The sequence below is a fragment of the Anomaloglossus baeobatrachus genome, chromosome 3, assembly GCF_048569485.1.
Source record: "Anomaloglossus baeobatrachus isolate aAnoBae1 chromosome 3, aAnoBae1.hap1, whole genome shotgun sequence".
Classification (NCBI taxonomy): Eukaryota; Metazoa; Chordata; class Amphibia; order Anura; family Aromobatidae; genus Anomaloglossus; species Anomaloglossus baeobatrachus.
The window spans coordinates 695,824,329-695,968,507 of NC_134355.1; the positions used below are offsets into that span (position 1 = coordinate 695,824,329).

Here is a 144,179-nt window from a genome sequence, read left to right on the forward strand (position 1 = left end):
TGGTGATGTTGTGTGCGACATGCTGGTGTAGCGCGGGCATGCTTTTCTTGGAGAAGCAGTGGTGATTGGGCATGTGGTACTGGGGCACAGCGACAGACATAAGGTCTGTAAAATCCTGTGTGTCCACTACGCGTAAAGGCAGCATTTCGGTAGCCAACAGCTTACAGAGGGATAGAGTCAACCACTTAGCTTTGTCATGGGTCGCAGTAAGTGGCCTTTTATTTGACCACATCTGAGGGAAAGAGATCTGGCTGCTGTCTGTAGACGGTGTTGAGTAGGGTGTCCCTGGAAAAATGCAGGTTTGTGAGAAAAGTGCAGGCGGAGACATGATGTTGCCTTCATCTTGCCTTCAGATCTGTTCATCTTGTATCATTTTTAAAAAACACATCAAGCAAGGGTTACTCCAAGCGGAGTCTACCTTTTTTCCCAACATTGGGCACACAGACACCCCATCAGTGGCAGCACTTGTGCCCTAGTTGCAAACAGGATGTTTTGATTTGCATCAAGCACATTCCAAATCCACAAGCATTTACTCTCCCCAGGATGACACAGGGGTAGTAAATTCCTTCTGGATCCATGACTTGTTCATTTTGATGAACGTCAGTGTGTCCACATTGTCACTGGACAGACGCGTGCGCTTATCTGTCAGCACACACCCAGCAGCACTGAAGAAGACACGTTCAGAGACAACGCTGGCAGCTGCACACGACAAAATCTCCAAGGCGTAACTGGAGAGCTCTGTCAATTTTTCTAGATTTGAAGCCCAAAAGGAGCAAGGCTCCATTTGCAAAGTCATTGCATCGATGTTCATTTGGAGATACTCCTGTATCATCCTCTCCATCCGTTGACTATGTGTCAGACTTGTTGTCTCTGGTGGCCTTGCAAAGGAGGGTCTAAAAAAATTATGAAAATATTCCATAAAATTGCTGTTACCAGCACCAGATACGGTCCTACTGGTACGGGTAGACTGTTGAAGATGACGATGCCGTCCCATGTTTGTCAAGTTACAACTGGGAGAATCACTCCCTTCACCTGCACGGTTGTTTGGTGTAAAAGCCGAGCTAAGATCGAGTAACAGCTTATGCTGATACTCCAGCATACGTGCGTCCCTTTCTATGGGTGGAATTATGTCACAAAATTTGGACTTGTCCCGGGGATCTAATAGTGTGGCAAGCCAGTAGTCATCATCACTTCTAATTTTGACAATCCGAGGGTCATGTTGGAGGTAGTGCAACAAGAAGGCACTCATGTGTCTTGCGCAGCCATGCGGACCAAGTCCACGCTGTGTTTGTGGCATAGAGGTGCTAACCGTTCTTTCTTCCTCTGACATCTCCCCCCAACCTCTTTCAACTGAATTTTGACCAAGGTCTCCCTCATCCGCTGAGTCTTCCATGTCCATGGACAGTTCGTCCTCCATATCTTCATGTCCTCCTGCACCTTCCTCAACATCTCGCCTGCTACCATGCGCCCTTGTTGATCCCTGTCCCCCATGGTCCCATGCCTGCCGCGTTGGTGATGATGAACGTCTGGACCTTGGTGATGTTGTTGTGTCTTGCGCATATGAATCCTCCTGTAGTTCCTCCCCTTCCTGTTGTCCCACCCCCTGACTCCGAATAGTGTTTAGCGTGTGCTCCAGCATGTAAATGACTGTAATCGTCATGCTGATAATGGCATTGTCAGCGCTAAACATATTCGTCGCCATGTCGAAACTGTGCAGAACGGTACATAGGTCCTTGATCTGAGATCACTCCATCAGGGTGATCTGCCCCACTTCTGCATCTCGTTGGCCCAGGCTATACATCATGACGTATTGCACCAGGGCTCGCCGGTGCTGCCACAGTCGCTGTAACATGTGGAGAGTTGAATTCCAGCGTGTCGCCACATCGCATTTCAGGCGATGAACCGGCAGGCCGAAAGACTTCTGGAGCGATGCAAGTCGCTCAGCTGCGGCGGTTGAACGGCGGAAGTGAGCACTGCAGACAGTTTACGTGCCCTGGTCAGAAGGCCATCTAGGCCGGGATAGTGTGTTAAAAATTGCTGGACAACAAGGTTCAACACGTGAGCCATACAAGGCACGTGTGTCACCTTGCCCAGGCGAAGGGCCGCACCCAGGTTTGCAGCATTGTCGCACACGGCCTTACCAGGCTGCAGGTTGAGTGGAGACAACCATTTATTAAACTCGGACCGCAGAGCTGACCACAACTCCTCAGCTGTGTGACTCTTATTCCCAAGACATGTCAAGCTAAAGACCGCCTGATGCCGTTGCGCTCTGCTGCCAGCATAGTAATGAGGGGTGCGTGATTCCTTCTGCGCAGTGAGAACGCTGGTGGCCTGACCAGGCAGGCTTGGGGCGGAGGTGGAGGACCCAGATGAGGTGGAGGATGCAGAAGCAGTGGCGGAACTTGGACAGACAGAGGATTGACACACAAGTCGTGGGGACGGCAAGACTTGTGCAGCAGACCCTTCACCATCTATCAACATAGTTACCCAGTGCCCAGTCAGCGACATGTAACGTCCCTGTCCATGCTTACTGGTCCAAGTATCGGTGGTGAAATGCACCCGTTCACACACAGAGTTTCTCAAGGAAGCGGTGATGTTGTGTGCGACATGCTGGTGTAGCGCGGGCACACCTTTCTTAGAGAAGTAGTGGCGACTAGGCATCTGGTACTGGGGCACAGCGACAGACATAAGGTCTCTAAAATCCTGTGTGTCCACTAGGCGGAAAGGCAGCATTTCGGTAGCCAACAGCTTACAGAGGGATAGAGTCAACCTCTTAGCTTTGTCATGGGTCGGAGGAAGTGGCCTTTTATTTGACCACATCTGAGGGACAGAGATCTGGCTGCTGTGTGTAGACGGTGTTGAGTAGGGTGTCCCTGGAAAAATGCAGGTTTGTGAGGAAAGTGCAGGCGGAGACATGATGTTGCCTTCATCCAACGTAGGTGCTATCGATGTCTGAGAGAGCTGTACACACTCACTTGTTTCCCCTTCCAAACCAACTGACGACCTACCAAGCAAACTGCCTGTTGCGGTTACAGTGGTGGAAGTTTTGCGTGGAAAAACAGGTGTGACAGCTGTCCCCACAGTCCTAGAAGATGAAGAGCGCGCGGATGCACTGGAAGGGGCGGGCAGTGGATGGTTCGCTCCGCTAGGCCGCATTGCAGCACAGTGAGCTTCCCACCGGGACCTATGATATTTATTCATGTGACGATTCATGGAAGAAGTTGTCAAACTGCTGAGGTTTTGACCTCTACTAAGAGAATCATGACAAATTTTACATATCACATGATTTGGGCGATCTTTTTCTATGTCAAAAAAGGAACAGGCTAGGCAAGGCTTAGAGGCCATGCGACCTGTTGATGCACCCCGAATAATGCTCATAGGCAGAGTGGTGGCTGAGGATGCAGTTGTAGACGTGCTACCAGTGCTCCGACTCTGTCCAGGAAGGCGCAAGGTAATTTCGTCGTCGGTTGCATCCTCCTCCACCGCCTCTGTTGACCTCCTCGAGTGCCTGACTGGGGGTTGACAGTAGGTGGGATCTAGAACTTCATCATCAATTGTTGTGTTTGCACTCCCCTCCCCCTCAGACCGAGCCTCTTCTTGCCCTGACCGAATATTTAAGTTGTCATCCCAATCGGGTATCTGCGTCTCATCTTCATCAGTATGTTCCTCATTGCCTATAACCACAGTTGTTGGAAAGGCAGCATTTTGGTAGCCAACAGTTTGCATTTTATGAAAGTCAACCTCCAAGCCATGTCATGCCCTTCTAAAAGCATGTATAACACAGCGAGGGGACTCCAACCACAGTCTCCCTCGTTTCCACTCACTGGGCCACACACACCCCACTTGACTGGCATCGGTTGAGCTCCCTTTTGAAAAAGAAAAAGATGCTTTGCATGAAGCACTCTCAAAAATACGCGTGCCTTTCCCGTCCCCTGGCTGACCCAGGGGAAGAAAAGTCCTCTGAGAGCCATGACTTGTTCATCTTGGTTCTTTTAGAGACACAGCGAGGGGACTCCAACCACAGTCTCCCTCGTTGCCACTCACTGGGCCACACACACCCCACTTGACTGGCATCGGTTGAGCTCCCTTTTGAAAAAGAAAAAGATGCTTTGCATGAAGCACTCTCAAAAATACGCGTGCCTTTCCCGTCCCCTGGCTGACCCAGGGGAAGAAAAGTCCTCTGAGAGCCATGATTTGTTTATTTTGGGTCTTTTAGAAACACAGCGAGGGGACTCCAACCACAGTCTCCTTCGTTGCCACTCACTGGGCCACACACACCCCACTTGACTGGCATCGGTTGAGCTCCCTTTTGAAAAAGAAAAAGATGCTTTGCATGAAGCACTCTCAAAAATACGCGTGCCTTTCCCGTCCCCTGGCTGACCCAGGGGAAGAAAAGTCCTCTGAGAGCCATGACTTGTTCATCTTGGTTCTTTTAGAGACACAGCGAGGGGACTCCAACCACAGTCTCCCTGGTTGCCACTCACTGGGCCACACACACCCCACTTGACTGGCATCGGTTGAGCTCCCTTTTGAAAAAGAAAAAGATGCTTTGCATGAAGCACTCTCAAAAATACGCGTGCCTTTCCTGTCCCCTGGCTGACCCAGGGGAAGAAAAGTCCTCTGAGAGCCATGACTTGTTCATCTTGGTTCTTTTAGAGACACAGCGAGGGGACTCCAACCACAGTCTCCCTCGTTTCCACTCACTGGGCCACACACACCCCACTTGACTGGCATCGGTTGAGCTCCCTTTTGAAAAAGAAAAAGATGCTTTGCATGAAGCACTCTCAAAAATACGCGTGCCTTTCCCGTCCCCTGGCTGACCCAGGGGAAGAAAAGTCCTCTGAGAGCCATGACTTGTTCATCTTGGTTCTTTTAGAGACACAGCGAGGGGACTCCAACCACAGTCTCCCTCGTTTCCACTCACTGGGCCACACACACCCCACTTGACTGGCATCGATTGAGCTCCCTTTTGAAAAAGAAAAAGATGCTTTGCATGAAGCACTCTCAAAAATACGCGTGCCTTTCCCGTCCCCTGGCTGACCCAGGGGAAGAAAAGTCCTCTGAGAGCCATGACTTGTTCATCTTGGTTCTTTTAGAGACACAGCGAGGGGACTCCAACCACAGTCTCCCTCGTTTCCACTCACTGGGCCACACACACCCCACTTGACTGGCATCGGTTGAGCTCCCTTTTGAAAAAGAAAAAGATGCTTTGCATGAAGCACTCTCAAAAATACGCGTGCCTTTCCCGTCCCCTGGCTGACCCAGGGGAAGAAAAGTCCTCTGAGAGCCATGACTTGTTCATCTTGGTTCTTTTAGAGACACAGCGAGGGGACTCCAACCACAGTCTCCCTCGTTTCCACTCACTGGGCCACACACACCCCACTTGACTGGCATCGGTTGAGCTCCCTTTTGAAAAAGAAAAAGATGCTTTGCATGAAGCACTCTCAAAAATACGCGTGCCTTTCCCGTCCCCTGGCTGACCCAGGGGAAGAAAAGTCCTCTGAGAGCCATGACTTGTTCATCTTGGTTCTTTTAGAGACACAGCGAGGGGACTCCAACCACAGTCTCCCTCGTTTCCACACACTGGGCCACACACACCCCACTTGACTGGCATCGGTTGAGCTCCCTTTTGAAAAAGAAAAAGATGCTTTGCATGAAGCACTCTCAAAAATACGCGTGCCTTTCCCGTCCCCTGGCTGACCCAGGGGAAGAAAAGTCCTCTGAGAGCCATGACTTGTTCATCTTGGTTCTTTTAGAGACACAGCGAGGGGACTCCAACCACAGTCTCCCTTTTTGCCACTCACTGGGCCACACACACCCCACTTGACTGGCATCGGTTGAGCTCCCTTTTGAAAAAGAAAAAGATGCTTTGCATGAAGCACTCTCAAAAATACGCGTGCCTTTCCCGTCCCCTGGCTGATCCAGGGGAAGAAAAGTCCTCTGAGAGCCATGACTTGTTCATCTTGGTTCTTTTAGAGACACAGCGAGGGGACTCCAACCACAGTCTCCCTGGTTGCCACTCACTGGGCCACACACACCCCACTTGACTGGCATCGGTTGAGCTCCCTTTTGAAAAAGAAAAAGATGGTTTGCATGAAGCACTCTCAAAAATACGCGTGCCTTTCCCGTCCCCTGGCTGACCCAGGGGAAGAAAAGTCCTCTGAGAGCCATGATTTGTTCATTTTGGGTCTTTTAGAAACACAGCGAGGGGACTCCAACCACAGTCTCCTTCGTTGCCACTAACTGGGCCACACACACCCCACTTGACTGGCATCGGTTGAGCCCCCTTTTGAAAAAGAAAAAGATGCTTTGCATGAAGCACTCTCAAAAATACGCGTGCCTTTCCCGTCCCCTGGCTGACCCAGGGGAAGAAAAGTCCTCTGAGAGCCATGACTTGTTCATCTTGGTTCTTTTAGAGACACAGCGAGGGGACTCCAACCACAGTCTCCCTCGTTTCCACTCACTGGGCCACACACACCCCACTTGACTGGCATCGGTTGAGCTCCCTTTTGAAAAAGAAAAAGATGCTTTGCATGAAGCACTCTCAAAAATACGCGTGCCTTTCCCGTCCCCTGGCTGACCCAGGGGAAGAAAAGTCCTCTGAGAGCCATGACTTGTTCATCTTGGTTCTTTTAGAGACACAGCGAGGGGACTCCAACCACAGTCTCCCTCGTTGCCACTCACTGGGCCACACACACCCCACTTGACTGGCATCGGTTGAGCTCCCTTTTGAAAAAGAAAAAGATGCTTTGCATGAAGCACTCTCAAAAATACGCGTGCCTTTCCCGTCCCCTGGCTGACCCAGGGGAAGAAAAGTCCTGTGAGAGCCATGACTTGTTCATCTTGGTTCTTTTAGAGACACAGCGAGGGGACTCCAACCACAGTCTCCCTGGTTGCCACTCACTGGGCCACACACACCCCACTTGACTGGCATCGGTTGAGCTCCCTTTTGAAAAAGAAAAAGATGCTTTGCATGAAGCACTCTCAAAAATACGCGTGCCTTTCCCGTCCCCTGGCTGACCCAGGGGAAGAAAAGTCCTCTGAGAGCCATGATTTGTTCATTTTGGGTCTTTTAGAAACACAGCGAGGGGACTCCAACCACAGTCTCCTTCGTTGCCACTAACTGGGCCACACACACCCCACTTGACTGGCATCGGTTGAGCCCCCTTTTGAAAAAGAAAAAGATGCTTTGCATGAAGCACTCTCAAAAATACGCGTGCCTTTCCCGTCCCCTGGCTGACCCAGGGGAAGAAAAGTCCTCTGAGAGCCATGACTTGTTCATCTTGGTTCTTTTAGAGACACAGCGAGGGGACTCCAACCACAGTCTCCCTCGTTTCCACTCACTGGGCCACACACACCCCACTTGACTGGCATCGGTTGAGCTCCCTTTTGAAAAAGAAAAAGATGCTTTGCATGAAGCACTCTCAAAAATACGCGTGCCTTTCCCGTCCCCTGGCTGACCCAGGGGAAGAAAAGTCCTCTGTGAGCCATGACTTGTTCATCTTGGTTCTTTTAGAGACACAGCGAGGGGACTCCAACCACAGTCTCCCTCGTTGCCACTCACTGGGCCACACACACCCCACTTGACTGGCATCGGTTGAGCTCCCTTTTGAAAAAGAAAAAGATGCTTTGCATGAAGCACTCTCAAAAATACGCGTGCCTTTCCCGTCCCCTGGCTGACCCAGGGGAAGAAAAGTCCTCTGAGAGCCATGACTTGTTCATCTTGGTTCTTTTAGAGACACAGCGAGGGGACTCCAACCACAGTCTCCCTCGTTTCCACTCACTGGGCCACACACACCCCACTTGACTGGCATCGGTTGAGCTCCCTTTTGAAAAAGAAAAAGATGCTTTGCATGAAGCACTCTCAAAAATACGCGTGCCTTTCCCGTCCCCTGGCTGACCCAGGGGAAGAAAAGTCCTCTGAGAGCCATGACTTGTTCATCTTGGTTCTTTTAGAGACACAGCGAGGGGACTCCAACCACAGTCTCCCTCGTTTCCACTCACTGGGCCACACACACCCCACTTGACTGGCATCGGTTGAGCTCCCTTTTGAAAAAGAAAAAGATGCTTTGCATGAAGCACTCTCAAAAATACGCGTGCCTTTCCCGTCCCCTGGCTGACCCAGGGGAAGAAAAGTCCTCTGAGAGCCATGACTTGTTCATCTTGGTTCTTTTAGAGACACAGCGAGGGGACTCCAACCACAGTCTCCCTCGTTTCCACTCACTGGGCCACACACACCCCACTTGACTGGCATCGGTTGAGCTCCCTTTTGAAAAAGAAAAAGATGCTTTGCATGAAGCACTCTCAAAAATACGCGTGCCTTTCCCGTCCCCTGGCTGACCCAGGGGAAGAAAAGTCCTCTGAGAGCCATGACTTGTTCATCTTGGTTCTTTTAGAGACACAGCGAGGGGACTCCAACCACAGTCTCCCTGGTTGCCACTCACTGGGCCACACACACCCCACTTGACTGGCATCGGTTGAGCTCCCTTTTGAAAAAGAAAAAGATGCTTTGCATGAAGCACTCTCAAAAATACGCGTGCCTTTCCCGTCCCCTGGCTGACCCAGGGGAAGAAAAGTCCTCTGAGAGCCATGTCCACATTGTCAGTGGACAGACACGTGTGCTTATCTGCCAGCAGACCCACAGCAGCACTGAAGACAGGTTCCGAGAGAACGCTGGCTGCAGGACACGACAAGATCCCCAAGACGTACGTGGCGAGCTCAGGCAATTTATCAAGATTGGAAGCCAAGAATGAGCAGGGCTCAAGTTGCACATTAATGGAATCGATGTTTCCTTGCATATACTCATATATCTGTGTGTCCTCCTCTTTTTCCTTGTCCAGCTCTTTTGTTTTCGCATGAGTATATGTCCTTGTCACTTTCCCATGTGTTGTGAGTTGTTTGTGACCTTTTGGACACCTTTGAGGGTGTTTTCTAGGTGTTTTTCTGTGTTTGTGATTGCCTGCCATTGTTTCCTATGCAGTTCGAGTTCGGTTCGTCGAACGTTCGACAAACCGAACTCGAACGGGAGGTCCGTTCGGCGAACCAACCTCGAGCCGAACCGCGACCGGTTCGCTCATCTCTACTAAACATATCTAACTTTTTCAACCTGTCATCATATGGGAGGCCTTCCATTCCTTGTAATAGTCTAGTTGCCCGCCTTTGAACTGACTCTAACTTCTGAATGTCCTTTTTAAAATGTGGAGCCCAAAACTGGATCCCGTATTCCAGATGTGGCCTTACAAGTGATTTATAGAGGGGTAACAATACGTTGGGATCACGGGATCTAATCTCTCTTTTTATACACCCTAAAATCTTGTTTGCTTTAGCAGCTTCCGCCTGACATTGAGAGCTGCTGCTCAGCTTATTTGTAATGAGAATACCCAAGTCCTTTTCCTGTTCTGTAGTCCCGAGTTTACTTCCATTTAATGTATACGCAGCTATAGGATTACTCCGTCCTAGGTGCATTACTTTACATTTAACAACATTAAATCTCATTTGCCAAGTATCTGCCCATTCTGACATCTTATCCAGATCTTTTTGTAATATTGTACTATCCAGGTCAGTTTTTAATATCCTACATAGTTTGGTGTCATCGGCAAAGACTGACACTGTACTATCAATCCCATCCACAAGGTCATTAATAAAGAGAGTAAAAAGAATCGGTCCAAGCACAGATCCCTGTGGCACCCCACTGCTGACTATAGCCCATTTAGAGAATGTACCATTTATGACTACTCTTTGTTTCCTATCTTTTAGCCAATTCCTTACCCAGTTGCATATTGTGTCCCCTAGTCCTTGCTTCTGGAGCTTTAGTATAAGGCTATTATGTGGTACAGTATCAAATGCCTTTGCAAAGTCCAAATAAATCACATCAGCTGCATTACCAATATCCAGGTTTGAACTTACCCCCTCATAGAACCCCAACAGGTTGGTTAGACACGACTTATCTTTCATGAATCCATGCTGTTTGTCAGTTATCATATTATTTTCTGCAATATATTTTTGCATGTCATCCCTTAAAATGCCCTCAAAAACTTTGCATACTACTGATGTCAGGCTTACTGGACGGTAGTTGCCTGGATCTACCCTCTTACCTTTCTTAAATATCGGTACCACATCAGCAATCCTCCAATCCTGAGGCACCAACCCTGTTGCAAGTGAGTCTTATTGGTATAAGTTGGTGTAAATCATAAAACCAAAAAGGGGGTGGGGGGCTGGGGGTGGGGGTCGGGACTCAAATTAATACTTTTTAAGGAAGGAGATTGAATATACAATGCGCTAAAGTTGTCCTAAACAGAAAAATCTGATTTAAAGGACACACAAATTGGATTAGGGCAGGCACCCACAAAAGTACAGACGACACGGACACGAGAAAAGGTGGCAATAATAATGCCCGTACAATAGCTAAGCTGGGGGAGGGGGAGGGGGGGAGGGAAAGTAGTCAAAAAAGCGGGATGTTCTCATGAGGGCCTCCTGCAGTTATCCTTACACCGCCCTATCTGTCCCCTACCTACCAACGGAGTGTAACAACACCTTAAAGTACCGGGTGCCCCCGCTCCACGGTGGCTATCCCTAAAATCCCTAAAGGGCCCTAGGCTCTACAGGAAGCACCCAAATGTGAGTATCTCATTGAGGCCCAGCGGTGTCTGGGTCCTCAATGTGTAAATCCATTTACACTCGCGTTGAAGGATCAACCGATCCCAATCCCCACCTCGAGCCGGATAATTAATGAGATCAATCCCTATAAAGGTCAAACCTGAGATGTCTCCATTATGCATTATTTCCATATGTTTCGCCAGGGGAGTATCCCTCTTGTTAGCTATATCTCTGAGGTGTTCCCCCACACGTCTTCTGAACTCCCTCCTCGTCTTGCCTACATATTCAAGTCCACAGCCGCATTTTGCTTTATAAATTACGCCCTTCGAGCGACAATTTATAAAATCTCTGATGTCAAAAGAATGTCCCGTAACTGAGCTTGAAAAGGTTCTTCCAGTCTCGATGTGCGGGCACGCAACTTTGAAAGCCCAGTGCTTTATGCCAGCCCGGACACAGTATGCTGGATGTCCGCTTTCCAAATGAAGGTAGGAACGAGATTTCTTTGAAAATACTTTGCGAATTCTTTAGTAGACCCTTGCATTGTTTAGTCTGATCATACTGTTTATTCTTGCAGCTGTAATTTCTTGACCACAGTCCCCTGAGGATTAAGCTAAATTAAGAAACGCGTCGGGAGGTCTAAGAAAGTATCAGGTCAGATTGTTGCCAGCTAAGGGGTATTGTGAGGCTGATTGGTGCCCCCCCCCCCTGTTACTGGACAACCGTTTTTGCTTCATTTATCACAGTGAGACCTTTGTTATGGTTATCTACTGCTGTGGATTATTAATTGTATGCATTACTTATGAGACAGTTTTATACTCTAGTCTCAACTATTGTTACTTCGGTGGGGTGACTCCTACCGAATGTATATATTGCTGTGGATTACTAATTGTATACATTACATATGAGACAGTTTCATTCTCTTGTCTCAACTACTGTTACTCCGGTGGGGTGACTCCTACCGAATGTATAGTGTCCTAAACTGGGTAATAAGAGGAGCCTAACATTAGCTCCATTTTTTTGGTTGGTTTTACAACCATTTATGTTGTGTGGTATATAGGAATTTTAACTTGGATATTAAAAGTTACATTTTAATTGTGACCACAATTGTTTAGTACCTTTTGCTTTGCTGTGTTTTGAGGTCAAATTAGACCAGCAAGTTTAATTGTAAGTGATAGAAGATGAGAGACATGTAGGAAAATGGAGAATTCTCTCAAGGGGGGGGGGGATTAGATGAGAATTGATTGGAGGTACAGGATGTGATATTGAATGTCAATATAGTGAAGGTATTGAGATGGTATGAAGGAATGAAATTCTTAATCTAGTAACCACACTATGTGTATTTTACCTGTCTGTGAAAATGACTTCTCCAGGCCCATTATTAGAAGCAACGCCCTCCACCCTATAAGCTGTCCCATAGGGTGGACTTGTGTACTGTCTGTGAAGCACTGTGTCCACGTAAGCCCACCCCATTATTTCCTGTCCTGAATGTAGATTTCTTTCTGTCACTCTGTGTTTTGGGTGGGATATTATGTCAGGGTCTGACAGGAGATAGGGATACGCTGGAGGCTCGGCCCTGACCACCATTAGGTTTACCGTCGAGATGAGGGCAAGCACAGGGTCCCTAGTTACAGGGTCAGCCCAGGGGTCCCTATATAATCCATATTACCAGTGACAGATTGAATACCTCCTGAATGTAGATGGCACAAACCATGTCCCTCCCTCCCAGGCCTCTTCAGACGCCATTTTTGGCCAACACCTACTTCCTCCTTTAGCGGCTGTTTCTTAATCGGTAATTATTTTTAGCGGCCGTTTTTACTCAGACACTGCATAGTTCCTCTTTTGACGCCATTTTAGTCTGGCCGACACCCAGTTCCCTTTTCCAGCCACCATCTTAGTATTCAAAGCCACTGCTCTGTTTATTGCTGATGCAGCAGAGGCTGCAAAGGAGGGACCTAGGGACCTGAAATCCACACTACGTTTTTGGTCATATATGCAGTTGTGCCCCATTGTGTTCCCACTAATGAACCTTAGCAGAGGACATTGCTGATAGTCCTGTAGAAACCTTTCCCTTCACTTATGCATATTTGTTTTTGCTGTACCTAGTGTACAATTCATTGGACCATATAGACTGCTCACTATTAGTCCTGGTGGACAGTGAATATTTTTCTGCCTATGGCAGTTGCTGCTTAGCCTAGTTTTGAGATAATCTCACTTGTATGTTATCCTGCCTGTTGTATTGCACAAGAGGTCCCTGATATAGAGGGAGAAGGATCATGTGGTCCTAAGGGGACTATGATCATCAGGAGTTGACATATATTAGGGTTTTTGTTGGTAGCACCCAGTAATCCTTTGTGTCTTAGTTTACATGGTCTGTCAGGAGATAGGGATACACTGGAGGCTCGACCCTGACCACCATCAGGTCTACCGTCGGGATAAGGGAAAGTGCAGGGTCCCCAGTTACAGGGTCAGCACAGAAGAGGTAGAGTAGGCACGCTCCACTGCTATTTCTAGTTGTGTATATGTAGTCAAGGGAGGTGCTGCTTGCTAGTTACCAAACACTCTTGTGCTCTTTTCTATTTCCCCAGGGTTTTAGGGGATCTTAGCTTTTAGAATTTCAGTGTTCTCCTGACCTCAATTTACACCCGTTGCTCTTTACTACATACCTTTGTATAGTCCTTTGTATCAGGTCTCCGAGAGCCCATATGCAAACAACGACAGCTGGTAACTCCTGATTACAGAGTGAAGGACCAAGACACCCTCCTTCAAGTGACAAGACGTATGGAGATGAATCTAGCAGCTTACAAGATCACCCCACATACAGATGTGCTGCATTCACAGCTACCTGAAAAGTATCATCACGTCATCTTGAGCCCAGAAGTCATTCTACCTGCCCTTTGAATACTACTCAGCCAGATTGAACACACCCACCTAAAGCAACAGTTGAAGATCAATGCCCGTATGACATCACTGCTCCCTGACAAAGTCACCATCTCCCGGTGTGCGGTACTTAATCCTGATAAACGTTTCCCTCTTCCAAGGGGGGAGTGTCCCACCTCTGACACCTTGGTGGAAGAATTAGTCAACTCTGGCAAAGCTGAGGCAGGAAACTCTGGATTCGATACAGTGACGGATACACCTTTGGACCCTGACTTAACCCCTTTGTGGATGGATCAAGATGTGCATCAAGAAGACGGTTCCACACCGGTATAGTGGTGGTAGCAGAAGACGCTATGCTGATAGAGCAGTTGCTACCCACATGCCTGTCTGCAAAAGAAGCAGAGGTATGTTAACTCACTGAAGCCTGCAAGATGGCAGCAAACATCTACTCTGTATGGAAGACAAGAGACTTAATCACCGCCAATGGAACTGTACGCCGCCATGAGGCCATAGAAGAACTGATGGAAGCTTTGCTATTGCCAGACAGAGTCGCGGTGAGCATGGTTGAGGTCTACATTGGAGGAGTCAAGGGAAGCAGGAAGAAGTGCCCTCACCGACAGAACATCCAAAGAAGCCCCAAGACCACTTAGCACAGAAAAACAGAAACAGTCAGTCAATCTGTGCCTTTTGAATGACCCCAATGGGAAGAAGCAAGGAAAGATGGAAAATCTTGAGAAAACATTGTCCTGACCCTGCAAGAGCAAGTCTCAGAAGAAAAAGAGGACTGAGATAGGGTGCAGCTGTGGGCTCCCGGAGACCATGGGAAGTGGCTGGTGACCTGCTTTTACTGCCAGCCAAAGAGATATGGCAGGCCTTAGACACAGAACTGACACTACACACCCCATACCAGCCACAGAATAGAGGGAGGGTTGGGAGGTTGGGGCAGTGTAGGAAGCAAGGGCATGAGAGTCTTCCCCACTAAGGACCACTAAGTTGAGACCCTATGAAATCCTGTTTAGTAGAACCCCCAGATACTTTAACTAAACCTGTTTGTTTAACTAAACATTTGCCTAATATACGTTCTTGAGTTTTCTCCTCCAGATTACAACCAGATCCAACCAGATCTAGATCTCTTTCTCTTTCTCTCTTTCTTTCTTCCTCTCTTCTCAATCTTTCTCTCTCTTCTCACTCTTTCTGCTCAATCTCTCTCTCTCTTTTCTCCCTCTTTTTCTCTTTCCCTCTTTCTCTCTTGCTCTCTTCTCAATCCCTCTCTCCCTCTCTTCTTTCTCTTTCTCTCTCTCTCTTTCTTTGTCTCTCTCTATCTTCCACTTCCTGACAAAGATCCATGCATCCCACTACAAAAGATGTTGGACCTGAGACCAGGAGATGGCTGTCTTCCCTCTTCTACCCGATACTTTGTGCCAAGACGATGATATCCAAGCCTGTGGACTAGAAGATGACTGTGCATCCCACCTTTGATGATGTCCCACTATTACTGCCTGAGGACTGAGGAGCATGAGACTCTGAGTGAAACCAACCCTGATAAATATGAGCTGATTAGAGGACTACCGCCACGTTCCCCCTTCCTGAATAACATGTGCCAGCGTGGAACATAGCGATGAGGACAGTCAAGAAAATACGGTCAGGATCTGGCTTCCTATGCATAGTTTGTTAGGTGGGGAGATTCATCCACAAGGGATGGGTTATCTCGTATGTGAGTGAGGTAACCATCGGCAGTGGGACAGATCAATAGACTCAGGAAAAGTAAGGACAGACTTTTGGCTATCTCCAAAGGGGGGAATGTTATGGACAAGATTAGGAGCTATTATGAGTTATATGAAGATATCCAAAAAAACAGGATTTAAGATGGTGTTTGAACTGTACCACACCTATATCTGCATTCAGACATCACAACACTCAGGCAGTCTGGACTTTCATGTGACAAGTGAATCATGCAAGCACATTACAGTATATTGTATATCACAGAATAAGCTCTATTTTACTTTATCCAATAGGAGACGTGTTTCTTGGCTCCTAGCCAACTAATTCCTTTTAAATGTTTTGTCAACTTCCGTATTAAACCAGTCATATTTCCTATGCAGATCCGTGTCATATCTCTGGCCTGTATGGGAATGGTATGCATGCTACTGACAAATGACTCATGATTTGGATGCAAACAGGGTTAAGGTAGATGCACAATTAGATTGCATCACTGTAAATTTATGACGGCCTTAACACATCTATATTTTGATTATTTACATACACTGATATTCTTATTACATTTAAACAAACAAGCTATAGCTTAGGCCACCTCCACAGTCCCCCCTTAATAAAATATCTGTGAATATTATCAACCTTAAATTTTAAAATTTTTCCCATTTAGATAATTTAAATATATTTTATTTGGAACTTATTTGCGACTTACTCCCCTTGAGACTCTAACAATATATATATATATATAAATATATATGTAATAACAGGGTTACTGGTCCTATAGTCGATGGGAGGTATGTGTCGCAGAGATGGTTATCCTCTGTAATGTAAGCCCGGGAGTAAGCTCCAGTACATGTAGTGCTGGGAGAATATTAGGAGAATATTAGGGCCGGGTTTTACGAGCAGCCGGAGAGATGGGTGGGTCTGGCTGCTCACATACCTCCACTTCTGGGTCTGGTTGTGGATATAAAAGGAGACCAGGAGTCTCATAGGGTGTCTGTGTTTGGGGATTTCTGGACTCTAATAGAGAGGAGCTCTGTGTGAAAGTGGACTGTTTATGCCGAGCGAGCACGCCCGCAGTGACACGGACTTATTGGGGTTTTTTTTGTTGTTTTATACCTTTGTGGCCGAAAAGGCTTGCTTTATGTTTCTGCTGAAGCAGGTTATGAGGCTTTTAAAATAAACCTGCTGGACCTTCCTAATGAAACCGTTCCTGTCCTTACCTCAACACGCAGCCAAGTGAGTAGCCTTGTTACAATATATATATATATATATATATATATATATATATATATATATATATATATATATATATACATATATATGGGCCTTCCATTAGATTATTGCTTAATTTAACACTGCAGGCTTTAGCTCCCCCCTTAAGTACTTATTCAATTTATTAAAAATAACTTCATGATTTATAGGGGCTATTAGAATTGGCGTAATTACTTTCACTAGGGCACATTATATTGACTAAGGAAAATTAAATCTAAACTTTATCCTAAAATTAGAACATAACCAAAAAAAACCCCAAAAAACATTTGCTACAAATTGTCTATGGTTTTTCTTTCCAGATATGAAATAAAAAGGATGCTTGGTCAGTGCTAGTCCACTTAGGGCCACTTTGTGAACCTAGGTAATCTGCTCTTGATAAAAAAACAAAACATGATTAGGCTTTATGTAAACAGTTTATGGCGCTGACTTAGAAAAACCTACTGGAATAATGGGTAAAATAGCAGCCGCTTTCTACGTCAGCTGTTTCAGGTTCATTGGTTTCTGAGATGTGACGTTAAATCGCGTGTCACTGCCAGTGCTCAGCAGACTAGGCCGGGAGACATCAGCCTGATGGGATAGGCTCTTCCAAAACTTTTCCTGAGATGAGAGAATCCATAGCTAGCATTTTGTATTAAGGAAAATCACTGAATATATTCATATATGAGTTAGTAGGAAACAAAAACATTTATAAATTGTTAGGTTACATTAACAAAACCACATTTTTCCTCAACAGTACCCCCTTGACTCACTTCTGCCATTTCCAAATACTAAGGGTACCGTGTTCCTTTAGAAAAAGAGGAAGAAAGATCTGTTGGGAAATTCTGCCTTACTGAACGTTGAGGCATGGGTGGAGAGGAGAAAGGGGTTTCTTCGCCGGTTTGAGACCAAGGACCCCTAGGCGAGTCCTTACCCTTTGTAGTTGGACGTTCCCATGTCTCAAGGCTCTCTAAGTCCTCTCTTCTAACTGTTTTGGCAATGATGGTCTGAGACTATACAGGTCTTTTGAAAAGGATAAATATGAGCAGGAAACTCAGTGCAGCTCCGGTGGATCGACCCTTCTGCAATGCAAAAAATCTCTAAAAATGGGTAGAGCAGGTGCAGAGTGTTTCTGCGGAATCTTTACAATTTTTTTTTTCTTCATTGTTTTAAGAACGTGTTTTACAAGACCGGATGAGTTTGCCTACCTGGGTACTAAACCCTGGTGTCACCAAAACGCACACTGATATCCGGCTTTCACAGATCTTAGTCCATCTTACTTGGGCCATCATTAAGAAGAGATCTCATAGCAGAGAAAGCTTACCGCCCTTTATCCACAGACCTTCCTCAGTCAGCTGGCTCCCTGTGTCTCGCACTCCACTCCTTGTTGATTTGCTTGTTCCTGTAGGGATTTAATAACAAAAGGAGTGACAGAAGTCACCGACGTGACAGGTGCCACCGATGTATGGTCCATATGCATTGGTAAAGGACTCCTCAACTCTAGGCCCATTCACTGCTCCTTGGTCAGCGGCACCTGTGCGAGGATCTCCATCCGATTCCATCAGCTCAACTCTAGACTTTATCTTCAGCATACCTAGCTCATTTGACAATAGGAAAGATCTGTATTCTTCATTAAAGATGAGCGAACCGGTCGTGGTTCGGCTCAAGTTCGGTTCACCATTCATCGTTCGAGTTCATTTTGGCAAACCGGTTCGGCGAACCACTCGAACCACATAGGAAACAATAGGAGGCAATCACTAACACATAAAAACACCTAGAAAACACCCTCAAAGGTGTCCAAAAGGTGAAAAACAACTCACAACACAAACACATAGGAAAGTGACAAGGACATATACTCATGCGAAAACAAAAGAGCTGGACAAGGAAAAAGAAGAGACACAGATATAGGAATGGCATGCCCTTCTAAAAAGATGTAAAACACCGCAAGGTGACTCCAAGCGGAGTCTCCCTTTTTTCCAAAAATTGGGCCACACAGACACCCACCCCTTCAGTGGCAGCAGTTGTGCCCCAGTTGTACACTTCACAGGTAGATTTGCATAAAGCACATTCAAAAAGACACCATCATTAACTGTCCCCAGGATGACACTGGGGTAGGTAGCAAAGTCTTTGCTGAACCATGACTTCATCTTGGCTCCTTTTTAAAAACACAGCAAGCAAGGGTTACTCCAAGCGGAGTCTCCCTTTTTTTCCAAAAATTGGGCCACAGAGACACCCACCCCTTCAGTGGCAGCACTTGTGCCCCAGTTGTAGACTTCACAGGTACATTTGCATCAAGCACATTCAAAATACACAAGCATTTACTCTCCCCAGGATGACACAGGGGTAGTAAATTCCTTGTGGATCCATGACTTGTTCATTTTGATGAACGTTAGTCTGTCCACATTGTCACTGGACAGACGCATGCGCTTATCTGTCAGCACACACCCAGCAGCACTGAAGACACGTTCAGAGACAACGCTGGCAGCTGGACACGACAAGATCTCCAAGGCGTAAGTGGAGAGCTCTGGCCATTTTTCAAGATTTGAAGCCCAAAATGAGCAAGGCTCCAGTTGCAAAGTCATGGCATCGATGTTCATTTGGAGATACTCCTGTATCATTCTCTCCAGCCATTGACTATGTGTCAGACTTATTGTCTCTGGTGGCCTTGCAAAGGCTGGTCTAAAACAATTATGAAAATATTCAATAAAATTGCTGTTACCAGCACCAGATACGGTGCTGCTGGTACGGTTAGACTGTTGAAGATGACGAGACCGTCCCATGTTTGTCGAGTTACAACTGGGAGATTCACTCCGTGCACCACGGGTGTTTCGTGGAAAAGCCGAGTTAAGATCGATTAACAGCTTTTGCTGATACTCCTGCATACGTGTGTCCCTTTCTATGGCTGGAATTATGTCACAAAATTTGGACTTGTACCGGGGATCTAATAGTGTGGCAAGCCAGTAGTCATCATCACTTCTAATTTTGACAATACGAGGGTCATGTTGGAGGTAGTGCAGCAAGAAGGTGCTCATGTGTCTTGCGCAGCCATGCGGACCAAGTCCATGCTGTGTTTGTGGCATAGAGGTGCTAACCGTTCTTTCTTCCTCTGACATCTCCCCCCAACCTCTTTCAACTGAAATTTGACCAAGGTCTCCCTCATCCACTGAGTCTTCCATGTCCATGGACAGTTCGTCCTCCATTTCTTCATGTTCTCCTGCACCTTCCTCACATTTCGCCTGCTACCATGCGCCCTTGTTGATCCCTGTCCCCCATGGTCCCATGCCTGCCACCTTGGTGATGATGAACGTCTGGACCTTGGTGATGTTGTTGTCTCTTGTCATATGAATCCTCCTGTAGTTCCTCCCCTTCCTGTTGTCCCACCCCCTGAGTCCGAATAGTGTTTAGCGTGTGCTCCAGAATGTAAATGACTGTAATTGTCATGCTGATAATGTCATTGTCAGCGCTAAACATATTCGTCGCCATGTCGAAACTGTGCAGAAGGGTGCATAGGTCCTTGATCTGAGACCACTCCATCAGGGTGATCTGCCCCACCTCTGCATCTCATTGGCCCAGGCTATACATCATGACGTATTGCACCTGGGCTCGGCTGTGCTGCCACAGTCGCTGTAACATGTGGAGAGTCAAATTCCAGCGTGTCGGCACATCGCATTTCAGGCAATGAACCGGCAGGCCGAAAGACTTCTGGAGCGATGCAAGTCGCTCAGCTGCGGCGGTTGAACGGCGGAAGTGATCAGACAGTTTTTGTGCCCTGTTCAGAAGGCCATATAGGCCGGGATAGTGTGTTAAAAATTGCTGGACAACAAGGTTCAACACGTGAGCCATACAAGGCACGTGTGTCAACTTGCCCAGGCGAAGGGCCGCACCCAGGTTTGCAGCATTGTCGCACACGTCCTTACCAGGCTGCAAGTTGAGTGGAGACTACCATTTACCAAACTCAGTCCCCAGAGCTGCCCACAACTCAGCCGCTCTGTGACTCTTAGTTCCAAGACATTTCAAGACAAAGACCGCCTGATGCCGTTTCGCTCTGCTGCCAGCATAGTAATGAGGGGTGCGTGATTCCTTCTGCGCAGTTACAACGCTGGTGGCCTGACCAGGCAGGCTTGGGGCAGAGGTGGAGGACCCAGACTAGGTTGAGGAGGTAGAAGCAGTGGCGGAACTTGGACAGACAGAGGATTGACACACAAGTCGTGGGGACGGCAAGACTTGTGCAGCAGACCCTTCACCATCTATCACCATAGTTACCCAGTGCCCAGTCAGCGACATGTAACGTCCCTGTCCATGCTTACTGGTCCAAGTATCGGTGGTGAAATGCACCCGTTCACACACAGAGTTTCTCAAGGAAGCGGTGATGTTGTGTGCGATATGCTGGTGTAGCACAGGCACACCTTTCTTAGAGAAGTAGTGGCGACTGAGCATCTGGTACTGGGGCACAGCGACAGACATAAGGTCTCTAAAATCCTGTGTGTCCACCAGGTGGAAAGGCAGCATTTTGGTAGCCAAGAGCTTACAGAGGGATAAAGTCAACCTCTTAGCTTTAACTGAATAGAATAACTGAAGTGAGCACTAATATAAATATATATATGAGTGCAAGCCAAAAATTACATACTATAGGAGGATAAGGCTGCACATCAAACTTAGATAATAGTAGAATGCCTCAAGCATATGGAAAAATATTGGAAAATACAATGAAAAATGTTACTTGCTAACTTGAACCTGTGAATAATGAATTGCATACCTGCCATGAATATTAGGAAAAAGGAGATATATAGCAATCGCATTGATCAATGTAACTGAGCCCCAAAACCTCGTCAAGGTATATCTCTATATTATGTAGTTTTTTTCTGAATGTGAACACAGCTCCGCCCCTTTCGGCCATGTTTTTTCCATCTCCTAAAGAAGAAAGTCCTTGGTTACCCCTCTCCACCCACAGCAGTTTTTAATTGCAATGAGATGACACACAGTTAGGGTCACAGAGCTAGGGACCCCAATATAGAGATATACCTTGATGAGGTTTTGGGGCTTAGTTACATTGATCAATGCGATTGCTAAATATCTCCTTTTTCCTAATATTCATGGCAGGTATGCAATTCATTATTCACATGTTCAAGTTAGCAAGTAGCATTTTTCATTGTATGTTTCAATATTTTTCCATATGCTTGAGGCATTCTACTATTATCTAAGTTTGATGTGCAGCCTTATCCTCCTATAACCTCTTAGCTTTGTCATGGGTCGCAGGAAATGGCCTTTATTTGTCCACATCTGAGGGACAGAGATCTGGCTGCTGTGTGTAGACGGTGGTGAGTAGGGTGTCCCTGGAAAAATGCAGGTTTGTGAGGAAAGTGCAGGCATAGACATGATGTTGCCTTCATCCAACGTTGGTGCTATCGATGTCTGAGAGAGCTGTACACACGCACTTGTTTCCTCTTCCAAACCAACTGATGACCTATCAAGCAAACTGCCTGTTGCGGTTACAGTGGTGGAAGTTGTGCGTGGAAAACCAGGTGTGACACTGGATGCACTGGAAGGGGCAGGCGGTGGATGGTCCGCTCCGCTAGGCTGCATTGCAGCACGGTGAGCTTCCCACTGGGACATATGTTATTTATTCATGTGACGATTCATGGAAGAAGTTGTCAAACTGCTGAGGTTTTGCCCTCTACTAACAGAGTCACGACAAATTTTACATATCACATGATTTGGGCAATCTTTTGCTATGTCAAAAAAGAACCAGGCTAGGCAAGGCTTAGAGGGCATGCGACCTGCTGAGCCACCCTGACTAGTGCTCAGAGGCAGAGTGGTGGCTGAGGATGCAGACGTGCTACCAGTACTCCTCCTCTGTCCAGGAAGGCGCAAGGTAACTTCATCGTCAGTTGCATCCTCCTCCACCGCCTCTGTTGACCTCCTCGAGTGCCTGACTGTGGGTTGACAGTAGGTGGGATCTAGAACTTCCTCATCAAGCGTTGTGTTTGCACTCCACTCCCCCTCAGACCGAGCCTCTTCCTGCCCTGAACGAATATTTAAGTTGTCATCCCATTCAGGTTTTGTCATGTTCAGTTATGCGCCTGTTCACACGTCAGGTCGATGAGGCTGAGTGCAGGCAGTCTTTTTTGTCTATATTAAGAGGGTCATACCTTCTGACCGTGCACCCCTCCCCCAGTTGCCACAGGTAATCTTATCCTATATAGCAGGTTCCTATGTGCCCATACACAGGAGATTTTTAACCCAGAGAGAGGCTTCAGAATAGCGTTAGGTACCCAGTTACGAGATATGCCGTGAAGGGGCAACTGGGCAGATATACAAATGGCCATTTATATATGCTAAATATCTCATTTTTCTTAGATTTTCCTTGGCAGTAATGCAGGTCCATGTTCACACATTCATGGTTTCCATACTTTAGCATTATCAGAGTCCAAACTGTCTTTTTTTGTATTTTGTGAATAAGGGTCAATATTATGCTCAGAAACTTGGTCATCACGGCCTGAATCTGAGTCACAAAGGTTCTGGGCATCACTGCAGACCATTTCCTTGTCTGTACTCACTGTAGCTTGGGAGCAGACCTCTCATTCCCAGACTATAGTGTGACTGAACAGCTCTGCAGACTCAGCCATCTCTGTTCCACCATACTGTGCAGGGCGGTTGGAGACTTGAGAGCTGGGAGAAAGCAAGTGTGATTGGGATGACAACTCAGAGGACTGGTGTTTTTTGGATGCGGTAGTTGAGGTGGAGGAGAAGGCACTTGTTGGACCACTTGAGATCCATTCAAGCATTTTCTTTTTTTGGGCAACATCTACCTCTGTACCAGTTGTTCATGTTCGTAAAAAAGGGAGCACATCTGATTATCCACGGAAAGTAGTAGACATCTTACTTTTGCTGGAAGATGGCCTATCTTCAGCAGATGTTAATGGAGCTTTGCCACCTTCCCCACGGACACAAACTTTTTTTCCTTTTCCAACACGCCTGTTCCCCTTTCCACCAGCATCTGTCATTTTGCCACTCATTTTGCTAGCGACAAGATTGTCCACTTTAATTGTGGTAGTAAAAATTAAGAGGTGGTGTAGATTGCAGCGGTGGTCTACCTTTATTGACAGCAGAACAAACAACAATAACTATCCTGGACAATGAAACTATGGCCCTTAAAATGGCAGCACAGTTTGCTAGTATAATAGCTTAGTAAAAATGAGTTTGAGTGTGCAATGCAGAGGTGCTGAAAATAGCTTGGCACCAGTGGGACACTAATGAAGTCCAACAACCACTTTTAGGATGCCACTAAGTTTACTCATTGTTTGCTAGTATAATGGCTTAATAACAATGAGCTTGAGTGTGCAATGCAGAAGTGCTGCAAATAGATTTGCACTAGTGGGACACTAATGGAAGTCCAACAGCCACTTTTAGGATGCCACTAAGTTTACTCAGTGTTTGCTAATATAATAGCTTAGTAAAAATGAGTTTGAGAGTGCAATGCAGAGGTGCTGCAAATAGATTTGCACTAGTGGGACACTAATGGAAGTCCAACAGCCACTTTTAGGATGCTACTAAGTTTACTCAGTGTTTGGTATTAGAATGGCTTTGTAACAATGAGCTTCAGTGTGCAAAGGGCAGGAGGGTACAGTGGCCGGGTTGTGGTTCAGTGTACAGGAAAGGAAGCCTCACTTTCTATCCCTCCTAATGGTGAAATGCAGCAAGGAAGTCCCTGACCTTAGCTACACAGACGCTCTTATCTGTAGCTGTTAAAAACTCTTTCCACGGACCTGACTGTCACCTATGGCTGTGAGCCTGCTGTAATTAGCCCTTGCAAGGGCTGAAAGAAACTTCTATCCCTATTCTGTATAGCGCTGTTTGTAGAGCATACACAGCAGTATCGGAGACAGGAGCTGCGTGAGAGGTGACTGACACCCAGACGCAGAAGGCAGATAATGCCATGCTGGAGGAAAATGTCCGTTTTTATAATGCAGGGACATGTGACATGGACATCCTATCACACATGCCGTTGCTTCTCTGGCTAAAAGTACACTTAGCTGTGTGTGTGTCTGGGATTGGCTGACATGCTTACCCGCCCCACTACACGCGCGCTTAGGGAGGGAAGGAAGAAGAGAAAAAAAAAATGGCGATCGCCATTATCCCAGCAGCAGTGATCTGAACACGCTGTTCCTGCACACTATACGCTGAAATTTCATAATAGTGTGAGTCACAGAGTGACTTACACTATTGCAGCGGAAAGCCAGCTAGTAATTAGCTTGGCTTTTTGCTGCTAGAACCGTTCTCGAACGTAACTAGAACTATCGAGCTTTAGCAAAAAGCTCGAGTTCTAGTTCGATCTAGAACAGCCCCCAAAATCACTCGAACCGCGAACTGGAGAACCACGAACCATGAACCGCGCTCAACTCTATTTTTCATACCCATTTTGACTCCTACTTACTACTGTTCCACCCATTTAGAGAGGCATTTACGTCACTTCCTCCTGTACCGATAGGAGGGGAGGGAGTGGATCAAATTTAGACTACCTCATGTTGTGTAACCTGTAGCATATCCAGTGCAGAATTGACCACCATCTTGTTCCATCTATAAAAACAAAAACTAAAAGAAATATGCATTAGATCATTTTTATAACAGACATATTTCATAGTAGTCTAATAAACATGACATAACTGTTGCAAAAGAAAGGCCAGCTTTAAAGCCTATTCAATATGTCTGCTGCACCTTCTATTGCTGGAAAAATATAATAGATATATTCTTCCCCCTCTATTTTTGTTTTTATGTACTACTTTGGCAAAATTTATAGTTTTATAACAGTAGACAATATGATTAATCAACCGATAAATATAACTTATACTCTACTGGGGAATTTTGAAACCTTATAACACGGTTCGTATATGTTCTATATCTACAAAAGAAAAAACTAATTAATACTGGCAGTCTGTATGCAGAAACATAACATTAAAATAGAACCATAAAAACAAAAAAAAACTTATTAGCATATTGTAAAAAATTATTATTTTTTTTTTTCAAAATTGATTTAATTATTTAGATATCGTCAGAATACTATTGATAATCTCCTGTGAAATTTTGAACTTTAAGGATTAAACAAAATCCACCCCACCAGCTGGAAAAAGCACTCAGTACATAAGGCACAAACAGCTTTGTAAAACTGCTGAAACTATTTTTTTTTCTCTTCTCTCTACAACTTGTGATAAGCAGCAGCTTACTGTACACCCTCCCACACATCCCGTCGGGCTTATGGCCCCCACCTCTACTTCAGGGTGCGCGATATTAGAATGGCTGGTGGGAATAACAGATACAATAGGGGCCATGGAAAGAACTTTCATTACAGAAATATGTAAAATATATCTCTGTACTGTATTAGCCAGTAGAGATAAAACCACTAGAAAAACATATATTACAGAAGCTTTAAGATTGATGGGGTGGAATGGAAGGCATCATTAGAATGGGTGGCTTGGGATCGGGATCACTGCAACAAGGGGGAAAGCAGCCGGGGCTCCCCTTTGTGTCATTAGGGAAGGTTGGGGCAGACTCATGGGTGCAGCCTGGACTGTGGGCAGTATCTTGGCAGATCTACTGGGGCTGATTTAAAGGGATACTGTGATACTCTGGGAAGAGGCACACCTAGCTTCAGGTAGATCATTACTGGATCTACAGGGAGTTTACCCACATCATTAGACCCGTTTGACCATAATGGTCTACATCAGATTTTTCAGCACATGGCATAGAGAGCATCACAGTAAAAAGTGCCTGTAGGGGGCAAGCGTCCTCACACCCTTCTGGGAAATTTAGTTGAGTCAGGGTGAGAGTAATACCTCCGTCTCCATCATAATTTATGGCGGCATTTAATTTATTTAACAAATCATATTTTGGTAAATTGACTGGACAGATTTTTTGATAGCACAAACTGGTTTTAATTTATTAGGAAAGATCCTACCGGTAGAAGAATGGTCTGAGTGTGCGTAGTGGGTAATCCATCTACGCCCACCAGGGTAAGGACGTCATTAAAAAAAGGCAGGGTGTAATCAGGTGGTATATCAAATATTTTAACAATAGAATTGGCCGCCCTAGTGTCCACCATGAATTTAATAGGGGGCCCTGCGACATCTAAAGTTACAGATGTAGAAAACCCCTGGTTTGAACTGACCATCATGGTAGAATCTGGTTGGCCACACCTTCATTGTGGATTTATATGCTGCAGGTTTTGATTATGGTTTTGAGGGTACCTGGCCAAACACTGAGATTTGGGGGGGTGACACTTTCTTTGATAGTGACCGGGCTTACCATAACGGCAACAATTCCGTTGCTGGCTCTGCTGGTTTTGTTGATTGGGAGCTACGTATACAGGGTTTGGGCCCTATTGGGGCATGGGCTGTGGTGGGGGCTGCATCGGCACGTTTGTATACACCAATTGATCTTGAGCCCATCTTTTTAAAGTGGCACAATACTGTTGTCCCCTTTGGAAAGTGGTGTCATCAGTGCCTGGGGGCATTGTGAGATGGGGCTCCATTAAGGGCCAAATACTGTCTCCTGCTTTTACGTTAGTGAGATTAGCCAGGTCTTTCTGAGCAGCTGATTATAACTTGTGGACCTGTAGCATCTTCCTATAAAATCCCATAGGGTTAATTTCGGGATCTAGCAGGCAGTGGATTAATGCCGCTGACTGGGTGGAGTTAAAAGGGACATATTTGAATGAGGGCTGTTCCTCCTCAGGTTCGGGGTAAGGCTCACTATGTGTCCTAGGGGAAGGAGGGGGATCCAAGGGGAGGGGATTGGTAACTGGGGAGCATGACACCAGACTGGCCGGTGGGGAGAGAGACGGCATTGCAGGTACAGAAGGGACCAGGGGTATGAGTGTGGATAACAGCTCCTGAGTCTGCTCGGTTGTGCTCTGATGTAGAGGAGACACATAGTAACCTCCTCCGGGAGTTAAAACAGGGAGGATTGGGACAGGCTTATGGCCGTAACTCAGGTGTGGGCGGTGAGCTGAATAATTATTACAACCACCTCTCCAGTCTGTGTTTTGGTAGCTACACTGGTAACATGTGCAGCTGGCTGGGTCGTATGGGGCGGTTTCTCAATTGGTACTTCTGGATGGATAGAGGCAGGAGTGGGCAGTGCAGAAAGAGTTAAGGGATTTTGGCTAGTGGGTGGGACTGCAGCATCTGTGAATAACTCCGGAGCTTGTCCAGAATCTGTTGCAATCTGTTGCAAAGTAGCAACAAAACAACCTTCCTGAGTGCCCCTAAAACCATCCTCAAACTTGGGTAACTTACAGAAAAACACAACATTCCCTTGCTCATCTTCATCTTTGACCTCAATATATCTTTCTGATAGCAATATCTGCGTTACTCTGCCAAACTACTTTGCATCATTCAACAAGTAATACTCTGAAAATCTCCGGGGCATGATGCACAGCTGAACTGTCTCCAGCACATGCCCCCCACCTAAGGAATGCTTTCTAAATCTAGCACATTCTGTAAATCCTCAGGTTTCTTAACCTTGTCTTCTCCATTCTAAACATTTTTGCTATCTTGGTGGTGTCCGGATTACACTAATTTATGACTATGCGGCGTGCGTTAGAGTCCGGCCAGCACCTAAGGCTCCACCTCTATACTAGCTGGCAACTCCTCAGCTATATAGTAATAAGGGTATCCCGTGTCACGGAGGAGGGGTACAAAATTTATTCCCTCCGGACTTGATCAGCTGCACCAATATTTTTTATTGTCCTAACTCACTAACTTCGGTCACTTGAAAATCTTCCGTGTCACGGAGGAGGTCGTACAAGAATGCATATGCACATACAAAAAAGTCCTGGTCTCCAGATTTGGTCAGCTGTACCAATATTTAAACGTTGTAACTCGCTATCTTCGGTCACGGGAACCCCCCACGTCTTTAATTACAGACCGAGTCAGTTTAACTAGCTACATCTGGCCACCACCGTCTTTCCTGCCCTAACAACCGTCCTCTGGATCCTGTGTGACACTCTCGATCCACACCTCAGGGCTGGGATCGTGCTCTGAGCCCCAGCGGGCACTACCCCTGAGTCACAATCAGGTACCTTTTAACACCGATAAGGACACACAGCCCGTCACTCCCTCCTCTCCAAACCAACCACAACGGTTGTGAATAAACAGTATTTAACACTCACCCGTGTGATGAAGATGATCAGTCTAATTGGAGTGGAGGGAGATCTCAGTCCGTGACATTCAAACCATCGGTATTTCCAGGTCAGCAATGCGTCCGTGGAAAGGCTCCACACTGGTGGGCGCCAAACTGTCAAGGGAGGAATTTGGGTAAAGATAGCTAATGGTATCTTCGTTTGGGATATTCAGAGGCCGGTGCCGTATTAGTTATATATCAGTGCCAATATTAATGAATCAGAGAATGATTACAAAAGACATGTTCTGAGTTTGAGCTCAGGCTTGCGTCTGAAACTCGTATATTCGATAGATCCAATTATACAGTATGCATCGATAACCTTGAAGCCAGAACACAGAGTTTAGGGGAGGGTTCCACTCCCCAATTTCTCCCAGCATGTTGTAAAACACATCTTTGTTATACATTCTTTCTGTATGAATCTTCTGATAAGACTTTGCAGTTTGACATTCTGGCTTCATTATCTTTGGTTAACCCCTTCATGACTATACAGCTTATAATTATATTATGGGTCTATGCGATGGCTACATAGACAGACAGATTATTATGCAACTACATCTATATTTTGATTATTTACATACACAGATATTCTTATTACGTTTAAACAAACAAACTATAGCTTAGGCCACCTCCACACCAGCACTGCTATAAAATCTCAAGTCAAGCCCACATCACGTGGTATAGTGACGTCCCAGACAGAGCACATGTAAAGGTCACATGATCGCATATCATAACGCATGCGCAGTGGTGAAGAGTTGTAGTTTACCAGCAATTGAGGTTAAAGTCACCAACGTAATACAGAGCATATCATTACATTGCATAGCACATATATAATGATCACAAAGGAATAGTATATCCGGATTATTGGTGGATGAAGGAAAATACAGAAAGTGCTAGCACCAATATCCACCCTTAAGATAAACCCACAACATGTGATATAGTAACCTCACATATTGTGATGCATATACAGTGGCGAAAGGTTGAAACCTGTCAGTGATTTTAAAGCAATATTATCTATGAAAAGTATGAAAAATACATCATAACATTGCATAGCGCGTGTATGGAAGTCAGAGGGGGATAACCGAATTCCACAGAAGAATGGGAAATACAGACTACTGCAACCACAGAGTCACAGTCATTGGACAATCCATAATACATTAAGTATTTTTCCCATCAGGAGTACCCACATCACATTATACGGCGATATTACAAATGGGGATCAGAATATATAGAGATATCATACAATCCATGCATGCGCAAAAGTAGAACAATTGTGTCTTAAAAAGAGCCATAGATGAAAAAGCCATATATGACAAAGGTCATATAATCGTATTACATAACATGTCTGCTTTTTTCCCCTGAGGAAGCCTCCAGTATGGGGGCGATACGCGTGGGGTACCAAAAAAAAAAACACCCCTCCTGGTACCTTGCTATACTCATGTGTCACCCCTTTAGGATAGTGAGTATGGGTCTTTTTGACATCATCCTAAATTACTGAATAGGGTATGCTCCAGCACTGTCTGTTTAGCTTGCACAATTCCAGCAGTCAGGGTTTGTGCATTTACCATTTGTGTATTTCTCACTTTATGCTTGCTCCCTACTTTGTGTGCCTGGATTAGGGCAACTGACCTCCAGGTCTGATAGTGTTACTGTGTTTCCATAAGGGCTGACATATACATACTGTCTGTACTGGTTAATATAAGCATTTTCTTTATCTCCACTCGTTACTAGCCTGCATACGTGACTTATGAACTCAGGTTGTGCCTATTTCTGTATCCTTTGTATATACCAAAAGCAACTAAGCTCTGTCCAGGGCGTGTATTCTTTTGACTTTGTTTGTGATACCTATTGTTGCACCCCGCGTGTATAGTATAACTCCCTAGCTTTGTCTGTATTATTGGGTCTCCAAGAGTTTTTTTTTACACCTGCGATTTTTGCTGGACTAATATGTATAGGCTATTTTGAATGAGCTCACCTGACTGATTTGTCATCCTAATTGACAGCCCGTGACCCAAGAGGTACCACAGTATCCCTTGTAGCACCATTTATCACCTAATGCCTTGCCTAAATCTGTACACCACACAGCACCTTTAATTGTATTATGAAGATATTTTTGCATCTTGTATAGCAGGCCGCATTATCTTTGTATGTAGTATCTGTAAGAGGGGTGCTAAGAAATATTTCTTTTGACTTACCTTTGTATTTATTATTAATGTTTTTTGGCTTGGGGATACATGTCTGTTTTTAATTGTCACTGTGTGTGCCTTTACTCCCAGTGAGGAGATCTATGTATTTTCTTTTTTGTAATGAAGATTTCACTTTTATATGATATAATCTCTTGGTGATCCCTTGATAGGTATACTCTTTTTCTTTCTTTTTTTTATGTATATAAGAGGTCCCTGAAAAATCAGGATTTATCCAGGTTCATAATATACGGGGGAATTTCCCAAAGACATATGATCATCACATATATACGTATACGTATATCGTAAACCCATCAATACTTAATATGTATCCTAATTATATTCAGGAGTACATATATGGTGTCCAGGCTTTGACAATAGTAGTTGTTAAAAAAAAAGTGGAGAAATCAATTGCAGAACTCTGCTCCATCAACCAGGTTAGTAGTCTTTAGCCGCTGGATGGGAGATTTGCAAATGTCTTACTTTCCTGGATCCCTAATGCTGCTTTTGATTAGCTGGCCTGACACAGTGTCCACATTGTGGCATGATGCACAGATAATATAATGCCAGCCCGGCTAATCAAAAGCAGCAAAGGGGATCATGGAAGGTAGGAGATTTGCAAACCTTTCATCCAGTGGCCCAAATTATTGACCAAGCCAATGAATTAAAGTACTGATAAACTGTTTTGCCCAAGTCTAGTTTATCTCATGTTTTTCCATGGAATCTTCTCACATTCCCATTTACATTTTTACCAATCTTGATTATGAGACAAAGAAACATCTGTATGTAGGTAAATAAGGAAGAAGTATCTAGAGCTTGGAGTTCAGGGGCTCATTAGATATGATTTCTATTCACAGCTCAATCGCTATCTAAAGAACATTCATTTTGAGACCCGAGGAGAAGAAGAAGTTTATTTCAATGAAGATGGGCACTTTTTTGCCAAATTTGATATTATAAACCTTGTAGCTTTTCCAAACAAGCCTCTTCAAAGACGGACAGTTGGCTATTACGATGAAAGCAGTGACCGGTTTCATATCAACACCAGTAAAATCATGTGGAAAGTAACATTTTCTCAGGTATGTGGCTTCACCCTAAATACGGCGTCATCACTATTGTTACCAGCAGAGACCATCATAACAGCAGAGCTAAGGGTACATTCACACATCAGTTTTTGGCCATCAGGCGCAACCCGGCAGAAACATGAAAAAACGCATCCGACGTCTGTTGATGCCGGATGTGTTTTTTCACCCATAGACTTCTATTAGCGCTGGATTGCGTCGGATGGCCTTGCGTTTCATCCGGCTTTCACTTGTCCGGCGGCCGGATGGAACGTTGAGGTGAACATTTTTTGTCACCGGCGAAAAGACTGATCGCGCCGGATCCAGCGCCGTACGTTTTTTTTATAATGGCAGCCTATGGACGCTGGATCCGGCGTAATCCGTCATATGCCGGAATCCGGCGCCGGTTTCCGTTTTTTTAAACTGAGCATGCTCAGTATCAAAATGGATCCTTCAAAAAATGTAAGAAACGGATGGAGAAAACTGATGCAACGGATCTGTTTTTTCAACGGATCTATTGCTTTAGTTTTATCGCTGGGTTGTGCCTGATGGCAAAAAACTGATGTGTGAACTTAGCCTAAGAGCGTTGGGTGATTGAAGGTGTAACTAATGGATATTTATTTTTTTAACATTGTCTCAATGCACCAGCAACCTCTGATACTCCAGTTGCTGTGAAACTACAATTCCCAAAACGATGTGACAGCCTCCAGACAGGTTGTGCCTGTAATAAAATTCTACTTTTACTACATATGGATTGCTGTATGTTGCTTTAAAAACCCCTTTTGCAAGAAAAAGTTCTTAAAAAACCATGGAGATTGGGGATTGTGAGTAGAGATGAGCAACGCCGGCGGTTCAGATCGCTGAACCGAACTGAACAAAGGGTATAGGGACACATCAGTACAGTAGCATCACTTGCCCCATCCCCATAGGCGTTAAAAGAGTAGGAAAACATGATCCATGCAATGCGCAAGCTTGTGGTCCGGTATTAGAATTAGAAATAGGAAGGCACGGTATAGTGACCAGTCTAGGCCTCTTTGTCACAGAATCCTGGCACTACCCACAAGATATAGGTTTCACACCCATATTGGAGTCTCAAAATTAAAAATCCAAAAGTCCTTCCAGGGACAAAGCAATACAGTAGCATCCATTGCCTCCTTGCCCATAGGGCATTAAAATAGCAGGGAAAGCTGTTCCATGCAACACACAGGCCTGTGGTCCGATATTACAAATAGAAAAAGGAAGACACGCTACAGTGACCAGTCTAGGTCTCTTGGTCATAGAATCCTGGCGCTACCCACAAGACATACTGTAAATTTTACACCCATTTTGGAGTCTTGATATTAAAAATCCTTTCATGGGCACATGGGCACAGTAGCATTATTTGCCCCCTCTCCATAGGGCATTAAAAGAGTAGGGAAAGATGGTCCATGCAACACACAGGCCAAGTTCTGGTATTCAGGTTTGATCGAAGTGTGCACAATTAGAATTGGACCTTTTGTGATTAACTGTCCCTCCAACAAGTCTGGCACTACTAACAAGTTTCACACCCATTTTGGTCTCAACAGTCTAAATCTTTTCATGCTGACAGCAGTACAGTACCATCAATTGCCTCCCTCCCCATAGGGCGTTAAATCCGCAGGGATTTACGTTCCATGTGTAACACCATGGGTTCGAGGGGGTTAACTCGACTTGTTGCCGGGCCGGTGATGCAGACCCTCTACGTTGTCACCGGGTGGCCTGGCCTGGTTTTGTGATCCTGAGGCATACAGGAACGGTAATGTGGAGGATGGGAGGAAGGATGGAGGATGAGGGTGACAGTGAGGAAAGTCTTTTACCATGACGCCACCTGCGGTACGTGGCCAGGTAACAGCCAACGCTGTTGTCGCTGTCCTCTAGGGCAGATGTCGCTGCAGCTATGGTGGATTTGCTTCCCGCAGGTGAAGCTCGGCCCCAGGGATATGATGACAGTGGAAAAGAGTAATACGTTGTGGATGCAGGGTGACGACAAGAACTGGACGACACAGGTTGGATTCTCCTTTTACCTTTTACTGGAATCCAATGAAGTCCAGGAGTTAGTGGCCCAGTCACCATGGAAGCAGCAAGGGATTTTTCTATGCCTGGTGATTGTAAGCCTCCTTCTATGCGCAGGTGTAGGTCGCTTTGGCCTGAAGCTGCAAAGTGTCCCTTGTTCTAGTATGTTATATCTATCGTCTGACGGGTAGCGTGAGCCGGTACTGGGGCCCACTCTGTAGCAGCGACTCCGGGCTCTTTCTTGCCACTTCTTCTCCGGATGTTTAGGTGGGCCAGAGGAGGTGAACTCTTCTGCCCTCTGGCGTTACTACTGGACCGTTACCACCCAGTAGACTGTGACACTGGTGTCCCATTTTATGTGCTTGGTCCTGGAGAGCTGGGCAGCAGCTCTCAGACAGCGACCATTCTCGTTGCTCTGTACTACTGTTCTGAGGTTTGGCTTCCTGTTGCTTCCTAATCCCTCCTCCAGGTCAGTATGTTCAGAGAGGCTCCCTTCAACACAGGTTATGAGCTCCCCCTACTGGTCTGGAGGAGTGATGAGAACAATGCCACTGTGGCTCCCAAGACCACTGTGGTGCCACATTCCCCCTTGGTTAAATTCAGTACTCCTGGACTGAGAAATATTTTACAGAAATAATAAAAACATTACAATTGGTATATGTCCCATACAAAAGAAATATTTACATTTGTACACTGTATACATTTAACCATTTGTAAACCTCTGTTTCTAGATACCGAGACCGTTTTTGACCTAGGATACACCTCTGCGACCTATGTAGGATGGACCGTAACCCCTCACTACTTGGTAATTCACATGGCCCAACTCGGTTTCTTACAGTTGTGTTGGAAAGGGACCTTGTGTTGACTGGCAAGGCAGGGGAACTCCCACTACTCACCAGACTCACCGAGGGTACGGCAGATTCACCATGGACAAGAGGCAAGTTCTCATGTTCCTCTGCTGTGGCGATATCCGCTTCACCAGCTGGCAGGTCCTCGTGTTGGACTGGAGATATTGCTGTATCAACCGGGGGGTCTTTGGGCTGGTCTGTGGTCGCTGCTGCTTCAAGGGGAACAGTTCAGGAAAGGCTAGAGCCGGTACCACAATGGCGTGGTTCCACTTTGTCCAGGTTTTAGGAAAGGCTCCAAGAACAAACTGTCATAGATGTTTTTCCTCCATCCTTACTGATGAGGCACACCTTCAGGTTATCAAACTTGGATGGCAAGATGGTGAACGGTTCGGCCTCCCAGTGATCATCCAATTTATGTGTTCTTTGTTTTCTCTTTAAAACTCGCTCCAGGGGTTATGGGAGCAGTGGGAGCTGCCTGGTTTTAATTCCGTTCTTGTCTTTCTCTACCCTGAGACAAACTCTTTTTCACACATTCTTGGACCCGACGGTATTGTTGTTGGCACTCGGTGTGCCCAGTCTGTTTCGGGCTGGATAGCATCAGTTACCAAGACGCCCATATCCAAGTCTATTGGTAACTTTCCAGGTCTGGCTCGCATTAGATAGGCCGAAGTACAATTAGTAGACTGCACCGGGATGTGATTGTACATTATAAGTCTGGTAACTTCGCGAGACACAGGTTTCTTTCCTCCAAAGGGAGAGTCTTCAATAAGTCGAGTACTATCTGGTTCATCTTTTCATAAAGTCCGTTACCCTGGGGATGGTATGAGGTGGTTCTTATCTTTTTCACCCATACAGCTGACAGAACTCCTGAAACACCTCAGCTTCAAAAGCTGGGCCCTGGTCGGTAAGTACTTGCTCCGGGTACCCATGGGACTGGCAGAAGTACTCCTGAAATGCCTTGGCTGCAGCCTTAGCGGTTTGATCTGTAACTGGAACTACCACCAGGAAGCGGGAGTAATGATCAATGATGGTAAGGGCGAACACATAGCCAGACCTACTTGAGGCTAACTTCACATGATCTAGAGTCACCAGCTCGAGCGGCTGTTTAGAATTGATGGCTTGTAACAGGGCTCTTTGATTTTCACCATCCCTCCGTCTCAAATTGCATGGACCGCAATCTCGACACCTGTTTTCAATCGATGGTCTCATACCAATCCAATAGAAACAGATACGGATCAGGGCCTCAAGTTTCTTCCATCTGAAGTGTCCTTCCCCATTGTGATATCCCTCCAGGACCTTCGGGGCATCCCGTTGAGGAACTATGATTTGCCAGACCTCTCCGTTGTTTTGGGCATCAATATTTCGTCGTCACAATATCTTTTTGTACTTAAACAACTTGGCCTTTTCCTTCCACAGTCTGGGGGCCTCCGGTGGAGCATCCGGGCCCAGATACGAGTCTTCTTGGGTTACCAGTTCCTTAACTAACCGCACCGCTGGGTCGCTATCCTTGGGCCTCCCTCCAGTCGTAATGGGGCATGGGGTTGAGGGAAACTGTTTGCTCGGTGGTCTTCCTCTCCTTCACCTTGTGGGAACATTGAGAGGCAAGGTGCCGGTAGAATGCTGGCATCTCCACTTCCTCCACCTCATCCACGTCCTCTCCAGTGTCTGGTAAATAAAGCATTCGGTATAGGGCATCAGCATTTCCATTTTTCCGCCCTGCCCAGTAATTTTACAATCTGGCCATCCACTGCTGCTCCAAGGCCCCCAGCCTGGCCATCTGTAAATGAGTCAGCGGGTTATTAGTGGTGTAAATGGGGAATTTTGCTGAAGCGAGATTGTGTTTGAAACGTTCAGTGACTGCCCACATCACAGCTATAAACTTCAGCTTGAATGAACTGTAGTTTTCCGGGTTCCGCTCAGTGGGTCGAAGCTTCCGGCTGGCATAGGCTATCACCTTCTCGCGGCCCCCTTGTACCTGGGACAGCACAGCTTCCAGGCTCATATTACTTGCATCCATATACAGGATGAATGGTTGTCCGTAGTCTGGGTTGGCGAGCATCTCTTCTCCAGTGAGCGCCCTCTTCAGCTGGACAAAGGAATTTTCCTGTTGCTCAGTCCACTCAAATGGAGGTCCCCGTCATTTGGCTTGGCCTACCAGGAGATCTTGTAGAGGCAACGCCATCATGGTGAACTCACTGATAAACCGCCGGTAGTTACCCACTAGGCCAAGAAACTGCCACACTTCTTTAATGGAGGTTGGTCTTGGCCAGTTACTGATAGCAGTGACCTTCTCCGGATTGTGGGCCACCCCGCAGCGCTCACCAGGTGTCCCAGGTACTGGACTTTTAGCTTCAGTAAATGGCCCTTAGATGGTTTCAACTTGAGGCCAAACCCGGACAGGTCTTCAAACACTTCTGCCAGGTGTTGTACATGATCCTCCAGGTATAGCAGGACAGTTTCAAAATTCTTGTGCCCCAGGCAACACTCCATCAGCCTCTGTAATGTCCCTGGTCCATTACAAGATCAAACAGCATACAATTGAATTCACAGAGTCCCAAAGGTGTGGTGAATGTGGTCTTCTTTTTGTCTTCTTCAGCAAGTACCCACTGGTGAGATCTAGGTTAGAAAAGTAGTTAGCAGATTTTAAGGCAGCCAGGGACTCCTCTATTGTAGGCAACGGATAAGCATCCTTGTGTGTGACCCACTTCACCTGTCTATAATCTACACACATCCTCATTGTGCCATCCTTCTTTTTGACCAGAACCAGTGGAGCAGCCCAGGGACTACCTCTATCCCTGATCACCCCAGCCACCTCCATCTCCCGCAGCATCTTCTTAGCCCCCTGATAGGGAGCAGGGGATGGGACAGTATCTTTCCTTAATGGGAGGGTGCTCCCCGGTGGGAATCTGGTGACAAACCCCCTCGACTACCAAAAGTCTACAGGGTGTTTACTAAAGACTCTCTCATACACTTGTACTACCCGATGGACCCCTTGCACCTCATGGGGCTGGGTGGAATCCGTACCAATGTGCAGCTGCTTGCACCAATCCTCCCTTGGGCCTTCCTCTTTATCCCCCACTCGGTCGGACAGGACCAAGGGTTCTGCAGCTTCAATAGCGTAATTGCCAACAGTGAGTAGTTTGGCAACAGTGGCGAACCGGGGCAATTTAACCTCCTCCTCCCCGCAATTCAGAATTCAGATGCGCACCTTCCCCTGGCGAACTTCAACTATTTCCCGAGCTGTCAGGTTGTGGGGTCTGTCCTCTGAATACACAGGTTCCACAAGGGCCTGGTAATTCCTACCCTGGGGGCCTACTGCTGCTCTACACCAAATCATCATTTCACTCCTAGGAGGAACTAAGATGGAGAAGGATTCACTCTCCCTGACATTACCGATTTCTCCCACCGTCTGCTAAACCTGTTGTTTTTGCATCAGGGCCCTGATCTCTTTCTGCAATGCCTTCTGCTGCTCAATGCTGTCAGTTTTGACCACTTGCTGCAACAAAATAATCACTTCAAAAAACAATTTAAACCATGGGAGTGCATGTTCGGCGATCAACGTCCAGCACTATCAGCCCCTGCGCTTTTAACTCCACCCGTCCCATCTTGATGGTTATTCTTCGTACCCCACCTGCGGCACGGGTTGTCTGTTACTGGCAATGATAGACAAGTCCATATCCGTGCCATGGTTCAATTCAGTATCAGCCCAGAACCTGTTGTAAAGAATATGTGGTATTTTAGTCACCTGAGACAAGGTATTCAGAAGGGCGTTCATGGGGATGCCATTCAGCACGATTGGTAGGACCGGCCGCCCTCCCACCTACTTGTTCCACCAGTTATAGGAGTCAATTCTTGTTGGCCTCGAGGGCTGGCTCCTGCTTAAAGGGACCAGTGGATCCGGAGAACAGTCCCGAGCATAGTGCCCTGCCTTGTTACAGTGGCCGGCTGCCCAGCATAGTCAAAGCGATCACTGACCCACCTCCGTCCCAGGGGTTTCCCCCTCCGCTGCCTGGGAGCATCGCCCAAGCGGGTGGGCAACCCGGTGTTTGTGTTTGCAGGCTGTGGGGTCATCTGCAACATTTGTACAGCTTTGGTTAAAGTGGCAACATTTTCAGTTAGTTCGTGGACCCGGAGCCTCAGGTCTGCAGAGGAACAAGTTGACAGGATCTCCACCCAGGTTAGGATGGGAGACGCCACTTCCAGGTATGTGATGGCAGGTAATTGGGAAGGAATTGTAACACCCGAAGTCGTGTCTTGCAGCACCTGAAGGGCCCGGTCCTTGAATTGGGCAAAGTCAAGGTCAGGGGTCTGTAGTGCCAGGATGTGCAACTGGGTCCAGTGATCGGGAGACAAGAGCCCCTCAATAAACTGCTCGGTCAGCCACTGATGTCCTTCACTCACACTTCCAGGGTCCGCTTGCATCACAGCCCTCAGCGCCTCTTGGGAGTTCAAGGCGTAGTCCCGTACACTATCCTGCACCCCTTGTTTGCATCCAAAAAATTGTACTTTTAGCTCCGCAGCTGTGCGGGTGTCAAAAGCATTCTTCAGTCGTGCCATAACTTGCTCTACAGTACTTTTATCGGTGTCTGGCCTCCCACTGGGCCTCACCAGTTAGCTGGCCAATCAGGATTTTCGCCTTCTTGCTTTCATTAAGGGGGTACACATCAAACAAATCGCACAGTCTCTCATGGAAGTCACTCAAGTCATGCCAACTCCTGCAATACTGCGGCAGCCATGTCACTCCCGGTATATAAGTCATGAAGAGCGGTATCACCGTTGCTGCGGTGGCTATGGCAGCTGGGCCCCCATCTTAATTGGACATCTTTTCTCCCCCTTGGTGAACCACAGCCAGGTTCATTACTCGTTCAGTGAAGGGGTTAACTTGTAATGGCTTTTGCAGCAGACTCACTCTCCGCTCATTTTTCCTCCTGCGCTGCGCAGTAATGGCAGACACTGCTTTCACACAGTTTGTAATGGCACACAGTACCAGCGGTTTTTGCGGTAACGAATATCCTGTTTGTGACGCCAAATGTAACACCCTGGGGTTGAGGGGGTTAACTCGACTCATTGCCGGGGCGGGGATGCAGATCCTCTGCTTTGTCACGGGGTAGCCTAGCCCAGTTTCGGGACCCCGTACATGAAAAAGAATGTGGAGGATTGGAGGAAGGATGGAGGATGAGGGTGACAGTTAAGGGGGCTTTACACGCTACGATATCGCTAGCGATATCACTAGCGAGCGTAGCTGCCCCCGTCATTTGTGCGGCACGGGCAAATCGCTGCCCATGGCGAACAAAATCGCTAACATCCGTCACACTACTTATCTTCCTAGCGACGTCGCTGTGGGCGGCAAACAACCTCTTTTTTAAGGGGGAGGTTTGTGCGCCGTCACAGCGACGTCACACAGCAGCCGACCAATAGAAGCGGAAGGGCGGAGACCAGCCGCATTACCGACACGCCCACCTCATTGCCGGAGGGCGCAGGTAAGCTGTTGTTCGTCGTTCCTGGGTTGTCACACGTAGCGATGTGTGCTGCCTCAGGAACGACGAACAACCTACATCCAGAAGGAGGAACGAGATTTTGAAAATGAACGACGTGTCAACGATCAACGATTAGGTGAGTATTTTTGATCGTTAACACTCGCTTGTAGCTGTTACACGCAACAATGTCGCTAACGATGCCTGATGTACGTCACGAATTCCGTGACCCCGACGACATATCGTTAGATATGTCGTTAAAGACGCCTTTAGGAAAGTCTTTTATTGTGACTACACCTGTGGTACGTGGCCAGGTAACATTCGCCACTGTGGTCACTCTCTGGTGCAGATGTCGCTGCAGCTGGGGTGGATTTGCTTCCCGTAGGTGAAGCTATGCCCCAGGGATATGATGACAGTGGAATGGAGTAATACGTTGTGGGTGCAGGGCTGAGGGCGATGACAAGAACTGGACGACACAGGTTGTAGTCTCCTTTTCCCTTTTACTGGTATTCGGTGAAGTCCAGGAGTTAGTGGCCCAGTCACCCTGGAAGCAGCAGGGCATTTCTTTCTGCCTGGTGGTTGTAAGCCTCCATCTATGCACAGATGTAGGTCTCTGTGGCCTAAAGCTGCACAGCGTCCTTTGTTCTAGTTTGTTATCTTATCCGTCTGACGGGTAGCGCGAGCTGGTACTGAGGTCCACTCTGTAGCAGTGACCTCGGGCTCTTTCTTGCCACTTCACCTCTGGATGTTTAGGTGGGCTAGAGGAGGTGAACTTGTGACGCCCTGGCCTATTAGGACGTCACAGGGTATTGTGCAGTCTGCCCTTTTGCACAGTATCCACCGCCTCCTTGGTTTTCGGGTTCCTAGCTATGTGGTGTTGTCAACAACAGTTAGTGAATCCTAGGAACACTGCACCACACCCACCAGACACACCAGTGGACGGCCTGAGTGGAATAGGGTCGCCAACTTGGGGGGTTGGTTAAGGGGAGGTCAGGAGTGTCATAAACAGAGCAGTAAGGGGAACTTTGCACACTACGACATCGCAGGTGCGATGTCGGTGGGGTCAAATTGAAAGTGACACACATCCGGCGTCGCTGTCGATATCGTAGTGTGTAAAGCCTTTTCCATACGATTAACGAGCGCAAAAGCGTCGTTATTGTATCATCGGTGTAGCGTCGGTCATTTCCATGAATTGGGAAAGACCGATGTTACGATGTTGTTCCTCGTTCCTGCGGCAGCACACATCACTGTGTGTGAAGCCGCAGGAGCGAGGAACATCTCCTACCTGCATCCTGCAGCTCCCGCCGGCTATGCGGAAGGAAGGAGGTGGGCAGGATGTTTACGTCCCGCTCATCTCCGCCCCTCCTCTTCTATTGGCCGCCTGCCGTCGCAGGGCAGGTGAGTGCATGTGAAGCTGCCGTAGCGATAATGTTTGCTACGGCTGCTATCACCATGATATCGAAGCTGCGACGGGGGCGGGTACTATCGCCCTCGGCATCGCAAGCATCAGCTTGCGATGTCGTAGTGTGCAAAGTGCCCCTAACTCTCAGAGAGAGAGGAGGTCAGGAGCTGGGCTCCTTGGAAGTCACTAGGTAACAGACGGTGGTCTGAGCCTAGTTGGAGCTGGATCCCTGGTCGCAGGGGATCGTGACAAGGGGCATGGTATTGCCGAGGAGGGCAGCAGGCGGCCTTGTACCATCACCAGGCTGGGCCCACGATGGGGTACGTGGACCCTAAGTCAGGGAGTAGCTTCAGGCAACCTGACAATTATCCCGACGAGAACAGAGCCTTCAAGATCCACTCTCCACCCACTCCAGAATCGGGGTACTAGCGCAACGAGGGTGATAGGACTTTCCACTAAACGGTCCAGGAAATCCCAAGCGTGAGCCCTGAGAGCAAGCTCCCTCAGTTAACCCTACTGGGGAGCGGGACCCGGTTAGTTTCAGGCTACCGGGACCACAAGACAGGAAAACTAGGTGCCAGGAGGAAGGCTACAGACCATCAGACAACACCACTGGGGACGGGACCTGAACTAGCTCCCCTAAGCAGCAGCGGTGTACGGAACTTTGGTTTATCCAGTTGTCAGTGTCAGCTTATTGGACTGAGTGAGTACACGAGTGGACCCTTCACTCCCCACGGCACCCTCAAGCACCATCACCGAGTCCCGGGGCATCCCCCCTACCCGTGGAGGGTCTGAACACCTGGCTACCCCCTTCCATCACCCCTGGGTACTCCCATCGGTAGCGGGGGTATTCCCAAATTACCACAGACCACGGGTGGCATCACGAACTATCATTATCCCCTGTAAATACCCCCTTTACTCGAGTGGCCGCATGACCCCCGGGTCCGGAGTCCCCTCGAGCCACCGCAGATCCGGATCCGAGCAGCCTGGCTGCTTCCACGGGGGCGGCACACCTTGAAAACTTGGCATCACGAACAGGATATGAGCAGGACCCACTTACCTGGGTGACGTGCGCCTTGAAGACCGAAATCGCAAGTCAAAATCCCCGTTTACCGCTTTTTTCGCCATCTTCCGCCATCTTTTGGCACCAAAACGCCATCTTCTTCCCTGTAAGTGCGCAAAGCCGAAGCCCCGCCCTTCGTCCTGAGAGCGAGTCCAGAACCAGAAGTTCCCAGAGGGCCACAGCATCAAGAGAGTGCGGAGTGGAAACCGAGGGGGCGTCGCAGCATGTAAGAAAAGCGGAAAAGAAGCAGGGACTCCAAGACTCTGCTATAATGTTCCTGGACCCTGCAGAGTGAAGATGGCAGAGCCGAGCTGGTCACTGGAACGTGCTGTTCCCGGGACCGCGACCTGGATTTAATAGGAAACCGAGCAGCTGTACAGGAGAATGCGGACACAGTTCCTGTTTATACTGGACCACTGGAGGGAAGAGATGAGGAGCCTGGCGGTGGCAGTGCGAGTCCGTGAGATCAAAATCCCACGTGAAGAGAGGGTAAGCGGTTACCCAGTCCCTACTGATTGCCCTCATCCGGCCGATGCGGCTGAGGGATCCGGACCGCCCCCGCTCTCGGTGAGCTCTCTGCCGCCACCAACTCTGTCCTCGGCTGACGCCGAGCTGCCTACCCCCATCCTGGCAGCGGAATCTTCAGCCTCTGCATATGAAGCTACAGCTGTGGAACCCCCGGCTCTGTCCCTCGACCCGGTCACAACAGTGGTCAAACCGGCACCGGCCAAACCAGACCCGGCCGCATCACCGGGCCCGTCCCTAGAGGCGGATTACCCGGGCCTTGCAACCCCCCAGCTGCGGAGCAGTCGGAACATCTACCAAGTGCAGCGGAGGGGGAGCCAGTAGAGATGAGCGAACCGGCTGCGGTTCGACTCGAGTTCGGTTCGCCGAACGGAGGTCTCGTTCGAGTTCGGTTCCGCTCGAACCGCATAGGAAACAATGGGAGGCAATCACAAACACATAAAAACACATTATAAATGTACACATACAGTTAATAAACATTGCCATAACACTTACCGGTCCCCGCAATCCCTCCTGCCCTCTGTCTCCTGCCGCTATTCCATCCGATGATCGCTGAATCCTCCCGGTAACCAGCACTGCCAGCAGTGATGCAGGACCTATCGTGACGTCAAAATAGCTATGTGACCAGTCACGTGTCTGTTATCTCATTGGCTACAGACTGGCCACATGACTATGACGCGTCATGTAGGAACTGTCATTGCATCTCTCTGTTACACGGTGCACGTTTGTGTATCGCCGTGTACCGGCGACATGCTCTAGCACACGGTCGACTCCCCGCTCTGCTTACCCGTTCCCTTAAGGTACCGTCACACTAAGCGATGCTCCAGCGATCCCACCAGCAACCTGACCTGGCAGGGATCGCTGGAGTGTGGCTACATGGGTTGCTGGTGAGCTGTCACACAGGCAGATCTCACCAGCAACCAGTGACCACAGCCCCCAGCCAGCAGCACGTGTGGAAGCGATGCTGTGCTTGGTAACTAAGGTAAATATCGGGTAACCAACCCGATATTTACCTTGGTTACCAGCGCACACCGCTTAGCGCTGGCTCCTTGCTCTCCTAGCCACAGTACACATCGGGTTAATTTAACCCGATGTGTAGTCTGGCTATGTGTGCAGGGAGCCAGCACTGACAGCGTGAGAGGCGGACGCTGGTAACGAAGGTAAATATCGGGTAACCAAGGAAAGGGCTTCTTGGTTACCTGATGTTTACCATAGTTACCAGCGTCCGCAGAAGCCGACTCCGGACCGGCTGACACAGCCGGTCAATCACGGATATCACCGTTGCCATAGCAACATGCTTGGTAGCGGTGACGGGGACGTCCCGCTACCAGCACGCAGCGGCACCGGAATCACGTGATCGGAGCAGCGTTGCTATGGCAACCCGTGCCACCGCTTACAGCTGGGAGACTGTGGTCACTCTCACAGAGTGATTTCTGCACGGAGCACAGCGTCTTCCCCTATGCAGCTGTGCTGTCTGATGGAGCAGACAGAGCTGCATGTGTTGAAGGGGAAAGAAGACAGAAGAGCAGGATCATGGAGGGGTGACAGGGGGTAATAAAGATGGAGTCTCTAATGTGTCTGTGTATTTATTTCTATTAAAGTATTTTTTTTCTGTGTGGTGTTTTTTTTTAACCCTTTATTGGAGATTCTTAATGGCCGGGTCAAACTTGCCTGACATTAAGAATCTCTGGCTTAATACTGGCTAGTAAAACAAAGCCAGTATTAACTCATGATTACCCAACAAGCCACCCGGCTCCAGGGCTGTTGGAAGAGTTGGATACAGCGCCAGACGATGGCGCTTCTATGAGAGCGCCATTTTCTGAGGCGGCTGCGGACTGCAATTCGCAGCAGAGGGGCCCAGAAACCTCGGGCTAACCTGTGCTGTGGATTCCAATCCCCAGCTGCCTAGTTGTACCCGGCTGGACACAAAAATGGGGCGAAGGTTATGTGGTTTTTTTTTTTCTTTAATTATTTCATAAAATTCATGAATTAAGTAAAAAAGGGGCTTCCCTATATTTTTAGTTCCCAGCCGGGTACAAATAGGCAGCTGGGGGTTGGGGGCAGCCGTACCTGCCTGCTGTACCTGGCTAGCATACAAAAATATGGCGAAGCGGCCGTCATTTTTTTTGTAGTTTTTTGGCAAAAAAAATAAATGCTTCCCTGGATTTTCTATTGCCAGTGAAGGTAACACCAAGCATTGGCGGTTAGCAGCCAGTAGCAGCTCGGATTACCCTTAGCTAGCAATACAAAAAATGCAGCGGGAGCCCATATATATTTTTTTAATTATTTATTTAAATAACTACAAACAAAAAGGGCTTCCCTGTATTTTGAATGCCTGACATGACAGTGCTGTAAAAATAAATCTTTAAAAAAATGACGTAGCGCTCCGCAGTATTTTTGATTCTCAGTGCAGATAAAGCAGACAGCTATGGGTTGCCACCCCCATCTGCCTGGCGATACCTTGGCTGGCAATCAAAATACAGGGAAGCCCATTAATTTTTTCTATTTAAAAAATAGTTAAAAAAAAAATGATGTTGGGTCCCCCCATTTTTGATAGCCAGCTAGGTTAAAGCAGACGGATGTAGCTTGAAAACCACAGCTGGCAGCTTTACCGTGGTTGGGGATCCAATGTGGAGGTCACCCCAGGCTCTTTTTTATAATTATTTTATAAATATTAATAATTACAAAAAAAAAGTAGGGCCCCCCCCAAATTGGATCACCAGCCAAGGTAAAGCGGACAGGTGTGGTCTGGTATTCTCAGATGGGAAGGTCCATAGTTATTGTGCCTTCACAGCCTAAAAATAGCAGGCCGCAGGCACCCCAGATGTGGCGCATCCACTAGATGCGCCAATCCTGGCGCTTCACCACAGCTCATCCCGTGCCCTGGTGCAGTGGCAAACGGGGTAATAAATGGGGTTGATACTAGCTGTAAAGTCACCTGACATCAAGCCCAGCAGTTTGTGATGTCATGGTGTCTATCACATACCCGACATCATAAACTGTCAGTACTAACAAAAAAAATCGACAAAAAAATTATTTATTTGAAAAAAACCTCCCCAAAACATTCCCTCTTTCACCAATTTATTGTAAGAAAAAAAATAAGGGGGTCCCGCAATGACTCTGGACCGTCTAGAATATAGGGGGAGACACTCAGGGAACGTATCCCCCATTTTCTAGGAGTGCAGACCCTCCATGTGAGGAGAGTGGGTGCAATGAATCTGCACCCACTCTCCCCGGGTCCACAGCAGCAGAGTCCATGTCATAACGGTTGCTACCAAAGCTGCAATGCCCTGCTCATGAGGTAAGGGCATGCCTAATCAGGAGAACTATTCTACATTTCCAAATATTGGTATTTGCTGATATTATTGCTATTCCACCTACTATATATTGGGGATAGGATCTTGGAGATGGAATACGCCTTTAAGTCCAGTTATCCAGCTGAATGAATACTAAACAACAGAGCTCGCTATTTAGATGTATTTTCTTGTGGCGTAAAACGGACTCTCATGTTTGGTAGTCGTTCAGCAGGGAAACTATAAAAGCAAATCTCTCCATTTGGAAATGTAGTATATAGCTCTCCTGATAAATTATGTTCCTTACCTCATGAGCAGGGCATTGCAGTAATAATAACAATTTATTCATTTATATAGCGTTATTAATTCCATAGCACTGTATGTCTTTGGAGTGTGGGAGGAAACCCACGCAAACACAAGGAGAACATACAAACTCCTTGCAGATGGTGTCCATGGTGGGAATTGAACCCAGGACCTCAGTGCTGCAAGACTGCAGTGCTAACCACTGAGCCACCGTGCCGCCCATTTAGCTTACAGATGCATAACCACCACTCACTGTGTCTGAACACAGGAAGCTGAGCTGACAGCTTCTCTGTGCATGCGGCAGTGTCTATTGTGAAGGAGAGGGCCGCGGGGGATCAACACTGCACAGGTACCGTGGGACACCGGGGAACACCGGTGGGGTTATAGGGGGTGACCTGGCAGGGCCTGGGGAGGAGTTTTCTGTCGCATGTGTCATGGCACATGCGACAGAAATCAGAGGAGCAGGGTGAATGCGGCCGGCGCGCTGCTGTGCGCGCGGCCATCTTGGATTTCTGGGAGGGCATCAGGGGGGGCACTTTGGCGACACTGGGGGACCGGGGAAGAGATTTATCATGTTTGTTCATGCCAGATGGGAGATACATAATTTTTTACCGACACTGTCATTTACTGTAACGTGATCATCGGTGTACGGTGTATACCTTTGATCACGTGAGCGGGGATCGGAAAAACCATCCTGAATCAGGATCTCCAGGGTCTCAGCTAGCCCTGAAACCCCGGAGATTTTCTGACGCTGGTGGGGCGCTATTCACTTATTTCTGCCTGCCATTTATAAACGGCAGATCAGAATAAGGCTACATTAACACGACCGATCCATTTTTGCGGTCTGCAAAAAACAGTCCGTTTTTTTCACGGGTGCATCCGTGTGGCATCCGTTTCCGTTCCGTAGACGGTCCGTATGTCATCTGTTTGTCATCCGTGTGCCTTCCGTTTTTTTTGCGTACTGCAAAAAAACTGAAGGAGGGAAAATATATAAATTTACCCAGGATCCATAGCTTCAACCTACATGAGACGGTCACATGTTCACTCCAGTGCCATTTTCTACTGCTTTTCACAGCGTAGAGCACTCTGGTGATTTTCCTGTGCTTGTACACTTCATGTCAGTCTTTTCTGTCATTATAATGGCAGAAAGACACATAATGTCCCACTCTCCTGCATTTTGTAATTTTGCACCCTATGGTGCCTTTCATGTGGCACTAAGGGGTGCTTAGCTTTGTATTTAGCCAAAAAAATGAAAAAAAAAAATGACGTAGGGTTCCCCCTATTTTTGTAGCCAGCTAGGGTAAAGCAGACGGCTGCAGCCTGCAGACCACAGCTGGCAGCTTCACCTTGTCTGGTAATCCAAAACTGAAGGCACCCCACGCTGTTATTTTAAATTAAATAAATAATTAAAAAAAAAAAACACGTAGGGGTCCCCCCAAAATTAGATCACCAGCCAAGGTAAAGCAGACAGCTGGGGTCTGATATTCTCAGACTAGGGAGGTCCATGGTTATTAGACTCTCCCCAGCCTAAAAATAGCAGGCCGCAGCCACCCCAGAAGTGGCGCATCCATTAGATGCGCCAATCCTGGCGCTTCGCCCCAGCTCATCCCGTGCCCTGGTGCGGTGGCAAATGGGGTAATATATGGAGTTAATACCAGATGTATAATGTCACCTGGCATCAAGCCCTGGGGTTGGTGAGGTCAGGCGTCTATCAGATACCCGACATCACAACCCAGTCAGTAATAAAAAAAAAAAATAGACGACAAACACATTTTTATTTGAAAAAACACTCAATACATTCCCTCTTTAACCAATTTATTAGAAAGAAAAACAAATCCAGGTGTGGTGTAATCCAAGGGGTTCCCATGACGATCCACACTGTCCCAGTCAATGAAGAGCAGGATGTTCCCCATTGGCTGGGAGAGCAATGCAGTGACCTGAGCTAACATCAATGGGTCAGCCCAGGTCACTGCAGGGCATGACAAGTGCTGCTGTCAGCGAGGTACATTATCTGCGCTGATCTCCTGCACACTGACTTCAATCATCTTCACAGCCAAGTATCGCGAGCGGCCCGTGACGTTCACCGCTAGTCAGTCTCGGGTCGGAAGCGAGAGAAGGTGATGTGACAAGCGGCGACCATGGAGGACAGTGACAGCGCTGAGGTCGGGAGGGCGGGACTTCATCACCGCAGGTAAGCCGAGCGGGACCATGTGTGCAGAGTGCCAGGTGGGCGGAGCCTAGCGAGAGGTAATGTGTGCAGAGTGCCAGGTGGGCGGAGCCTAGCGGGACCATGTGTGCAGTGTCAGGTGGGTGGAGCCTAGCGGGACCATGTGTGCAGAGTGCCAGGTGGGCGGAGCCTAGCGGGACCATGTGTGCAGAGTGCCAGGTGGGCGGAGCCTAGCGGGACCATGTGTGCAGTGTGCCAGGCGGGCGGAGCCTAGCGGGGTAATGTGTGCAGAGTGCCAGGTGGGCAGAGCCTAGCGGGACCATGTGTGCAGAGTGCCAGGTGGGCGGAACCTAGCGGGGTAAAGTGTGCAGAGTGCCAGGTGGGCGGAGCCTAGCAGGACCATGTGTGCAGAGTGCCAGGTGGGAGGAGACTAGCGGGGTAATGTGTGCAGAGTGCCAGGTGGGCGGAGCCTAGCGGGGTAATGTGTGCAGAATGACAGGTGGGTGGAGCCTAGCAGGGCAATGTGTGCAGAGTGACAGGTGGGCGGAGCCTAGCGGGGCAATGTGTGCAGAGTGACAGGTGGGCGGAGCCTAGCGGGGCAATGTGTGCAGAGTGACAGGTGGGCGGAGCCTAGCGGGGCAATGTGTGCAGAGTGCCAGGTGGGCGGAGCCTAGCGGGACCATGTGTGCAGAGTGCCAGGTGGGCGGAGCCATGTGTGCTGGCGGCGGAGTGTTAAGTGGGTGGAGCCTAGCGGGGTCATGTGGTGCTGAGGACTTCAGTGTCGTGGACTGCATGGCTGGGGACAGGTGAGTGTTAGTGTGTGTGTGTGTGTGTGTGTGTACATGCCGCGTGCAGGAGGGGGCAGAGCGAGCTGAGCGGGGAAGTGTCGGATTCCTGCACACGTAACTAGGATAAATATCGGGTTACTAACCAAAGCGCTTTGCTTGGATACCCGATGTTTATCTTGGTTACCAGCTTCTGGCAGGCTGCCAGCGATGGCTCCTGCACACTGTAGCTGTAAAAAGCCCTGCTTTTTGCTGCTAGAACCATTCTCGAATGTAACTAGAACTATCGAACTTTAGCAAAAAGCTCGAGTTCTAGTTCGATCTAGAACAGCCCCCAAAATCACTCGAACCGCGAACCGCGAACCACGCTCAACTCTACTAGCCAGTCACCGGTTCTACCACCGCGCGACATCCCGATGGCTGTTGGGGCCGCAAGAGTTAAAGTGAAGCCACAGCCAGCTAGGGAGCCGAGGCCAGACGCTGACGCCCCATACTGGGAATGACACCAGCAGAAGCTGGAAATGGAGATAACGACACAAGACCGGCAACAACAAGAGATGATTGCCCGTGCTCAAAGAGAGAAGGAGCACTTGAGAAAGGCGACCTTCTGAGTCCGAGGGCCGCGGCGCAGAGGCCACGTGAGGCGGTTTAACCCCGAAAAAGGGTAGGGTTTCCTCTGGGAAGCGGTTCTCTCTGAAGAAGTGTTTGTCGCTTGGAGAGATATAGAGCAACATCTCCTGAGCGGCCACTCGGGCCGTAATCTGGAAATTGGCGTAGTGATCAGCTACACTCGGCATTGGAGTGAGCAGGGCTGGTATGCCCTGGATGAGAAGCGGCTCGCTATAGTTGATGAGCGGGTCATCCCAGCCACCACAGTTGATTACCAGTCTCCCAGTGAGCGGTACTAGTTAAATGTGTATACAGAACTGTTAGGTATCTGTGCATTCAATTATTGTTTTCCAAAGTTTATTGTTCTTCATATAGAAAATGTTAGAGAATAAGTACTGAATCAACTGGGTTTAATCAAATGGAGAAGTTACCAGATTTTTGAAAGAAAGTTTTATAAGTGTGTACACCCAGTACATGGACTTCATTGTTTCAATTATATAGTAAAAATTGACCAAGGTCACAGGACTGATTGTGACCAACACGAACACTTGTGTTATTGTAAATAGTTGCACCTTGTGTGCCCACCAGAGTCGTCTCATCAACACCCAGGACCTTAACCTGGTCACGGACCCGTGGATAGGTATCCTGAGGGTAGGTTGTTTGGATGGCGGGTTAATGGGATCCGGGATGTTGGGACTGGACTATCGCAGGAAGAGGTTGCAACGGAGCAGGTTGAGTCTCCGCTACTACTGAAACCGGTAGCGTTCCACTGTTGAACTGATGAACCCTAATTACCGTAACGTTCAAGCATTAGTCCTCCCCAATGTGGGAAGTATGTTGTAAATAAATGTTTTCCTTTTTTCTATTTTTCCAGTTACAAACAAAAATAAACCTCTGTCATTCTGTAGCTCGGGGATGAGCTACGTTTAACCAAGGGGAATTGTGATGCCCTGGCCTATCAGGACGTCACAGGGTATTGTGCAGTCTGCGCTTATGCAAAGTATCCACCTCCTCCTTGGTTTTCGGGTTCCTAACTATGTGGTGTTGTGAACAACAGCTATTAAATCCTAGGAACACTCTGCAGCACACCCACCAGACACACCAGTGGATGGCCTGAGTGGAATAGGGTCGCCCACTTGGGGGGTTGGTTAAGGGGAGGTCAGGAGTGTCAGAAGCAGAGCAGTTGAGGAGTAACTCTCAGAAAGAGAGGAGGTCAGGAGCTGGGCTCCTTGGAAGTCACTAGGTAACAGACGGTGGTCTTAGCCTAGTTGGAGCTGGACCCCTGGTCGCAGGTTATTGTGACAAGGGGCACAGGGAGTAGCTTCAGGCAACCTGATAATTAGCCCGATGAGAACGGAGCCTTCAAGATCCGCTCTCCACCCGCTCCAGAATTGGGGTACTAGTGCTACGAGGGGGATAGGACTTTCCACTAAATGGCCCAGGAAATCCCAAGCGTGAGCCATGAGAGCAAGCTCCCTCAGTTAGCCATCAATGTCACCACCACCGTGCGTAGCTGCCGCCCAACCTACACCTCCGATTCCCAGGCTATAGTGTGACTGAACAGCTCTGCAGACTCAACCATCTCTGTTACTCCATACTCAGCAGGGCTGGTGGAAACTTGAGAGCTGTTAGGAAGCAAGTGCTATTGGGTAGACACCACAGTGGAATGGAGTATTTGTGATATTGAACTTGAGGTGGAGGAGAGGACACTTTATGGAGCACTTGAGATCCATTGAAGCATCTGCTGTTTTGGTGTCTCATCTACATTTGTTAGCGATGGTCGTTTCCGTGAAAAAAAGGATCATATCAGATTATCCACGGGAAGAAGTACACCTGGTATTTTGGCTGTTATTTGTTGTTACGTATCGGTGCCGCCGTAAACGCAAGCAACCTGCTGCAGTTCCAGTTACGCCCAGGCGTCAGCGGCCATTTAGGGCTGTGCCTCGGGTTGTCCAACTGGCTGCTTTCTCCTCCACGTCTAAGTGTGGCGAGGCGGCTAGTGCGCATGTGTGTGCCGATTTACCCCAGCTTATCTCCAGTGTTTCGCCTACTGAGTATGCTCAGCCTGACTGTGCCATTCCTGAGGCTAAGTGTTCATCTCGGGCTACAGCGCATGCTTGCACATTTAGTGCGAAAAGCCTCTTTGCACAGGTACTTGCAATCCGTGCTGGGTCTAAGTCCTGTGTTGTGCCTAGACAGGATGCTGAAGCGGATAGTCTTTTTTCGGAGACTGTATTTCATGCTACTGAGCATGCTCAGGCACTTACTGCATCAAAGACTAGGTCCGGTAATGAACTCTTTGGCCCTGCCCCTGATGTGGGGGGCCCATATAGACAACAGGGCATCAGGTGTCCTGACGATGTGGCCAGGCCACTCCCAACTGGCTTGCAGAGGCCCGCCCCTATGACTTGTCACCTCATTATTGTTGGTCAGACAATGACTGGTGAGGTGTTTGGGTCGTGGCAGCCATGAGGTCATCATTGAAGTGGCGATTCCGAATAGGACGCTAATTATGCCACTCATGACGTGTAACTCTGCTTTTGTCTCCAAGAGGTACATTGTGGTCCACCCTGGTTTGGGGCAGACCCAGGTTATAAAAGGGGCTGGAGCCAACAAGGAGGTGAGCAGTCTTCTATTATGCTCCGAAAGAGCACACCTCCATGTGTTGAACCCATTGCAGCTTTAGGCCAGAGGTAGGCAGGGATAGGGCGTCGATGCAGGCCGCCACCACAGTTGGTAACGCAGAACGGTTAAAACCAGCTTCTGTCCTACAAGTCCTGCTAGTGCAGCCCAGTGGCATTAACTGGGCTGCTGCTGATGCGCCTGCTGTCCACAGGTATGGCCCCTACGCACACAGACAGCGTAACCAATGGCCGCTGTGTTGTTAACAGGGAGTTCCTTGGCTCGGTGGGCGTGTGGACCCTGTGATGCTAACAGGGCTCCCAGTCTCCAGATCAAAGTGTCGTCTAACTCGGTTCAGGCTACTATTAGTTTCAGAGTCACACAGATCTGTATCCTCCATCTAACCTTCCAGTTGCCAACCTCTCCTTTTCCATCTGGGAGCACGGTGGACACTGACTGGCGATGGGGATATATACCTTTCTCTTTCTTTTCTTCTTAATTTTTTTATATATCGGTAACATAGTATATACCAACTTATCCAAATCTGCCAGTCCCACCGTAACAGATGGTGTTTCTTCAGCAAATGTTACTGTTGCTTAACCACCAAACCCACACAAACTTTTTTCCCCTTTTCAACACACCTGTTCCCCTTTCCACCAGCATCTGTCCTTTTTCAACTCATTTTGTATGTGACCAAAAGTACAACTCTGCAGGGACTAGAGATGAGCGAACTGGTCCCGGTTCGGCTCGAGGCGGTTCGCCGAACGGAGGTCCCGTTCGAGTTCAGTTCGTCGAACGTTCGACGAACCGAACTCGAACGTATAGGCTATAATGGGAGGCAATAACAAACACATAAAAATGCATGATAAATGTACACAAACAGTTAATAAACATTGTCATAACACTTACCGGTCCCCGCGATCCCTTCTGCCCTCTGTCTCCTGCCGCTATTCCATCCGATGATCGCTGAATCCTCCCGGCGACCGGCACTGCCAGCAGAGATGCAGGACCTATCGTGACGTCAAAATAGCCATATGACCAGTCACGTGGCTATTATCTCATTGGCTACAGACTGGTCACATGACTATGACACGTCATGTAGGACCTGCGAGTGCATCTCTCCGGTACACGGTGCACATATGTGTATCGCCGTGTACCGGCGACATGCTCTACCACACGGTCGACTCCCCGTTCCGTTAGGGACCGGCTGACACAGCCGGTCATTAACGGAGATCACCGTTGCCATAGCAACGCAGTTAGCGGTGACGTCACCGCTAACCGCGGCTCCGAGAGCACCATTGCTATGGTAACGCGTCTGTCAGCGGTACCGCTCTTACCGCTGACAGCCAGCACTGTTCACTCACGGAGTGAAGGCTGCACGATTGTAGTGAGCATTGTAGTGAGGATGAGGTTCCCCAGCCCCAAGTGATGAGCTGGTGAACCTCATCCTTCCTCACTACAATCGTCACTACTACTACACTAGAAAGAAGACAGAAGAGCAGGATCGTGGAGGGCTGACAGGGGGTAATAAAGATGGAGTCTCTAATGTGTCTGTGTATTTATTTCTATTAAAGTATTTTTTCTCTGTGTGGTGTTTTTTTTTAACCCTTTATTGGAGATTCTTAATGGCCGGGTCAAACGTGCCTGACATTAAGAATCTCTGGCTTAATACTGGCTAGTAAAACAAAGCCAGTATTAACTCATGATTACCCAACAAGCCACCCGGCTCCAGGGCTGTTGGAAGAGTTGGATACAGCGCCAGATCATGGCGCTTCTATGAGAGCGCCATTTTCTGGGACGGCTGCGGACTGAAATCCACAGCAGAGGCGCCCAGAAACCTCGGGTTAGCCTGTGCTGCGGATTCCAATCCCCAGCTGCCTAGTTGTACCCGGCTGGACACAAAAATGGGGCGAAGCCCACGTCATTTGTTTTTTAATTATTTCATGAAATAAGTGAAATAATTAAAAAAAAAACGGGTTTCCCTATATTTTTGGTTCCCAGCCGGGTACAAATAGGCAACTGGGGGTTGGAGGCAGCCCGTGGCTGCCTGCTGTACCTGGCTAGCATACAAAAATATGGCGAAGCCCACGTCATTTTTTTGGTGGGCAAAAAAATTCTGCATACAGTCCTGGATGGAGTATGCTGAGCCTTGTAGTTCTGCAGCTGCTGTCTGCTCTTCTCCAGACAGACAGCAGCTGCAGAACTACAAGGCTCAGCGTACTCCATCCAGGACTGTATGCAGAAGTTTTTTGCCCCCTGAAAAAATTATGTGGGCTTCGCCATATTTTTGTATGCTAGCCAGGTACAGCAGGCAGGTACGGCTGCCCCCAACCCCCAGTTGCCTATTTGTACCCGGCTGAGAACCAAAAATAAAGGGAAGCCCTTTTTTTATTATTTCATGAATTTCACAACTAGGCAGCTGGGGATTGGAATCCGCAGCACAGGTTGGCCTGAGCTTTCTGGGCCCCACTGCTGCGAATTGCAGTCTGCAGCCGCCTCAGAAAATGGCATTTTCATAGAAGCGCCATCTTCTGGCACTGTATCCAACTCTTCCAGCACCTGCCTGCTATACCTGGCTAGCATACAAAAATATGGCGAAGCTCACGTCCTTTTTTTGTAGTTTTTTGGCAAAAAAAATAAAAAATGCTTCCCTGGATTTTCCATTGCCATTGAAGGTAACATCAAGCAGTGGGGGTTAGCAGCCAGTAGCTGCTTGGATTACCCTTAGCTAGCAATACAAAAAAAGCAGCAGGAGCCCATATATATTTTTTTTAATTATTTATTTAAATAACTAAAAACAAAATGGGCTTCCCTGTATTTTGATTGCTGGACATCACAGTGCTGTAAAAATAAATCTTTAAAAAAATGACGTAGCGTTCCGCGGTATTTTTGATTCTCAGTGCAGATAAAGCAGACAGCTATGGGTTGCCACCCCCATCTGCCTGCCGTTACCTTGGTTGGCAATCAAAATACAGGGAAGCCCATTAATTTTTTCTATTTAAAAAATAGTTAAAAAAAAAAATGACGTTGGGTCCCCCCATTTTTGATAGCCAGCTAGGGTAAAGCAGACGGCTGTAGCCTGAAAACCACAGCTGGCAGCTTTACCGTGGTTGGGGATCCAATGTGGAGGTCCCCTCAGGCTCTTTTTTATAATTATTTTATAAATATTAATAATTACACAATAAAAGTAGGGTCCCCCCCAAATTGGATCACCCGCCAAGGTAAAGCGGACAGCTGTGGTCTGGTATTCTCAGGGTGGGAAGGTCCATAGTTATTGGGCCTTCACAGCCTAAAAATAGCAGGCCGCAGGCACCCCAGACGTGGCGCATCCACTAGATGCGCCAATCCTGGCGCTTCACCCCAGCTCATCCCGTGCCCTGGTGCAGTGGCAAACAGGGTAATAAATCGGGTTGATACTAGCTGTAAAGTCACCTGAGATCAAGCCCAGCAGTTTGTGATGTCATGGCGTCTATTAGATACCCAACATCATAAACTGTCAGTACTAACAAAAAAAAAAAAAAATCGACAAAAGAAATTTATTTGAAAAAACAGTCCCCAAAACATTTCCTCTTTCACCAATTTATTGTAAGAAAAAAAATAAAGGGGTCCCACGACGACTCTGGACCGTCTAGAATATGGGGGGGAGATACTCAGGGAACGTATCCCCCATTTTCTAGGAGTGCGGACCCTTCATGTGAGGAGTGTGGGTGCAATGAATCTGCACTCACTCTTCTCGGGTCCACAGCAGCAGAGTCCATGTCGTAATGGTTGCTACCAAAGCTGAAATGCCCTGCTCATGAGGTAAGGGCATGCCTAATCAGGAGAACTACTGTAGAGGAAGCTCTGCTCACTGGTATATAGGTGCTCAGAGGTAATAATAGATAAAATTAGTGAGTAACCTCGGCACTCTAAATCTCCCAGACTAAGTCAGTAAGTCACAACGGATAGTAATGCAAAATCACTCTTTATTGGTCGGTATTAAGAAAAAAAATTTTTCATAAGCATATATGTTTTTGTCCAAAACAAGTTACAAATGACGTTTCGGCCTGAGCCTTCGTCAGATTGGACTTATTTGCATGTAATCATGAAAAATGACAATAATCAGTATCACATAAGAGTGAGAGAACAATAACATAAACTCGAACAATGTAGAGGTACAATTGGGATGCAGCAAAAAAATTGCAACACAGCAAGGAATGAAACACATGATACAAATGTCATAATACAGTACAAGGACAATATAGTAATGACAAATATGGGGTCAGAGTAGGCTTAGACAGGTCTGGTACGAAAGAGATGTCAATCATAAAGTAACATGTGCAGTAGGTGTAGAGCTACAGTATGCATGGCAGAGCTAATGGGTAGACCGACCATAGAAAAAGTAGAGAAAAAGTGGAGAAAAAATGTAGAAAAAGTGGAGAAAAAGTGGAGAAAAAGTGGAGAATAAGTGGAGAATAAGTGGAGAATAAGTGGAGAAAAAGTGGAGAAAAAGTGGAGAAAAAGTGGAGAAAAAGTGGAGAAAAAGTGGAGAAAAAGTGGAGAATAAGTGGAGAATAAGTGGAGAATAAGTGGAGCATCCTTTGGTGCCTTTCATGTGACACTAAGGGGTGCTTAGCTTTGTATTTAGCCAAAAAAAATGAAAAAAAAAAGGACGTAGGATTCCCCCTAGTTTTGTAGCCAGCTAGGGTAAAGCAGACGGCTGCAGCCTGCAGACCACAGCTGGCAACCTCACCTTGGCTGGTAATCCAAAACTGAGGGCACCCCACGCTGTTATTTTAAATTAAATAAATAATTTTAAAAAAAAAACACGTAGGGGTCCCCCCAAAATTGGATCACCAGCCAAGGTAAAGCAGACAGTTGGGGCCTGATATTCTCAGACTAGGGAGGTCCATGGTTATTGGACTCTCTCCAGCCTAAAAATAGCAGGCCGCAGCCGCCCCAGAAGTGGCGCATCCATTAGATGCGCCAATCCTGGTGCTTCGCCCCAGCTCATCCCGCGCCCTGGTGCGGTGGCAAACGGGGTAATATATGGGGTTAATACCAGATGTGTAAGTCACCTGGCATCAAGCCCTGGGGTTGGTGAGGTCAGGCGTCTATCAGATACCCGACATCACCAACCCAGTCAGTAATAAAAAAAAATAGACGACAAACACATTTTTATTTGAAAAAACACTCCCCAAAACATTCCCTCTTTAACCAATTTATTAGAAAAAAAAAACAAATCCAGGTCTGGTGTAATCCAAGGGGTTGCCATGACGATCCACACTGTCCCAGTCAATGAAGAGCAGGATGTTCCCCATTGGCTGGTAGAGCAATGCAGTGACCTGAGCTAACATCAATGGGTCAGCCCAGGTCACTGCAGGGCATGACAAGTGCTGCTGTCAGGAGCGAGGTACATTACCTGCGCTAATCTCCAGCACACTGACAGCACCTGTCACTGAGTTCAATGACCGCCGCCTTCACAGCCAAGTATCGCGAGAGGCCCGTGACGTCACCGCTAGTCAGTCTCGGGTCGGAAGCGAGAGGTGGTGTGACAAGCGGCGGCCATGGAGGACAGTGACAGCGCTGAGGTCGGGATGGTGGGACTTCATCACCGCAGGTAAGCCGAGCGGGACCATGTGTGCAGAGTGTGTGTGTGTGTGTGTGTGTGTATGTATGTATGTGTACAATACATGCCGCGGGCAGGAGGGGGTGGAGTGAGCTGAGCGGGGAAGTGTGGGCTTCCTGCACGTAACTAGCATAAACATCGGGTTACTAACCAAAGCGCTTTGGTTGGATACCCGATGTTTATCTTGGTTACCAGCTTGTGGCAGGCTGCCAGCGATGGCTCCTGCACACTGTAGCTGTAAAAAGCCCTGCTTTTTGCTGCTAGAACCGTTCTCGAACGTTTCTAGAACTATCGAGCTTTTGCAAAAAAGCTCGAGTTCTAGTTCGATCTAGAACACCCCCAAAAATCACTCGAGCCTCGAACTGGAGAACCACGAACCGCGAACCGCGCTCAACTCTAGCAGGGACACCGTACTCAATGCCATCTCAGCACAGCAGCCAGCCCTCGGTCCCTCAGATGTGGACAAGTAAAAGACCATTTCCTCCTATCCATGACAACGGGTTGAGATTCACTTTGTGCAGCACTGGTGTTTAGTGGAAAAGCAAATCTAAGAATCCGTACCACCTTCTGCAGATACTCCTGCATACGTGCGTCCCTTTCTATGGCAGGACTTATTTTGCCAAATTTTGTCTTGTACCGGGGATCTAACAGTGTGGCAACCCAGTAGTCTGCATTACTTCGAATTTGTTCAATCCTAGGGTCATGTTGTAGGTAGTGCAGCAAGAAGGCGCTCATGTGTCTTGTGCATCCAGGAGGACCAAGTCCTTGGTGTGTTGGTGGCAGAGAGGTGAGAATTGTGCCTCCTTCCTCTGCCCTCTCCCCCCAACCTCGCACAACCGAAATGTGAACAAGTTCTCACTCATCTGCTGAGTCTTTCATGCCCATCGCCAGTTCGTCCTCCACTTCTTCATGGGCTCCTGCACCTTCCTCAACTGTTTTGCTGATACTATGCGCCCTTGTTAATCCCTGTCTCCCACCGTCCCATGACTGCCGCCTAGGTACCGCTGACCGTCTGGACCTTGGAGATCTTGTTATCTTTTCCGCATATGACTCCTCCTGTACTTCTTCCCCTTCCTCTTGTCCCAACACCTGACTCCGAATAATGCTTACAGTGTGCTCCATCATATAGATGACCAGAATTGTCACGCTGAGAATGGCATCGCCAGTGCTAAACATCTTCATCGACATTCGTAAACCGTGTATAAGTGTGCATAGGTCCTTGATCTGACACCACTCCAGCAGCGTGATCTGCACCCCCTCTGGATCAAGTTAGCCCAGGATATACGTCATAACGTATTTCAGCTGGGCTCTGCTGTGCTACCACAGACGTTGCATGTGTAGATTAAACTTCCTGCGTGTCGCCACATCGCATTTCAGGTGTTGAACTGCCAGACCAAAAGACTTCTGGAGCGATGAAAGTTGTTGAGCTGCTGGGTGCGAATGATGGAAGTGAGCACATAGCGAGCGTGCCCGCTGCACAAGGCCATGTAGGCCGGGATGGTGGTTTAAAAATTGCTGGAGAATCAGATTCAACACGTGAGCCATACAAGTCACGTGTGTCACATTGCCCTGACGAAGGCCCGCAGCCAGGTTTACATCATTGCCGCACATGGCTGTTAAGTCAACACCGGAGTCCGCTCCATCAATTTGTACTCCTGTTGCCAGATGACAACATGTTCCTTTCGTGTATAGTGCTGATGATGGGAGAAGAGCCGATGCCAGCGGCGCAGGTGGACGCAGGTTATGCTCACCCACTGGGCTGCATTACCTTGACAGATGCAGAACCACAGGCTGAATGTAGGTGGTGTGTGTCTCACAGATGAAGTAACATCATTCAGCTACAACCAATGGGAAGACACCACACCCTTTTTTAGGCCCATCCTGTCTGCTGACCACTGCCAGACATAGCTATGAACCTCTGGTTACTGTTACCCCCAGTTCTGTTTTGTGATTTTGTATTCTTGTTTCCTGACTACTTTTCCTGCCTGCTGTTTATGTACCTCGTTGGCCGATCCACATTTCACCTCTGCTTGTTTTTTGCTTAAGTCCTGGCCATCCCATTCTGTTCCTCTTCCTCAATTAATGTTTTTACCCTGCTTGACTACTATTCTCTGGAACTACAGTCTTCCACAGGTATTGATCACCATGGGCCCTGTGTAATTCCAAATCCCTGTATAGGGGTTAAAGGGTTTCAGGGTTCTGGGGGTCATGCTTGGTGAGTGGCTTCCCTCTAGCCTATCCTTTACAGCCCGTCTGAGTGTGTGGATCAAGAAAGGCATTACACCATGCTCTCTACATGTTCAACACGTGAGCCACACAAGGCACGTGTGTCTCATTGTCACGGCAAAGGGCCGCACCCAGGTTTGCATCATTGTCGCACCTGGCCTTCCCTGGCTGCTTGTTGAGTGGAGACAACCATTGATGAAACTCTGTCTCACTCTCCAGAGCTTACCGTCCACAACTCCTCAGCGGTGACTCACAATTCAGACATTTCAAAGAAAAAAGTCGACCGCCTCATGCTGTTGAGCTCTGCTGCCAGCATAGTAAGGAGGTGTGCGGGATTCCTTGTGCGCAGTTACAACGCGGGTGGCCTGACCACACAGGGTTTGGGCTGAGGTGGAGGACCCACACGAGGTTGAGGAGGCAGAAGCAGTGGAGGAACTTCTTCATACAGAGGAAGGATTGACACACAACTCGTGGGGACGGCAAGACTTGTACGGCAGACCTTTCTCCATCTCTCACCATAGTTGCCCAGTGCCCAGTCAGCGACATGTAACTCCCGTGTCCATGGTTACTGGTCCAAGTATCTGTGGTGAAATGCACCCTGTCACACACACAGAGTTTCTCAAGGAAGCGGTGATGTTGTGCGCGACCTGCTGTGTTAGCGCGGGCACCCCTTTCTTGGAGAAGGAGTGGTGACTGGGCATCGGCTCTTGGGGCACTGCGATGGGCATAAGGTCTCGAAAATCCTCGGTCTCAAAAGGGTGTAAAGGCAGCCTTTCTGTAGCCAACAAGTTGCAGATGCTGAAACTCAACCTCTTAGGCATGTCATGCCCTTCAAAAATCATGTAAATCACAGCGAGGGGACTCCAACCACAGTCTCCCTCGTTTCCTCTAATTGGGCCCCACACACACCCCTTGACTGGCATCAATTGACCCCCATTTTCAAAATGAAAAAGATGCTTTGCATGAAGCACTCTCAAAAATACACGTGCCTTTCGCCTCCCCTGGATGATCCAGGGGAAGAAAAGTCCTCTGTGAGGCATGACTTGTTCATCTTGGTTCTTTTAAACACAGTGAGGGGACTCCAACCATAGTCTCCCTCGTTTCCACAAATTGGGCCACACACACCCCACTTGACTGGCATCAGATGACCCCCATTTTCAAAATGAAAAAGATGCTTTGCATGAAGCACTCTCAAAAATACACGTGCCTTTCGCCTCCCCTGGATGATCCAGGGGAAGAAAAGTCCTCTGTGAGGCATGACTTGTTCATCTTGGTTCTTTTAAACACAGTGAGGGGACTCCAACCATAGTCTCCCTCGTTTCCACAAATTGGGCCACACACACCCCACTTGACTGGCATCAGATGACCCCCATTTTCAAAATGAAAAAGATGCTTTGCATGAAGCACTCTCAAAAATACACGTGCCTTTCGCCTCCCCTGGATGACCCAGGGGAAAAAAAGTCCTCTGTGAGGCATGACTTGTTCATCTTGGTGAACGTTACTATGTCCACATTGTCACTGGACAGACGCGTGCGCTTATCTGTCAGCACACCCCCAGCAGCACTGAAGACACGTTCCGAGAGAACGCTGGCTGCGGGACACAACAAGATCCTCAAGGCGTACGTGGCGAGCTCAGGCAATTTATCCACATTGGAAGCCTAGAATGAGCAAGGCTCAAGTTGAACAGTAATGGCATCTATGTTCACTTGCATATACTCATATATCTGTGTCTCCTCCTCTTTTTCCTCGTTCAACTGTTGTTTTTGCATGAGTATATGTCCTTGTCACTTTCCCATGTGTTTGTGTTGTCTTGGGAGTTGTTTGTCACCTTTTGGACACCTTTGAGGGTGTTTTCCAGGTGTTTTTAGGTGTTTGTGATTGCCTCCCATTGTTTTCAATGGGGTTCGAGAGGTTTGTCGCACGGCTCGTCGAACGGGGCACCGTTCGATGAACCGAACCGAACTCGAACTCTAGGGGGGTGGCTCATCTCTAGTTTTGGACTTTAGCTGCATGGCTTCCAGAATCCGACATCTTTAATTAGCTGCTGCACTTGGGTAGATAAGTCACTTGCACAGCTCCCGGACATTGTTAAAGGAGCTGGCTCAGGCAGTGCTAAAGTAGAGGGTTTCACTTGCAACAGGGATGTATCCGCTTGCCTATCCGGGAGTGGGGAGTCCGGAGCCTCTGGGGGCTGCAGAGCTTTGATTGCCCGTTCTTTCAAAGTAGCAAAGTCCAAAGCAGTGGGTCCTCCACTGAATCAAGGCCTTGCAGGAACTGCTCCACCAGCATCTTGTTCCCCTCTGGCTTTCCAATATTATTCGTCAGTCTCAGGGTCTGCAGCGCTGCTTGTAGCTTTAAGGCGTAGTCCCTAATGCTGTCTTGGGGCCGTTGCTTGCAGCTGTAAAATCTCATCCTCAGCTCCGCTTCTGTGCGGGTCTCAAATGCAGCTCCCAGTCTTTAAGCACCAGCTCAGCCACGCCGGTTAGTTGTCTGAGCACCACTGACACCTGCTGCCGTCCATTTAGAGCATGTTAAGCACATTACAAATTTTTCTCTTGAACCCCTGCAGCGCGTCTGGCTGGTCATCATACTGGGGAAGCCAGGCAGTGCCCGGCACTTAGGGCAAGGTTATTGGCATTATGGGCACAATGGCGTCAGGTACCGGTGGCGCCGATCCTGCGACCGGAGCGACATCCTCCGCATCAGCATTACCCTGGTCAAGAGCAGGCAGTGCCGCCACACTTCCGTCATCTGGAGCCGACATCATTGCGCGCCCCATTGGTTTTCTCCCAGCACTCTTTCGCGCTCTGTGGCCCTCTGGGAACTTCTGGTTCCTGTCTCTCGCTGAGGACGAAGGGCGGCGCTTCGGCTTCGCGCGCTTTCACAGGAAAGATGGCATTTTGGCGCAGAAAATGGCAGAAAAATGGCGGAATTGGTGGGAAAAGGGATTTTGACTCGCAGATTTCAGTTTTCAAGGTGCACGTCACCCAGGTAAGTGGGTCCTGCTCGCATCCTGTTCGTGACGCCAGAAAGTTTGTAGATGTACCGCCCCCGCGACAGCCGTCGGGCTTCTCGGATCCAGATCCGCAGTAGCTCTAGAGGTCTCCGGACCCGAGGGGGTCGCGCAGACACACAAACCCAAAAAGGGGGAGATTATTTACAGGGGACAGTTCGTGACGCCACCCACGGGTTGTGGTAAGGTGGGATACCATCACTGCTGGAATGAGAGCGCCCGGTGGCGATGGAGTGGTAGCTGAGTATGTTAACCTCTCCGTGGGTAGGGGGAAGGTGCCCCGGGGCTCGGTATTGGTGACAAAGGGACCATTGGGGAGGAAAGGTGCACAGCATACTCACACAGTCCAAGAACTCTGACTCCGACAGCTTGAAAACCAAAAGTCCTGAGCACCTCTGCAGCTGGGTTAAAGCATGCGTGGTCCGTGCCCTCTGGTGTTGCTCGTTAGTCTGTAGCCTTTCCCTTGGCACTGTTTTTAACTCTTTGTGGATCCCTTTCGCCTGAAATTAATCGGGTCCCGCTCACCCATGTGGCTAACGGAGTGAGCTTGCTCTCAGGGTTCATGCTTGGGATTTTCTGGATGGTATTGGGAAGTCCTATCCCCCTCGTTGCGCTAGTACCCCAATTTTGGAGTGGGTGGAGGACGGCACTTGAAGACTCCGTCCTCGTCGAGTAAATTACCAGGACACTTGAAGCTACTTCCCGGCCTAGGGTTTGCGTACTCCGTCATGCCCTGGCCCCTGCCCGGTGATAGCACAAAGTCACCGAACTGCCCTCCATGGCAGTACCGTGCCCCTTGCCACTATCCCCTGCAACCGGGGTTCCAGCTCCTTCAAGGCCAGACCAACATCTGCTACCTGGGATGGGTACAAGGAGCCCAGCTCCACAGTGTGACCTGTTACTGTCACTGTCACTGCTCTACTGCTGACACTTCTGTCTCTCCTTTACCAACTTTCCAAGTGTGTGGCCCTATTCCCCTCAGGTCGCCCAATGGGGTGTCTGGTGGGTGTGGTGCAGAGTGTTCCCAAGATTTGTGTGAGCCTGATTTTAGCAACACCAATGGACAGGGACGTGTGACTAGAGATGAGCCAACCCCCTAGTGTTTGGCGGGTGTGTTCGACGAACGTTCGATGAACGTTTAACGAACACCTTCGAACCCCATTGAAAACAATGGCAGGCAAACACAAACACATACAAACACATTATACATATACACATACAGTTAATAAACATTGCCATTATACTTACAATGCAAGCATTCTGCAGACTCTGTCTCCCGCTGCTTCTGCTTCCTATCATCGCCGTGCCCTCCCGGTAACCAGCACTGATGATAGGACCTTCCGTGATGTCATAGCATGTGAGCAGTCACGTGTGTATTATCTCATTGGCTACAGACTGGTCACATGGCTATGACGTCAGGTCATGTCAGTGCAGCTTTCCGGTACGCGGTGATCGTTCGAGCATCTCCGTGTACCAGTGAGATGCTCTGGCACATGGTCGGCTCCCCATTCCTGCATGTCGGTGCTCTTTACAGAGTCAGCCCACATGCAGGGACTGGATGCCACAGCCAGTGAATAGCGGCGCCGTGAATCAAGGTGATCGGAGATCCCCGTTGCTATAGTAACCCGCCCTTCAGGTTACTATGGCAACGGTGGCAGTGGTGACATCACCGCTTACCAACCCGCAGCCTCTTCTCAATCACTGAGTGATTAGACTGCACGGTGGAACAGCGTTCTTCCTCCCCTGTGCTGTCTGATGGAGCAGAGCTGCATGGGTTGAAGGAGAAAGAAGACAGAAGACTAGGATCATGGAGGGGTGAGCGGGAATAATAAACATGGAGTCTCTAAGTGTGTCTGTGTATTTATTTCTATTAAAGTATTTTTTCTCTGTGTGGTGTCTCTTTTTTAATCCTTTATTGGAGATTCTTAATTGCCGGGTCAAACTTGCCTGACATTAAGAATCTCTGGCTTAATACTAGCTAGTAAAACAAAGCTAGTATTAACCCCTTATTACCCAGCGAGCGAGCCGGCATCAGGGCCGCTGAAGAATTGGATACAGCGCCAGATGATGGTGCTTCTATGAAAGCGCCATTTTCTGGGGTTGCTGCGGCCTGCAATTCGCAGCAGAGGGGCCCAGAAAGCTTGGGCCAACCTGTGTTGCGGATTTCAATCCCCAGCTGCCTAGTTGTAGCTGGCCGGACACAAAAAGGGGGCGAAGCCCATGTCGTTTGTTTTTTTTTTTTTAATTATTTCATGAAATTCATGAAATAATTTAAAAAAGGGCTTCCCTATATTTTTAGTTCCCCGCCAGGTACAAATAGGCAGCTGGGGGTTGGGGGAAGCCGTACCTGCCTGCTGTACCTGGCTAGCATACAAAAATATGGCGAAAACCACGTCATTTTTTTTCAAAAAACTTAAAAAAAAAAAAAAGCTTCCCTGGATTTTTCATTGCCAGTGAAGGTAACACCAAGCAGTGGGGGTTAGCAGCCAGTAGCTGCTTGCATTACCTTTAGCTACCAATACAAAAAAATGAAGCAGGAGCCCACGTATTTTTTTGTTAAATTCTTTATTTGAGTAACTAAAAAAAAAATGGGCTTCCCGGTATTTTGATTGCTTGACATGACAGTACTGTAAAAATAAATCATTAAAAAAAAATGACGTAGCGCTCCGCGGTATTTTTGATTCTTAGCGCAGATAAAGCAGACAGCTACGGGCTTCCACCCGGCAATCAAAATACAGGAAAGCCCATTAATTTTTTTATTTAAAAAAAATAGTTAAAAAAAAAAATGCGTGGGCTCCCACTGTATTTTGATCGCCAGTCAGGTAAAGTCAGGCAGCTGGGGGCTGGGATTCTCGGCAGCCCACCCGCCACCCCTGGAAATGGTGCATTGTTTCTTAGCGCCATTTCCAGGCACTTAATCTGGCTCGTCCAGCGGCCGTGATGATGGTGGCTCGCTGGGTAATAAAGGGGTTAATACCAGCTTTGTATTCTCAGATGTTACTAAGCCCGAAATTCATTCTGTCATGCCAAATTAGACATGGACACCATGAATTTCTAGTAAAGATAAAAAAAAAACAACACAGAAAAATATTTCTATTAGAAATAAAACACAACACAATTAGTGACTCCATCTTTATTGAACTAAAGAACCCCCCCACTCCGCTGTAGTCCTGGGTCAAGGGTCCCACGATGTCCAATCCGGATCCAATATCATCTGATCGGTTTGCTGAAAGACAAAGCGATCAGATGATGTGTCAGGTGTCCAAGGACCTGAATCACATGACACATCAGCTGATTATATAAAAGCTGTTTATACAATCAGCTGATGCATCAGTAGAAAAAAAAAAACTACACACTTCTGTGCAGACTCCCATCCGATCGCTGCAGGACCCAGAGGTAATCAGCTGATGTGGTCACATGACAGTCTCAGCTGATAGTTTAAGCCGACAGTGTGGTAAAAAGCCGGCCTCACCGCTGGACTCATACGATCAGCTGATAGTTTAACACGACTGGGCGGTAAAAAGCCGGCCTCACCGCTGGACTTATACAATCAGCTGATGCCGTCAGGTGCCGCATCCGCTGATCACTGCCAGGTCCTGCAGCCATCGGACGTGTCCCGGGAGTCTGCAGACAGGTGAATATGATATATTTTTTTAACTTTTCACTTTTGATTTCACAGCTGCTTTCACCTCCTGTCTGGACATGGCGCCAGACGGGAGGTGGAAGCAAGGGTGGCGGTACCGGGAGGATCCACTCTTCTGTGTTTACCAACACAAGGAATCCTCTCCCTGTACACGTCACTGTACTACCCACCTCTTGCATTTATAGCTGCGTTTATAGTCATAGAAATGCTTAGGGTAAGTTCACACACTGCGTGTTTTTGACGCTGCGTTTTTGTGCGTTTTTTCCCACAAAAAACGCACAAAAATGCAGCATCTTAAAAAACGCATCAAAAAATGTTTTTGTGCGTTTTTGGCTGTTTTGCTGCGTTTTTGCTCAATGCGTTTTTATGCGTTTTTAAAGATTGTTGAGGAAAAAAAAAGGTCTGATGTCATTTCCTTCTTCAATATGTTCTTCATTCTTCATTCTCCACTAGTGTATGCAGGAGAGCAGGCAGCTGCAGAACTACAAGGCTCAGCATGCTCCATCCAGGACTGTACGCTGGAGGGAGAGGCAGGGGGAGCAAAACTACAAGGCTCAGCATACTTCATCCACTAGTGTGTGCAGGAGTTTTTTGCTCCCCCAAAAAATTACGTGGGCTTCGCCATATTTTTCTATGCTAGCCAGGTACAGCAGGCAGCTACGGGCTTCCCCCAATCCCCAGCTGAATATTTGTACCCGGCTGGGAACCAAAAATATAGGGAAGCCTTTTTTTTTTTTTAATTATTTCATGAATTTCATGAAATAATTAAAAAAAATGATGTCGTGTCCCCCCATTTTTGATAGCCAGCTAGGGTAAAGCAGATGGTTGTAGCCTGCAAACCACAGCTGGCAGCTTTACCGTGGTTGGTGATCCAATGTGGAGGTCACCCCAGGCTTTTTTTATAATTATTTTATAAATAATAAGAATTACAAAATAAAAGTAGGGTCCCCCCCAAATTGAATCACCAGCCAAGGTAAAGCGGACAGCTGTGGTCTCGTATTTTGAGGGTGGGAAGGTCCCTAGTTATTGGCCCTTCCCAACCTAAAAATAGCAGGCCGCAGCCGCCCCAGAAGTGGCACATCCATTAGATGCGCCATCCTGGCGCTTCGCCCCAGCTCATTCAGTGCCCTAGTGCGGTGGCAAATGGGGTAATAAATTTGGTTGATACCAGCTGTAAGGTCACTTAACATCAAGCCCAGCAGTCGGTGAGGTCATGGCGTCTATCAGATACCTGAGATCACCAACTGTCAGTACTAACAAAAAAAATAGACAACAAAAAAAAATAATATTTGAAAAAACACTCCCCAAAACATTCCCTCTTTCACCAATTTACTGTAAAGAATAAACAATCTGGTCCGCAGTAATCCAATAAGGATCACGACGACTCTGGACCTTCTAGAATATGGGGGGCACGCTCAGGGAACGTATTCCCCATTTTCTGGAAGTGCAGACCCTCCATTTGGGGAGTGTGGGTGCAATGAATTTGTACCTACCCTCCCCGGGTCCACAGGAGCAGAGTGCGAGCAGCCAGCACAGTGTCCCTGAAAGCAGGAAGCTGGCTGTCAGCTGCTCTGCACATGTGACCAGCGTGCATTGCGAAAGAGGTGGACACGGGGAATCATTGCTGCACAAGGTACGGGGGTCACCGGGGAACACCAGGGGGAAATAGGGGGTGACCTGGCAGGGCCTGGGGAGGAGTTTTCTGTCACATGTGTCATGGCACATGCGACAGAAATCAATGGAGTAGGGTGAATGCGGCCGGCGCGCTGCTGTGCGCGCAGCCATCTTGGATTTCCGGGAGGGGGTTGGGGTTCTGGGGGGCACTTTGGCGACATCGGGAAACCAGAGGGGACCGGGGAGGAGATTTATCTCCCATCTGGCATGTTTGTTTATGCCTGATGGGAGATAAATCATTTTTTACTGGCGCTGTCATTTACTGTAACGTGATCATCGGTATACGGTGTATACCAGTAATCATGTGAGCGGGGACCGGAATCATGATCTCCAGGGTGTCAGCTACCCCCAGTAGGTGAAACCCTGGAGATTTTCCAACGCTGGGGGGCGCTATACACTTATTTCTGCTGCCGTTTATCTCCATAAGGCTATCATAATGCAGTTAATTATTTATTTATTTATTTTACTGCACGATATAGGCCCGCCCACCGGCGGCTGTGATTGGTTGCAGTGAGACAGCTGTCACTCAGCGTGGGCGGCGTGTCTGACTGCAACCAATCATGGGCGATGAAGGGCGGGGGAAGCAAGGAATATCAGATTGAATAATGAGCGGCAGCCATTTTCAAAAGAGGAAAAGCCACTGGAACTTTGTGACAGCCGTGCAGCTGATTGGTGAGTAGGAAAGAGAGAGGGATTGTGCTGGGTACGCCGGACGCATACAGATAGCAACGTGTGCACATAGCCTTACTGTGAAAAGCCACACTTTTGGTGATCGAACGACTCGAACGTCGCCCAAAACAACTCGAACTTGAAATTGGCGAACGGTTCGATTCGAACATCGCTCATCTCTACCCGTAACCAAGGAGGATGCAGGTACCATGCAGAAGGGCAGATTGCATAGCACCCTGTGATGGCCTGATAGGCCAGGGCGTCATACTTTTTTTGTAAAGTCAGAAATGTTTTTCCAAATTACAAGAACTTTTTGGGGGGAATTTTAATGGCAGAAAATTGTTATAAAGGGACTGAGAAATTCGCCTAAAGAGTTCAGACTACATGAACCTGATTTTGTTGTTCACCTCTTTAGCACATATTTCCTCGATATTTCACAGGATGAATATTTTGCAGCTGTTCCTACCATCGTTTATCTCTATATTTACTCATCCATTTTTTTATTATCCAGATGCCCGCATCAGTGTGCAGCGTGAGTTGCCCTCCTGGATACCAAAAAATCCCACAGAAAGGTCGTAAGGAATGTTGCTACGACTGTGCCCCGTGTCCAGAAAGAGAGATCGCTAATAAGACTGGTTGGTATCTCACGATGATAAACTATTTCTCTAAAGTACCTGGTGTCCATCATGAAGGACGTCTCTCTTATTAACCATAAATGTAGAAAGCTGAACTTTCCCAAATACAGAAATAAATCTGGCACTACCCACACATTATTACTTTCATAGGCAAAATATCGGAGGCAAAAATTATCAGGAATCCATGGTGCTCACTTTAGAAACTGAGCCACAAGATCCAATACAATGGAAAGAGAAACAGAGCTTGGGCACTCACATTCCCTAAACAGAGGACTCTATTACTTACACTTTATGTCCAGGCAAGGCAAGATATTGAAGACGAAGGGCGAACGGACTACAGCCGCTTTGCGTGACTAGCATGCTTCTACTGGTCCACACCTTGGTGCTGACAACAGATGTGCCTCTAAAGAGGCGAATAACAATTGCCAGCACGAAAGCCGGCATAACAGAAAACATACATCACATTTTAAAATAAAATCAATTCTACAAGTAAATCAGTAAACAACACGAAAATAATAGTTTACAACAGATATGCAATTAAACCGCTATGAAATAACCTGACAAATCGTTACTCTGATTGAAGCTCAGTAGACCCTGAGCTTCTAAGCCCAAGTGATCCACTTGGCCTAACACTGCAAGAGCAACTTATGGAGATATCCTCCTCTCTCGGGTAAATTAACCCTTTCAAAACCTATGAATTTTAACCCCTACCATCTGAACCATGTTTTTCTCTGACATGTTTTATTAGTTTAATTGCTCCCAACTCGGTACTAATTGACCTGACATGTTCCCTAAACCTACCCAAGAGGGGCCTAATAGTCTTCCCTATGTAATAAATTCTTCAGGGGCATAACACAGCGTAGAATACATAATTGGTTTAGCAGGAGATGAAATGGCGCACCTGGTGAGTATGCGCTCCTAGCTGGATTGGATTGATAGTCAGATGAAAACGTCAAACAGAACAACTGTCGCATCGGAAATTGCCCCGAGGAACCATACTATTAAGCCAATTTTGAGATTCAGATTGAACTCTGGTTTTGACAGTTACATCTTTGATGTTTTTAGTTGTCTTGTAAGTCTCCAGCAGTTTCCTTAGGGCAATTTATTTAAGATTGCTGTCATTCTCAATCAGATGCCAGTTTCTGTTCATGACATTTCGAATGATGGAGTCCATAGGGTTGAATTTAAAGCAGAAGATGAGCCTTCTTTCCTTATGCTGATGTTTTTTTTTTTATCAATTAAATCTATAGGAGACCTGTTTCTAGCTTTTATGTGGGCATCGGACAGTAAAGCGGGCTTCACACGGTACGATCTATCGTGCGATTGCATGAGCGATCGCACCATCCCCGTTGTTTGTGCGTCACGGGGAAATCGCTGCCCGTGTCGCACAGAGTAGTTAAACCGCTGTCACACGTACTTACCTTATGAGCGACCTCGCTGTGGGCAGTGAATATCCTCCTCCTGAAGGGGGAGGGACGTTCGGCATCACAGCGACATCACACAGCCGCTGGCCAATAGAAGCGGAGGGGAGGAGATGAGCGGGACGTAAACATCCCGCCCACCTCCATCCTTCAGCAATGCCGGCGGGTGCTGCGGGACGCAGGTAAGCTGTGTTCATCGTTCCCAGGGTGTGACACGGAGCGATGTGTGCTACCCCGGGCACCATGAACAACCGGCGCAAAGAATAAACGATTTTTTAAAAATGAGCGACCTGTACATGATTCGCGATTCTTAACCGATTTACAATAATTTACAGATGCTCAGAGGTGTCACAAGGGACGGCGTCACAAGAGATGCCGGATGTGCGTCACGAAAACCGTGACCCCAACGACATATCGCACGATAGATAGTCTCGTGTGACGCCCGCATAAGTCTACAAGGTATCTTCTTTTTTTAAACCTTTTGGTTAATTCTGCCTGACATCCACTTTGATGGCTTGAGGCGGGTGGGATGGTCGCTGGCATATGCGCGAGAATGTTACCGTGATTGGCCAAGCAGAGGGGACTGGTAAAAAAAAAATATATTTTTATATAGGGCTAACATATTCCGTAGCACTTTACATACTGTATATCAGGATTCAGGAACACTGTCCCCAATGGGGCTCACAATTTAGAGTCCCTATCAGTATGTGTGCCGCCCCTTCATCAGGCGAACTGCTCGGTTCCGGGGTTGCTGTGGCTCAAGGGTCTCCAGACCTGGGGTCCTGCGGCCACTCAAATGTAAAGAAGGTATTTACAGAGGATGAATGTTCATGACGCCACCTGCGAGTTGTGGTAATGGGAGCACCGCCGCTGCCGGAGGGAGTACTGGGGCAGATGGTGTGGGGGCAGCTAGATGTCAGTCCCTCCGCAGGTAGGGAAGACCCCGGACTCTGGGTGGATGTGCAGGATCGGGAGGTTGGAAGGCAGGGAGCAGGGTACTCACTGTTGGTAGTCGTGGTGCTGGATGATGTTGGTGCTGTTTTGGAAAGTCATTATGCAGCACCCTGGGATATGCTACCCCAGTGATCTTCAGGATCTTAAGGCTTTCTGGAACACCCTCTGTTGACAACCCACACCTCACACACAGGTAGGGGCACATTCCCTGAGAACTTGGCGCAGCATGTAGAGGGTTAACAGTGGTTAGATGTGAGAACCAATCCCTTAGCTGTTAGCCTAGGGAAGGGGTGTGGCTTGTGAAAAGCAACAGGTGTTTCCAGGCAGAGTTGGCAGAGAGGAAAAATGACAGTTGAAGGAGTGACAGTTGAAAGGAGTCAGTGAGTGAGAGGGGTATGAGGATTGTGATGAACCCAAAAGGGCGACTAGGAGGTAGTAGCCTGAGGGTAGACAAAAGATCCCAGGTACTATGCACGACGGGCTACTGGACCCCAGAGTAGACAACAGCTCTAGGCGGTCTGCTGATCCAGCCGTGTGTGGTGAATTCCAGGGTACCACACCACCTATAGGCTCAGGGACACAGCCTCATATATAGGACCCGGGAGAGGGCACCGAGAAGTAGCCTACCCCACAAGGGACCGTGACGCCTGTCCTACTGGGCCTGGAAAGACAAAGGAGGGGAGCGCCGCAGGTCACCAACAGCTTCAGGCAAGGGGATCATCAGCTCTGCATGTGCACGGAGGGCTCAACTGGGTCTCATGTCAGCACCGGGACAAAGGAAAGTCGGTTGACCAGCCGTACCAAACTGCACTTGCAACATCCAGTGAGTAAATACCAGTTAATCTGCAAGAACTGTGTCGTGTCTATTACTGGCGCACCACAAGGCGCAGCACACCTACATGGGACTTAAGCCCCTACTGGCGGAGGGCACGAACACACTTGCTGCTGTACAATTTGTCCCTAAAACCACAGCAGCGGCGGGACATCTTATTACTGCAACCCGCCAGTGGCGTCACAAGTGACATACAAAATAACCCTGTTACCGACCGCCCCCCAGGTCATGGAACTGGGAACGGCCACCTGTGACGGTGATCCCCGTTATCCACAGCCCGGAACCGAGCATCCCAAGGGCCTGGGGCGTGGCAGCGATCTACAATTACACACACACGCTGCAGGTGGACCAAAAGTCCCAGAGTACCGCTGCCACTCAGGAAGGCGAGCACGTACAGGTATTCGCTTCCAATGGTATTGCTCTACGGTGTCCCAGTCTAGTCTCACCACCCGGGAGCTTCTACTCCCCCAGCTCCTCACACTATGAGGGCTATTGCTTCACTGTCCTGGGAGCTCCAACTCCCCAGTTTCCTCTCCCTTGAGAGTTACTACTTGACTTCCTCTCACTTTGCTCCCCTGTAGCCGACTGCTCTATCACCTCCCACCAGTCTGCCTGACCCCTAGGTGGGCAGCCCTTTCTCAGCTAGACCTACCCACAGGTTTGTCTGTCCAGTCCTGGTGTGTGTGTGTGTATTGGGATTTGAATGCAGTTCTTAGTGTGACACCCCTGAACTATCAGGTCATCACAGGGTACTGCACAAGCTGCCCTACCGTGCAGTATTCCACCTCCCTCTTGGTTCTGGGTCCATAGCTAATAGTGTTGCCTCCAACAGCAAATCAAATCCTAGATACACCCTGTACTACACCCACCAGGCACACCAGTGGACGGCTTGAGTGGAATAGAGTCTCCCACCTGGGGGGGGCAGGGAGGGAAAGTCAGGAGTGGAGGGAGAAAGGTAAGTGGAGTGAGAGAGAAAGAAGGTTGGGAGTGGTGGCTCCCGAATAGAGCTGTCTAGGTTGCAGACGGTGGTCTGTGCCTAGAGAAGTAGGACCCCCGGTCGCAGTGGATTGTGGCAAAGTGCCTGGACCTGTCGAGGAGGACAGCCGGAAGCCTAGCACTGTCACCGGTTTGGGACTGAAGGCATGACGGGGTACGCGGACCCTAGGTCGGGGAGTAGCTTCAGGCAACCCAATAATTCACCCAAGGAGAATGGAGCCTTCAAGATGCATTCCCAACTGCTCCAGAATTGGGGCATTAGTGGAACGAGAGGGATAGGACTTTCCAATCCAAAACGGTCCAGAAAATCCCAAGCGTGAGCACTGAGAGCAAGCTCCCACACTTAGCCATAGTGGGGAGCGGGGCCCAGCAAGATTCACACTACCGGACCACAAGTTGAAGTTAAACTTAGTGGCAGGAGGCAGGTCACAGATCACCAGGCTATCCCCGGCACTCCAAGAGAAAAAAGAAACAATGTCTGGGTATTTTTGATGTTTTTTATTGTGAATAGTCTTATCTCGACGTTTCGGTCATACCTTGACCTTTATCAAGAGAATTAATCAGACTATGAAGCAGAGAAATCAGTATGTGCATACTACTCGAGGGAGGGAGCAATACGAGTCACCACTCATATGAAGAGGAACTTATCGGGTGCGTATGAGCGCTGTGACTGAATAATAGACAATCGGGATCAGCCAGTCAATAGTCTATGGGGTAATCATGTAGTGGTATTCCACCGAGGTAGAAGGTCGTATGTCGTGACTGTCCAATAATTGGCTACTGTATAGGTGCCATGCCAATCTTGTTAGTGAGCAGAGAACCTGTCAAACAGCATGAAATGGTGTGCGGGAGGTAATGTGTCTCTGGAAACTTGTGACACCAATACATTAGCTATAAGACATATAGCCCACAATGCCAAATGTTAATCTATGAGCAGCCGTGAAATAAGGTCGTATAGGAGACCTTCTTAAAGGAGTAGTGGAGTAGGTGAAATTGTCATGACAGTGTCGGTATTACACCTATGCTGCGGACTCAAAAGGGAAACAGCCTATATGGTAACAGTGTCCTATGCCAGGGCTATGCTCAAAAGTGGTAACTTGGAAAAAGGTCAAAGACCTGGTGCATGAGATGATACAGGCTTGTGTCCAGGGGGAATGGTGGCTGGTCTTTGACCTTTTTCCAAGTTACCACTTTTGAGCATAGCCCTGGCATAGGACACTGTTACCATATAGGCTGTTTCCCTTTTGAGTCCGCAGCATAGGTGTAATACCGACACTGTCATGACAATTTCACCTACTCCACTACTCCTTTAAGAAGGTCTCCTATACGACCTTATTTCACGGCTGCTCATAGATTAACATTTGGCATTGTGGGCTATATGTCTTATAGCTAATGTATTGGTGTCACAAGTTTCCAGAGACACATTACCTCCCGCACACCATTTCATGCTGTTTGACAGGTTCTCTGCTCACTAACAAGATTGGCATGGCACCTATACAGTAGCCAATTATTGGACAGTCACGACATACGACCTTCTACCTCGGTGGAATACCACTACATGATTACCCCATAGACTATTGACTGGCTGATCCCGATTGTCTATTATTCAGTCACAGCGCTCATACGCACCCGATAAGTTCCTCTTCATATGAGTGGTGACTCGTATTGCTCCCTCCCTCGAGTAGTATGCACATACTGATTTCTCTGCTTCATAGTCTGATTAATTCTCTTGATAAAGGTCAAGGTATGACCGAAACGTCGAGATAAGACTATTCACAATAAAAAACATCAAAAATACCCAGACATTGTTTCTTTTTTCTCTTGGAGTGCCGGGGATAATTTTGTATTTTTAGAGTATTGACTGTTTCCCTAGAGCACCCGCATTCATAGTGAGCCAGGTCTATACGAATTACAGATCACCAGGCAACACTAGAGACTTGGTTTACCCGGTTGTCAGTGTCTGCTTAAGAACTGAGTGAGTACGAGGTGACCCCTGCACTCCATAGCACCCCTTCACCGAGTCCTGGGGCATCTACCCTACCTGTGGAGGGCTATGACACCTGGCTGCCCCCTTCATCACCCCAGGTACAGAGGCAGTATCCCCCAAATTACCGTACACCACGGGTGGCGTCACAAACGCTAAATTCCCTTGTAAATACCTTCTTCATTTGAGTGGCCGCACGACCCCCAGGTCTGGAGACCCTCGAACGACAAGGAACCCGGATCTGAGCAGCTCGGCTGCTTCCACGGGGGCGGCACATTAGCAACACCATCGGGTGGAACCTGGACCCAAGAGAGAGTAGGCCCTGTGTCCCTGAGAGGGTGTGCAGTACCTGTGGCCCCCTGACATGCTCAGGGGCACCACATTTGTCTTTGGAGTGTGGGAGGAAACCGGAGTACCCGGAGGAAACTCACGCAAACACAGGGAGAACATACAAACTCCTTGCACGTGTTGTCCTTGGTCGGATCCGAACCCAGGACCCCATCGCTGAAAGATTGCAGTGCTAACCACCGAGCCACCGTGGCGCCCTGATACTGCAAGGTCAACCATTGTGTTATGGTTCGGGGTTCTGTTGTGCCTCAAAGCGGTCCAGTTCCGTTATTGACTCCCAGATTGGGGTCGGTCAACTCCGCAGCGCCACCTGGCTGTCGCTTGAGGCATCAGGTGGCTAGAGTGTTGTACCCTCTTGAGCCTAATGCGGGCTTTACACAAGAAGAGCTATCGTGCGATACATCGTCGGGGTCACAGTTTTCGTGACGCACATCCGGCATCGTTCATGACGTCGTCTCGTGTAACACCTCCGAGCGATGCAGTATCGCTCACAAACTGTGAGTCGTGTACTCGTCGCTCAGTTTTAAAAAATTGTTTAATTAAATTGGCACTGGTTGTTCATCGTACCAGGGGCAGCACAGATCGCTCTGTGTGACACCCCGGGAACGATGAACACAGCTTAACTGCATCCCGCGGTTCCCGCCGGCTATGTGGAAGGAAGGAGGTGGGCGGGATGTTTACGTCCCGCTCATCTCCGCCCCTCCGCTTCTATTGGCCGGTGGCTGTGTAGCGTCGCTGTGACACCGAACGTCCCTCCCACTCCAGGTAGTGGATGTTCACCGCCCACAGTGAGGTCGCTCAGCAGGTAAGTACGTGTGACGGAGGTTTCACGACTTTGTGCGACACGGGCAGCGATTTGCCCATGACGCACAAACGACGGGGGTGGGTACGATCGATCGTGAAATCGCACGATCGGTCGACTCGTGTAAAGCCCGCATAAGTGCTAATGCAGCCAAACTGAGCATGTGCATGATTGGTCAACAGTGACATCAGCGGTGAAGTGGCAGCCGCTGATTGGTCATCGTGACATCAGCAATGATGTGGCAGCTCCTGTATGGCTGCAGCCGACACAATTAGCACATGCCATGTGGTCTGGGCCGGGGGGGTGGCCATAAAAGGTCCGTAGCTCCGCCCATCGGGGAGCGAGCGTCACATACCATATGCTGACAGCTTAGGTGGCTATCCTGGCTGTCAGAGTGTTTGGGTTCCCGTGCCATTTCCTGCAGTGTTTGTGGCAGGTGTTTGTATGGATCTTTCCCCGAGTACCCGGTAAAGGTAACCCGGTGATCCACATGGTCTGACATGCTCCTTTGCATGGAACCAGTAATCTGCAGTGCTAGTGGCAGACTTGTGTGTATGTGTCAGTGTGCAAGTGATTTTAGGGCAGGTGCCGGTACCAGGTATTTGTATCTAGGTACAAGCTGTGTCTCAGCATGGTGAGGGTCAGGATCCTAATGGTCTGACATCCCCCCTACGCATGTGACCAGTCGCCAGCGTCAGTGGCAGACTTGTGTGTCTGTGTGTGCCTGCCCTGGGTACCCAGTGACGCTAACTGGGTGGCCTACTCGGTCTAATGTGTCCTCTATGCACGTGACTGATTTCTTTGTTTATGTACACGGTCTGATGTGCTCCCGTACGCACGTGACCGGCTCTGTGGTATGTTCAAGGTTTTCCAGTGACGCTAACTGGGTTACCTTTCGGGTTGTCGTGTGCTTAAACATGTGACCGTTATCTGTTGCGTTTCCTTCGGTTTTGACGTATCCCTACACACATGACCATTACTTATGCACCTGTGAGGCTAACAGAGACACGCTACACGTTGGGGTGTGCCCTTACAACATTCCCTTCATTTCCTTTGGTTTTCCTAGTTGCTGTATTTCATCCTCCTGTCCTTTAGTGGCTTTAATACCTGCCCGGCGGACTTCGGGTGACAATTGATATCATATTATTTTATATTCAATCGTCCCCTCCGTAACACATTGTCACCATGTATCCGCATATTTAAGGCCCTCATGCTTTGCAAAACATACCTCATCCCTCTAGAAGCACGTGGCATACAGACGAAACGTGCGTGGAAGGTGGTCTCACTGTGCAAGGGTTGTTTTTCCAATGGATAAGCCTTTATGGGATAAGGAATTGAATGTTGTTCTTTTTTGAGGAGGGGAGTGGGGTCTTTATGCTAGCTTGAAATTTGTCATCATGAATTTTCCTCACACATGTGAATTTGAGCAGCCAACCCTTTTTTTTTTAAAGGCATTTTTTCCTTTTCCCTATATTTGACACATAGACAATCTGGTTTTACTTGCTGTTTTGATCTCTTGGCATTTATTACCCTTGGGCTCCGTACTAGCTCATCTGTACTCCTGTGGTGGCTACATCCTTCAACCTTGTACTTACACCCTATTTAACTGTTATATTTAGAAAAAAAAAAAAAGGTTTGGTATCTCTGAATTTTTAATGAATGTTTTTAGTGGATATATTGTCATAAATAAAATAAGTTGTTTTTTACATAAAACTCCTCCTTTTCTTTTTGACCCAAAAGACCCCTATAGCGATTCAAGTTGATTAGCCAAGGGGTGCGAATAGCGGAAGTGAGCACACAGCAACCATGTCTTACGCAGCAGTGCATACAAGCCAGGATAGTGGCCTAGGAATATCTGTACAACCAGGTGACACTGGTGTGGCACAGGTGACACAGTTCTGTGATGTCTGGTTATAGAAGGGCCTTGACCATGTATTATTCCTGCTTGGTGTAGATGGTATCTTATGTATCTCCTCTGCTTGAGATTTATCCTTTTCCTTTTAGGCCCTGGAGGATCTTCTCACCACTTCAGATTTTTTCATTAGCACTTCCCTTTGTGTCCTTAAATACCCTCATTCCCTCCTTGTTTCTGCTGGTGATAGCTGTAACTCCCTACAGATCCTGAGTGCAAGCAGTCAGCTTGCAATGATCTGGAGTAACTTTGTCGTGTGGCTGCAGTCCTTCTTCCCAAATCTTCTTGCTGATAAATTCTTTGCCATTTTCCCTTGTTTGTTATCCATATGTCCTTTAGCTCTTAGTGAGGTTTACCAAGAGCTCATCCCATCTGTTTCCTACCTAGGGCCCAGATCAGGGTCAGCCATGGAGCCAGGTATCTTCTTTGGCGCATAGGTGAGGAACCTATTTAGGGTAATAAGAGAAGCCACGGCTCAGCTGTAGGCTTAGTCAGAGATCACCATCTCCCTCTTCCCTAGACACAGGGTCTCCCTTCCTTTCCCTTTCACCATTTGTCTGGGTACTTCCCTGTACCTAGCGTGATACTAGGTTGAGGATGTCAGCCATGCAAGGCACATGTGTGAAGTTGTCCCGGCGTAGGGCCACCAATAAGTTCACACCATTATCACACAAGGCCTACCCTGGCTCCAGGTTCAGTGTAAACAACACTCAGTTCACACTCAGTCTGGATAGCTGTCCACAACTCTTCAGCTGTGTGACTGCATTCTCCAATGCATTTTAATTTCAACAACAGTGCCTGATTGCGGTGAGCCCTTCCTGTGCTGTACAGAGGTGGGGGAGTCTGTCTGCACTGTTGTAATGCATGTTACATTAAGGAAGAGGTTGAGGGCACAGGTGGACACCGTTGAGGAGGTGGAGGAGGCAGAAGTGTGCCGCCCCTGCAGCGGACCGAACAACTCATATCCGGGAGAGGTAACTACTCGTGGCTCGAGGGTCTCGGGACCTGGGGCCACACTCTAAAGTAAAGGGGGTATTTACAGGGGATTTGGTATATAGTTCATGACGACACCCGTGGTGTACGGTAATTGGGAGTATCGCTGCTGCTGTTGGAAGTAACCGGGGTGCTGGAGTGGGGCAGCAAGGTGTCGTTGCCCTCCACGGGTAGGGGAAGGCCCCGGGACTCTGGATAATGCTAAAGGATGCAGGGGACGCAGTGCAGGGGTCAATTGAGTACTCACTCAGCCAATAAGCAGACGCTGACAACAGGGTAAACCAAGTCTCTGAACACCGTTGACTCTCGAGGGGAGCTTGTCCTGGTCCCGTCCCCTGCAGTGCTGCTGGTGGTCCGTAACCTGCCTCCTGGCACTAAGTTTTAGATTGTCCGTTGTGGCCCAGTAGCTTGGAGCTATCCGGGCCCCGCTCCCCACTATGGCTAAGTGAGGAAGCTTGCTCTCAGGAGCTCACGCTTATTATTTCAGTGGGCTGCTTGTTTGGAAAGCCCTATCCCCCTCGTTGCGCTAGTGCCCTCGATCTCTGAGTTGGTGGGAACAGTCCATAAAGGCCCTGTCCTCCGCAGGTTATTTGCCGGGTTGCCTGAAGCTTCTCCCCGACTTTGGGTCCGTGTACCCCGTCCTCCTTGACTGGTTCCAGGCACCTAGCCTCAATCCCCTGCGACCTGGGGCCCGACTCCTCTAGGTCTAGGCCACCGTCTGCGACCTAGTTTGCTTCTCCCCTGGGAGCTCCAAGTCCCAGCTTCCTCAGAGTTCCTCACAGCTCGAGGGCTACTACTTGACTCTCCTGACACCTCCCACCTCCTTTCCTGACCCCTGGTGGGCGGCCCTATTCCTGCTCGAGCAGCCCACTGGTGCGCCTGACAGGTGTGGTGCAAAGTGTATCTAGGATTTGTGAATGCTGATGGTTGTAACACTGCAGGATGGAGTCCCAGAACCATTGGGGTTGAATACTGCACGGGAAAAGCAGTTTTTGTGGTACCATGTGACGACCTGAATAGTCCAGGGGCGTCACAGAAGCAGTGGAGGAATAGGTAGATACAGAGGTTTGTACTACAAGACTTGTCAATTTTAAAAACTGTGGAGCAGTCCCTTCTATGCCTGCCCCCATATAGAGTCATTCAGTGCCCAGTCAGCAAGGTCCCTGGCCATGCTTGCTTGTCTAGGTGTCAGTGGTGAAATGCACCCTGTCAGACATAGTATTTCAAGGAACGAGTGGCCTTGTCCATGACAAGCTTTAATAGAGAAGTAACAGCGACTGGGCAACTGGTACTAAGGGCCTGTCATGGCCATCAGCTTTTGGAAACCATCTGTATCCAACAGGCGGAAAGGGAGCATTTCTGTGGCCAAGAGTTTACATATAGTGAAGTTCAAGCTCTTAGCGTTGGCATGCACAGGCACAGGAGTAAATAATGTTTTACATGACCACAAATACAGGACTATGGGTTGGCTGCTGTACGGAGAGCGGGTGGAGTATGGTGTACATGACAAACTGGTGGAATGTAAGGGAGGTGCAGGTTGAGATGTTATGGTGTATTGAAAAGGATGTGGTGTGATCGGTGTCTGAGATTTTTCAAAAACACCAGGCATGTCCATTTCCATAACAGCTGATGGGCTCATACTCACAACAAAATCAAGTGGAGGTTTTATTGCCAAAGACCAGTGTGAGAACACCTGCCATTGTGATGGAGGAGGAAGAAGCAGCAGACACAGTTCAGGGGTGGCCAGTCATTGTCTAGTCCCACTAGGCTGTGTTTTACAGCAGTAAGATTCCCAGAATAACACATGTTGGTTGCAAATGTGCTGGCTCCTGCATGTAGTAGTTAAGGTATTGGAATTTCTGCCTCTACAAAGCTACTGTTTGCAAACTTGGCAGATAAGGTAAGTTTTGTCTTCCTTTGCAGTCTCAAAAAAGCACAGATTAGGCAACCTGTGCCACTCATGCAAACTGCAGACTCACGACTGCTGCTGGCCAATGCCAGAGATGTGGCTGAGGATGCAGTTTGTGTCTGTGATGGGGTATGCGGTAGAGCAGTAAGGGACACCAAGCCGAGGAACAATCCAAAGGGCTTTATTAGAACCACAAAGATAAAGCACCAAACATGAATATAAATCCTTTAAGTCTCCAAGGAGTCCACAACAAAACAAAAGATCCAGGGGCACCTCCCGGTATTCCAACACCAGGGAACATATGTCAACGGTCCTTGTATGAGTTCCTTGAGTCCAACAGGGTGAACAACAAAACGCAATCCCACGTGGCCACTGATCTCCAGTCTGTAGCAGTCCATACACAGGCTCTAGGATCCAGCCTCAGCTATAGATCCTGCTTCTCCAGCTGAGATTCAACTAACTGAACTAACAGTGGCTGAACTAACATGGGTCCCATTGTTCTTCTCTCCTGGGATCAGCCCCTTAGGTGGGCACACCTCCCCCTAGACATTTGATACATGAATGGACTTTAGACTCCTGGCTCTGTTCTGTTTACCAAGTTGTGGTTGGAGAAGTCCCATGCTGAGAAGAACAAACAATCTCCTAGCAGAAGCAGTACATACAGGACACTCAAGGAGGATCAGACTATTACACCGTGAGCACAGGCGGGGGAGGGACATGCTGTTATAATCCCTTCACCTCTCAATTTGTGTACGGACTAGTGACCTCAACAGGTCGCTTGTCAAGCACACGTAAACATGGTGGACCTGACTCAGGGCTCCTGCCTGGACAATCCGTCTGCATTTTGGGTGTTGGCTCCAGGTTCTTTAGTGTATGGTGAAGATGTAGGGTTGAATGTTTGGCTACAGTTTGTATCCTCCTTCACTTAAACTCTGCTTCCTGCACCCACAAATTGGCATTGTATATCTCCCACATCATTGCCTAGGAGAATGTCTGCAGGAAGGCCGCTCATCACACCGATTATGCATTGTTTTGCCCCAAAGCCATAATCCAGGGGTATGCTTGCTCTTGGAATATATCGCTGAGTACCTCCAGGCAATTCAATGGCAATTCCTGGTCCCTTTTGCATTGCTTCTGGTTGAATCACTCGGGGATCTGCTATGGTGAGAAAAGCCCCAGTGTCATGAAAGCCAACAACTTTTTTGCCATCCAGCACGACCTCCTGTAGATGTTTATGCTGGAGATCAGAAGGACAGGCGGCTGTGGCTCGCACCCCATAGACTCCTGGTAGGGAAGTCAACATATCAGAGTCAATTGGCAAATCATCAGGGCCTGAATCCAGCTCTTCTCCTACTGAGTGTGTCTGTAAATAATGGACAGGCAAAGGTGTTCTGCAGCTGTTCTGCCTCCGAACACCTGGACAGTGAGCTTGCAGATGACCAGGCTGCCCACATCGATAACATCTGCGCTGCGTCTCACTCCTTCCAGTTTGCCTTCTGGAGGAGTAGGTAGGAGACCTTGGTGACTGATATTGAGGTGCAGGTGCTGGAGGTGGTTGTCTAGGAGGTCGAGGAACATTGGGCACTGAAGGACAAGGAACTTCTGGTGTTGGGGCGCTGGTCATTTTTTCTCCCTCCACTAGCCTTGGAGAGTCCTTTGTAACCAACTCCTAATTCACGGGCCTTTGTTTTGAGGTTCGACATAGTCCAGTTCCTGTATCCTGAGGTTCTGGTTTCAGACGTTGATGGGCCGTTGTCCTCCACTTCTTCTACTCTGATCCTGCCGCTGCCAACCAGTTTGTGATAGGGTATGCGGTAGAGCAGTAAGGGACACCAGGCCGAGGAACAATCCAAAGGGCTTTATAAGAACCAAAAGATAAAGCACCAAACATGAATATAAATCCTTTAAGTCTGCAAGGAGTCCACAACAAAAGAAAAGATCCAGGGGCGCCTCCCGATATTCCAACGCCAGGGAAAATATGGCAATGGTCCTTATATGAGTTCCTTGAGTCCAACAGGGTGAACAACAAAACGCAATCCCACGTGGCCACTGATCTCCAGTATGTAGCAGTCCATACACAGGCTCAAGGATCCAGCCTCTGCTATAGATCCTAGTGCTTCTCCAGCCGACATTCAACTAACTGAACTAACATGGGCTGAACTAACATTGTTCTTCTCTCCTGAGATCAGCCCCTTAGGTGGGCACACCTCCCCCTAGACATTTGATACATGAATGGACTTTAGACTCCTGGCTCTGTTCTGTTTACCAAGTTGTGGTTGGAGAAGTCCCATGCTGAGAAGAACAAACAATCTCCCAGCAGAAGCAGTACATACAGGACACTCAAGGAGGATCAGAATATTACACCATGAGCACAGGCGGGGGAGGGACACGCTGTTACAGTGTGCCCTCTTAGAATGATACCCAGTACAGATAACGCATACGGCTACAGGCTGCAGCCCCCAGCTGTTCACTTATCTTGGTTGTGTATCAAAATAGGAGGAACCAGATGCGGCTTTTATTAAAAAAATATTTAAATAAATAATTAAAAAAAATATTGTGCGGTCCTCCCCAATTTTGATACCCAGCTATGATAAATATGACAGCTGGAGGCTGGTATTCTCAGGCTGGGGAGACCCATGGATATTTGGCCCCACCCAGCTTAAAAATAGCAGTTTGCAGCCACCAAGATTAGATGCGACAATGCCGGAGCTTAACCCAGCTCTTCCCAAATGCCTTGGTGTGGTGGAAATTGGGGTAATAAGGGGTTAATTACAGCTCACAGCTGATACTAAACACTAGATTAGTAATGGAAGGTGTCTATGAGACTCCCATTACTAATCTGTAAGTGAAAAGAAATAAACACAAATACTAAAAAAATCCTTTATTTGAAATAAAAAAAACAAGAAAATCCCTCTTTCACCATTTTATTAACCCCCAAAACACCCCTTCAGGTGTGGCATAAGCCATATGAGATCCCATAATGATTCCAGCACTGCTACATTACTGAAGGCACTGAGAGTTCTCTAGAACATGAATGTCTGCTGCAGACTTGAGGCAGAGATTAAGCCACAGCGATCAGAGGTGACATCACTCAGGTAAGTAGCGGGCACATTTGGAAGTTCCAATGGCCCTCCACCTGTGACAGCAGGTTACTTGACCTCAGGTGACTTCATTAAACTCAGTGACTTTACCTGAGGTGGGGGGTCACTGAGTTCATTGGGATTGTCACATATAACGGATGTGACAATTTTGGGTGGCTGCAGGCTGCTATTTTTAGGCTGGGTGGGGCCCCAATAACCATGGGTCTCCCCAGCCTCAGAATACCAGTCACCAGCTGTCTGCTTTATCATGGCTGAGTATCAAAATTGGGGACGACCACAATTTTATTTATTTAAATTATTTAAAAAAAAAGCCACATTTGTTCCTCCTATTTTGATAAACAGCCAAGATTAGCACATGGCTCGGGGCTGCAGCCTGTAGCTGTAGGCTTCATCTGTGCTGGTATAATATGGGCCAAATATTTTATTTATTTTTTATACTGCGATAGATGCACATAACATCTGTGATTGGGTGGGGCGCATCTGACTGCAACCAATGACAGACACCGATGGGTGGGGAAAGCAGTGCATATTCAATGAAGGTAATGAGCAGCCTCTGAAGTGAATGAGTGGGTACGGGAGCAGTTAGAGCAGCATCGGAGCCTCAATTAGTAGATCCCGCTTGTTCCAATCCCCCTATCCCTTCCACCACCATTTTTAATGGCCTATTCTGGTCCCCATAGACTTATGCGGGCTTCACACGGTACAATCTATCGTGCGATTGCACGAGCGATCGTACCCGCCCCCGTCGTTTGTGGTGCACAAAGTCGTTAACCCCCTGTCACACGTACTTACCTTCCGGGCGACGTCGCTGTGGGAGGCGAACATCCACTTCCTGAAGTGGGAGGGATGTTCAGCGTCACAGCGACGTCACACGGCACCGGCCAATAGAAGCGGAGGGGCGGAGATGAGCGGGACGTAAACATCCTGCCCACCTCCTTCCTTCTGCATTGCTGGCAGGAGGCAGGTAAGCTGTGTTCGTCGTTCCCGGGGTGTCACATGGAGCAATGTGTGCTGCCACGGGAACGATGAATAACCTGACGGGCGATATTTTGAAAGTGAGCGATGTGTCAACAATGAACGAGAAGGTGAGTATTTCTGCTCGTTCACCGCTGTCACACGCTACGATATATCAGACTATGCCGGATGTGCGTCACTACCGACGTGACCCCGATGACCTATCGCCCGATATATCGTACCGTGTGACGCCTGCATTATATTGGTACTGGCATTTGGTCACATATCCTGGCCAATCCCTGGCCAAAACTGTTTTTTTTTTAACCCAATTAGACCCAATGGTCCTGGTTATCTGCGTGTCTGCTCATCACTAGTACTTATGATAGAATCCCTGCCTACAGGCAGGTAATACATGAGCACTACTCAAGAATCTTACTTGACGCCAATTGCAAACGAAGAGCGGTATTATTAGAGAATAGAATAGTTATTTTTAGCTAGCAGTGACAAGGTCTGAAGGTCTACAATCCCTGCCTTCAAACCTCTAATACACTATCCCTTCTCCAGCAGCTTTCCCTACACTAATTGCAAACTAAGAGTAGTATTAGTAGAGAATGGAATTGATTTTTTTAGCTATGAGCAGCACAGAATATAAGGTTAGAATCCGAGCCTAAAAGCCTCTACTACATTATCCCTACTCTAGCAGCTTTCCTTACCCTAAATGCAGCTAAGAGTGGTATTATTAGAGAATAGAATCATTTTTTAGGTATCAACAGACCAGTCTGTAAGGCTACAATCCCTGCTTACAAACCTGTAATACACAATCTCTACTCCAGAAGCTGACCCTACACTAAATGCAGCTAAGAGTGGCATTCTTATGTGGGCGTCACACGAGACGATCTATCATGCGATATGTCTTTGGGGTCACGGTTTTCGTGACGCACATACGGCATCACTTGCGATGTCGTCCCGTGTTACACCTCTGAGCGTCTGTAAACGATCGCAAATCGGTTACGAATCACGAATCGTGTACAGGTCGCTCATTTTTAAAAAATCGTTTATTCTTCTTTGCGCCGGTTGTTCATCGTACCCGGGGTAGCACACATCGCTCCGTGTGACACCCCGGGAACGATGAGCACAGCTTACCTGTGTCCCGCAGCACCCGCCGGCAATGCGGAAGGAGGTGGGCGGGATGTTTACGTCTTGCTCCTCTCCAGCCCTCCGCTTCTATTGGCCGACGGCTGTGTGACGTCGCTGTGATGCCGAACATCCCTCCCCCTTCAGGAAGAGCATGTCCGCTGCCCAAAGCGAGGTCATTCATCAGGTAAGTACGTGTGATGGCGCTTTAACGACTTTGTGCGACACGGGCACCGATTTGCCCGTGACAAACAACAGACGGGGGCGGGTATGATTGCTCGTGCAATCGCACGATAGATTGTACCGTGTGAAGCCTGCTTTAGAGGATGAAATACATTTTTTTTACCTATCAGCAGCATCCTAAAAGCTTAGTCTACAGTTAATGCAGAAAAAAGTGGTATTTTTAAAGAGTAGAGTAGATTTCAATTAGCTCTGAAAAGGACTGTTTGTTTACAGTTGTACCGGCAGATACTGTGACGCTATTGTAGCGCCCCACGGGGCCTAAAGGTTGCTTTACACGTTGCGACATTGCTAGCGATTGCTAGCGATGTCGAGCGTGATAGCACCCGCCCCTGTCGTACCTGCAACAGTTGGTGATTGCTGCCGTAGCGAACATTATCGCTACGGCAGCGTCACACGCACATACCTGTGCAGCAATGTTGCTGTGACCACCGAACAATCCCTCCTGCAAGGGGGAGGTGCGTTCGGCACCATAGCGACGTCACTGCGGCGTCACTAATCGGCCGGCCAATAGAAGCGGAGGGGCGGAGATGAGCGAGACGTAACATCCCGCCCACTCCTTTCTTCCACATTGCCGGTGGACGCAGGTAAGATGTTCGTCGCTCCTGTGGTGTCACACATGGCGATGTGTGTTGCCGCAGGAACGACGAACAACATCGTACCTGCAGTAGCAACGATATTAAGGAAATGAGCAACGTGTCAACGAGCATCAATTTTTCACGTTTTTGTGCTCATTGATCGTCGCTCATTGGTGTTACACACTGCAATGTCGGTAACGGCGCCGGATGTGCGTCACTACCGACATGACCCCGACGACATATAGTTAGCGATATCGCAGCTTGTAAAGTACCCTTAAGGGGTTACTCGTCACTGGGCCAGTGGTTTCGTGGGGTTTGCTGTTACTGGCCTGGCCCGGTTCCGTGGCCCCGTCGGCTATAGGTAAAGACGGGTGCAAGGGGGTCCGGTGTAACAAGGGGGAAATAAGGAGGGTGAAGGGTCCCTGGGAAGCGTGACACCAGTTGCGGTGGCGACAGGGGTCTCTGCCTCCTCTGCCGCCGACCCTTCCTGCGACTTTTCCTCTCCCAGGAAGAGTGTTGGACGGGGATGGGGGAAGCTTTGCAGCGCCACCCATAATGTGCGGCCAGGGAACAGCCGCCGCTGCAAGATATTGCTCTCCTCTGGGGGATGGTGTTCATGCAGCTCAGGTAGTCCAGCTGCCTACAGGTGGCGTGAACCCCGGGGAGGACGGTGGCAACCGGGGAAAGTGGCCGTTGGCGCCAAAGTGTGGGGCGACGGCGCCCATAATGACAGGCCGAGGCAGCAGCTGTGGGTCCATGTCTTTTACTTACAGTTCTTTAGAAGGTTGCCCTCAGGGTGCTGGTCACCGCCGTTCTTGGCCCCAGCCGATCCCGGGCAAGCAAGGAGAAACCACCGGTATCCGTGAACGTATAAGACCTTTCTCCTCTGCACTCATAGTGTAGTTTGGATCCCCATGGCATAAAGCGACTTGGGGACTCCACTTAAACGTTGTGTTCCATTCAAATGGGGTTAGCACGGGGACTACCTAGTCGACCCGCCGCCCTGCAGAATTGGTAGACAACTTGAAGTATGCCTGCCCAAGGGATCTGCAACCTATCTGTACCCCAGGGAATAGGGTACTTGGTCCCGGGCAGTGAATACAGTCTATACAGTTGGGGTGTCACATTGGTGGCCGTTGCCCGATTCCGTGCCCTGGTGCCTTTTGTAAGGGGAGTATTTATAGGGGAGATAAGAGTTAATGTTCATGTGTAGAGATGAGCGATGTTCGAATCGAACCGTTCGCCAATTTCAAATTCAAGTTGTTTTGGGCACTGTTCGAGTCGTTCGACAAACTCGAACGATTTGCTTCATGTTCGACCGTTCGAGTTACCGTTAGCGGTTCGATCATCAAAAGCGTAGCTAGTTACTAGCTTGCTTTTCACTGTAATACTGTCAGTCACTGTTACTAATGATATTATCAAAATTCAGCGTATAGTGTGCGGGGGGGGGACAGGGTTTAGATCAGTGCTGCTGAGTGCTGAAAGAATGGCGATCACCATTTTTTTTTCCTAACCGCGCGTACAGTGGGGCGAACCAGGCTGTCAGCCAATCACAGACACACACAGCAAAATGGATTTTTGCCAGACAAGCAAGGGCATGTGTCATTGGTTGTGCATGTCACATGTCCTTGCCCTATAAGACCCAGCCATTTTCCCCATCGCCGCCATTATCTCACTGCTGCAGGTGTGCGTCAGTCCCCGCTCCTGCTGCTGCTGTGGGCGCTATGCACTTAAAAAGTGCAATCTACACATCGGTTTAGGGATTAGGGACTACTTGTAATTTCAGCCCTTTTCAGGACTAGATTAGAGCAGTTCATAGTCATTTTTGCTAGGCAGTTCTGTGCCAGCACTGTGCAAGGGTTTTTCACAGCATCTGTCTAAATCAGCTCAGGCAATTCTTTCAGGCATAGTAAGAGTGTCTGGGATAGTCAATGACATTTCTCTGCTGACAAGAAAGCTATACCACCTCTGCATTTTACACCACCTCTTTATTTCTGCTACTCATTTTTAAGTGCAAAAAGTGCAGGCAATTCCTTGGGGCATAGTATCAGTGTCTGGGATAGTCAGTGACGTTCCTCTGCTGACAAGAAAGCTATACCATCTCTGCATTCTACACCACCTCTCCATTTCTGCTACGCAATTTTAAGTGTAAAAAGTGCAGGCAATTCTTTGGGGCCTAGTATCATTGTCTGTGATAGTGAGGGTCCTCTGCTGACAAGAAAGCTACACCACCTCTGCATTCTACACCACCTCTCCATTTCTGCTACGCATTTGTAAGCGAAAAAAGTGCAGGCAATTCTTTGGGGCATAGTATCATTGTCTGGGATAGTCAGTGACATTCCTCTGCCGACAAGAAAGCTACCCCACCTCTGCATTCTACACCAACTCTCCATTTCTGCTACGCAATTATAAGTGCAAAAAGTGCAGGCAATTCCTTGGGCATAGTATCATTGTCTGGGATAGTCAGTGACATTCCTCTGCTGACAACTGACAAGAAAGCTACACCACCTCTACATTCTACACAACCTCTCCATTTCTGCTACGCAAATTTAAGTGCAAAAAGTGCAGGAAATTCTTTGGGGCATAGTATGATTGTCTGGGATAGTTAGTTACGTTCCTCTGCTGACAATTAAGCTATACCACCTCTGCATTCTACACCACCTCTCCATTTCTGCTACGCAATTTTAAGTGCAACAAACAGTGTCCAATTTGTTCACAATCAAAATAAGTGGCAAAAGGACAGATGCTGGTGGAAAGGGGAACAGGCGTGTTGGAAAGGGAAAAAAAGTTTGTGTCCGTGGGGTAGGTGGAAAGCAACAGTAACATCTGCTGAAGAAAGACCATCTTCCAGCAAAAGTAAGATGTCTACTACTTTCCGTGGACAATCTGATATGATCCTTTTGTTATGAAAATGACCATTGCTACCAAAGGTAGATGAGGCACAAAAACAGCAGAGGCTTGAATGGATCTCAAGTGCTCCATCAAGTGTCCTCTCTTCCACCTCTACTTCAACATCCCAAAGACTCCAGTCCTCTGAGTTGTCACCTCAATCGCACTTGCTTTCTACCAGCTCTCAAGTCTTCGCCCGCCCTGCAGAGTATGGGGGTAACAGAGATGGTTGAGTCTGCACAGCTGTTCAGTCACACTATAGCCTGGGAATCAGAGGTCTGCTCAAAAGCTGCAGTGAGTCCAGACAAGGAAATTATTTGCACTAATACCCAGAAGCTTTGTGAGTCTGATCCAGGCCCCGATGAAGAAGGTTCTGAGCATAATGTAGACCCTCATTCCCAAACTGTAACTCCTCTTGGTGGAGACAATGGGGAACATGCTGATGAGACTCAGATACCTGATTGGAACGACAACTTTTCTATTCAGTCAGGGCAGGAAGAGGTTGGCTCTGAGGAGTCAGGACGAGGGGAGTGAAAACACACAGGGTGATGATGAGGTTGGAGACCCAACTTACTGTCAACCCACAGTAAGCCAGTCGATGAGGTCAGCAGAGGATGTGGAGGAGGATGCTACTGACGACGAGGTTAGGTTGCGTCTTCCTGGACAGAGACAAAGTACTGGAAGCACGTCAACAACTGAATTCTCAGCCACAACTCTGCCTCTGAGCAGAAGTCTTGGTGGCTCTGCAGATCGCATGGGCTGTAAGCCTTGCCTATCCTGGGGCTTTTTTGATATTGCAAAGGATCGCATAACTCATGTCATCTGTAAGATTTGTCACCAATCTGTAAGTAGAGGCCAAAAATATCACTACTTTGAGCACTTCGTCCATGAACCGTCACATGGATATAAAGTGATAGGGTGAGGGTGTATTAATGACCTTTATCCACTGTGAATGCAAGATGCTTATTTGCTGTTCATTGTATGCATTGTTGATGACTACCCACAAGGGGCTGCTGTTTTGCATCTGCCTTTGACTGTTTGGTCACTATAGCAATATCAAAATGGTCTTCGGCTGTAGACTTGGAGACCGGAGCAGGTGCTGTATGTGAGCTGAAGGAAAAGCGAAAAGTGTGCGTAACAGAAAGGATTGTGAGGATACTCGTGTTGGAGTTTGGTGCGGAAGACTGTAACGCCTGTGAGCAGCATCCTGTGTTGGAGACCACCATTCTTCAGTTGATGGCTATACTGATTACTGTGAGAGGATCGTCAAGTCTGTATTTATGGCAACTGGACACCACAGTACCTGGGTACGGTAGGCTGGGACCAGCCAGGACTGCGTGCACCCAACACTTTGATTTGGTAACAAAACACATATCTGTTCTGCTTAGGCCGACTATATAGACAATAAGACTTGCTGCCTCTGCTCTGTCAGTTTGTCAGTTACAGTTAAAATCCTAGAGGAACAGCGCCACATGTTTGCATTGACTGTTGCTTTACAAGATTACCAGGACTGTGTTGCTGAGCTGTGTGGTTTGCCTTACCACTGTTATCGTCTGCCTTATCTGTGAGGCTTCAGCAAAAAAGGGTATTCACGGGGTTCATGGGTTTTGTCTATGTTTAGGTAGATAAGTTGTAAACTCTTGTGATGCGCCACTTGTACTTTAGGTCGTGTTCACACACACACACACACACAGACACACACACACACAATTACTCCTGCTACGCAGAGGGGTAACCAGGTGGTAGGCAACTGTTTAGACAGTCCTTTGGTTAGGCAAAGGTTCATGAGAAGGGGGTATAAATCGCCATTACGAGTGGCTCAGCATAGGGGTGTAGGTTTTTGGTCTTGTGAATAGATTGTTCTATTCATTCAGTTTTATGCATTGTTGTTATTGTTTGTTTTGTAACATTTAAACAATAATTTATTAACACAACTGCCTAGAGTCCTTTTCCTGGTGCATGGCTTTGCTGTATACTGTGGAGCCCACTCTGGACAGAACTTTAAATGTTGCATAAGTCGCAGTGGGAAGGTCACTGTGCTACAATGCGGCCTAGCGGGGCGGGGCAACCACCGTCTGCCCTATCAAGTGCATCTGCATGCTCTTTATCTTCTGTGACTGTGGGGACAGCAGTCCCACAGGCTTTTCGACGCAGACCTTCCACCCCTTTACCCGCAACATGCAGTGTGATTGGCAGGTCGTCAGCTGTTTTGGAAGTGGAAACAGCTGCTGGTGTTGAGCTGTATCAGACATCGATAGCTGCACCTTTGGATGAAGGCAACATTATATCTATGCCTGCACCTTTCTCACAGATTGGCTGGACTACCTGCAGTTTAAAATTGTGTACCAGAAATGGACAGGTGGTGTAGTATGCAGAGGTGGTGTAGCTTGCTTGTCAGCATAGGAACCCTCCCGTACTATCCCAGACAATGAAACTATGGCCCTAAAACTGGCAGCACTTTTTGCAATTAAAATTGCGTAGCAAAAATGGACAGGTGGTGTAGAATGCACAGGTGGTATTGCAAAATTGTCAGCAGAGGAACCCTCACGTAATATCCCTGACAATGAAACTATGGCCCTAAAACTGGCAGCACTTTTTGCAATTAAAATTGCGTAGCAAAAATGGACAGCTGGGGTACAGTGCAGGTGGTGTAGCTTGGTTGTCAGCAGAGGGACACTCACTTTCTATCCCTGACAATTAAACTATGCCCCAATGAATTGCCTGAGCTGATTTAGCCAGATGCTGTGATAAACCCCCGCACAGCGCTGGCACAGACCTGCCTAGCAACAATGGCTATGAACAGCTGTAATGTAGCCCTGAAAAGGGCTGAAATTACAAGTAGTCCTTAATCCCTAAACCAATGTGGAGATTGCACTTTTTAAGTGTATAGTGCCCACAGCAGCAGCAGGAGCGGGGACTGACGCACACCCGCAGCACTGAGATAATGGCGGTGATGGGGAAAATGGCTGGGTCTTATAGGGCAAAGACATGTGACATGCACAACCACTGACACATGCCCTTGCTTTTCTGGCAAAAATCCACTTTGCTGTGTGTGTGTCTATGATTGGCTGACAGCCTGGCCCACCCCACTGTACGCGCGGTTAGGAAAAAAAAAAATGTCGATCGCCATTCTTTCAGCACTCAGCAGCACTGATCTAAACACCGTCCCTCCCGCACACTATACGCTGAATTTTGATAATATCATTATTAACAGGGACTGACACTATTACAGTGAAAAGCCAGCTAGTAACTAGCTACGCTTTTGGTGATCAAGCCGTTATCAAACAGTAATTCGAACAGCCAAACTTGAAGCAAATTTTTCGAGTTCATCGAACGACTCGAACACCGCCTAAAATCACTCGAATTTGAAATTGGCAAACGTTTTGAATCAAACATTGCTCGACTCTAGTAGTTGCAGCTGTGGTGGTAGGCTCTTCGCAGGTAAGGCTGAGCCTATGAGATGTACAGTGCAATATTGAGGGAGTCCAGTCCGTGGATTGTATTTAACAGTCTTTACTCACTGTAGATCGTGGACGACTGTTTCCGGTCCCTGAATTGCCAGTGCCAGATAGTGACTCGATTGCTCTCTCCCCGGCACTCTCAGTGTAGTTGAGACCCCGAAGCTTGAAACTTTGGGGGTTCCCCAGCTTTGATACAGCGGTCTGTCCGTTCGGCTGGCAGTGTGGACCCTGTGGGGATGTATGTGTCCGTACCCCGATCCTCGCTTTACTGCTGATGCCCCTGGATCTGTAGGTCAGTGAAGCCCGTGGAGAGCCCTCACCATTCAGGTAATTGCCAGGCAGTATGAAATTGTCGCCTGACCTAGGGTTCTGTTCCCTGCGCGTGCCCAGGTTTCAGTGGTGCTCCCTCATACATCATAGATCATGGGATCTTGACTCCGGCCCAGAGGTACTCATTTGCCCTATGCTGGCAACCTGACTCCCGTGCCCCTGGATCACCGTTACAACATTCTCACAGACTGCTTCCAGTTCTCCCAGTCCTCTCCCACCAGGCTGACTATTTCCTAGGCTGGCTGTGCCCACTGGGTGGCCACCCCCTTATCTGACTAACCCTTTGAGTCCTGGTGTGAGTGGCAACTGGGATTTTTAGGTGTGTCTTGCTGTTGCTGGCTCTGGTGTTACAGATCCCAGGGGGTAGGTCCTGCATCCCCAAGAAGATGTAATTCCCTGTAGTGCCCTGAGTGGCTCAGGGTCACTACATCTGTGCCGGCTCCAAGGGAGCGGTTCTGCTTCCCATCAGTTGCCGTGTCCTCCTCAGTCTCACAGGGTCACCCGGTAGTCTTCAGTTGCTCCCAGTTTACCCGGTTTCGGTTCCCTCCAGTCTGCCCGGTTCTACGAGTCCATGGTGTTCTGGTATTCTCTCCTGTCCCCTGGAATAGCTCTGAAGCACTCATTCCAGTCGGTCTCCCTGAGGGGAGCCATTCAGTGCGCCCCTCAGCGACCTGTCTCCTTCTGTCTTTCTCTGTCTGCTTCTGTCTTTCTGCCTCTCTCTCTGTTTGTCTGTCTGTCTGAAGTGAAACTGTTTGTGCTCAGTCATTTATTCACTCAGTGCCCCCATCCTCTGGTGACTCACTCTGTTGGAATTTCCCGCTGCTATGGTGCCCACCTGCAGTCTGGCTTCCTGAATGTGGTGACTCATATCTAGATGTTGGTGTAAGTAACAGAAACCAGTGGTTAATTACAGATTTACAATGTAAGCCAGATGCAATTCCCTGTGGTGACTGAGCCTCAGGGGTGCCACACTATAACACATTGTCTCTTTTCCAGCAGAATCTCTCTCTAGTCCCCATACTATTTCTGGGTACAGTGCGGTCTCTGGGTCCAATGACACTGTGCGGCCAACCTATCACAGTAATGGCAGTAGCCAACATTGCTCCGGCATTACCATGATTGTCTGACCATTCCTGCCTGTTTAGTGGTTCAAAAAAGCTAGGAAACATGTGGGGTGGGGAGTTCAATATTGCGCTTTAAAATGGTGGTAGAAAGGGCTAGGAGGATTAGAGCAGGACTGTTGTACTTACTGAGTCTCCCGCATGACTGTAACACTACTTCAGGGGCTTTACCCTCATACATAGTCACTGCTTTCCCTGCACAATGGCAGTCCCGGAATCTCTGATTGGTTGCAGTCACACCTCGCTCCTTTCATGTGTGACTGATGGAAATCAAAACCACAAAAACAGGAATTAAATTGTCCCCAAAAAATTGAGAAAAATTTACAGCAACAAAAGGGCAACAATGTTTACCTGCCTAGGTTACAGAATCAAATGCACTCACAGGATGCAGCAAAACCTGTATCCTGTGAGTGCATTTGTTTCTGTGGCCTAGGCAGGTAAACATTTTTGCCCTTTCTTGCTGTGAATTTTTATACCTTGAAATCACACACGCTGTCTGTGTCTCTATAGTGGTGTAAAAATAAATAAATAAAAAATATTGGCATAGGGTCCCCACATATTGTGATACCCCGCAAAGATAAAGCATACAGCTACAGGCTGCAGCCCCCAGCTGTGTTCTTATCTTTGCTGTGTATGAAAATAAAAGGAACCCCATGTGGCTTTTTAAAAAATTATTTACATTTTTTTAAAACCTTAAATAATTTAAAAAAACTGTCATGTGGTCCCCTCCAAGTTTGATACCCAGCCATGATAAAGCATACAGGGGGGCTGGTATTCTCAGGCTGGGGAGACCAATGTGATAAACAAGGGTTGCTGGAACCCTTGCTTATCACATTTTTTATGTATTTGTAAATCTCTTTTTAAACTTATGAAATAATAAAATATTTGAGCTTTTATTTATTCGCTTGAGGATTTATTTCCTATATTTTTTTTAAAAAAACAGTTTTTGTGCTTTCTGTGTCAAGAAATGCAGATTTGGTGCTGAATTTTATACACCATATTCCTGCACCAAATTTGCATCTCCTAGCAAAAAATAAAATCGCATGAACACCACATCAAAACCACATTGTGGTTTGTTTGTTTTTTCAAATAATTTTTATTAAGGTCATATATATATATATATATATATATATATATATATACTGTGTATATATATATATATATATATATATACATATATATATATACTGTATATATATATATATATATATATATATATATATAGTGTTTTGATGTGGGGGGTTTTGCCAGGAAATGCAGATTCGATGCAGGAAGATGGTGTATAAATTTCAGCACCAAATTAGCATCTCTTGGTAAAAAAAATGTGGTTTTCTGCCAGGTGATGCAGGTTTGAATGAACTTAGTTTTTCTGAGGTCACTGATTTCAATAAGGTCACCTGAAGTCAGTTTACCTGCGGTCACAGATGGGGCACCGTAGGAACCTCCAGCTGTAGCTGCACATAAACTCAGTAATGTCACCACTAAGGCGGGCTTTGCACGCTGCGACATCGGTAACAATGTGTTACCGATGCTGCAGCGATAGTCCCGCCCCCGTCGCACGTGCAATATCTAGTGAAAGCTGCCGTAGCGATTATTATCGCTATGGCAGTTTCACACGCACATACCTGCCGTGCGACGTCCCTATGGCCGGCGACCCGCCTCCTTCCTAAGGGGGCGGGTCGTGCGGCGTCACAGCGACGTCACACAGCAGGCAGCCAATTGAAGTGGAGGGGCGGAGATGAGCAGGATGTAAACATCCCGCCCACCTCCGTCCTTCTCATTGCAGCCGGCGGCAGGTAAGGTGAAGTTCCTCGCTCCTACGGCTTTACACACAGCGATGTGTGCTGCCGCAGGAGCGAGGAACAACATCGTACCTGTCGCTGCACCGGCATTATGGAAATGTGGGAGGCTGCAGCGATGATACGATAACGACGCTTTTGCGCTCGTTCATCGTATCAAAAAGGATTTGCACGTTGCGATATCGACTGCGACGCCGGATGTGCGTCACTTTCGATTTGACCCCATCGACATCGCACGTGCAATGTCGCAACGTGCAAAGCCGCCCTAACAGTTGCTGCTAGGTCAGTCTCTGTGTGGTCATGTTCTGTGGCTGCGCACTACAACTGCACATTGTAGCAGAATCAAGATTGTCGTGAGACCTCATGTGGATTACATGGTATCTGGGTGTTTTGGAGGTTAATAAGGCGGTGAATGAGGGTGTATTATATTTTATTTCAAACATAGGCTTTTTTGGGTGTTTGTGTTAATTTCTTTTCAAACACCAAGAAGGAATATGCAAGCCATAATGTATGATTTAATCACAATATCTTTATTAACAAAAACTAAATAACAAAAATTGACAATAATAGATCAGCCCAGAAGGGACGGATGGAAAAAGGGGATACACCAGGCACTTGTTGTTTTTAATATTATTGGACTTCCATATATAACTAATAGCAAATGTTATTCTATGTCAGGTGTCGCGGGCGGAGGAGGGGACGCTGCGCTCTCCCACTGCTCGGGTCCGGCTGCCGCTGCTCTGCGGCTGCTGCTGCTCGGTGGCTCGAGCGATGGGCAGGATCCCGGGGACTCGAGCGGCGCTCCTCGCCCGTGAGTGAAAAGGGGTGGTTTGTTTTTGGGGATATTGTCCGTGACGCCACCCACGGTTGTGGTGATTGTATGGACACCACCGCTGCTCTAGACGGGGATCCCGGGAGCGGTGACAGGGAGCAGTTTTGTTGTTAGTTCTCCCCTCCGTGGGTAGGGGGCTGGTTGTCCCGGGGCCCGTTGATGGGGTAGGGATGGATGACAGGCGGGTTGCGGGGCCTGATGAGGTGCAGGGTCGCAGGGGCAGCGCTGTGCCGCACGGCACGGAGGTACTCACTCAGCTCAATGATGATGACACAGTTCACGGTAAAACAAGCGGCTGGATGGACGGGTCCCTCGGACGGCTGCAGTGTTGTGGTTCCCTGCAGGTTAGCGGTGACTGTCTTTTCCCTGCTTCTACTCAGTCTGTACGGTTTCAATGGGTTCCCACCGGTAACCCGCTCCCCGACTTGGAAGAAACGGTTGCCTTGGCGGTGGCGGTGTCTCTCTCACTGGGTTGGACTGTTGCCTTCTGTCGGGACTTGACTGTTTGGGAACCCGGAGGTCCCCTTCACTAACGGATTCGGCAACTTCACGGCGACTCCTAGCCTTGCCGGGGTCCGAAAGGCCCCTGCCACTGGTGCTGGCTTCTCTTTGTGTACCGGTCCGGTACCGCTGGGCCACCACCCGTCCACGGTCCTTACGGTAGACTCCAATCGGCCACTCCTGCAGATGGTCACCACCGTCTGCCAACCTTGCTGATCTGTCCGGGCCTCACACCCGGACCAACTTAAGGCTGTCTTGCTGTCACTTTTCTCTTTCCACTTTTACTACTCCAACTGCTCTCTTTCCTCTCCAAACTCTATCTGCCTGGTTTTCCCGCCTCCAGGACTGTGAACTCCTTGGTGGGTGGAGACCAATCGCTTGGCTCCACCCCCTGGTGTGGACATCAGCCCCTGGAGGAAGGCAACAAGGGTTTTGTGTTTGACCTTGATGTGCCTGCAGGGAGTGTGGGGTGTGTTGGTGTTGTTCTCTGTGGCCCCTGGCTTGTCCAGGGCGACACATTGGGTACTCCTGGACGAAGCACGATTAGGTGCGAAACGCGCGTCAGTGTGTCTGTGGGAGGCCGTGGCACCATCTTGACTATTGGTAATGTTTATGTCTGTATGATGTTATTATGGCTGCATCCCTGCTATAGTTATATGTATACTGTTTAATACCTATTACAGATAGGGTTTACAGCTATGAATTATCTCTTACATAGAATAACATTTGCTATTATTGTGACGGGGTGTACATCAGAGCAAAGAGAGACAACAGGCCGAGGATGATCCAACAGGTTTACTAACAGGAATACAGGAACAGCACACGACAAGTCCAAATAAAACAGATTCGGGGGCACCTCCCGATAATCCAAAGTGCCAGATCACAACGTAATAGTCCTTTTCAGAGTCCCAGAAATCCCACACAATCCACTGGACGGCGAGGTCTGTCCGCAGATTCAGATCTCGCTCCCTTCCTCTTCAAAAACTCAACTTCCAACTGCATTTAGAAACAGGAGTGAATTGTTTGAGCTCATGGGCCCGCCCCTCAAGGGTAGGGGTCTATGCAATGGTTGGGCCCACTAGAAGATTCTAGAAGGTTGGCTCCGAGATGTCTACAGGTTTGTGTAGTTGGCGTTATCCACTGCTTACGAAACAATGAGAAGTTCCCCTGGCTGTGTGGACAAGAGATAATTGCATTATGGGCCCAGAGACACAGGAGATGGGGGGAAGGTATGGTTACTTACATCCCAAGACATTTCAAAGTGTTCAGCAAGTACAACCAAAGGAAAGTGACATCACATCCTGACATAGTATTACAGCAAATACAGTGAGAAGGTAAAATACATCATGACAATTCCTTCCCCTCCCAACTTGTGTACGTACTAGGGACCTCTACAGGTCGCTGGTTAAGTACACGCAGGCATGGCTGACAGGACTCAAGGCTCCTCTTGCCTGGACAGTCCATCTGCATTTTGGTGTTGGCTGCCCCTTCTATATTGTATGGTAAAGTTATAGGGCTGCAGAGCCAGGCTCCATCGCAGTAAGCGTCCATTGTCCCCAGAGACTCTGTTCAGCCAGGTGAGGGGATTGTGATCAGTAACCACAGTGAATTCCCGTCCATACAGATACGGCCGTAGTTTCTTAAGGGCCCACACTACAGCCAGACATTCCTTCTCAACAGTTGCATAGGCCACTTCTCGGTCCAGCAGTTTCCGGCTGAGATAGGCGATGGGGTGCTCGTCCCCAGCTGCATTCACCTGGCTGAGGACAGCTCCCAGTCCATAAGCAGAGGCATCCGTTTGCACAATGAATCTCTTCTTGTAGTCTGGAGCAGCCAGGACAGGATCGCAGACCAGAGCATCCTTCAGCCGGTTAAAAGCCTCATCACAGGCTGGAGTCCAGATCACCAGCCGGGGCATTGTTTTCTTGGTCAGGTCGGTAAGAGGATTGGCCACAGTACTGAAATGAGAAACAAATTTTCGGTAATAACTGGCAGTGCCCAGAAAAGCCATAACTTGTTTCTTAGTTTGGGGTACAGGCCAGTCTCTAATAGCCTGGATTTTGGCAGGCTCAGGTCGGAGCTTCCCTCCTCCCACTCTATGTCCTAGGTACTGGACTTCCCCCATCCCCAATTGGCATTTATCGGGTCGAATAGTTAGGCCGGCTGCAAGAATCAGGTCCAAAATAATGGCTACTTGATTCAGATGTTCCTCCCATGTGTGGCTGAAGACGGCGATATCATCCAAGTAGGCACAAGCAAAGTCATCACATCCCCGGAGGATCTGATCCACCATTCTCTGGAAGGTGGCCGGGGCATTTTTCATTCCAAAAGGCATGCTTAGAAATTCATACAGACCAAAGGGGGTTATAAAAGCGGACCGTTCTCTCCCTTCATCCGTTAGAGGGATCTGCCAGTATCCCTTACTGAGATCCAAGGTAGTGACATATCGGGACCCAGCCAGTCGGTCTAGAAGTTCGTCAATACGAGGCATTGGGTAAGGATCGCTGACGGTATGGTCGTTTAGTCGCCGATAGTCCACACAAAATCGAGTACTCCCATCCTTCTTGGGTACTAACACCACAGGGGAGGCCCAAGGGCTATGGGAGGCCTGAATTACCCCAAGCTGTAACATCTCCTCCAGTTCGTGCTGCATGGTGTTTCGAACTGATTCAGGTACCCGGTAAGGAGCCAGTTGTATGGGACGGATGCCCTGAGTGTCCACATGATGTTGGGTGACGGTGGTTCGACCTGGTTGGGATGAGAAAGCAGCCCGTCTCTGTTGAAGCACTTCCAGCATCTGGATTTTCTGTAAGGAGTCCAGGTAATCTCCCAGGGGAACCTGTTCCACAGTGGATGGGGCTCTCGCTGCTTCCACGAGATCAGGTAGAGAGTCCTCATCCTCTTGACCATCTTCTGAAGCCAACCGACAGCTTGCTATCATTGGAATGTTCCGGTCATGGTACTCCTTAATCATATTCACATGGACAGTCTTTTGCCTTAGCCCCTGATCATCTAAAGCAAGAAGGTAATTGGTATCATTCAGTTTTCTGAGAACCCGGAAGGGACCCTCCCATGTGGTCTGCAGTTTATTCTGCCGATGGGGAACAATCATTAAGACTTGTTGTCCTTCTACAAACTCCCGATAGCGTGCGTTATGGTCATACCATGTCTTCTGTCTGGTTTGAGCCATACGCAAATGACTCTGTGCAAAACTAGCAAGTTGGGCCAAGGTTTCTCGCAGCTTTAGGACATAAGGGACAACAGGGGTTCCTGTATCTTCAACTTGCCCCTCCCAGTATTCCTTGAGCAGGGTTAAGGGTCCTCGGACCTTTCTTCCATAGAGTAGTTCAAAGGGGGAGAACCCAGTGGACTCCTGGGGAACTTCTCGATAGGCAAACAAGAGATGGGGTAGGTACTTCTCCCAGTCTGAATCTCGGTCCGTGAAGGCCCTCAGCATATTCTTCAGAGTGCCGTTGAATCGTTCACAAAGTCCATTTGTTTGGGGATGATACGGGGTCGTTCGGATCGCTCGTACTCCACAGGTGCGCCACAGACACTGGACCAACTCTGACATAAACTGGGAGCCTTGGTCCGACAAGATCTCACTGGGGAATCCTACTCTGGTAAAAATAATAACCAAGGCCTCGGCCACCTTGGCTGCAGAGATACTTGACAAGGCCACGGCTTCTGGATATCAGGTGGCGTAGTCCACAACAGTGAGAATGTACTGCTTTCCAGATTTACTTGGTTTAGCCAGAGGTCCAATGATATCAACAGCTACTCTTTGAAAGGGTTCTTCTATTATAGGGAGCAGTTGCAGGGGTGCCTTTGGGTGATCTCCGGGTCGCCCTCTACGCTGACATATGTCACAAGTTCGGCAGAAATGCGCCACTGCTTGGGAAATCCCCGGCCAATAAAAAGTTTGAGTCAATCGTCTCTCGGTGCGGGTTTTGCCTTGATGGCCAGCCGTAGGAATGTCATGAGCCAGGTGTAATAGGGGAATTCTGTACTTCTGAGGAACAATCAGCTGTTTGCTATAAGTCCAGGGCTTATCTAGGGAGTCGGCATTGGCAACCCGATACAGAAGTCCATTTTCTCTGATAACTCTTTCTCCGTTTTCCCCTAGCTGCCCTATTTCAGCCCGAGTTCTAAAACTAGCAAGGGTGGGGTCAGTCTCTACTTCTTGTCTAAACTGAACTTTATCCCAAGTAACATTCATATTATCCCCACAAGAAGAATCACTCACCGGCTGTAATGGCAGTTCTGGTGGCCTCAGTTCCATGGATGGGTTGTACACGTCCACATGGGCTGCTCTCTTGGCTTGACTTCTGGTTACCGCACCGACAAAGTGGCAATGAAGATTCCCCACATCATTTCCTAGAAGAACGTCTGCAGGGAGGCCGCTCATCACACCGACCACACATTGTTTTGCCCCAAAGCCATAATCCAGGGTCACACTCGCTCTTGGAATATATCTCTGGGTACCTCCTGCCAGTTCAATGGCAATTCCTGGTCCCTTTTGAATTGCTTGTGGTTGAATTACTCGGGGATCGGCTATGGTGAGGAAAGCCCCAGTGTCACGGAAGCCAACAACTTTTTGGCCATCCAGCACGACCTCCTGTAGATGTTTGTCCTGAAGATCAGAAGAACAGGTGGCTGGAGCTCGCACCCCATAGACTCCGGGTAGGGGAGCCAGGATATCTGAGTCACTTGGCAAGTCATCAGGCACAGAATCCAGCTCTTCTCCTGGTGAAGGTGTCTGTAGGTAATGAACAGGCAAAGGCGGTCTGTAGCTGTTCTGTCTACGAACACCTGGACATTGGAATTGCATGTGCCCAGGCTGCCCACATCCATAACATCTGCGCTCTGGGATTCTTCCTCCGCGTCGTATTCCCAAAGGTGGAGCATGAGTAATGCGAGGCACAGTCACACGAAGGTCCCCATGAGTTGACGGTCTAGGGTGATGGTGAACATTGGGGCCAGAAGGACCAGGGGCCACCAGCGTTGGGGGGTTGGTGTTTTTTTTCTCACTGGGTAGTAGTTTTTTCCACTGAGGCTTGATGGTGAGAGCCTCATCAGCTAGAGCTGCAGCTTCCTCCACAGTGGCTGGTCTCCTTTCACGCACCCATTCCCGGATCTCAGCGGGGCACTTGAAGTAAAACTGCTCTTTTAGGAGGACCTGGAGGACGGTCTCCAAGGTTAAGGCCTCCTCTGCCTCCAACCAACGATGCCACAGATGTTTGAGTTTGTGGGCATACATCTTGAAGGACACTTCCTCATCACATGCTAGAGTACGGAACTGAGTCCTGTAAGTGTCTGGCGTTACAGCATAATGTTCTAGAATAGTCTGTTTAATATCCGCATACTCACAGTTCCACCGAGGGTCCATAGCTCTATAGGCTGCAGCAGCTCCACCCTCTAAGAGCCCAACCAGATGCCGGACGCGCTCCCTTTCTGGGACTTCCATTAATCGACACTGATGCTCAAAGTCCTGGAAGAAGCCCTCAATGTCACCAGCAGCCTCATTAAACTGCTTGAAGTCTTTGCGGGACACTCTGGGAAGTTCCCTCATGATGGGTGCTGGGGTTACAGTCTGTCTGGAACCTCTCGCGGCTTCCACAGCGAGCTGCTTATCCAGCAATGCCATCTCCTCCATCCTGCGCTCCTTCTCTTCAGCTCCACGCATGGCCTCCCTCTTATCTTCTATGGTGGCCTCATCTCCAAGCAGTGCCATCTTTTCCTTGTACCACACAACCCATTGACCTTTTTGGGTATTCACCTCCGGCTCCCGTCTTTGCTCCCCTTGCTGTGGAAATTGTTCCTCGGTGCCATCTTGCAGGCAAGCGTGTTCCAATGCCTCAATTAGTTGCTCCTTAGAGAGTCCTTTGTAGCCGACACCTAATTCACGGGCCTTTGTTTGTAGACTCGCCACAGTCCAGTTCCTGTATCCTGAGGTTCTGGTTTCAGACGTCGATTGGCTGTTGTCCTCCATTTCTTCTGCTCTGATCCCGCCGCTGCCACCAGTTTGTGACGGGGTGTACATCAGAGCAAAGACAGACAACAGGCCGAGGATGATCCAACAGGTTTACTAACAGGAATACAGGAACAGCACACGACAAGTCCAAATAAAACAGATTCGGGGGCACCTCCCGATAATCCAAAGTGCCAGATCACAACGTAATAGTCCTTTTCAGAGTCCCAGAAATCCCACACAATCCACTGGACGGCGAGGTCTGTCCGCAGATTCAGATCTCGCTCCCTTCCTCTTCAAAAACTCAACTTCCAACTGCATTTAGAAACAGGAGTGAATTGTTTGAGCTCGTGGGCCCGCCCCTCAAGGGTAGGGGTCTATGCAATGGTTGGGCCCACTAGAAGATTCTAGAAGGTTGGCTCCGAGATGTCTACAGGTTTGTGTAGTTGGCGTTATCCACTGCTTACGAAACAATGAGAAGTTCCCCTGGCTGTGTGGACAAGAGATAATTGCATTATGGGCCCAGAGACACAGGAGATGGGGGGAAGGTATGGTTACTTACATCCCAAGACATTTCAAAGTGTTCAGTAAGTACAACCAAAGGAAAGTGACATCACATCCTGACATAGTATTACAGCAAATACAGTGAGAAGGTAAAATACATCATGACAATTATATATGGAAGTCCAATAATATTAAAAATAACAAGTGCCTGGTGTATCCCCTTTTTCCATCCGTCCCTTCTGGGCTGATCCATTATTGTCAATTTTTGTTATTTAGTTTTTATTAATAAAGATATTGTGATTAAATCATACATTATGGCTTGCATATTCCTTCTTGGTGTTTACATAGCTTTTGTGCAATAGAGCCCCCATATGTGTTTTGTGGTTTTTGGTCATAATTAATTTCTTTTCACTTAAAGATTAGTAATGGGGGCGTCTCATAGATGCTTCCTATTACTAATATAGGGCTTAGTGGCAGCTTTGAGCTGTCATTAACTCTTTACATTACCCCGATTTCCACCACACCAGGTTAATCGGGATGTGCCGGGTAAAGTGGCAGTGTTGTTGCATCTAATGAATATGAGAATTCTTAGCAGCTGTGGACTGTTATTTTTTCCCTGGGGCACCCAATAAAAATGGGTCTTCGTATCCTGAGAATACCAGCCCTTAGCTGAGGGCTTTATCATGGCTGGGTATCAAAATTGGGGGACGGATGCAAGGTTTTTTTTAAATTATTTGTTTAAAGTACATCAATCTATATGCTATACAGGCGCTGCCAGGCTGATTCTATACATACTTTTAGTGGTCAGCGTGGATATTTAGGTTTTGAAATCCAAGAAAGTAAAGGTTATAAAATCATCAGCCAACAGAAAAATGCTTCCTGGTATCAGCTTTGTTGTCTGAGGCCCCACCCCTTCTGGTCACATGGGTATAACTTCAGCACAGGTCCTGCCAGTCAAAATGAAATCGATTGTATAATATTATGCTAATTCTAACAGAGGGAGGGGATAACTATGAATTCCTCTAGATATGATCTGATTCTCAGCTGCTGTCACTCAAGAAGCTGAGGATTTTATAACCTTTACTTTCTTGGATTTCAAAACCTATAAATCTGAGCTGACCACTAAAGGTATGTATAGAATCAGCCTGATAGTGCCAGTATGGCACTGGCTGTAGGTTATATATGAAAATCCTGGTGATTGGTTCCCTTTAAATAATTAAAATAAAAAGCTACATGAGGTCCTCTTATTTTGATACACATGGCGGCTGGGGGCTGCAGCCTGTAGCCGTTTGCTTTATCTGTGCTGGGTATAATAATACAGGGGGACCCTACACCAATTTCTTTATTTCTTTATTTTTACACCAATATACAGATGCAGACAGCATGTGTAATTCCAAGCAATCAAACATTATTATTATTTATTTATAGAGCACCATTGATTCCATGGTGCTGTACATGAGAAGGGGGTTACATACAGAATACATATACAGGTTACAATAGACAGACTAGTACAGAGGGAAGAGGGCCCTGCCCTTGAAGGCTTACATTCTAAAGGGTTTTGGGGAGGAGACAGTAGGTGGGGTGTGAGTGGGTCGGCAGCTCCGCACGGTGGTGGGGCGGCGACTCCGCACGGTGGTGGGGTAATTGAAAATTATAGGCAATTCTGAACAGATGAGTTTTCAGGTTCCGTTTGAAGCTTGCACATGTAGTAGATAGTCTGACGTGTTGAGGCAGCGAGTTCCAGAAGACTGGGGATGCTCGAGAGAAGTCTTGGAGACAGTTGCATAAGGAGCGAATGAGAGAGGAGGAGAGAAGGAGATCTTGGGAGGACCGGAGATTACGTTTTGGAGTGTAGCGAGAGATTAGTTCAGTGATATATGGAGGAGACAGTTTGTGGATGGCTTTGTAGGTCGGTGTTAGTAGTTTGAATTGGATACGATGGAAGATTGGGAGCCAGTGAAGGGACTTGCAGAGAAGAGAAGCGGGTGGTATTGAGGAGAGAGGTAGATTAGTCGGGCAGCAGAATTAAGGATGGACTGGAAAGGGGCGAGCGTGTTAGCGGGGAGACCACAGAGGAGGATGTTGCAGTAGTCGAGGCGGGAGATTATGAGGGCATGCACTAGCATTTTTGTAGATTGAGAATTGAGGAAGGGACGGATTCTGGAAATATTTTTGAGTTGAAGACGGCAGGAGGTGGTGAGGGATTGAATGTGTGGTATGAAGGACAGGGCAGAGTCAAAGGTCACTCCGAGGCACCGAACTTTGGGTGCTGGGGATAGCGTGATGTTATTTATTGTAATAGATAGATCAGGTAGAGAGTGTAGGTGAGATGGAGGAAAGATGATCAGTTCAGTTTTCAGAACATGTTTTCACACAGGGTGGGGTTGCGTTCTGAGTGCAACCAATCAGAAATGACGGGACTGCTGGTGGGCGGGTAAAGCAGTGAATATGTATGAAGGTAATGAGCAGCCTCCGAAGTAGTGTTACAGCCATGCAGGAAATTCGGTAAATATAACGCTCCTGCTTTACTTCCTACTTTCTTTCTTTTTCATTTATTTTGTTTACTTATCAGGGTGGCCAAATTATAATGGATAATTACACATAGTTCCCTGAGAATCCATGTTTGGGGTCGCTGTACAGATCCTGAACTTTGCAGTCTGGGTTTGCCCATCACTAGTCACAACATGTTTCACTTGAGGTTACGAGTGTTGAGTAAAGATACTGGCGGAGCTGAAGAGGATGTTGCATGTGGTGCATGAGGCACAGGCTGCAGGCAGGACAAGTGAAGGACAGGGAGGGTAGTATTTTTTTTCATCAAACATTTATTTTGCTCAGGGGTCTGCAGAAAGCACAATAAGAAACATTTAATTTGCACTAAATATAATTTAAGTGAAGTGCTCATTAGTAACTTCTTTTATTTTTTAAAGGATAATAAGTTATATAATAATGTGTTTTCTAGATATGGACAGATGTCTGAAGTGTCCTGAAGATCAGTGGTCTAATGAGATAAGGATAGCCTGCATCCCAAGAACCCTTGAGTTCCTGTCCTACAATGACCCCCTGGGGTTATGTCTCGTTGTCATTGCTCTACTCTTCTGCCTCTTGACCACTCTTATATTATGGATGTTGATCAAGTACAAACATACAGCGATTGTCAGAGCCAATAATCGTAACCTCAGCTTCATCCTCCTCCTCTCACTCATCTTATCATTTCTCTGCCCTCTGCTCTTTGTTGGAAAGCCCACGAAGATGTCCTGTCTCCTCCGGCAAGTTGCTTTCGGGAACATTTTTACAATTGCTGTCTCTTCCGTTTTGGCCAAAACTGTTACCGTTATCGTGGCCTTTAGAGTCACCAAACCTGACACATCACTGAGGAGATTTATCGGTAGATATCTTGCTACATCACTCTTGTTATTGTCTTGTTTTGGTGAATTCTTGATTTGTGTGTTTTGGTTATCCTTGGCTCCACCATTTCCAGTATATAACACTGAGATGGAGGCAGGAAAGATAATCCTACAATGTAATGAGGGATCTGCCGTTGCTTTCTACATGGCCTTTGGCTACATTGCATTTCTGGCTGTGTTGAGCTTTTTAGTAGCCTTCATGGCCCGGAAACTTCCAGACACCTTCAATGAGGCTCAGTACATCACCTTCAGCATGCTGGTCTTCTGCAGTGTGTGGATCTCCTTCATCCCGGCCTATATCAGCACCAAGGGGAAATATATGGTGGCTGTGGAGGTTTTCGCCATCACAGCTTCCAGTGCTGGACTTCTGGGCTGTATCTTCATTCCCAAATGTTACATTATTCTACTGAGACCAGAACTGAACACAAAGGCCAATTTAGTTGTGAGAATTGGAAACAAAAGTAAAAATTAGTCCAATGTGTAATAGCAATGGTAGGAGGTGTAGGTCACAGATGCATGCTTTACAATGTTCATGTAGCCGGCTTCATTGTTAGAGAAAATAAAGATATAATTTTTCCATTTAAATAGTGAACAATTATATTTTTTCTGTAAATGACGTAATAAATATATGTTATTCTGGTTGAAGATTTTGTGTATTTTGTTGTTCATTAACCCCTTAAGGATGAAGTCAGTTTTGGACTGAATGCCCTGGCAATTTTTTTGCAATTCTGACCAGTGTCCCTTTATGAGGTTATAACTCTGGAATGCTTCAACGGATCCCAGTGATTCTGAAATTGTTTTTTCGTGACATATTGTACTTCATGATAGTTATACATTTAGAATGATATTTTTTGCTTTTATTTGTGAAAAAATCGGAAATTTGATGAAAATGTTGCAATTTTCAAACTTTTAATTTATATGCCCTTAAGCCAGAGAGTTATGTTACATAAAATTATTATTATTTATTTATTTATAGAGCACCATTAATTCCATGGTGCTGTACATGAGAAGGGGGTTACATACAAAATACATATACAAGTTACAGTAGACAGACTAGTACAGAGGGAAGAGGGCCCTGCCCTTGCGGGCTTACATTTTATAGGATTATGGGGAGGAGACAATAGGTGGGGTGTAGATTGGGCGGCAGCTCCGCACGGTGGTCGGGCGACAGCTCCGCACAGTGGTCGGGCGGCAGCTCCGCACGGTGGTCGGGCGGCAGCTCCGCACGGTGGTCGGGTGGCAGCTCCGCACGGTGGTCGGGCGGCAGCTCCTCACGGTGGTCGGGCGGCAGTGAGTTCATTGTAGATTGTAGGCATTTCTGAACAGGTGGGTTTTCAGGTTCCGTTTGAAGTTTGCAAGGGTAGGGGATAGTCTGACGTGTTGAGGCAGCGAGTTCCAGAAGACTGGGGATGCTTGGAAGAAGTCTTGTTAAATAGTTAATAAATAACATTTCCCACATGTCTACTTTACATCAGCCTAATTTCTGAAACAAAATTTGGGGTTAGGAAGTTAGGAGGGTTCAAAGTGTATCAGCAATTTCCCATTTTCTCAACAAAATTTACAAAACCATTTTTTTAGGGACCACATCACATTTGAAGTGACTTTGAGAGGCCGAGGTGACAGAAAATACCTAAAAGTGACACCATTCTAAAAACTGCACCCCTTAAAGTACTATATATACGCTATATATATTTTACCAAAAAATGTGGCTCTTACGCCAATTCACTTTTTGAAGAAATGACACAACAAAATGGAACTCAAAATTTGTTACCCAATTTCTTCTGAGCATGCTGATACCCCACATGTGGTCAGAAACCTCTGTTTGGACAAATGGGAGGGCTTGGAATGGACGGAGCACCATTTGATTTTTGGTAAAGTTGAAATAGATTGCGGGCACAATGTTGCATTTTCAGGCCCCTAGGGTACCTATACAGCAGAAACCCTCCACAAGTGACCCCAATTTGGAAACTAGACCCCTCAAGGGTTTTATTCAGGGGTATAGTGAGCATTTTGAACCCCCAGGGGCATCACAAAAATGTGGCTCTAGCAGCAAATTTTTCACTTTTAGGCTATGTGCCCATGATCCGGCGACACCGAGTCTGTGGAGATGTGAGTGATGTCCACGGCCATGGTCCAGGTTCGGGCTGCTGCTGACTTTAGCTCTATTCTCTCCACAGAGAACTCTCATCTCCGCAGCATAAATTGACATGTTGCAGCACCAAATGTCAGTTTATGTTGTGGAGAAAATAAGCACCATGAGCAGATTTCTAAAAATCCTCCCACTGCACTTCTACTGTACAACGCAGCATTACGGACGCAGCGAAAACTCAGCATCCAAAACAATTGAAACACTAATCATGGGCACGCAGCCTAAAAAGCTAAGATGGATGGATGGACAAACAAATGTCAAGCACATACAGTGCTGGCCTAAAGTATTGGCACCCCTACAATTCCCTCAGATAATACTCAGTTTCTTCCTGAAAATGATTGCAATCACAAATTCTTTGGTATTATCTTCATTTAATTTGCTTGCAATGAAAAAACACAAAAGAGAATAAAACAAAAATCAAATCTTATCATCTCACACAAAACTCCAAAAATGGGCCAGACAAAAGTATTGGCACCCTTAACCTAATACTTGCTTGCACAACCTTTAGCCAAAATAACTGCACACAACTACTTCCGTTAACCATCAATGAGTTTCTTACAATGCTCTGCTGGAATTTTAGACCATTCTTCTTTTGCAAACTGCTCCAGGTCCCTGAGATTTGAAGGGGCCTTCTCCAAACTGCCATTTTGAGATCTCTCCACAGGTGTTCTATGGGGTTCAGGTCTGGACTCATTGCTGGCCGCTTTAGTAGTCTCCAGTGCTTTCTCTCAAACCATTTTCTAGTGCTTATTGAAGTGTGTTTTGGGTCATTGTCCTGCTGGAAGACCCATGACCTCTGAGGGAGACCCAACTTTCTCACACTGGGTCCTACATTATGCTGCAAAATTTGTTGGTAGTCTTCAGACTTCATAATGCCATGCACACGGTCAAGCAGTCCAGTGGGCCGACTTTTCAGTTGGCTACAGATTCTATGCTAGGGATGGGCTGCATCTTAATGGGGAGGGTGCAGCTCTGCTGGGGCAGAAAATGGCTAGAAGGTTGGAGGAGTGTTTAAACTAGGAATGGGGGGCGAGGGTATTCACTTTATAGAAGGGGAATGTAGTGCAGATAGTGACCAGGGCACAAGTAATGAAATTGGGGGTGGTACGGGGGGAAGGGTTAGGACAGTTAATACAGTAAGCAGGAATACAGGTACAGAGTCATACGTAACGTGCATGTACACTAATGCCCGAAGCCTCACAAATAAGGTGGAGGAATTAGAATTAATATTGTTGGAAGAAAATTATGATATAGTGGGGATATCAGAGACATGGCTGGATGAGAGCTATGACTGGGCTGTTAATTTACAGGATTATAGCCTATTCAGGAATGACCGTACAAATAAGCGAGGGGGAGGTGTGTGTCTATATGTAAAATCATCCTTAAAACCCATCCTGCGTGACAACATATATGAGGGTACTGAGAATGTAGAGTCCCTATGGGTGGAGATAAGGGGGGGGAGAATGAATAATAAAATACTGATAGGGGTGTGTTATAAGACGCCGAATATTATGGAAGAGGTAGAGAATCTCCTCATAAAGCAAATTGATAAAGCAGCGAGACTCGGAGAGGTAATTATTATGGGGGACTTTAACTATCCTGATATAAATTGGGGAACAGAAACTTGCAGTTCCAGCAAAGGAAATAGATTTTTGATAACAATGAAAGATAATTACCTTTCACAAATGGTACAAGACCCCACAAGAGGGGGAGCACTACTAGACCTTGTACTAACCAATAGGCCAGACCGCATATCAAATATACAAGTTGGGGGTTACTTGGGGAATAGTGATCACAAAATAATAAGTTTTCATGTATTCTTTAGTAAGATGTCTAGTAGAGGGGCTACAAGGACACTAAACTTCATGAAAGCAAATTTTAAACGGTTGAGAGATGATCTAAGTGCAATAAACTGGGATGATGTACTAAGTAATAAAAGTACACAAAGCAAATGGGAGACTTTTATGAGCATCCTGAATAGGGCTTGTGCAGAAAATATACCCTATGGGAACAAACATGCTAGAAATAGGAGGAAACCCCTATGGCTAAATAGAGCTGTAAGGGAAGCAATAAAAGAAAAACAGAAAGCCTTAAAAGAATTAAAGAGGGTAGGTAGTGATGAGGCATTATATAATTATAGAAAATTAAATAAAATATGTAAAAAGCAAATTAAGTTAGCTAAGTTTGAGACAGAGAGACTCATTGCGAGAGAAAGTAAAAATAATCCTAAAATATTCTTTAACTACATAAACAGTAAAAAACTGAAAAGCGATAGTGTTGGCCCCCTTAAAAATAGTCTTGGTGAAATGGTGGAGGGAGATGAGGGTAAAGCCAACCTACTGAATGACTTTTTTTCTACGGTTTTTATACAAGAAAATGCCATGGCAGATGACATGACCAGTGATACCATAAATTCACCCTTGAATATTACCTGCTTAACCCAGCAGGAAGTACGCCGCCGCCTCGAAATCACTAAGGGTGACAAATCTCCGGGCCCGGATGGCATACACCCCAGAGTACTACAGGAATTGAGTTCTGTGATAGATAGACCATTATTTTTAATCTTCTCAGATTCCTTAATAACAGGGTCGGTACCGCAGGACTGGCGCATAGCAAATGTGGTGCCAATATTCAAAAAGGGGACAAAAACTGAGCCGGGAAATTATAGGCCGGTAAGTTTAACCTCTACGGTTGGTAAAATCCTTGAGGGTTTCTTGAGAGATGCTATACTGGAGTATCTCAAGAAAAATAACCTTATGACAGAGTATCAACATGGGTTTATGAGGGATCGATCCTGTCAAACTAATTTGATCAGCTTCTATGAAGAGGTAAGTTCAAGCCTGGACCAGGGAAATTCAGTGGATGTTGTGTATATGGACTTTTCAAAAGCTTTTGATACGGTGCCACACAAAAGGTTGGTACATAAAATGAGAATAATGGGGATAGGGGAAAATATGTGTAACTGGGTTAAAAACTGGCTCAGTGATAGGAAACAAAGGGTGGTTATTAATGGTACGTACTCGGACTGGGTCTCAGTTCATAGTGGGGTACCACAGGGGTCAGTATTGGGCCCGCTTCTTTTCAACATATTTATAAATGACCTTGTTGGGGGCATGCGGAGTAGAATTTCAATATTTGCAGATGATACTAAACTCTGCAGGGTAATCAATACAGGGGAGGATAATTTTATATTACAGGGAGATTTATGTAAATTGGAGGATTGGGTTGAGAAGTGGCAATTGAAGTTTAATGTAGATAAATGTAAGGTCATGCACTTGGGTAGAGGAAATAACATTTATGATTATGTACTTAATTGTAGAACACTGGGTAAAACAGACACAGAAAAAGACTTGGGTGTATGGGTGGATGGTAAACTTCACTTCAGTGGACAGTGTCAGGCAACTGCTGCCAGGGCTAATAAAATAATGGGATGTATTAAAAGAGGTATAAGTGTTCATGAAAAAAATATAGTTCTACCTCTGTACAAGTCACTAGTGCGACCGCACTTATATACTGTGTACAATTCTGCTCACCGATATATAAGAAGGACATAGCTGAACTGGAGAGGGTGCAGAGAAGACCACCAAGATTATTAGAGGAATGGGGGGGCTGCAATACCAAGACAGGTTATTAAACTTGGGGTTATTTAGTCTAGAAAAACGAAGGCTTAGGGGGGATCTAATCACAATGTATAAATATATGAGGGGACAGTACAGAGACCTTTCCAAAGATCTTTTTATACCTAGGCCTGCGACTGGAACACGGGGGCATCCGCTACGTCTTGAGGAAAGAAGGTTTAATCATAATCACAGACGAGGATTCTTTACTGTACGAGCAGTGACACTATGGAACTCTCTGCCGCATGATGTTGTAATGAGTGATTCACTACTAACATTTAAGCAGAGCCTGGACGCCTTTCTTGAAAAATTTAATATTACCAGTTATGTATATTAGATTTTATGACAGGGTATTGATCCAGGGAACTAGTCTGATTCCCGGATGTGGAGTCAGGAAGGAAATTTTTTCCCCATTGGAACTTGTTTCCCACAATGGGGTTTTTTTGCCTTCCTCTGGATCAACATGTTAGGCTACAGGTTGAACTAGATGGACTTTGAGTCTCCCTTCAACCTTAAAAACTATGATACTATGATAACTATGAGTGCCAGAGGCAGCAAAGCAACCCCAAAACATCAGGGAACCTCCGCCATGTTTGACTGTAGGGACCGTGTTCTTTTCTTTGAATGCCTCTTTTTTTCCTGTAAACTCTATGTTGATGGCTTTTCCCAGAAAGCTCTACTTTTTACTCAACTGACCAGAGAACATTCTTCCAAAACTTTTTAGGCTTTCTCAGGTAAGTTTTGGCAAACTCCAGCCTGGCTTTTTTATGTCTCGGGTTAAGAAGTGGGGTCTTCCTGGGTATCCTACCATACAGTCCCTTTTCATTTAGACGCCAACGGACAGTACGGGTTGACGCTGCTGTACCCTCGGACTGCAGGGCAGCTTGAACTTGTTTGGATGTTAGTCGAGGTTCTTTATCCACCATCCGCACAATCTTGCGTTGAAATCTCTCGTCAATTTTTCTTTTCCTTCCACATCTAGGGAGGTTAGCCACAGTGCCATGGGCTTTAAACTTCTTGATGACACTGCGCACCGTAGACACAGGAACTTTCAGGTCTTTGGAGATGGAATTGTAGCCTTGAGATTGCTCATGCTTCCTCACAATTTGGAGTCTCAAGTCCTCAGACAGTTCTTTGGTCTTCTTTCTTTGCTCCATGCTCAATGTGGTGCACACAAGGACACAGGACAGAGGTTGAGGCAACTTTAATCCATGTCAACTGGCTGCAAGTGTGATTTAGTTATTGCCAACACCTGTTAGGTGCAACAGGTAAGTTACAGGTGCTGTTAATTACACAAATTAGAGAAGCATCACAGGATTTTTTAAACAGTGCCAATACTTTTGTCCACCCCCTTTTTTATGTTTGGTGTGGAATTATATCCAATTTGGCTTTTTGGTATATTTTTTTTAATTTTTTTTTCATTGAAGACAAATTAAATGAAGATAATAATACCAAAGAGTTTGTGATTGCAATCATTTTCAGGAAGAAACTGAGTATTCTCTGCCAGAATTGCAGGGGTGCCAATACTTTTGGACAGCACTGTATATAATGTCCCACCCCCCTACATATTCTAAGCTGGCACTCTTTAGTGACTTTCATGTGGCACTAAAGGGTGCCTATACTTCTATTTAGCCAAAAAATAAATAATTAAAAAAAAAATAAAAACATGGAGTCCCCCCATTTTGATAGCCAGCTCGGGTAAAGCAGACAGCTGCAGCCTGCAAACCACAGATTGCAGCTTCACCTTGGTTGGGGATCCAATTTGGAGGGCTCCCAGGCTCTTTTTGTTATAATTTTTTTATAATTATTTCTAAATAAATAATAATAAAAAAATGGGGTCCTCCCCAAATTGGATCACCAGCTAAGGGCAGCTGTGGTCTGGTATTCTTATGGTGGGAAGGTCCATAGTTATTGGCCCTTCCCAGCCTAAAAATAGCAGACCGCTGCTGCCCCAGAAGTGGCGCATCGATTAGATGCGCCAATCCTGGTGCTTTTCCCCAGCTCATCCCGTTGCCCTGGTGCGGTGGCAAACGGGGTAATATATGGGGTTGATACCAGCTGTGTAATGTCACCTGTCATCAAGCCCTAGGGTTAGTGATGTCACAGCGTCTATCAGATACCCGACATCACACACCCAGTCAATAATAATAAAAAAAAAAAATATTTGAAAAAAACACTCCTCAACACATTCCCTCTTTTCACCAATTTATTGAAAAAAAAAATAAAAAAATCTGGTCCGCCATAATCCATTTTGGCGTTCCCATGATGACTCTGTGCTACAGGATATGGGGATACGCTCAGGGAACGTATCCACCATTTTCTGGAAGTGCAGGCACTCCATGTGAGGAGTGTGAGTGCAGTGATACTGCACTCATGCTCCCGAGTACGCTGCCCAAGTCAACAGCCCAGCAGTGTGAACCTGCAGCAAGCTGTGTCCATGCATGTAGAGAGCCGGCTGACAGGCGCTCTGCACATGTGGACAGCATTTCTGCTGAAGACAAGGAGAAGGAGGGGCGTGGGGGAGACCGGGGGAGACAGCCTGACAGGGGGTTTTCTGTGCCATCTGCCATGTCAGATGGCACAGAAGTCAAAGAAGAAGAATGAATACGGCAGGACATGACTCGTGCGGTGGTGGCCATTTTAGATCGTCGGAAGGGGGATGGGGACAGGGGATGGGGGACAGGGATCGGGGGGCTGAGGAGATTTTGGCTACACCGGGGACCGGGAGAGGACATTCATCTCCCATCTGACATGTTTGATCATGGCAGATGGGAGATAAATCTTTTTTTTACCAACACTGCATTAAGTTTCACGTCGTCGCTGTTACATGGTTTTTAATGGTGATCACGTGAATGGGGACTGGAAAAAACGACTCTGATCGTTATCACCAGCCTCTCACTTACCCCTAGTAGCTGAAATTCCAGAGATTTTCCGACTTTGGGGGGCGCTATACCCTTTTTCCCAACCGCCGTTAAAAAGCGGCGTATCAAAAGAAGTACCCTTAATTACCGACGTTAAAAGGCGTATTGGTGGTCGTTAAAGAGTTAATGGGAATCGATCAGCAAGATTTTACCTCTACCCCCGTTTCTCCACCTGAGAAGCCAGTGTTTGCATTGATAAGCCAATCTCTGTGGTAGACTTGAAGCCTCCGTCACTCCAGTTCTTTTACTTGCCCAGAGCTAAAGTCGCACAGAATAGAGGCTGTCAACTAAGCAGGAGGAGACAGCAATAGGCGGGAAATAGAGCTGGAGTGACGCACATTTCAGATTTTTCATAGCCATTTGCATATTAAATGATGATTTATTACGAATGGAGGAAAGGAGGGACTGTCAATGTAAAAATATTTCTGGAGAATAAAGGCCACTTTACACACACAGATAAATCTTTGGCAGATCTGTGGTTGCAGTGAAATCATGGACATATTGTTCCATTTGTACACAGCCACAAACCTGCCACTGATTGTCCACAATTTCACTGCAACCACAGATCTGCCGCAGATTTATCTGTGTGTGTAAAGTGGCCTTTAGTCTCTTGTTATGGTCCATGGTTTCACACAATATTCTTTCGTAAACTCCTTTCATGTAAAAGGTGTCAAATCATCTCTTTAATTCTTCTTTGTGAGAGTCATTAAGGGGCCATAATCCTCAGCAATGTCACATTATGTATCTTGTACGGTGAACAATGTAAAAAATTATTATTTTTTTTTTAAAAATGCCAAAAATGTTGCATCTTCTCCCTGTGTTTGTATGGATTTCTTTTCATCCTCCAAAGACATACTGATAGAGAGTTTAGATAGTGAGCCCCAATGGGGATAATGATAATAACATTTGTAAAGTGTGGTGGAATTAATAGTGCAATAGTGAATTAAATATGGGAGGACACAATTTTATACATTTTGAGGGCAGCACAATGGCTCAGTGGTTAGTACTGCAGGCGCACAAGATGACATCTGTGAATCTTTTTTTTTTCTTTTGGCCTCCTCCTCCACCATGTCCACAGAGTGATAATGCAGCCCTCAACCATAATTTTTGGAGGGTCAGTGTGGCACCCAAGTGGTTCGGTTGCCACAGTAACGTTGCCCTCCTCACAGGGGGTGACATTACACTTGGAAGCAAGAGGGGGGTCTCCCATGCTGGGTAGCACCAGCAGTCAACACTTTCCTGATTCCATGCCAGAAGGGGAAGGTTTAACCCAGTACATGGGAAGCTTCCCTATGCATTCTGGCCTGGGGGAGGAGTTAGTGAGAGGAAGTGAAACTGAAAAGGCAGTTGAGAGAAAACTGTCTTTAAGAAAGGAGCTGTGCAATAGCTCCCTCAAGGCCGAGGGCAGGAGACAGGACACCAGAGTCCTTGGCTGCGTGGGTACTAAAGTCCCAACAGCTGAATCTGGAGGGCAGGAGACTGCAGGTCTTCTGGCCCCACAGAGCGCCCAGGGCACAGCAGCATAGTAGAGCCAGGAGCCATGACCAGAGGAGCGGCACCAGTAAGAGGCTCACGCTACCTGCCATACAGGTGAGAACGTGTACCGACAAAATAAAGAGAGCCACAGCATAGCTTCAAGCCGCAGGGACCCACACATTACAGCACCAGAAGGAAGGCCTCTGAACCCACCCAGCTGGGTGAATCCCCTCAACTGCTTCAAGGCTGACCGGACCTCCGTTACTAGCTGGGACAGTCTCCCGGGCCTGTACCATCTATTACTGAGTAAAAGGTAAAGGAAACTGCAGCTCCTGTGTTGTCCATTATTGCCGGCGTCCTTGGTCCTGCATGCCAACGTCAAGTACCGCCATCATGTAAAGACTACTACCCCCAACAGCCCTGGGGCCCAGCTCTACCTGTGGAGAGCTATACCAACTTAGCTGTGTTGCCATTAGCCTCAGCAGTCCCATCCCGCAGCGCTGGCTGTAAGTGGCCGAGTACCACAGGTGGCATCACAAACTATTATCCCCCGTCAATAAACGACACCACCGGGGTCACGGAGCAAAGCCCTGCCATCGCAACCTCCTGAGAACGAGAATTAGCCTGGTAATGAGTGCCCCACGACCCGGTAGGCGTGTCATTAGCAGGCGGCCACCACTCATACATTTTGTAGGGCTCTCACTCATGCACTTGAGAGGACCCTCACGTATTTGGGAGGACCCTCACTTACACATTTGGGAGGGCTTCACTCACACATTTGGGAGGCCCCTTAGTTACACTTTTGGGGAGAGTCCTATCTCTTAAATTTGGGGGGGACCTCAGTCTTAAATTTGAGAGGGCCCTCAATCTTAGATTTGGGAGGGCCCTCACTCTAACATTATTTGGAGGGCCCTCTCATACATTTCGAAAAGCTCTAAGGTGAACCTGTACTGGAAATTTGGGTGGGCCATTCCTTTAGTTCTTGTCATCCTGGTCTGAATTACCCTCCCCATCAATGCCAAGTTGGAAGCACTGCCTCGTTACAGCAGAAACAGGCACTTCTTCTATCTGTAGGTGATAAACTCCCAAGATCTCTTTCTCTCCTCCTCTCTCATTCGCTCCTCACACAACCGACTCCAAGACTTCTCCCGAGCATCCCCAATCTCCTGGAACTCGCTGCCTCAGCACATCAGACTATCTACAACACTTGCAAACTTCAAACGGAACCTGAAAACTCATCTGTTCATAAATGCCTATATCCTTCAATGACCCCACTGCCCCACCACCGTGCGGAGCTGCCGCCCCACCACCGTGCGGAGCTGCCGCCCAACCAACACAACACCTACTGTCTCCTCCCCAAAACCCTTTAGAATGTAAGCCCGCAAGGGCAGGGCCCTCTTCCCTCTGTACTAGTCTGTCTATTGATACTTGTATATCTATTCTGTATGTAACCCCCTTCTCATGTACAACATGATGGAATCAATGGTGCTCTATAAATAAATAATAATAATAATAATAAACTGCACACTGCAACAGAGTTGTTGAAATGCCGAACAAATCAGACAAATCTGTGGCTCTTGCTGTCTGAACCTACAACCAGGCATGATCCTGTGTGATGATGCCTGTAACATGGTGGTGGGTCTAAAGAACTTAATGGTTCAGGGGTTTCTAAAAATCTAAAGCACTTTGCCTGAGTAACTTGTGAAGATACGTGTGTGCGCCCATTTGCACAAATCAGCTACAGCTCCCACTTGTCTATGTGTGTGATGTGACCACATGCTGGAACTGCAAATTTCACATCTACTTGGCAAAGCATTCTGACCAGCTGAGGGCATTAGGTAATAATATATATTGTTTTAGATTGCGCTAAACATAATCAACAGCTCTTTACAATACCAGCTACAACATGCACAGTCGGTATTGCGGTCAGCTTCCGCAAATAAGAATCAATGAGTGAGCATGGATTTCTGACATCTGTAAGGTTTCACAAAAAATGGAGGAAACATCCAAGATGGTGATGATTACACCATAATCAGCATAGCCATCCTGCTTCTGTGTATCCTCAAATGCTCCTCCTCCTTGCTCACTATTAAAGAGGAAGCTGTGTATGTGGGCCAGGTGGTGATGGAGGAGTATACACGGTGCTATGTGCTTGTCCAGGATGCAAGTGCAGATGCCTCATGCTCTGCACATTTCGTTGTACATTTGCAAGCACCATCCGCAAAGTTGTCAGATTTTTTTTTCCCAGCTCATCGTTTAGGTATCCTGTACCCCAGGCCTTGACATTTAAATGAAAAAATCTAGTCAGCCAAACAAGCACCCACCCATCCACCAGCTCACACTAAACACAAAATTGGCATATTTACAGACTGCTTGCCCTGGAAATGTTGCCACTTATTCTTGTGGACACTAAAGGGGGTGTTACACGCAGCGATATCGCTGGTGTAAGCACCCGTCCCCGTCGGTTGAGCATCACGGGCAAATCGCTGCCCGTGGCGCACAACATCGCTAGGAGCCGTCACATGGGACTTACCTGCCTAGCGACATCGCAAACCGCCTCCTTTCTAAGAGGGTGGTTCATGCGGCGCCACAGCGACGTCACACGGCAGCCGCCCAATAGAAGCGGAGGGGTGGAGCTGAGTGGGACGTAACATCCCGCCCACCTCCTTCCTTCCACATTCCCGGCGGCTGCAGGTAGGCTGACTTCGTCGCTCCCTAGGTGTCACAAGTAGCGAAGTGTGCTGCCTTGGGAATGGCGAAACAACCGGAGACCTTTACAATCAACGATATTTTGAAAATGAGCGACATGAAAATGAATGACAATCAACGATATTTTGAAAATGAACGATAAGGTGAGTATTTTCCATCGTTAGCACTCACTCTTTGCTGTCACACGTAACGACGTCACTAACGATGCCGGATGTGCGTCACGGAATCCGTGACCCCGGCGATATATCGTTACGTACGTCGTTGCGTGTGACGGGGCCTTTAGGCTTGCCACAACCTCATGGTACTCACTCCCTAACTGCCACTATTTCTCACCATACACTAGCACGTCTTATAACATCACCCATGCCCTCACCAACGCACTTAATCAGAATTTCCACCAAACTACCGATATGTGTATAAGGGCTTGTGGCCGTTATGTTTCTTTTACCTTTGCATCCTTATACACACAATGATGCAGAAATCAAAGGACATATAATCAAATGACGCTGAACAGGCTGAGTTATCTAAACCTGACCCTGATTTGTACCTGTCTGACTGCAGAGGTTGGCACCCAAAATTGACACAGTGGTGTTTCCACTCAATGTTGCCTGGCACATTTAGGAGGCCCTCACGGGGTCTTCACTTCATTTTGTGAGGGCCTTTTTTCTTTTCTTTTCAATTTTTAAGGGCAGATTATCAGTTTAATGTGTTACAATTTGCGAGTAATATAAATGATCTGCCTCAATGGCTTTTAGGAAAAATTCATGCAACAATCCAGAAGTGTTAGGAGGAGCAGAGGGATTAGATGTACAGTCGTATTCTTTTTGGGAACAGAGAATTATGGTGTCTTGGCTGACTTTACGTTCCATTGCCTTTCCCGGGACTGTCTTGTTATATGCATTTTGGCCAACACTGATTAATGGTTGTTGTTTACCGGTCTCAACCAACGGTACAAGGAGAACTTTACTTTCCCCTTCCTGTGGTGGAGTGGGCTAGTAAGATGTTACAATTAGAGATGAGCGAACCGGTCGCGGTTCGGCTCGAGGTGGTTCGCCGAACGGAGGTCCCGTTCGAGTTCGGCTCGTCGAACGTTCGACGAACCGAACTCGAACGTATAGGCTATAATGGGAGGCAATCACAAACACATAAAAATGCATTATAAATGTACACAAACAGTTAATAAACATTGCCACAACACTTACCGGTCCTCGCGATCCCTTCTGCACTCTGTCTCCTGCCGCTATTCCATCCGATGATCGCTGAATCCTCCTGGTGACCTGCACTGCCAGCAGAGAAGCAGGACCTATCGTGACGTCAAAATAGCCATGTGACCAGTCACGTGGCTATTATCTCATTGGCTACAGACTGGTCACATGACTATGACACGTCATGTAGGACCTGCGAGTGCATCTCTCCGGTACACGGTGCACATATGTGTATCGCCGTGTACCGGCGACATGCTCTAGCACACGGTCGACTCCCCGTTCCGTTAGGGACCGGCTGACACAGCCGGTCATTAACGGAGATCACCGTTGCCATAGCAACGCAGTTAGCGGTGACGTCACCGCTAACCGCGGCTCCGAGAGCACCGTTGCTATGGTAACGCATCTGTCAGCGTTACCGCTAGCAGCCAGCAGTGATCACTCACGGAGTGAAGGCTGCACGCTGCTTCGCGATTGTAGTGAGCATTGTAGTGAGGATGGAGGTTCCCCAGCCCCAAGTGATGAGCTGGTGAATCTCATCCTTCCTCACTACAATCGTCACTACTACTACACTAGAAAGAAAGAAGACAGAAGAGCAGGATCGTGGAGGGCTGACAGGGGGTAATAAAGATGGAGTCTCTAATGTGTCTGTGTATTTATTTCTATTAAAGTATTTTTTCTCTGTGTGGTGTCTTTTTTTTAACCCTTTATTGGAGATTCTTAATGGCCGGGTCAAACGTGCCTGACATTAAGAATCTCTGGCTTAATACTGGCTGGTAAAACAAAGCCAGTATTTACTCATGATTACCCAACAAGCCACCCGGCTCCAGGGCTGTTGGAAGAGTTGGATACAGCGCCAGATGATGGCGCTTCTATGAGAGCGCCATTTTCTGGGACGGCTGCGGACTGAAACCCGCAGCAGAGGTGCCCACAAACCTCGGGCTAACCTGTGCTGCGGATTCCAATCCCCAGCTGCCTAGTTGTACCCGGCTGGACACAAAAATAGGGCGAAGCCCACGTCATTTGTTTTTTAATTATTTCATGAAATAAGTGAAATAATTAAAAAAAACGGGCTTCCCTATATTTTTGGTTCCCAGCCGGGTACAAATAGGCAACTGGGGGTTGGAGGCAGCCCGTGGCTGCCAGCTGTACCTGGCTAGCATACAAAAATATGGCGAAGCCCACGTCATTTTTTTGGTGGGCAAAAAACTTCTGCATACAGTCCTGGATGGAGTATGCTGAGCCTTGCAGTTCTGCAGCTGCTGTCTGCTCTTCTCCATACAGACAGACAGCAGCTGCAGAACTACAAGGCTCAGCATACTCCATCCAGGACTGTATGCAGAAGTTTTTTGCCCCCTGAAAAAATTATGTGGGCTTCGCCATATTTTTGTATGCTAGCCAGGTACAGCAGGCAGGTACGGCTGCCCCCAACCCCCAGTTGCCTATTTGTACCCGGCTGGGAACCAAAAATAAAGGGAAGCCCTTTTTTTATTATTTCATGAATTTCATGAAATAATTAGAAAACAAATGACGTAGGCTTTGCCCCATTTTTGTGTCCAGCCAGGTACAACTAGGCAGCTGGGGATTGGAATCCGCACCACCGGTTGGCTTGAGCTTTCTGGGCCCCACTGCTGCGAATTGCAGTCTGCAGCCACCTCAGAAAATGGCATTTTCATAAAAGCGCCATCTTCTGGCGCTGTATCCAACTCTTCCAGCACCTGCCTGCTATACCTGGCTAGCATACAAAAATATGGCGAAGCTCACGTCCTTTTTTTGTAGTTTTTTGGCAAAAAAAATAAAAAATGCTTCCCTGGATTTTCCTTTGCCAGTGAAGGTAACACCAAGCAGTGGGGGTTAGCAGCCAGTAGCTGCTTGGATTACCCTTAGCTAGCAATACAAAAAATGCAGAGGGAGCCCATATATATTTTTTTTAATTATTTATTTAAATAACTAAAAATAAAATGGGCTTCCCTGTATTTTGATTGCTGGACATCACAGTGCTGTAAAAATAAATCTTTAAAAAAATGACGTAGCGCTCCACGGTATTTTTGATTCTCAGCGCAGATAAAGCAGACAGCTATGGGTTGCCACCCCCATCTGCCTGCCGTTACCTTGGTTGTCAATCAAAATACAGGGAAGCCCATTAATTTTTTCTATTTAAAAAATAGTTAAAAAAAAAAATTACGTTGGGTCCCCCCATTTTTGATAGCCAGCTAGGGTAAAGCAGACGGCTGTAGCCTGAAAACCACAGCTGGCAGCTTTACCGTGGTTGGGGATCCAATGTGGAGGTCCCCTCAGGCTCTTTTTTATAATTATTTTATAAATATTAATAATTACACAATAAAAGTAGGGTCCCCCCCAAATTGGATCACCAGCCAAGGTAAAGCGGACAGCTGTGGTCTGGTATTCTCAGGGTGGGAAGGTCCATAGTTATTGGGCCTTCACAGCCTAAAAATAGCAGGCCGCAGGCACCCCAGACGTGGCGCATCCACTAGATGCGCCAATCCTGGCGCTTCACCCCAGCTCATCCCGTGCCCTGGTGCAGTGGCAAACGGGGTAATAAATCGGGTTGATACTAGCTGTAAAGTCACCTGAGATCAAGCCCAGCAGTTTGTGATGTCATGGCGTCTATTAGATACCCAACATCATAAACTGTCAGTACTAACAAAAACAAAAAATCGACAAAAGAAATTTATTTGAAAAAACAGTCCCCAAAACATTTCCTCTTTCACCAATTTATTGTAAGAAAAAAAATAAAGGGGTCCCACGACGACTCTGGACCGTCTAGAATATGGGGGGGAGACACTCAGGGAACGTATCCCCCATTTTCTAGGAGTGCGGACCCTTCATGTGAGGAGTGTCGGTGCAATGAATCTGCACTCACTCTTCTCGGGTCCACAGCAGCAGAGTCCATGTCGTAATGGTTGCTACCAAAGCTGCAATGCCCTGCTCATGAGGTAAGGGCATGCCTAATCAGGAGAACTACTGTAGAGGAAGCTCTGCTCACTGGTATATAGGTGCTCAGAGGAAATAATAGATAAAATTAGTGATTAACCTCGGCACTCTAAATCTCCCAGACTAAGTCAGTAAGTCACAACGGATAGTAATGCAAAATCACTCTTTATTGGTCGGTATTAAGAAAAAAAATTTTTCATAAGCATATATGTTTTTGTCCAAAACAAGTTACAAATGACGTTTCGGCCTGAGCCTTCGTCAGATTGGACTTATCTGCTTGTAATCATGAAAAATGACAATAATCAGTATCACATAAGAGTGAGAGAACAATAACATAAACTCGAACAATGTAGAGGTACAATTGGGATGCAGCAAAAAAATTGCAACACAGCAAGAAATGAAACACATGATACAAATGTCATAATACAGTTCAAGGACAATATAGTAATGACAAATATGGGGTCAGAGTAGGCTTAGACAGGTCTGGTACGAAAGAGATGTCAATCATAAAGTAACATGTGCAGTAGGTGTAGAGCTACAGTATGCATGGCAGAGCTAATGGGTAGACCGACCATAGAAAAAGAACAGAGAAAAAGTGGAGAAAAAGTGGAGAAAAAGTGGAGAAAAAATGGAGAAATAATGGAGAAAAAGTGGAGAAAAAAAATGGAGAAAAAAATGGAGAAAAAGTGGAGAAATAGTGGAGAAAAAGTGGAGTAAAAATGGAGTAAAAATGGAGAAAAAGTGGAGAAAAAGTGGAGAAAAAGTGGAGAAAAAGTGGAGAAAAAGTGGATAAAAAGTGGAGAAAAAATGGAGAAAAAGTGGAGAAAAAGTGGAGAAAAAGTGGAGAAAAAGTGGAGAAAAAGTGGAGAAAAAAGTGGAGAAAAAGTGGAGAAAAAATGGAGAAAAAAATGTAGAAAAAGTGGAGAAAAAGTGGAGAAAAAATGGAGAAAAAGTGGAGAAAAAGTGGAGAAAAAGTGGAGAAAAAAGTGGAGAAAAAGTGGAGTAAAAATGGAGAAAAAGTGGAGAAAAAGTGGAGAAAAAGTGGAGAAAAAGTGGAGAAAAACGTGGAGAAAAAGTGGAGAAAAAGTGGAGAAAAAGTGGAGAAAAAAGTGGAGAAAAAGTGGAGAAAGTGGAGAAAAAAGTGGAGAAAAAGTGGAGAAAAAGTGGAGAAAAAGTGGAGAAAAAATAGAAAAAAAATGAAGAAAAAGTGGAGAAAAAAGTGGAGAAAAAGTGGAGAAAAAATGGAGAAAAAGTGGAGAAAAAGTGGAGAAAAAGTGGAGAAAGTGGAGAAAAAAGTGGAGAAAAAGTGGAGAAAAAGTGGAGAAAAAATAGAAAAAAAATGAAGAAAAAGTGGAGAAAAACGTGGAGAAAAAGTGGAGAAAAAGTGGAGAAAAAAGTGGAGAAAAAGTGGAGAAAGTGGAGAAAAAAGTGGAGAAAAAGTGGAGAAAAAGTGGAGAAAAAATAGAAAAAAAATGAAGAAAAAGTGGAGAAAAAAATGGAGAAAAAGTAGAGTAAAAATGGAGAAAAAGTGGAGAAAAAGTGGAGAAAAAATGGATAAAAAGTGAAGAAAAAGTGGAGAAAAAAATGGAGAAAAAGTGGAGTAAAAATGGAGAAAAAGTGGAGAAAAAGTGGAGAAAAAGTGGAGAAAAAATGGAGAAAAAGTGGAGAAAAAGTGGAGAAAAAAATTGGGAAAAAGTGGAGAAAAAGTGGAGAAAAAGTGGAGAAAAAGTGGAGAAAAAAGTGGAGAAAAAGTGGAGAAAAAGTGGAGAAAAAGTGGAGAAAAAGTGGAGAAAAAGTGGAGAGAAAATGGAGTAAAAGTGGAGAAAAAGTGGAGAAAGTGGAGAAAAAGTGGAGAAAAAGTGGAGAGAAAATGGAGTAAAAGTGGAGAAAAAGTGGAGAAAAAGTGGAGAAAAAATGGATAAAAAGTGAAGAAAAAGTGGAGAAAAAAATGGAGAAAAAGTAGAGAAAAAATGGAGAAAAAGTGGAGAAAAAGTGGAGAAAAAGTGGAGAAAAAGTGGAGAAAAAAATGGAGAAAAAGTGGAGAAAAAGTGGAGTAAAAATGGAGAAAAAGTGGAGAAAAAGTGGAGAAAAAGTGGTGAAAAAGTGCAGAAAAGATGGAGAAAAAGTGGAGAAAAAGTGGAGAAAAAAGTGGAGAAAAAAGTGGAGAAAAAAGTGGAGAAAAAGTGGAGAAAAAATGGATAAAAAGTGAAGAAAAAGTGGAGAAAAAAATGGAGAAAAAGTGGAGAAAAAGTAGAGTAAAAATGGAGAAAAAGTGGAGAAAAAGTGGAGAAAAAGTGGAGAAAAAAGTGTAGAAAAAGTGTAGAAAAAGTGGAGAAAAAGTGGAGAAAAAGTAGAGAAAAAAGTGGACAAAAAGTGGAGAAAAAGTGGAGAAAAAGTGGAGTAAAAATGGAGAAAAAGTGGAGAAAAAGTGGAGAAAAAGTGGAGAAAAAAGTGTAGAAAAAGTGTAGAAAAAGTGTAGAAAAAGTGTAGTAAAAGTGGAGAAAAAGTGGAGAAAAAGTGGAGAAAAAGTGGAGAAAAAGTGGATAAAAAGTGGAGAAAAAATGGAGAAAAAGTGGAGAAAAAGTGGAGAAAAAAGTGGAGAAAAAGTGGAGAAAAAGTGGAGAAAAAATGGATAAAAAGTGAAGAAAAAGTGGAGAAAAAAGTGGAGAAAAAGTGGAGAAAAAGTGGAGAAAAAAGTGGAGAAAAAGTGGAGAAAAAGTGGAGAAAAAATGGATAAAAAGTGAAGAAAAAGTGAAGAAAAAGTGAAGAAAAAGTGGAGAAAAAGTGGAGTAAAAATGGAGAAAAAGTGGAGAAAAAGTGGAGAAAAAGTGGAGAAAAAGTGGAGAAAAAGTGTAGAAAATGTGTAGAAAAAGTGGAGAAAAAGTGGAGAAAAAGTGAAGAAAAAGTGGAGAAAAAATGTAGAAAAAATGTAGAAAAAATGGAGAAAAAAATGTAGAAAAAGTGGAGAAAAAGTGGAGTAAAAGTGGAGAAAAAGTGGAGAAAAAGTGGAGAAAAAGTGGAGAAAAAATGGATAAAAAGTGAAGAAAAAGTGGAGAAAAAAATGGAGAAAAAGTGGAGAAAAAGTAGAGTAAAAATGGAGAAAAAGTGGAGAAAAAGTGGAGAAAAAGTGGAGAAAAAAGTGGAGAAAAAAGTGGAGAAAAAGTGGAGAAAAAGTGGAGAAAAAGTGGAGAAAAAAGTGGAGAAAAAGTGGAGTAAAAATGGAGAAAAACTGAAGAAAAAGTGGAGAAAAAAATGGAGAAAAAGTAGAGTAAAAATGGAGAAAAAGTGGAGAAAAAGTGGAGAAAAAATGGATAAAAAGTGAAGAAAAAGTGGAGAAAAAAATGGAGAAAAAGTAGAGAAAAAATGGAGAAAAAGTGGAGAAAAAGTGGAGAGAAAATGGAGTAAAAGTGGAGAAAAAGTGGAGAAAGTGGAGAAAAAGTGGAGAAAAAGTGGAGAGAAAATGGAGTAAAAGTGGAGAAAAAGTGGAGAAAAAGTGGAGAAAAAATGGATAAAAAGTGAAGAAAAAGTGGAGAAAAAAATGGAGAAAAAGTAGAGAAAAAATGGAGAAAAAGTGGAGAAAAAGTGGAGAAAAAGTGGAGAAAAAGTGGAGAAAAAAATGGAGAAAAAGTGGAGAAAAAGTGGAGTAAAAATGGAGAAAAAGTGGAGAAAAAGTGGAGAAAAAGTGGTGAAAAAGTGCAGAAAAGATGGAGAAAAAGTGGAGAAAAAGTGGAGAAAAAAGTGGAGAAAAAAGTGGAGAAAAAAGTGGAGAAAAAGTGGAGAAAAAATGGATAAAAAGTGAAGAAAAAGTGGAGAAAAAAATGGAGAAAAAGTGGAGAAAAAGTAGAGTAAAAATGGAGAAAAAGTGGAGAAAAAGTGGAGAAAAAGTGGAGAAAAAAGTGGAGAAAAAGTGTAGAAAAAGTGGAGAAAAAGTAGAGAAAAAAGTGGACAAAAAGTGGAGAAAAAGTGGAGAAAAAGTGGAGTAAAAATGGAGAAAAAGTGGAGAAAAAGTGGAGAAAAAGTGGAGAAAAAAGTGTAGAAAAAGTGTAGAAAAAGTGTAGAAAAAGTGGAGTAAAAGTGGAGAAAAAGTGGAGAAAAAGTGGAGAAAAAATGGATAAAAAGTGGAGAAAAAGTGGAGAAAAAATGGAGAAAAAGTGGAGAAAAAGTGGAGAAAAAAGTGGAGAAAAAGTGGAGAAAAAGTGGAGAAAAAATGGATAAAAAGTGAAGAAAAAGTGGAGAAAAAAGTGGAGAAAAAGTGGAGAAAAAGTGGAGAAAAAGTGGAGAAAAAAGTGGAGAAAAAGTGGAGAAAAAGTGGAGAAAAAATGGATAAAAAGTGAAGAAAAAGTGAAGAAAAAGTGAAGAAAAAGTGGAGAAAAAGTGGAGTAAAAATGGAGAAAAAGTGGAGAAAAAGTGGAGAAAAAGTGGAGAAAAAGTGGAGAAAAAGTGGAGAAAAAGTGGAGAAAAAGTGGAGAAAAAGTGAAGAAAAAGTGGAGAAAAAATGTAGAAAAAATGTAGAAAAAATGGAGAAAAAAATGTAGAAAAAGTGGAGAAAAAGTGGAGTAAAAGTGGAGAAAAAGTGGAGTAAAAGTGGAGAAAAAGTGGAGAAAAAGTGGAGAAAAAGTGGAGAAAAAATGGATAAAAAGTGAAGAAAAAGTGGAGAAAAAAATGGAGAAAAAGTGGAGAAAAAGTAGAGTAAAAATGGAGAAAAAGTGGAGAAAAAGTGGAGAAAAAGTGGAGAAAAAAGTGGAGAAAAAAGTGGAGAAAAAGTGGAGAAAAAGTGGAGAAAAAGTGGAGAAAAAAGTGGAGAAAAAGTGGAGTAAAAATGGAGAAAAACTTGAGAAAAAGTGGAGAAAAAAGTGGAGAAAAAGTTGAGAAAAAGTGGAGAAAAAGTGGAGAAAAAGTGGAGAAAAAATAGATGAAAAAGTGGAGAAAAAGTGGAGAAAAAGTGGAGAAAAAGTGGAGAAAAAATAGATAAAAAGTGAAGAAAAAGTGGAGAAAAAATGGAGAAAAAGTGGAGAAAAAGTAGAGTAAAAATGGAGAAAAAATGGAGAAAAAATGGAGAAAAAGTGGAGTAAAAGTGGAGTAAAAGTGGAGTAAAAGTGGAGTAAAAGTGGAGTAAAAGTGGAGTAAAAGTGGAGAAAAAGTGGAGTAAAAGTGGAGAAAAAGTGGAGTAAAAGTGGAGAAAAAATGGATAAAAAGTGGATAAAAAGTGAAGAAAAAGTGGAGAAAAAGTAGAGTAAAAATGGAGAAAAAGTGGAGAAAAAATGGAGAAAAAGTGGAAAAAAAGTGGAGAAAAAAATGGAGAAAAAGTGGAGAAAAAAGTGGAGAAAAAAGTGGAGAAAAAAGTGGAGAAAAAAGTGGAGAAAAAGTGGAGAAAAAAGTGGAGAAAAAGTGGAGTAAAAGTGGAGAAAAAGTGGAGAAAAAGTGGAGAAAAAGTGGAGAAAAAGTGGAGAAAAAGTGGAGAAAAAAGTGGAGAAAAAAGTGGAGAAAAAAGTGGAGAAAAAAGTGGAGAAAAAAGTGGAGAAAAAGTGGAGTAAAAATGGAGAAAAAGTGGAGAAAAAGTGGAGAAAAAGTGGAGAAAAAGTGGAGAAAAAGTGGAGAAAAAGTGGAGAAAAAGTGGAGAAAAAAGTGGAGAAAAAAGTGGAGAAAAAAGTGGAGAAAAAGTGGAGTAAAAATGGAGAAAAAGTGGAGAAAAAGTGGAGAAAAAGTGGAGAAAAAGTGGAGAAAAAGTGGAGAAAAAGTGGAGAAAAAGTGGAGAAAAAAAATGGAGAAAAAGTGGAGAAAAAGTGGAGAAAAAAATGTAGAAAAAGTGGAGAAAAAGTGGAGAAAAAGTGGAGAAAAAGTGGAGAAAAAATGGATAAAAAGTGAAGAAAAAGTGGAGAAAAAAATGGAGAAAAAGTGGAGAAAAAGTAGAGTAAAAATGGAGTAAAAATGGAGAAAAAGTGGAGAAAAAGTGGAGAAAAAGTGGAGAAAAAAATGGAGAAAAAGTGGAGAAAAAGTGGAGTAAAAATGGAGAAAAAGTGGAGAAAAAGTGGTGAAAAAGTGCAGAAAAGATGGAGAAAAAGTGGAGAAAAAGTGGAGAAAAAGTGGAGAAAAAGTGGAGAAAAAGTGGAGAAAAAATGGAGAAAAAGTGGAGAAAAAGTGGAGAAAAAGTGGAGAAAAAGTGGAGAAAAAGTGGAGAAAAAAATGGAGAAAAAGTGGAGAAAAAGTGGAGAAAAAGTGGAGAAAAAGTGGAGAAAAAATAGATGAAAAAGTGGAGAAAAAGTGGAGAAAAAGTGGAGAAAAAGTGGAGAAAAAGTAGAGTAAAAATGGAGAAAAAGGGGAGAGAAAATGGAGTAAAAGTGGAGTAAAAGTGGAGTAAAAGTGGAGAAAAAGTGGAGAAAAAGTGGAGAAAAAGTGGAGAAAAAGTGGAGAAAAAATGGATAAAAAGTGAAGAAAAAGTGGAGAAAAAAATGGAGAAAAAGTAGAGTAAAAATGGAGAAAAAGTGGAGAAAAAATGGAGAAAAAGTGGAAAAAAAGTGGAGAAAAAAATGGAGAAAAAGTGGAGAAAAAGTGGAGTAAAAATGGAGAAAAAGTGGAGAAAAAAATGGAGAAAAAGTGGAGAAAAAGTGGAGTAAAAATGGAGAAAAAGTGGAGAAAAAGTGGAGAAAAAGTGGTGAAAAAGTGCAGAAAAGATGGAGAAAAAGTGGAGAAAAAGTGGAGAAAAAATGGAGAAAAAGTGGAGAAAAAGTGGAGAAAAAGTGGAGAAAAAATGGATAAAAAGTGGAGAAAAAATGGAGAAAAAGTGGAGAAAAAGTGGAGAAAAAGTGGAGAAAAAATGGAGAAAAAGTGGAGAAAAAATGGAGAAAAAAATGTAGAAAAAGTGGAGAAAAAGTGGAGAAAAAGTGGAGAAAAAAATGGAGAAAAAGTGGAGAAAAAGTGGAGAAAAAGTGGAGAAAAAGTGGAGCACCCTTTGGTGTCTTTCATGTGGCACTAAGGGGTGCTTAGCTTTGTATTTAGCCAAAAAAATGAAAAAAAAATGACGTAGGATTCCCCCTAGTTTTGTAGCCAGCTAGGGTAAAGCAGACGGCTGCAGCCTGCAGACCACAGCTGGCAACCTCACTTTGGCTGGTAATCCAAAACTGAGGGCACCCCACGCTGTTATTTTAAATTAAATAAATAATTTAAAAAAAAAACACGTAGGGGTCCCCCAAAATTGGATCACCAGCCAAGGTAAAGCAGACAGCTGGGGCCTGATATTCTCAGACTAGGGAGGTCCATGGTTATTGGACTCTCCCCAGCCTAAAAATAGCAGGCCGCAGCCGCCCCAGAAGTGGCGCATCCATTAGATGCGCCAATCCTGGTGCTTCGCCCCAGCTCATCCCGCGCCCTGGTGCGGTGGCAAACGGGGTAATATATGGGGTTAATACCAGATGTGTAATGTCACCTGGCATCAAGCCCTGGGGTTGGTGAGGTCAGGCGTCTATCAGATACCCGACATCACCAACCCAGTCAGTAATAAAAAAAAATAGACGACAAACACATTTTTATTTGAAAAAACACTCCCCAAAACATTCCCTCTTTAACCAATTTATTAGCATGAAAACAAATCCAGGTCTGCTGTAATCCAAGGGGTTGCCATGACGATCCACACTGTCCCAGTCAATGAAGAGCAGGATGTTCCCCATTGGCTGGGAGAGCAGTGCAGTGACCTGAGCTAACATCAAAGGGTCAGCCCAGGTCACTGCAGGGCATGACAAGTGCTACTGTCAGCGAGGTACATTACCTGCGCTGATCTCCAGCACACTGACAGCCCCTGTCACTGAGTTCAATGACCGGCGCCTTCACACCAAGTATCGCGAGAGGCCCGTGACGTCACCGCTAGTCAGTCTCGGGTCGGAAGCGAGAGGTGATGTGACAAGCGGCGGCCATGGAGGACAGTGACAGCGCTGAGGTCGGGATGGCGGGACTTCATCACCGCAGGTAAGCCGAGCGGGACCATGTGTGTGTGTGTGTGTGTGTGTGTGTACATGCCGCGGGCAGGAGGGGGTGGAGCGAGCTGAGCGGGGAAGTGTGGGCTTCCTGCATGTAACTAGGGTAAACATCGGGTTACTAACCAAAGCGCTTTGCTTGGATACCCGATGTTTATCTTGGTTACCAGCTTCTGGCAGGCTGCCAGCGATGGCTCCTGCACACTGTAGCTGTAAAAAGCCCTGCTTTTTGCTGCTAGAACCGTTCTCGAACGTATCTAGAACTATCGAGCTTTTGCAAAAAGCTCGAGTTCTAGTTCGATCTCGAACAGCCCCCAAAATCACTCGAGCCTAGAACTGGAGAACCGCGAACCGCGCTCAACTCTAGTCATGACCACATTTTTTGCTTAAAGTTTTATTTTCCCATTTTCCTCCTCTAAAACCAGGGTGCGTCTTATAGTCTGGTGCGTCTTATAGTCCGAAAAATACGGTATATGAACTGCTGAACTAAATGTTGTACTGAGAATGAATCAGGACGGCCTAGTTCAGTCTGATGCATCTCACTGAGCCCAGCAGCGCCCCCTGTGGTAGTGTAGAGTACTGACTCATAATGAATGTGTATGAGGGAGCTGAGAAGCAGCTCAGCATTCAACATTTTGAGACCAGAACAGGAGCCAGTGGTAAAGTTTTTAGCAAGACTGATCTTCTAGACTACAGGAGGCTGATCCTCTACAGGAGGCTGATCCTCTACAAGAGGCTGATCCTCTACAGGAGGCTGATCCTCTACAGGAGGCTGATCCTCTACAGGATGCTGCTCCTCCACAGGAGGCCGATCCTCTACAGGAGGCTGATCCTCTACAGGAGGCTGATCCTCTACAGGAGGCCGATCCTCTACAGGAGGCTGATCCTCTACAGGAGGCTGATCCTATCACACAGACAGATAAGGGCATGAACCACACACAGAAAAACTCTCTCTCATACACACATATGAGCTGTGTCTGTCTACTGTGCAATTTCAGTTTTTATTAATATTATTATTACTATTATATTTGTATTTGATGTGTGCTAGTGTCGCGGGCGGAGGAGGGGACGCCGTGCTCTCCCACTGCTCGGGTCCGGCCGCCGCTGCGGCTGCTGTTGCTGCTCGGTGGCTCGAGCGATGGGCCGGATCCCGGGGACTCGAGTGGCGCTCCTCGCCCGTGAGTGAAAGGGGGTGTTTGGGTGTGGGGATTGTTTATTGTCCGTGACGCCACCCACGGTTGTGGTGATTTGTTAACACCACCGCTGCTCTGTATGGGGAGCCCGGGAGTGATGGTATGGAGCAGCCAGTTGTTGATGTGCCCTCCGTGGGTAGGGGTTGGTGATCCCGGGGCCCAGTGATGTGGTGGGAGATGCAGGGCTCGGTGGGGTGCAGGGACGCGGGGGCAGTGCTGTGCCTTGCGGCACTGTGGTACTCACTCAGCCTGAGACGATAACACAGTTCTCGGTAAAACACACGGCTGGAAAGACGGTTCCCACGGACGGCTGCACTTGCTTTTCCCCAGTAGTTGACGGTGACGGTTCCTTTTCCTGCACCTAAGATGATGATGGTTGCGATGGGTTCCCACCGGTAACCCGCTCCCCGACTTGGATATGGGCCGGAGGAGCCCTACTTTGCCTGCAGGCGCTGGCCCTGAGAAACTGGTGCGGTGGCGGTGTCTCTCTGTAACGGTTGGACTGTTGCCTTCAATCGGGACTTGGTTGTTGGGAGACAGTCGTCCCCTTCACTAACGGATTTGGCAAATTCACGGCGACTCCTAGCCTTGCTGTGATCCGAAAGGCCCCTGCCACTGGTGCTGACTATCCTTCGTATACTGCTCCAGACCGCCGGGTCACCACCCGTCCGCGGTCCTTCCAGCAACCTCCGAGCAGTCACCCCTGCGGACAATCACCGCCGTCTGCTGACCTTGCTGTCTCTCAGTCCGGGGCACACACCCGGACCAGCTTCAGGCTTTCTTACTGTCACTTTTACTCCTTTTCTCAAGCTTCTCTCCTTTGCTCCTCTACCACTTCACTTCCTTCTACTTCCACTAACTTTTCTTATCTGCCTGGTTCTTCCCGCCTCCAGGGCTGTGAACTCCTCGGTGGGTGGAGCCAACTGCCTGGCCCACCCCCTGGTGTGAACACCAGCCTTTGGAGGAAGGCAACAAGGATTTTGGTAGCCTAGATGTTCCTAACTGGGGTGTAGGGTGTGGTGGTGTTATGACCTGTGACCCCTGGCTTGCCCAGGGCGTCACACTAGTGTTTTACTACCTTCAAGTGTGAGGGCAGGAGCTTCCTGCAGCTGTAGAGATCACTGTCTCCTCCCACTCGCTGTTTAGTTTATAATGAACTAATCTCTGTCAGGATGGTGAACTAGATGAACTAGTTCACTCTGAAGATTAGTTCATTTTGAACTACTCACTCACAAACTACCCATCACTACTGACCAGGGGTCCCCTCTAAGCTGTGTGTGTGTCCTGGTTACTAAGTGTCTCTGTTTGCTCATACCCTGGTCAGCCTTTGGAATTACCTGTTTTGTACTCACTGAGCCTGAGTGCAGTACTCAGTGGTGCCTGACCAGGTAAGGGATGCCACACACACATGGATGAGCACAGCAAACTATGCGCATCCGTGTCTGCTGTACTGTGATGCAGTCTGTGTCTGCTGTACTATGACTCCCATTCATCCAGTAACTTGTCTTTTAAGAAACCTTGAAATCCCCCTTAAAAATTCTGTTGATAGAGATGAGGTCTGCTTGATATTTTTATTGGTATTCTATGGAGAATATTTAGATTTTTTGTTTCTCAGCTCCGTTATGCAAAAAAGGATTCATTTTTTGAACATAAGATGAGTTCTCCCCCGCTCCATCACACGTTCCCCAGACAGAGAGCTCAGTATGAAGCCCTCGTACATTTACTGAAGCCTTTGGGATGGACTTGGGTGGGGATCATCTCTTCTGAGGATCAGAGCAGCAAACGTTCCAGCGTGAAGCTGAAGGAGACATTAAGAGAGAATGGGATCTGCATTGAATTTTCCATAACTCTCCATAAAGAACCGGTACTGGAAAATATTCTGGCTGAAAAGATATTAGAGGTGTCCTCCTGTAATGCTGTGATTCTGAATATTAACTTAGATGAAGTGATATTCTTTGAACTTGCAAAGAAGAAAACCTTAAGAAAAGTTTTAATTTCACTTTTCTTGTTTCCGAATTTTGTCAATACCGATATAATCAAACATCTCAATGGCTCTTTGATGCTGAGCCTGCACAAGGTGGAGATTCCTGGTCTAAAGAACTTTCTTCTGGCTGTCGATGCCCAAAAATATGACAATTATTTCACTTTGAGCAAAATGTGGCCAAAAATATTTCAATGCTTGCCGGATACATTCATGGATATTAGTGATGAGCGAGTATGCTTGTCACTACTCGGTACTCGCACGAGTATCACTGTACTCGGGCTACTCGGCGGGTACCGAGTAATTTCGCGATACTCGTGCTGTACTCGTGGTCCTCATCCCTGCATGTTGGCGCTCTTTTGAGAGCCAGCCTTCATGCAGGGATTGGCTGGCAGACCACTGCAATGCCACAGCCCTGTTAGTTGTGGAATTGCAGTGATTGGCCGGCCCGCACAGCATGACCGAGCCTTTATACCGGCGGGCGCGCTGTGCTCTGCACACAGCCATCTCGTATTCCCTGCTTTCCCCGCCCACAGGCGCCTATGATTGGTTGCAGTGAGACAAGCCCCCACGCTGAGTGACAGGTGTCTCACTGCACCCAATCACAGTAGCCGGTGGGCGTGTGTATACTGTGCAGGGAAATAAATAATTAAATAATTAAAAAAAAACGGCGTGCGGTCCCCCCAATTTTAATACCAGCAACTGAGGTGAGTAGCGCGATCAGCTGCTGTCAGTCAGGTAACTCACGGCCACCACTGGATCCAGCGGTGGCCGCGGATAACCTCAGTGACAGCTCAGCTGATCGCGCTACTCACCTCAGTTGCTGTGTGAAGCTGACAGGAGTGGCGGTGTATTCTGCTGCTCCTGTCACCTCCATGTAGCAGAGCTGGAAGCAATGCTGGAGGTCCGTGGATTACGCCGGACATAGGGGGCTTTTTGGGGCTTATTAAAGTGGTGAACCAGGGAATGTGTTTGTGTTTTATATTTCTAATAAAGGATTTTTTCGGGTGTGTGTGTTTATTTACTGTAATTTACAGATTAATCATGGAAGGTTTCTCGGGGAGACGCCTGACATGATTAATCTAGGATTTAGTGGCAGCTATGGGCTGCCATTAACTCCTTATTACCCCGATTTGCCAACGCACCAGGGCAAATCGGGAAGAGCCGGGTACAGTCCCAGAACTGTCGCATATAATGTATGCAGCAATTCTGGGTGACTGCTGACTGATATTGTTAGGGTGGTGGGCTCCCCATAACGTGGAGCTCCCCATCCTGAGAATACCAGCCTTCAGCCGTATGGCTTTATCTGGCTGGTATTAAAATTGGGGGGACCACATGCCTTTTTTTTAATTATTTAATTATTTATTTCACTGCACAGTATACACACGCCCACCGGCTGCTGTGATTGGGTGCAGTGAGATTCCTGTCACTCAGCGTGGGGGCGTGTCTCACTGCAACCAATCATAGGCGCTGAAAAGCAGGAAAGCAGGGAATATGAGATTGTTTAATGAGCGGCCGGCTTTTTCAAAAGAGGAAAAGCCGCCGAAGTTTAGTGAACAGCTGTGCAGCGCCGCGACAGTGATCGGTATAAGTATAAGAGAGGGGGGAGACTGACCGACAGACTGTGAGAGAGGGACAGACAAGACAGAGAGAGACCGACAGAGAGACAGAGAGACTAACCGACGGACAGACAGAGCTAGAATGAAAAAAAATGACCGACATCGCTAGTAAAAAGCACAAAACGTGCGTTTTGGACATCGGACTTTTGAGTGATAAATGCTTCAAGGGGTCTTCCCCATGCTGTTGCCATGTCATTTGAGCACTCTTCTGAGACTTTTGTGACATTTTTAGGGTTTCTACATGCTGCCGGGGGGTCATTTCATAAAAATACTCGGGTCTCCCATAGGATAACATTGGACTCAGTGCTCGGGCCGAGTACACAAGTATCTTGGGATGCTCGGCCCGAGCCTTGAGCACCCAAGCTTTTTGGTACTCGCTCATCACTATGTCTGAGATGCCCTGTAATAAGATGATTGATGTTCATGTTTATGATGTATTGTACGATGTGGAGAACTTTCGAGTCACATTCCAAGTGTACGCTGCCTTCTATGCCCTGGCACATGCCCTACATAATCTGTTTGAGCAAAGTGATACAGAAGAACCTTCACTGGGTTCACAACAGAGCTGGCAACTCTGGAAGGTATTGTAACAAGGCTGCTTACAGGAAAAGTAAGGGTAGAAATGTGTAGCATGGATATTCAATGGAGAAAATAAGTCTTTGTTCCTCTGCAGATTTTGTAAGTTTTTCGACCAACAAAGAATGGAGAGGGCTGTAATTTGTATCTTAGGTAACTTCAACTGTGACAGACAGAATAAAAAAAAATCCAGAAAATCACATTTTATGATTTTTATATAATTAATTTGCATTTTATTGGATGAAATAAGTATTTGCTACAATAGAAAAACAACGTAATATTTGGTAGAAACCTTTGTTTGCAGTTACAGACGTCATACGTTTCCGGTTGATATTGACCAGGTTTGCACACATTGCAGCAGGGGTTTTGGCAACTCTTCCATACAGATCTTTTCCAGATATTTCCAATTTTGGGGCTGTTACTGGGCAACATTGAGTTTCAGCTCCACTAAAAAATTTCTATTAGGTTTCTGTCTGGAAACTGGCTGGGCCACTCCATACCTTGAAATCCTTATTACAGTGCCACTCCTTTGTTGCCATGGCTGTGTGTTTCTGGTCATTGTCATGCTGGAAGACCCAGCCACGACCCAACTTCAATGCTCTTACTAAGGGAAGGAGGTTGTTCTTGCTAATTTTTAATTGCCTGCTGAAAAATATGCAAACACATTTTTGGGTATTGCTTGTTAGCAGTGCTTGACCTGCTGTAAATTTTCTAGACAATTAGGTAAAAAGTGGTTCTTTGCATTTTGAATTGCCTGCTCAAAATTCTGCAGTGAAACACATTTATAGGTATTGCTAGTTAGCCGTATGTGGCCTAAAACATTACCAGGGAAGTATCTAAAAGTGGTTCTTGGTAATTTTAATTGCCTGCTCAAAATTATGCAAACACATTGAGAGGTATTGCTAGTTAGCAGTGCCTAACCAAAAACATTGCTACAGAGTATCTAAAAAGATGTTCTTGCCAATTTGAATTGCCTGCTAAAAAATATGCAAACATATTTATAGGTGTTGCTAGTTAGCAGTGCTTGGCCTGCTGTAATAATTTTTTTAGGCAACTAGCTAAAAAGTGGTTCTTGGCATTTTTAATTCCCTGCTCAAAATTCTGCAGTGAAACACATTTATAGTTATTTCTAGTTAGCTGTGTGTGGCCTAAAACGTTACTAAGGAAGTATCTAAAAGTGTTTTTTTGAAATTTTAATTCAGTTTAGTTCAAAATTACACAAACACTTAAATAGGTGTTGCTAATTAATAGTGCCTGGCCAAAAACGTTTCTGGAAAAGTATGTAAAAAGTGGTTCTAAGCAATTTTAATTGCCTGCTGAAAATTACTCAAACACATTTAGAGGTATTACTGGTTATCAGTGCCTGGCCTGAAAAGTTGCTAGGAAGGTATCTAAAAAGTGGTTCTTGACTATTTTAACTGCCTCCTCAAAATTACGCAAACACATTTATAGGTATTGCTAGTTAGTAGAGCCTGGCCTAAAAACTTGCTAGGGAAGTATCTAAAAACTGGTGCTTGCCAATTTTAATTGCCTGCTCAAAACTATGCAAAGACATTGATAGGTATTGCTTGTTAGCAGTGAGTGGCCTAAACCGTTGCTAGGGAAGTATCTAAAAAGTGGTGCTTGCAAATTTTAATGACCTGTTCAAAATAATGCAAACACATGTATAGGTATTGCTAGTTAGCAGTGACTGGCCTATAAATTTCCTAGGGAATTATCTAAAAACTGTTTCTTCCCAAGTTTAATTACCTGCTCAAAATTATGCAAACACATTTATAGGTATTGCTAGTTATCAGTGCCTGGCCTAAAAAAGTTACTAGTTAATTATTTAAAAAGTGGGTCTTACCAATTTTATTTGCCTGTTTAAAATTATGCAAACACTTTTATAGGTATTGCTTGTTAGCAGTGCCTGTCCTGCTTAAGTTTTCTAGGCAACTAACTAAAAGGTGGTTCTTGGCATTTTTAATTCCCTGCTTAAAATTCTGCAGTGATACACATTTATAGTGATTGCTAGTTAGCTGTGTGTGGCCTAAAATGTTACTAGGGAAGTATCTAAAAAGTGGTTCTTGGAAATTTTATTTGCCTGTTCAAAATTACACAAACACATTTATACGCATTGCTAGTTACCAGTGTCTGGCCTTAAAAGTTTCTGGGGAAGTATTTAAAAAGTGGTTCTAAGCCATTTTAATTGGATGCTGAAAATTACTCAAACACATTCAGAGGTATTGCTGGTTAGCAGTGCCTGGCCTAAAAAGTTGCTAGGAAGTAGAGCTGAGCAGATCTGGACTGTAAAATTCCAGATCCACGCGGTTTCAAAGATGCTCGGGTGCCTGGCCTGGTATGCCGGGTGCTCGATCTGGATCGAGCACTGGAGAAAATAATTGAAAAATACAGAAAAACAGAATTAAAACAGATTTTCATACTTACCGAGACTCGGTGTCATGGTGGCACACTGCTTCTGGGTCGCGCATTCACTTCCTGTACTGTGCAATAGGCTCATCGCATATACACAGCTTTCCATGCTTTCCCTGCCCACTGGTCGTCCTGTCATCTGTGATTGGTTGCAGGCAGACGTGCCACCAGCCTTGACAGTGTCTGCCTGCAGTTATTGCTTATCGCAGCTCAGTCATATGCTTAGGCTACACTCACAGCTGGCAGTCGTTCTCTATGGCTGCTAGCTGCGAGATGTAGCAAAGCTGGATGCGTCTTCATGGAACCTCGTATGGATTATGCCGGACCTGGAGGGGTGGGTTGTTGGTTAATAAAGTGGTGAAGGAGGGTGCATTTTTGTATTTTATTCCAAATAAAGGATTTTTTTCTCTGTGTCTGTGCTTATTTACTATTATGTACAGGTTAATGATGGAGGTATCTCATAGACGCCTGTGCCATCACTAACCTGGGTTTTAGTAGCAGCTGTGCGCTGTTATTAACCCCTTATTACCCCGATTGCCACCACACCAGGGCCCCAAAATTAGATGGTATAGCACGAGGATTGTCACATCTAATGGATGTGGCAATACCGGGCAGTTGCGGGCTGAGAATTCCAGCCCCCAGTTGGCTTTATCATGACTGGGAATGAAAATTTGGGGAACCGCACGTCGTTTTTTTTTAAGTAACAAAACAAAGCAAATTTGTTGCTGAAATCTGGTGCATATGAATTCAGCAGCAAATGTGCAGCTCCTGGCACAAAACCGTGGCAAAAAGCCGGAACAAAAAAAACGCGGCAAAAGAAAACCGTAAACAAAACGGTTTTTGACAGGAAGTGTAGATTGGACGCAGGAATATGGTTTAAAAATGTCAGCACCAAATTTGCATCCCTTGGCCCAAAAATGGAAAGAAAAAAAAAGAATTCGGCCAGGAGGTGAAAATGTGGTGCTGAAATCTGGTGCATATGAATTCAGCACCAAATGTGCAGCTCCTGGCACAAAATCGTGGCAAAAAGCCGGAACAAAAAAAACGCGGCAAAAGAAAACCGTAAACAAAACGATTTTTGACAGGAGGTGTAGATTGGGTGCAGGAATATGGTGTAAAAAATTCAATACCAAAGTTGCATCCCTTGGTCCAAAAATGGAAAAAAATATATTTTTTCTGCCAGGAGGTGGACATTTGGTGCTGAAATCTGGTGCAGATGATTTCAGCACCAAATGTGCACCTCCTGGCAAAAAACCGCGGCAAAAAGCCAGAACAAAAAAATGCAACAAAAACCATGGCAAATAAAATGTGTCAAAAAACGCTTTTATTTTACTAGAAGGTGTAGATTGGGTGCAGGAATATGGTGTACAAATTTCAGCACCAAATTTGCATCCCTTGGCCTAAAAATGTAAAGATTTTTTTTTTTTGTGCCAGGAAGAGGAAATTTAGTGCTGAAATCTGGTGCAGATGATTTCAGCACCAAATGTGCACCTACTGGCACAAAATGGTGGCAAAAATCGCAGCAAAAAGCCGGAACAAAAAAAACGGCAAAAAATGCGTAAAAAAAATGTTTTTTTGCCAGGAGGTGTAGATTGGGTACAGGAATATGGTGCAAAAATTTCAGCACCAAATCTGCATCTCTTGGCCAAAAAAAATGTGATTTTCTGCTAGGAGATGCAAGTCTGTGAACTCGGTGACCTCCACCTGAGGCCAGGTTACCTGTGATCACAGGTGAAGGTCAGTTGGAACCTTCAGCTGTGACCACAAATGACCTGAGTGATGTCACGGCTCATTGCGTAGCTCATTCATTCTCTGGAGCTAACAGCGAGTGGTCGTGCTCTATGGCCGCTCGCTGTGATATTCAGATGTAGCAGAGCTGAATATCCGAGGGACCTCGCGTGGATTACACTGGACCTGCAGGATGTTGGGGGTTAATAAAGTGGTGGAGTAGGGTGCGTTTTTGTACTTTTTTTGCAAATAAAGGATTTTT

At 46.7% G+C, this 144,179-nt stretch overlaps 1 protein-coding gene across 1 annotated transcript; it reads left to right on the forward strand.

Annotated features, from left to right (window-relative positions):
• The first annotated feature begins 31,120 nt into the window (after positions 1–31,120).
• Positions 31,121–109,884, forward strand: LOC142297457 (vomeronasal type-2 receptor 26-like). Its single transcript, XM_075341683.1, has 5 exons — positions 31,121–31,231; positions 31,494–31,580; positions 31,652–31,870; positions 70,319–70,442; positions 108,968–109,884. The coding sequence occupies exons 1-5, from the start codon at positions 31,121–31,123 to the stop codon at positions 109,882–109,884; spliced, it is 1,458 nt and encodes a 485-aa protein (XP_075197798.1).
• The last annotated feature ends 34,295 nt before the right edge of the window (positions 109,885–144,179 follow it).

Bases quoted from the DNA above. Each gene is read 5' to 3' on its own strand.
- LOC142297457 (XM_075341683.1), top strand. From the start codon at position 31,121: ATGTATCCTAATTATATTCAGGAGTACATATATGGTGTCCAGGCTTTG. The intron at 31,581-31,651 runs GTAGGTAAATAA...TTCTATTCACAG, and splicing joins AGACAAAGAAACATCTGTAT to CTCAATCGCTATCTAAAGAA. The intron at 70,443-108,967 runs GTTGGTATCTCA...TGTGTTTTCTAG, and splicing joins AGAGATCGCTAATAAGACTG to ATATGGACAGATGTCTGAAG.